Below are 144,179 nucleotides of genomic sequence, written 5' to 3'. Positions count from 1 at the left end.
GGACAGGAAAAAGAAAAACCCACACAAAATACAAATTTTAAGTCTACATTCCGAATACTGGAAGGAGCTGATGCTTGAAATTGGCACCGAAATTAAAATACAACTGCTCTCTATTTTTCTTTATTTCTACTGGGTAAGAGAGAGACATAAAACTAAGACTTCATATCAGTTCAATATATGATAAACAAAAAAGATATACATTTTGTATCATAGTACAGTTTGAAAATGGGATCGCCCTAAGGCTATTAAAGCTTGAAACCAAGCGGATTTTCTGGAACAAAAAATAAAAAAATAAAAAGAAAATGAATCTTATAAACTTGTAATATAGCAAATATACAGGTACTTTTCTGCAATTATGGTTACAGGTTAGTGATATTTAGTATTCTCAAAAATGTCAACTCTGTTATTATTACTTCTGCATGCCTTGAGACTTGTCTCAGAAAATGCCACCACCACTCTTCCTAAGTTCATGGCCTGCGTATAATATATTCCAGGTCACTCCCCGATCGTTTTAGGTGTTGATTAATGATTATTAAACTAAACTAAAAACAGTAAACAATATTAAAGTCTAATAATAGGTCCCTTTGGCACAAAAGTTTCCTTAATCTTACCTTTATTTTGCAATGATCATCAGAGTCTAAAATTAACTCAAATTGGGTATTGACAATATTTAAATCAATAAACAAAACTCAGTTGGGTTATCTATATCAATATTTTTCTAGATACTGGTGGGTGGATGTCTCTGAATATTTGTTTTTTTAATGGCTTAATTCATATTATTTACGATTTACATGCTTAATCCCTAAAAATAATCAAATTTAAGTCTCTTTAGTTTTATTTATAAATTAAAGAGTAGTATCATTTAAAGTTTAAACTGAATTTTTTATTAAGAGAAAAACTCAATTTAAAATAATCGATAAAAAAAAATTAAATAACCTCTAAACTGTTATATATTTTAGAATACTTATAAAAAAAATAAAATTAAGAAAAAATTTCACTATTTATTAATTTTTTTAAAATAATAATATATTTTTATTTTTTAAAATTACATTTTGTCGTTTTGAGAGTACCCATTCTATACCTTATCTTTTTCTCTTTTTTTTTTCAAATTAATTTTAGATATTTTATAAATATCTAAATATATACTATTTTAATAAACACATATCCTTTATTGTTCAACAATTGAATTGAATTTTGCCAAGGACCTGAAATGATCACTAATGAAAAGCTGTGGTATTTATTTTACTCAAAATTGGTTTCATTTTTAGAAAAATTCAGATACTTAAAATATATTATTATTTAATAAATATATACCTAACATATATTTAACATATATTTTTATTTTTCAATATATTATTAAATATATACTTTTTTTTATCTTGTAGCAATTTATTTTATTTTTTATTTATGACATTCTCAACACATTTCTAAATCTCTAAATATAAATTTATTTATTTATCATTCATCATTAATATCACAAAACTAAATAAAATAAAATAATATTTCATAATAATCTATTTTAAATTTATTATTTTTTAAAAATATACTGAACATATATATTTTTTCAAAATATATATAATATATATTTTTATCTAAAAAATCAAATCGGATATTTTTATAAATAAAATTATATTTTCCTAAATATTTTTGTTATTAGTAATTCTTACAGATAATTTTCATAATTATTTTATATTCTTACGAAGGAAACCCTAAAATAAAATCTGAATTGCACATACCCTAATATATTTGCCAAACTTGTTTATCTATGTAATGAGTCATGTCCTCATTGAAAAAGTGTAGGGTCTTGGAGCGGGCCGGACGACCCGAGCCTATGGACAAGTAGCACTAAATTCATGGGGGGTTTTATAGTAGTTAGAAAAGAGAGGTGAATTTAAGGTGATTTTTAATATATTTACGTGTTTAATAATTATAAAAACTTAGATAAATTAATAAACAATTTAATGGAAAAGTTAAAGTAAAACTTTTAATATAATATAAAGACATAAGGAAAGAAATTACATTATCATAAATTATGACTCAAAAAAACTCGAGATGAAAAATCAGTGGACTGAGGCCTCAGTTCAACGCTCATTAGGTGCGCGTGTATCAGCAAGCCCAATTAGAAGAGCTTAAAACAGGATGGAGCCCGTAAACCAGGGGGAGCGAGTATATACATGGTTCCAGGGGCGCTTTGACCTATACTTCAGATCATCGTTGTTGCCTTGTGTTTCTTTTTCTTTGATCTCTAAATGGCGGCGAGGTAAGAGCTTCTGTTTAACCCGATGATTGATTTACGGCCATCAATCACCTGTAACCTGTTATTTCTTATATTTTTTTTCTTTATGAGAAAAATAAAAAGAAAAAGAAGAAGCTTTTCTTCGACTCCAGTAAATGGCCAAGACAAGTACTTGAATTCTCAAAGCTTCAAGTTGATGTGATTTCTGCAAATTTCTTTTTTCTTAACGTGTCGTGTTCCTATTTGAACACTTGAATTGTGCCTTTGAACTCTTACGTAAGGAACAGAATGGAAAGTGAAATCGTTACTCTTTGTTTGGATTGAGAGGACAAATAATGAGAGAAAAATAATATTATTATCTGTCAAATAGAGAATTTAATTATTTTCATGTTCTTCATTTTTCTTTCTATTTATAAAATAATATTATATTTAATTCTAAGATAAATTAGTTCTCCTCATACTAAATAATATTTAAGAAAAAAGATTATTTTATTGGGTCTTATAATAAGAAACCATTTAACCTTTTTACTATAAATGATCATAACTTTTACAAAAGGTTGAGTCCTGCTTTTGGAAATGTAATTGTAGCGACAAACAAGAAGATTTATATTATTATATTTTTGTTAGATGTAATTGACATAAAGTAATTAAAGATTCACCAACTCCTTTCAATTCCATTAAAGTAAAATCCAATACAAATATTTTATGCTATTTCTTACAATCATGATATAAGCATAACTTTAGTACTTTATGTGTCAATTTCAACGTTTTTCACCGCAGTAACTACATACGATTTACTATTCAAATAAAATAAAAATATTTCTTAACTATTATGCGAACATATTGTAATTTATTTTTTATACATTTGAAAAGTCCATGCACAACGCATATACACACTGTTTTACCAATATTGCTTTTTTTCTTTTCTAAGGCTATTTTAGCAATATCATTCAGGGATAATCATATATTACTAAATTTTATATTTTAAATTTTATTTAATTATAAAATTTTAATCTATTTTATTTTAATTACTTTATAAATAAAATTTTAACAATCAATAAAAATATAATTAAAAAAATATGATTTATTAATTTTTTATTAATAAAGTGACTAAATTACAATCAAATTAAATTAAAAATAAATTAAAATTAAAATGATTGAAATAAAATAAAATATTAATTTATAAATTAAATTAAATATTTAATAACTATCGACGTTACTATATATATCATTTAAATTACGTTGTATTTAATTTATAATGAGATTTGGTAATAAGACCCATTCACTTTTATACTTTTATCTTAAAATTAAAAAAAGAAAAAAAGTTCTAAGATATTCAGTTGTCTTGTCTAATCAATAACTAATGTGATTTTATATATATATATATATATATATAAGATTTTATTCCTTATTTTCTCTTTTATAACTTGAAATTTTTCATAATTATTAAGACATTTCTTTGAATTGCAGTGAGTTTTTAGTTTTAATTTTTATCAAAAATAATTTTTATCTTTTTCTTTCATCTTTAAAATTTTATTAATTAATGATTAATATTAATATAACTATATTCATCTTTTTTATTAATTATATATATTATTAACAATATTTAATTTTTATGTTGTGCTAATTTTATTTTTAACTATTTTCTTTGGGCTAGTTTTGTGTCTCACGATCTCCCTTTTAATAATTGAAAAGTCATTATTTATCACCATAATTATTTTAATATAAATTACTATTTTGTCATTCATATATTCTATATATTTCATATCCTTTTTCATTTTTAATTTTATCTTTATCTCCATCTTCAAATAAAATTAAAGAGTAATTGATGAAGGAAAATGCAAAAAATATAGCTTTGAAATAACGTTACAATAATTTGTAATCTTATTTCAAAAATGCTCTCAAAAGATATGCATAACAAAATTATTTTAGTTCAATCTTTTTGTTATTCTTACTTCATTATATTAAAAATTTTATTTATAAATTTATTTCAATATGAATATCTTTATATTTTAGAAATTAATTAGATGTATCGTCTAATAATCTTATTATTAATTATTTAGTTTTTGCTACTATTTAAATTTTTTGAATTGTATTCTTTTAAGACTAATTTTTTAATTTTAAATTTAATTTTTTTTATATGTAATGTTTATAGTTAAAATTAATAATAATTCATATGCACTAAAGCAATATAAAAAATGATTGTTATTTTGTATATTTTGTAATTTTATTATTTTTTTAATTATCTATTATACTATTTCTATATTTTTTTAATTAACAATCATCTTTAATTAAAATAATAAATTAAATTAAGTATAAAATATAATAATCATATAAGTCGTTATATAACAATCCACAACATAGGCGGGCGTAAAAACTAGTTTAGAAGTAAAATAAAAAATAATAAATTTGGGCATGAGAATATCGACCTTGCAAATATTAAAAAATATCTTTCATAGTATTAAAAAAAAAGTCAATAAAATATTAATAAATTTGTATAAGATTGAATTTTTCCATCAACCTAATATAGAAAATATGTATTTTAAAACCCAATCCTAAATCCAATTGGAATGTGTATTTAATCAAAAAATTTATAGAGTTTTTTTTAAAATGAATTATCTTTAAAGAGTTATTCAATTTTTAATACTTTTATGAATGACTTTCATGGACTTTACTTAAAAATATTTTTATAGATATTGATAGATTTTATTGACTTTCACATACTATTATTTATCTATTACTTAATTATTTAAAAATAAATTTAATCATTTTACTTTTATTATTTTCTTCATTTGTTTTACATTTACTTTAAACATTATTCCACATAATGTTATATGCACCTCCATATACAAGTAACAGACTTCATTTTATTATTGTATTAAATTTATACAAATTTTTTTTTTTATCTCACAATATAAACACTATTTTTTTGTCAAGCGAATATTTTTTTTAAAAAATAAAATATTAAATTACAATTTGCCTCCAATTAAACCACCAAATTTATGTCATACTCGTTATATTTTGTTTATTACTTATTTGATAAATACATAAACCAATAATAATCATGCTTACTAATTATTTGATAAATACTTAAACTGACAGTTATGCTTACCAATAGAAAAAATTATCTAAATAATCTTTCTAATAAAACTTAGAAGTCTATATATGGTGGGTTGTTTACTCAAAACAATTCATTAAAAACTTTATATTTTAATGAAGGCTTTTTTAAAATCAAATTAAAAGTTTTTAATTAATTTTTTGTATGTGTGAGTACAAAAAAATATTATGATTAAATAATTTTTAGCTTTTAAAGTTTTATCGAATTTTTTTATCTTATAAGATGGAGAATATAATAAAAAAAATAAAGATGATAATACAGAAGAATTTAAAAAAAAAAAAGAGTTTTTTTAAAAAATATATTAAAATTTAAAAAATGAAAGAGAAATCTTAAGAATTTTTATTTATAACAATACATAAAAAGTCATTAAAAGTAAATAAAAATTTATGTTTATAAAAGTCAATCACTTTTTAAATACTAACTTACTTTTAAAGATTTTATAAAAGTTTAATTGAATACTTCCTAATTTTTATATACTTTTTTTAAAGTGCAATCAAAATCTCATGATTTATACAAAAAATTTCAAATTTATTATTGAATACACCATGAATTTTAAACTTTATTAAAATCATTAAAAAATTTAATTAAATAGATTATATATATATATATATATTCATTTATGGACATAATTAAATGAGCTTAGCTGTTGCTATCATTACCTTCTTTTTTCCGAAGAATGCCTCGAGGGCTATCATATGTTTAAGCGAATCAACAAAAGAACCAATTAGACCTTTGCTTGAAACGTTCACCTAACTTGTTCAAACGAGTCATTTTCATTCAATGGTTTTGCACATTGAAAGCGAAATCTTTTTTACATAAAATGTGCAAATTAAATTACATCAATTTTGATTAAGACTTTGATATTTTCTTTTCTTTATGTCATTATTAGATATTTCGATCATCATTAAGTAAAATTTTACTGTATCAAAATTGTTGAATCTCAATTTACTTACTCCATTCCTCAATTCCTTTTCTAAACAAAGCAAAACCTAAAAGTAGCTTTTAAATCTCTATGAAAATGCATCTATTTTCACATCAATATAGTTAAAATAACCATTTTTAATTTTTATTTCTCAAGAGAGTCACCACACATGAAAATTAGTTTTTAAATGAAATAATCTTTTAATAATTTGATTTATAATATTCTCCCTCAATTTAAAGAATTACCAAAATATATGTACTTGCATAAGTAATATATTTCATTAAGTATATTGCAATTGTATTAAATATGCAAAATCCATATATTACGCAGTGTCCTTTTTCTTTTATTATTGTCAATAGAACTGAACACGAATCGGTCTAATTCGGTTATTTATAAATCACTAGTATCATACTAAAATTTAGTTTTATTAAAATTTAAAATACTAGTACCGTACTAAACATAAATGACACCATTATCGAATCGAACCAATTTTTCAATTCAATAGAATTCGGTTCGGTGCTATTTTCGGTTCTAACATTTAGAGAAAACACAACTTTATATCTCACCTTTTTAATCAAACATATTATAAAAATACAATTCACATCCGAATGAAAATAGTATGAGAATTGGAATTAGATAAAATTGCAATCACATTCTTGAACAACTTGCTTTACAATTTAGACTCACTTACAAATATAATAATTTAATATTTAAATATAAACTATTAAAATATCTGTTATTACTAGCATAATAATATTTTGCAGATAGCTAAAATAAAAATAAAAATTATAAACTTTATATAACACTAAAATATAAGTTCAATTTTAAGTGTTAAAGATGCTGCTAACTCAAGATCTGTGACTCGAGAGCTTAAGTGTGAAAGAATAAGCCTATAAATTGAAATTTGAGACATGCAGTTGGCTTTGTAGTAGATAGTAGTGATAAAGAAATTAGAGCTTAAGTATATAGTAAATTAGTAATATAGTATACACTATCCAATAAATTATATATATATATATATTATTTTTATAGAAAACAAAGTATATTGAAATATAATTAATATTTTATAGGTATTATTTGTATAATATATATAATTATTAATAAATATATATAAAAAAATTTAGTTCTAAGGTTTGATCCAAATTAGTACAGAATGACTCGGTTCTGGTACGATTATTACTAAAGAACCAGTACTATATTATAATAATAAAATATTTTTAAATCAGTTTAGTTAATTTATAAAAATTTTCTATTATTACGATTATTCAGTTCAGACGTCAATAATTGACATTCACGGTGGATAATAATTGTCAAAGTAGAAGAAATAGCAATAATTAATAGGGAAAACACATTGTTTTTGTCCCTTTACTTTTATTACTTTTGACCATTACTCCTCGCACTTTTAACTGAACCCATTCAATTCACGTAATTTTACTTTTATTGACATTAGTTTTTTATATATGGTAAATTAGCGTTGTGTACACACTACGTCAAGAAAAATATGATGGTTTTTTCTGAGTTTTTTATATTAAATTTTTACATATTTTTTTAATAGATTAATAATAATAAAAATATATAATCATTAAAATTATAAAAAATAATATTTAAATGAACAAACAGCCTCCATAATATAAATATATATATATAATGTATATATTTTTTAATAAATATTATAATTGTCATTAATATTTTATACTTTAATAATAAATTTATGATTTGACAGATTATATAAAATATTCTAAATTAAGATAATAAATTAAATTATATATATGAACATGTTTTAGGAAAATCGTGATTTGGACATTTCAGGAAGAAAGCTTTTAAATTATCTCTGGCCCCATGTGATACCTACCAAAACCCATTCGGGCACTACATATATATTTTAAACAAATAATGTTTTTCTTGCTTTTTTTAGAAAAAGAAAAGAAATGAAAAAATTAGATACAAGACATGATCATCATTTTATGTAGGAAAAACATATATTTTTAACAATTACTTTCTGCATTTTTATTTGTATATATTTAGTCAATGATATGTTAAGGAGAATATAAATAATTTTTTAAAACTTTTCTCTAATAATTTTTTTTATATATTTACTCTTATATCCTTTTGATATTAAATTTTTATATTTCTCTTTTTAACAATATTTATTTTATTAATATTATACGTAATTATTTTTAATAAATAACTAAAAACTAAAATATATTATTATTAAAATTATATAAAATATATACTTAAGTTGATATATATTATATTGATAGATATATAGTTTGATTGATTTATAAATATTTTTAACTAAAATAAAAATTAAATTAGACTGTACACCATTTGTTATTAATTAGATTTTAAATAATATATTTTAAGAGATTATTACGCTAATAATGAAAGTATAAGGGTTTAACATTAAAAGATAAAGATATTATCCAATGGATATACAGTAATGAATTGGAGAATGATTTGTATATATAATTGTTTTATATGTTTAAGTTGAATGATTAATGCATATTTAATTATTTAAAAATAATAAATATATAATAGTAATCATGTATTAATTTAGTATATAGATGGAGACATATATCTATATAAATTTTTTAAAATATTAAATAAAAAATTTAAAAATCTATTAATACACTTATTAATCCACACGCTAATATTAATAACAAAAAAACATATAATTTCTTAATATAGACAAATAAAATTGCAAAAAAATTTGTCAAAAAACAATAAAAATGAGTGGATGCACAGAATCATTTTCATAGTTATTCAGGTGATGAAAACCAAACACTGCAAAATCAAGTCAAGTCCCATGAATCATGAATACAGGAAATATGAAACAAAAAGATTTTCTATAGTTCTCATTTGCCATTAAGACTTTTGTAGCTGTGTTCTAGAAAGAGAGAAAGATGAGAATAAAAAATGGGCGAATGCAGATACATGAGACTAAACTTGACCTGCCCATGACTTTGACTCAAATTATTAACATGCTGAGAAATTCCTGTCTATGTATGAATAGCAGGAAACTGAATAAGAACAAGCATGCATGCACCCAACTTCTAACTCCTCCTAGAATTTCCAAAATGCATGTTTAAGAATTATTTATTGTAAGGTGTCAATTGAAAAATAAAGGAAACTATTAGCAAAATTCATGATGTTAAAAGGGTGTCTAATCAGTGTCACACACACCACTCATTACTTATAGCTTATTTCTTTGAGTTGTATGCAGCTCTAAATAGTCTCTCCCTCAGCACCCTAACAGTTTTGACAGCATTTGAAATCTGTTATATTCAATTTTAATTTTGTTTTTCTAAAGCAGGCCTTAGAGTATAGAGTACAGAGTACAGAGTATACAGTTCATGCCCCTCTTAGTCACAATCTTACCCATCATATATAAGGTTATGTATCCGAGGAACACTACAAAATAAATGTTGGTCTTAGTAGAGCAACCAATCACCCATCAATTTTAAATTTGATAAGGTTAAAGAAGATAAGTTATGAGATTAAAGAAGAGAAGAAGATAAAAGAAGATTTCTGGGATTCTCCCTTCTCTATTGATCATAATTCTAACTATTTATAATAGTGTTACAACTGGAAAATAACCATAATGCTATAAGTTAGGAATTGCATATCTGCAAATACCAAAGGAAAATATCATGTTAAAATTTAGTATTCACTAACTTATTAGCTACCGACTAAGTCTTGGACGTGGAAAGCAGGGTTGGTCACATATTATTCCTCCCTCCTTAAAGATCCTTGCCCGCAAAGAGAAAATCTGGATAAGACTTTGTAAAACGCCATTCGTTCTCCCAAGCAGCATCTTCCTTTAGAGCTCCCTTCCATTGGACTAAAATTTCAGACTTTGGTCGGTATTTTCCCTTTTGAATGACTTGCCGATCAAGTATAACTTCAGGTTGTGGAAGAATGATAGAATCATCTGATACTGGTGGAAGTTGACTGGAAACTGCAATATGTAATGGTCCTAAATATTTGCGCAGCAAACTAACATGAAAAACATTATGAACTAGAGAACCTGGAGGAAGAGCTAACCTATATGCTACTGTACCCACTTTTTCAATAATCTGATAAGGACCAAAAAAACGCGGGGCAAGCTTCATTTAAGCACAAAAAGCTATTGAAGATTGTCGATAAGGTTGGAGCTTAAGATACATAAAATCACCAATTTCAAAGAAGATTTCACGTCATTTTTTATCTGCTTGACTTTTCATTCGCTGACTAGCCACAGAGAGATTATAACATAGCAGTTGCAAAATAATGCCATGATCACGTAGATACTCATCAACTGCTTGAATGCAGGAAGTGCCCGAAATATAAGCCAGTAAATTTGGTGGAGGAACACCATAAACAGCTTCAAAATGTGTTATTTTGGTGGAGGAATGAATTGAAGTATTATAACTGAACTCAGCCCAAGGTATCCATTCAAACCATTTCTTTGGTTGGTCACCTGCAAAACATCATAAGTATTGCTCCAGCGTGGTTCACAACCTCGGTTTGGCCACCAGTTTGCGGGTGGTAGCTTGAGCTCATGCAAAGCTTAGTGTCACAAAACTTCGACTTAGAGGTTAGTGAAGTCGCGTGACACTTAGTTAACTTGCTTGACAAAGTCGAACTAAGTAAGCTTAGATGAGAATTGAGAGAGATTGTAAGTGAGCAAAGTAGGCAGCAGGGTCTAGGACTTGGGTAGGGTAGAGAATTGAGAGCACTTGAGCTTTGAAAATATGGAGAGCTTTATTAAGTTTCCAACCTTCCTCTTGTATGTTACAAATGATGGATGGAAGGGGTATTTATAGGCTTCCCACCTCCTCAACTTGTGGCTAGAATTCATTCTTCTAGAATTCTCTACAAGTTACATATGTATAAGGCTTTCTTTGGAAGCTACTCTATGTACAAACAAGGGAAGCTTCTAGGCAGCTCCTTGGCTTGCACAAAGCCTTGCATCTTCCAGCAATCTCTAGATCCTTCCCTTGATTTTCTTAGGCAACCAACTTGGGCTAGGCTGCAGCTTTCGGGCTGGGCATGTGTTGGGCATATTTCTGCCCATGGACAGCCTTCCTTGCCCAAGATGAGGCGGGCTGTGACACCCTCCCCCACTCAATCTCGCGACGTCCTCATCGTGCCTTGAGCTTTGTAATTTTGGATATGCTCGGGGAATTGCCATAGCAAATTTTCACATTCCCACGTAACCTCGGTGTCAGGCAAATTTTTTCACTTCACCAAGTATTCGGTGTAGTTGGGAACTCCTCTTCTTCTTATCACTCTGTCCGCAAGGATGCATTCAATCTCCTTATCGAACTCGGTGACAACGGCTGTTGAAGCTCTTCTAGATTCGCCACGGCTGGGGTCTTCTTTATCTTCGTGGTATGGCTTGAGCATACTCACATGGAAAATATTATGAATTTTTAGTCTCGAGGGCAGTTGGAGCTGGTAGGCAGCAGCGCCAACGCATTTTACGATTGGGAACGGGCCTTCATATCGCCTTACCAAGCCTTTGTGCACTTTGCGGAGGGACTTGAACTAATTAGGCAGCAGCTTCACCATCACCAAGTCGCCAGCGCTGTATTCCTTAGGGCGTCTCTTCACGTCAGCCCACTTCTTCATGCGCTTCGCTGCTTTGTCGAGGCATGCCCTTGTTATGTCTGCCGCTTCGTGCCATTCCCTTACAAACTCATAAGCGGAAGGGTTGGCTCCTCCATAGCCAGCAGCAATGGCATTTGGCGTCAACGACTGCTGTCCCATAATGACTTCAAAGGGACTCTTACCCGTGGACTCGCTCCTTTGGAGGTTGTACGAGAATTGGGCTACGTTAAGCAGTTTTGCCCAATCTCACTGATGAGCACTAACATAGTGCCTTAGGTAGAGCTCTAGCAAAGCATTAATCCTTTCTGTTTGGCCGTCGCTTTGAGGATGAAAGCTTGTGGAGAAGTTAAGGTCTGTGCCCAATAACTTGAACAACTCTCGCCAGAACTTGCCAGTAAATCGAGGGTCTCTATCGCTGATTATATTCTTCGGTAAGCCCCACAGCTTCACAACATTCTTGAAGAAGAGGCGAGCTGCCTCATCTACCTTGCAGTCCGCCGGGGCAGGGATAAAAGTAGTATACTTGCTAAATCTATCCACGACAACCGTGATACTTCCGAACCCTTCAAATTTTGGTAGGGCCACAATGAAGTCCATTGAGACACTCTTCCACGGCCTTTCAACGACAGGAAGAGGTTCAAGTAGGCCAGCAGGCTGTTGTTGTTCCACCTTGTCTTGTTGGCATACAAGGCAGGTCCGAACATAGGCCTCCACATCGTTCTTAAGTTGCGACCAGTAGTAGTTTTGCTGGACTAACGCAAGTGTGCGAGTCATTCCGGGATGTCCACCCCACAAGGAGTCATGGCACTCATTCAAGATTTCTCTTTGCAGGTTTTCCTACTTCGGCACATAGACTCGATTGCCAACAGTGAGGAGAAGGCCATCTTCCTCCCAAAATCGCCGAGTTTTTCCCTCAATCGCCAGCTTGATGATGATCTTGGCCAAAGTGTCTTGCTGCATTCCTTCCTTGATGCGGCTAAGGAAATCACTCTGCGGCGTGCTAGCAGCAATGGAAGCCAACTCCGCCTTTCTACTCAACGCATCAGCAACAACGTTGGCTTTGCCCGGCTTATATTCAAGCTTGTAGTCGAATTCAGCCAAGAAATCTTGCCAGCGTGCTTGTTTAGGACTCAACTTCTTTTGAGTCTAGAAGTAGCTTGTTGCCACGTTATCCGTTAAGATAGTGAACTTGCTGCCAAGCAAGTTGTGTCTCCATGTGTGCAAGCAGTGGACGACGGCAGTCATCTCCTTCTCTTGGACAGTATACCGCCTTTCCGTTTCATTGAGCTTGCAGCTTTCATAGGCGATAGGGTGCCTATCTTGTATGAGGACGCCTCCAATGGCATAGTCCGAGGCATCCGTGTGCACCTCAAATGGTTTTTCGTAGTCAGGCAGCATCATGACTGGCTCCATTGACACAATATCTTTCAAGGCTTCGAATACAGCTTGGCATTCCTCACCCCAATTCCATGCCTTATTCTTCTTGAGTAGTTCCATCAATGGGGCAGCGATAGCCGAATAACCTTTGATGAACCGCCAATAATAGTTCACCAACTCAAGAAAAGATCGCAACTCGGGCACCTTGGAAGGAGGTTGCCATTCTTGGATGGCTTTAACTTTTGCTGGATCCATCATTAACCTGCCATCCTTGATTCGATGACCAAGGAACACCACTTATTCTCTCGCGAATGAGCATTTTTCGTGCTTCACGTACAACTCGTGTTCGCGGAGCACTTGGAAGAGTTGCTTGAGGTGTTGCACATGATCCTCAAGACTGTTGCTGTATACAACAATGTCATCCAAATAAACAACCACAAACTTATCAAGAAAGGGATGGAGTATCTTGTTCATGAGTGTGCAAAAAGTGGCAGGGGCATTAGTGAGGCCGAAAGGCATGACCAAGAACTCAAAAGCTCCATATCGTGTCACGCATGCTGTCTTCGGCACATCACCAGGTGCGATGCGGACTTGGTAGTAACCAGACCGCAAATCCAGCTTTGAGAAATATCGAGCCTTCCCCAATTAATCAAACAAGTCTGCAATCAAAGGGATAGGATACTTGTTCTTGATGGTAATCTTGTTTAAAGCCCGATAGTCAATGCACATCCGTAGCGAACCGTCCTTCTACTTTTAAAAGAGGACTGGCGCACCGTATGGGGCCTTTGATGGCTGGATATAGCCTGACTCAAGAAGGTCTTGGAGTTGCTTCCTCAACTCAGCCAGCTCTGGAGGTGCCATGCGGTAGGGTCCATGGCAGGAGATTTCGCACCAGGCTCAAGCTCGATTTGGTGATCCACATCTCGCTTTGATGGCAACTTTTGCGGTAGATTCGGTGGCATTACGTCCTTGTATTCATCAAGGACTGCTTCATTTGGATTGTGGCAAATGCGGGGCAGATTGCTCATCATCGTCCTCATCGTTGAGCTCCCTCATGGTTGCGACGTAACACTCGCCGTTCTTGAGACCCCGCTTGAATTGCAAGGGAGAAATCACAGCGGGTTTGGATCTCGCCATGCTCTTCAAAGGGATCACTTGAAGCTTGGAAGCGTCGAGGATCACTAGAGAGCTCATGGAAGGGACCAGAATTGCACAGGCTTTGTAGAAAAATGCTAGACCAAAGAAAATTTTAGAATCATCCATAGGCACAACAGTAAAGTCTAGCGTACCTTGCCAATCCCTAACTTGCACCTTCACATTTTTCGTAATGCCATACACAGGCTTTGCCTCTGAATTGACTTCCTTATGCACGTTCATAAAGTTGTGCGTAGCACCCGTATCAAGCATGGGGCAGGCAGCTTTGCTCTTAATGAAAGAGTCGACGTAAAGCATGCCTCTTTCCTTAGAAACGGAGCAAGATAGGAGCTTCGACAGTGCACCTAAGTGCTGTAGAGAACCCATGCCAGCTATCTTTGTTGAATTATGTCGATTTGGGCAGTCCCTCACCCAGTGTGGTCCGTCGTAAATGAAGCAAGGCTTGGGCGACTTAGAGGCAACAAGTTTTTCCTTGTGCATCGAGCCTTTGCCGTGCTTTGAGTTACCGCCAGAAGACTTCTGATAGCTACTCTCATTGCCTTTGTTGAAGTCCTTCTTTTGGCCTCCCCCACTCTTGGAAGAGCTAGGCTTTTCGCCCTTGTCTTGAGTAGAGTAGTCCTTGAGGTTCTCCACTGCGGTAATTGCTTCATCAAGGGTTTGCACTTCGCGTCGCTCGAGCTCCATTTTCACCCAATCTTTCAACCCGTCCTTGAAATAAAAAAGGAGCTGATCGTCGGTTAGGTCTAGAATCTCTAGCATGAGAGTCGTGAACTCCTTGACATACTCGGCAATGCTCCCGGTTTGTCTTAGCCTACGCAGCCTGCTTCGTACCTCATCGTTGGCATTGTGAGGCACAAATTGCTTGCGGGGTTCGGTCTTGAACTGTTCCTACGTGTTGATTATGCAAAGCCCCTTCTCCCTATCAGAATGTTTCCTTCTCCACCAGAGTTGGGAGGAATCCCTTAGGAAGATGGCAGCATTGCTAATCTTCGAGAAGTCATCCATGACGTTCATTGCCTCGTAGCATTGATCAAGCCCGAACAAGAAGTTTTCCACCATAGTGGCGTTGCGCGTGCCGTTGTACATGGCAGGCTTAGGGACTTTCAATCCATGCGGGGCAGTGGAACTAGTAGTGGCAGCTGTGCTTGTCGAGGGTGGACTACCTCGACGAAAAGCATCCATCTCCCTACGAAGCTCTTTCAGCTCATCTCGTAGGGTCTTCTGCTGGTCGGCGAACTCCTCCCTAAGGGAGCGTAGTTCTCCCTAAAAGGCTCTGCCAAGATCTTCGATCATGGCCTTGGAAGCCTTTGTGATCTCCATGTTTTCGTGGATGAGGTTGTCAACCTGATCACTAAGCTCACCAATAGTCGAAGTCACGCTAGCCAAATCTTTCTCAAGGCTAGCAACTCGGGACTCGACAGGCTCGCGTGCTGGAGCCTTGGATTTGCCCCGTCTAGGCTGTGATCATTGTTTCTCACGCCCACGGGTCTGCTTAGTGCGTTACTCTTCCATCACAGCAGCCATAATTCATTCCTCACTTGCCATCACTCGAATCACTTCCACCAGCGGTAACTAGGATTCAAACTGTTGCTCTGATACCACCTGTCATGAAACTTCGACTTAGTGGTTAGCGAAGTCGTACGGCACTTAGTTAACTTGCTTGACAAAGTCAAACTAAGTAAGCCTATATGAGAATTGGGAGAGATTGTAAGTGAGCAAAGTAGGCAGCAGGGTTTAAGACTTGGGTAGGGTAGAGAGTTGAGAGCACTTGAGCTTTGAAAATATGAAGAGCTTTATTAAGTTTCCAACCTTTCTCTTGTATGTTACAAATGATGAATGGAGGCGGTATTTATAGGCTTCCCACCTCCTCAACTTGTGGCTAGAATTCATTTTTCTAGAATTCTCTATAAGTTACATATGTATAAGGCTTCCTTTGGAAGCTACTCTATGTACAAACAAGGGAAGCTTCTAGGCAGCTCCTTGGCTTGCACAAAGCCTTGCATCTTCCAGCAATCTCTAGATTCCTCCCTTGATTTTCTTAGGCAACCAACTTGGGCTAGGCTGCAGCTTTCGGGCTGGGCATGTGTTGGACATATTTCTGCCCATGGACAGCCTTCCTTGCCCAAGATGAGGCGGGCTGTGGCATTAGTTCCTTGTAATTGAAACAATGCTTTCCAAAAGGAACTTATAAATACCTTATCTCTATCACTAACAATGAATGTCGGAACACCATGGAGGCGAACAACATTAGCTATAAATGTTTTTGCAACTGTAATAGCAGTGTACGGGTGCTTTAAGGCAACAAAATAAGCATACTTTGTTTAACGATCAACAATTACCATGATGACTGAATATCCATTTGACAGTGGATAACTTCTCTTCTTTTAACCTTATCATTGTACAATAAGATCCTTTTTATAAGGAACTAAATCAAGCATCATATCAACTAGCACAATGAGATGGAGTTTGGTTCAAGAATGGCAAGGTATACTTGAGTTTGACCAACAAATCATTGCCGGACATTTTAGATTCCACAAGACTTTTCGCATCGTTATGCATCGGTGCCAACGGTTCAAGAATGATTTCATGAAACCAGCTGGCTTATTGAACCCATTATCTTTTGACACCTCAGTCCATATCTGAGTTGGAATGGGTAATAGGTTCAATAAGCCAAATCATTCTTGAACCGCTGAAATTCCTTTACTACCGATGCATCGCTCGGAAACCAAAATATCCACCGGCATGGCAATCTGCAATGATTTGTTAAATTTGGACTCAAGTATACCTTGCCATCCTTGAACCAAACTCCATCTCGTTGTGCTAGTTGATATGATGCTTGATTTAGTTCCTTATAAAAAGGATCTTGTTGTACCTCATCCTGTAAATCTTGCCACCAATCTGCATGTGGCATATAAATAGCTAAGAACCAAAATTCAACCATACGAGAAAGAGAATCAGCTGCTTGATTTTCAGACCCACGCTTGTACTCAATTTCATAATTATACCCAAGGATCTTTGGGAGCCATCGAGTTTGGGCCGGAGTGGTAATTCGCTGCTCAAGCCAATATTTAAGGCTTTTTTGGTCAGTTCGGACTGTAAATGGTTTGCCAAAGAGGTACGGATGCCACTTTCAAATTGACTTGACAATGGCTAACATTTATTTTTCATAGGTAGACAACAACAAGGCTAATCCCTTCAAGGCTTTATTAAAATAAGTTGTCGAACGGTTATTTTATGAGAGAATTGCTCCGATCCCGATTCCACTTACATTGCATTCTATAATAAATTTTTGAGAAAAATCTAGAAGGCATAGGATCGGTGGTGTTGTTAGTGCCTCCTTTAACCTATTGAAGGCTTGGTCAACGACCTCATTCCATTTTAAGCCTTCTTTTGACAAGAGTTGATTCAAAGGGGCTGCTAGACATCCGAAATGATGGATAAATTTATGACAATATCCTGCTAGCCCGAGAAACCCACGTAATTCTTTTATAGTTGTCGGTGTTGGCCATTCCATAACAACTTTTATTTTTAATGGGTCTACAGCCACTCCATGTTCTGAAATGATGTGTCCTAGATAATCCACCTGAGAAACACCAAACCTGCACTTTGTCCCTTTAGCAAATAATTGGTTAGTCTTTAAAATGGTGAGGACTAACTTGAGATGGGAAAGATGTTCATTCCATGTCCATGAATATACTAGAATATCGCCAAAGAAAACTAAGATAAATTTTCTTAGATAAGGGCGGAAAAGATCATTCATGAGACTTTGAAAGGTGGCAGGTGTGTTACTCAGACCAAACAGCATTACAATAATCTCATAGTGGCTTCATGTGTTCGAAATGTTGTCTTTAAGATATCTTCCTCTTCTACCCGAATCAGATGAAAGCCATACCGTAAGTGTATTTTGGAAAAATATTTGGCACCATTGAGCTCATCAAGGAGTTCATCAATTACTGGAATTAGATAGTTATCCTTAACAGTAATATGATTCTAAGCTCGGTAATCAATACAAAATCGTCAATTGCCATCTGCCTTCTTGAACAAAAGAACAGGTGATGAAAATGGACTATTACTAGGCCTTATCAGTCCGGATTGTAGTAATTCTCTAACCATTTTCTCTATTTCAGTTTTCTGGTAATATGGGTATTGGTATGGTCTCACACTCACTGGTTCAGTGTTTGGCTGTAAGGGAATGCGATGATCATGGGTTCGTCTTAGGGGTAAGGTAGTGGTTGGTTCAAATACTTTAGAGAATTCGGTCAAAAGGTGTGCTATGTCAGATGAGCGTGTATTTGATTGAGATTTATTAGGAGAGAGAAATATTTGAAATAAGAATCAAGTACCTTGTAGACAATTGAATTCTTTATCAGATAAGGCTTCTAGACGAGCCTACTTTAGACCTTGAAATGTGTGAGACTCTCCTCCAATTTTGTAGGTCATAGTTTACTACTTATAGTCTATCTCAATTGGCCCAAGGGTCTCAAGCCATTCTACTCCTAAAACCAATTGGCAAGCTGCAACATGGAGCATATAATAGTTAACAGTGATGAATTTACCTTGGATGTAGATGGCGAGTGCCGAACACAGTCCCAAGCATTCGATCTGTTCTCGATTAGCTATCATGACCTAAAATCTTTTGTCTCGAATAACAGGCAGCCCATGTTTGCTGATTATTGCCTGATCAATAAAATCGTGGGTGCTGCCACCATCAATGAGTACAGTCACATTCTTATTTTTGAGGTTTTCAAATACTCGAATTGTTTGTGGGTGATTGGCTCCAAAAGTTGCATGAAAGGAAATCTTCGACATGATTTCTTGGTTATCAATTTCTATTTTATTTTGTTCATCTTTGTTAAAGCTTGACTGATCCACATCTTCTATCATGAACAATTACGGTCTTTTGCATCGATGATCGGGTGTGAACTTTTCATCACAATAATAACATAATCCTTTTTCTCGATGTTCTCTCACCTCCTGATTGGTGATTCATTAGAATGTAGTTGGATTAGCATTCGTACCTTGGTATCCACATTGGACAGTTGGAGGCCTCGACAATCCAGAACCAGAATGAGGACTTGCCTTTGGTGCTGCTAATGCGGGTTGGGAGCGACTTAAGAAATTGAGTTTCTTTTGCAGTTGATTGCGCTCTTCAATCAGTCGAGCAACTCCTATCGCATCCACCAATGTCTTGGGTTGTTTAATTTTTACGTCCAGGCGAACGTCGTCTCGAAGCCCTGCAATAAAACAACCAACAAGAAACGCCTCAGGTAGGCCATCAACTCGGTGAGAAAGTTTTCCAAAGGCTTCTTGGTAGGCTGCCACAGTGGAAGTCTATTGGAGACGAGTGAGAGCTTCAGAGGGATCCTCATAATTTGTCGGACCAAAGCGAAGAAGAACTGCTTTGGTGAATTCATCCCAATTTTGTGGTCCACGAAATTTCAGGGACCATCGATGCCATTGTAGTGCAATACCCTCTAAATGAAAAGAGGCTAGTTAAACACGTTGATCATTACTGATATTTTGAAACTCAAAATATTATTCTGCCTTATAAATCCAACCAGTTGGGTCCTCTCCATTAAATTTTAGAAAGTGAAGTTTAAGGCGGTAATGGGGGTCATTTGGTGTATGGGGTCATATAGTGTTTGGGGAATGAGATGTTTCTCCTGAGGAGAAAGGATCGATTTCGGGTTGGGTGGTATGGTAAGTGCGAGAGACTCGTAGTGCTTGTAATTCAGTTAACACTAATTCTAGAGCAGCGTTGATTTGATCGAAGTTAGACTCATGCCGAGCCAAAGCTTCATTAACATCATTGCGAAATTCAGCATTAGTTTTGCCATGAGTGTCCATTATCAGAATAACTAGGTTCTGATACCAAATGATAAGGTTAAAGGAGAGAAGTTATGAGATTAAAGAAGAGAAGAAGATAAAGAAGATTTCTAGGATTCTCCCCTCTTTATTAATCATAATTCTGACTATTTATAATAGTCTTACAACTGGAAAATAACCACATTGCTATAATCTAGGAATTGCATATATGCAAGTAACAATGAAAAATATCATGCTAAAATTTAGTACCCACTGACTTATTAAATGGAACATAAATAACAGACTATTGACTAAGTCTTGGACGTGAAAAGCAGGGTTGGTCACATATTAAAATTGTCCTATAATGAGTTCAAGAAATCTATGCTTTGCTGAGCTCTCGATCTTTAATTGGTATTATTTATTTCTTGACAAAAGACAATATGCATTTTACTATATGTGTTACATGCTATATATAATTCTTTCAAACTAATAATGAATTGAAGCTTTAATAATGAAGCTTGATGTTTATAGTGGTTATTAAATACATAAATAACACTAATTGTGAATGAATTTACAACATACTGTTATTAATTCACTATTGTAACTACCGACTATCAAGTATCAACAATAATCTAATTAAATATATTTTAATTGAAATTGATACATTATTTCATATGTAATTGATTTTATTTATAAATGATATAATAATTAAAGTTTGTCTAAAAATTATATTATTTTTCTATTTTATCTGCTTAGAAGGAGATAATCCATATTTTTTTAAAAAAATTTAATAATATTTTTAATTAAATTAAAAAAATCAAATTTAATCAATTGAATTAAATTTAAGTGGCTATGGAGAGTTTATCTTCAACTCTGCAAAAAAAAAAAAAATAATTATGTGTTGCAACTATTTATTTGTTTATGTATTTTTATCTAATTCCTTAATTATAATTTGTTAAAGAAAAATCATAACATCGATAAACTAATTCTTATGTTCATGTACCATAGTGCGTGTCATAATGATACCAGAATTTCATCATCACATCACATCATGGTCATAGACAAAACAAAGATGTTTTTCTAAAACTTAAATTGTGTTTATCCATGTGGATAAACTAACAAATGATAGGCTCCATTCTATATTCAAATAATTTTGTACTACTTTGAACATGGAACAAAAACTGTCACAATTGAGGTTGGTATCGTTCATGGCTAGATTCAAAGTCATCAAATCTGACCCTTTTATGAAATGTGAACAAGGAGAAAAATGAGGAAATCTTAACATACATGCAACCCATGCATGGAACTTGTCCTTCAGGTCAATGTATTCATCATCCAAAACCCTGTATAGTATAAAACATTCATTAATCCCAGGAAAAATAATAAAAATATTTGATAATCTTGTTATTTGTCTTTTCCATGTGCTCGTTGTACCCCATGAGCACATACCAGAGGACACAGATAAACACATTCAGCGAGCCATATTTTTCCTGAAGGAAGAAGCTTCAGATTGATCTAAAGAGCAAATGGAATTTCACATTTAAAGTAATAAATAATAATATTATATAAATATATTTCATAAATATATACAAATAATAAAAATAAACTCACATTAAAATTTAATGTTTCAATAGAATTGTTAATGACATGATTGGAGTTCAAGAATTTCACTATAAACCAAATCCAATTTCTAGGAATTGGCTTAGAATTGTAGTAGATGAGGCCCACATCGTACCATGATTGGAACAACATTGCACTTCACTGGGCTCCTTACTTCCATGCTTGACATGGATTTGGGCTTACCAAACCCAATATGTGCTGCGACCATAGGCAACAAAGAAAACTTAGTAAGCGTCGTTAACAATCTATAGAAAAATTATCATCTATGAACAATAACAATTTATATCATTGAATTCATATTTTATTGATATCCTGTAAAGGAATGGTTAGTTATCAACAATAATCTTCTTGTTGACTTGAGCTGTAACATTCATGTAAAGTGTTAGTAGAATATTACACCGTGTTTTTCTGCAACTCAATTCGATTGTTAAATTAGTAAAAAGATATAACCGGTGATTTTATAGCCATGTTTTGATATAATAGAAATATTCATGAATACCTCTACTACTGAACTCTCTCCAGAAGTAGTAGAGCCTGAGGATGGCACAAATAATGCACAGTCATATTTTGTTTCTACTAGAACCTTACACCTTCTGAACTTCTTACTTTTATTACGAGGGTATTTTTAGAAAGAACATTCAGATTCTACTGATTCTTCAGAAAAATCCTCCTCAGACCAGATGAGATCCAGCTAGAAGTCAATAATATGATCGCCGCAATAAAGAAGCCGGTTACCTCAATTATCTTTAAAGAAATCTGGCAGTTTACGCTCTCCTCCAAACAATGAGAGACTTTACCAATCTCAGGATAAGCAAATATCTTCTATATGGATTATAAAATAACAGGGAATAAGAGAATGTATGTTTGAGTCAATTCATAATATATTATATTATTAGGATATATACATGTATTGATAGAATACTCCTATTTGATTTTTCTACTAGGATCAGACATGTAATTGTAGTAAAATATGAATTTGGTTTACTCGGTCTATCCTACTCAATTAATTATGTCCGCTTATAATTATGATTAATAATAAAAATAAAGTTGGTAGCTAATATGAGAACCACAAGGTGTTTGAAGATTAATTTAAAGAAATCTTTATAAACTCAATGTATTATATAAAGTATTTACTTATTTATTTTTAACAACTGCATCTAAATTCTCAAAGCAATGAAATTATCAGAAAAATATTATAAATAAAATATCATTTATTCTTTTCAGTTTGTTGAATTCAAAAAATAAAAATTACACAAATTTCAAAAAGAAAAAAAGGCAAAACGACAAGGCTTGATGCAGCAATAACCAACTGAATTACGTGAGAAACCTTAGTCACCAAATTGGTTTAGCCTTCAGATTACGGATAAAATCGTTCACAACAGACTTCAGAACCTTTCGTAATAGGATCGGGGATATTCTATCCTAACGTACCAAAAACATCTCCATTAACCCAATCATATCAGCACCGGTAAAACCTAATTCTAGGTTGGCCCCACTCCAATCAATCAGAATCCCGATTAGATCAATAAAGTGATCTAATGGACCCTAATTTAGTTCTTGAAACCGAAGACAGAAAGGACGTATAAGCTACACACACTAAAGCCTCTCAATTAAATAGATTTATTATATTTATTTATCTTCAATTATTTGCATATTTAAAAAGTAGAGATTTATATAAATAGTTGACAAAGCTAAGCAGAGCAACCGAACCAAACCCACGAGCTCTCACAAGAGTTTTGATCAGAAAGTTATCTTCTTATTTTTCTTTTCTCTGTAAGTTTCGTTCTTGACCTTATCCAGTCTGTTTTATTTACTATTACTATGAATTCTATGTTTTTAGTTCTGATTTTCTTTGTTAACGCATGTATTTTCAATTCTAGTTTTAACCGATAATTGCAAGTCTTCTTTTTGATAATCACAAGGGCCTTTCAATTTATTTATTGTTTTTTAAATTTGTTTCTCGGTTTTCGATGATGATTATAGCTGATTACTGCTTTTTGGTTGAGAAGGAGATAAAAAGGGAATTTTTAACATTGTGTCTTGATGGTTTTTGCGTTCTTTAGAACTGTTAGGTTTGTGATAATCTAGATTATTGATTTTTGAAGTTTTTGCTTTTTGAGCATGTGGACTGTTATTGCTAAGAAAAGATTGATTTTGGAATATGGATTTGAGCTAATATTCTCATTGACTTTGTAACTTTTGAGTAATAAAAGAGGAAGCTTTATTATTATTGCTGTTTCTTTGGTTTATGTTTTGCAAGTTCAAGAGAAGGCTCAGAGTTTTTACTTATTTTGTTGTTGCGATTTTAGGACAAAATGGCAAAGAGTTACTTCAAACAAGAGCATGATCTTGGTATGTCCTTAAGACTTAGAATTGGTGAAGTATACATATTTAATTAGTATAATTTGTGAAAGGTTGATTTTTTATAACATGAGTCCATCTTTTATCTACAGAGAAGAGAAGGGCAGAGGCTGCAAGGATCAGGGAGAAATACCCAGATAGGATTCCAGTGAGAGTTTGATTTTTATCCCTTAAAGTTGTTTATTGATAATTCTGATTGATCCGAATTTTTTTGCCACTGCGATGTGAAGCTTCTGCTCTTTTTAGGATCTGGTGTTGGGATTCAATGTTACCCTTGTTTGTATATTGGTCTAAGGTTAAGTTTAGAAACACTGAATTTCTCAGCATCTGTAGGTTGTATGGATGATGGATCAGAAAGGTATCAAATGTTGAATTTTATTATACACCTTCTAAGACCGTTCCTCTTCGTCTGGTATTTCATAGGAACAAACAGTACCGAGATATGTACAGTAGAGAATGTATATTTTTTATACGTTCTTTTCTGTTATTAAAATGAGTAACAGACTACCTAGATATAGAATAGGCCCTCGAATATCTCTTACTAATGACTAGTGGCTCTTACCTGGTTTAGAACAGAGTAATAGCAACATATTCTATGTGACAAAAACATAAGTAAAATGTAAAGTAGTCTTGGTTAAAACTTTTAGTTCTTAATCCAGTTATTGCAAGACAAGAAGGATTAAACAATCATTTAAACAAAATAGAGGAACTATGAATATGCTGTTGGATAGATTTAAGGAATGTCAATCTTTGATAATTTTGTTATCATCTAATTATTTCAGATGGATCGCTTGAATGATGCAAAACATCACAATGTCAAGGCACTGTCAAAATGATGTTGCACCAAATTGATTCTGTTGTTATATATTAGGGTTAATTATGGAATCCCTTTTAAATTTCATATCAAAGACACTTGTCTTTCTTGTTTTAGGTGTATGCACTAAGAATTTGAGAAAGGGTTTTGTGTCATTGAAGTGAGAGGGATGGAATTGTGGTCAAAGTCTCAAAATTAGTGCCTGAAGCTTAGTCTAATTTTAGTGGTCAAGAGCTGTAAACAATAGATGTTTTCTGAGATTATACAGTGGGACGGAAGTGCTGCACCATTACTGAACTATAAGGATTAAAGTGTATATTTTGAAATTAGAGGGATTTGATTCAAGAGTTAATCACTTGAGATGGCCAGAGTTCTTGCACTTTTGACATTAGATTACTAGGTTATGCAATGTGTTAATTTAGCTTCATATCTCCACTTTTTATTGTTTTGGCATTGAAGGTTTTCATTAATAAAGATTTATCATGTTAAATACTATTTCTAAAACTCAGAAGGAAGGTCTGACAAATCTTGATCCCGCAGCATGATCTGGAAACAGAATGTGCAAATTGGTATCATTTCATAGTTCCTGCTGAAACTGTTTTCTTTCACAGCATACTGCTTAACAATGGGATATGTTCACTTTTCTGCATTGTTCTTCATCCTCCAATATCATACTTAGTAATCCTGATTTTGGTTCAACTTAGATGATTTTTAGCTAGATAAACAGAGGTTGATTCACATATGCTACTTGCTTCAGAAAGTATATTGACTTAATCTAAGATTACTGCATAGTACATTGATACTTCTGAGTTTGGAACTTGTTTCTAAATATGCTTGTGTTTACTTTAAGGTAATTGTGGAGAAGGCAGAAAGAAGTGATATACCAAACATAGATAAGAAAAAGTAAGTATGAGTTTGTATTTATGATGGGTTTTGTTTCTTATCACATCAGTTTTTCTTTTAATGGTATGTGTGAGACCATTCAGATGAATTTTGTTATTTTAATTCAAGCAAAGGAGGAATGATTGGAGGCCATGCCAGTCTTGTTAACACACAATCTAAAGTAATGCCCATGAAGAAATTATTCTAACATGGTCATTGATTAATAGGGGAAAAGAGAGATGCTATAATAGCACCAAAGGCTATTTTATTTATTACATTTCCAATCTTCAAATGTTGAAAGACCAAAGAAATAGGAGAGGAAATTGTCCATTATATTGAGAATTGGCAAAATTATGAAAAAGAAGAAATGAATTATGACATCAAACTGAAAAATTTTAAATTCATGGATTTCTTCTTTTCAAGTTTCTATGGTGAATCTATGTATGGTCATGATAGTATGAAATAACCTTGGTACACTCTTCTGATCTTACCTTGGTATGTTAAGATTTAGTTTAGCCTCTAATTGCTGCCTAAACCCTGCCCTTTGCTTTGGGACAGTTTGCTGCATTTTATTTGGCTCCTTTAACTGCTAGACTACTCCGAAATGGTTATCTTTGTTTTTATGATTATGGTTATTTGCTAAATGTTCAAGTGCTAAATCTTAATCTGAGCTGGCAATCGTATGGCTCTTCCAATAACCGGAATGTGAAAATTGCAGGTATCTTGTCCCAGCTGACCTGACTGTGGGGCAGTTTGTGTATGTTATTCGCAAGAGGATTAAACTAAGTGCAGAAAAAGCAATTTTTATATTTGTGGACAATGTCCTCCCACCTACAGGTAAATTCTTTATTCTGGGAAACCATGTTGAACTATTTGTTGCCTGCTTGCTTTCCTGGACTTTTTGATTGGACATATTGCTGTTATCTGCTCTGCTTAGGTGCAATTATGTCTGCTATTTATGAAGAGAAGAAGGATGAAGATGGATTTCTCTATGTTACCTACAGCGGAGAGAACACATTTGGATCTGAGATTCCACTCTAGCCCTTATTTGAGTCCTTGCTCCATTTGTTTCTTTCCTGGTTTCACAATAGTTGGTTCCACAAGGGTTGTTTTCAATTCCTGTCGCCCTTAGTTAATTTATTATGCCTAATTACAAAGATCCTGGCAGTGATATTATGTATATAGTTACATACGGTATATAAGTACGAAGATCACTTTTAATTATAAAGCTAAAGCTATCGATTCTAAGAATCCTTTTCTGAATATCTATGTTTCCATCTGTTACAGTTTCAGGATTAGTCATGAATCGGATAAGTTGATCTTTCAGTAGCAATTTTTATGTGTTGTAAGACAGCTTCTCAGATGCATGGACTTTCTATCCTGTTAGTAAGCCTGAGGTTGGAATTCATATTACCTGATGAAGTTGTTCAAGTAATTCAGCTGGGCTGAGTTCATTATCCTGTCCTAATCTCTAGCCAGTTTTGGATCAGCCTTTAATACATTTTTCCTAATTTTGATCACTCTATCTATTAGTTTCTTCAGCCTTCTGCCCCTAAAACGAGTTATTTTTAATTTTGATTTACGCGACAATGGATCATTGCTCGAAAGATGTAATTGTTATGTGATTAAGCTTTATAAATTCAAGTAAAATCTCTCAAGTAAAATTTCCTAAGCATCCAGGAAACTCCCTGAGATTTTTCATTACTGAGGAGAAACACAAAGCCTTTTAGGAGAAGCATTGCCTTCATCAGCAGCTCTCCCAAGTTCCAAAAGCTCCAAAAATGACCATAACTCTACCCTTCTTACTAGTGGGAAATCTTGGCCTAGACTGTAGTAAGAGATTGACTTGGTGTTTCTTTAATAAAACAATACCACACTTTGTTAATAACAACTGGGTCATGTCCACATCCTTGTGAGTTGGTTGTTAGGAACATGTCTGCGACTCGATGCCTGGAGCAAAATTGACCCCAACACCTAACAATAACGATGAAACAAAAGCAAATTCTAGACCAAGAGACCACATGCACACCTTGCTCATTTTTCCTAGCTAGGTAGCTTCAGGATGCAAGGACCTCCCCACACATTGCTGACGTGGCAATGTACTATACATCTAAGGTGAAAAAGCACATGGATTACATGCCACGTGGCATGCATTCTCATTGTAGACGGTGGTGGGGAGAACTTGGGCCCTTACGTGCCCCCAAGAAGAGGGTGCAAGCGATGGTTTAGCCATGCACCATTGTCGCCACTCCTCTGTCCCCACTTCCCACTCTTTTCTATGTCCCTTCTGTTTCAACTTCTCAATTTACCCATCAAAATTGTGCTAAAAGTCTCTTTCTTTTTTTTTTTCCTTTTTTTTTTTTTTCATTTTCGTTCATACTCATAAGTTTCTTTATCTTTCTATATAAAGACAAAAAATTTATAGTAATTTTTTTTCTTTATAAAATAAATAACTACTTGACGATGATGCGATGGTAGAAATACACTTGTAGATAAATATTAAAGATCTCTTATTGTATTTTAATAGAAAATAGCGTTTATTTTTTGAAAAATAGAGACTTTGAATTAAATTTTCGTTTTTACATAAATGAATTATCATTTTTACAGTGGATGTAAAAGAATTGCTAACGAATCATTACTTTTAAAAATTTTATTTGATACTAATTTTCAGAAACAAATCAGATTAAAACTATAACTGATTAGAGGTTTTTATCCTTGTTTTTATTGTTAAAGTATGCAAGAAAATATAAACGAAGGGAGCAAAACGGCATGAGTTTGGGTAACAAATGAAGCCAAGTACAAGAATGGTCTTTGGAACAGAAAAAGAAGGTACAAGAATGATAAGTGGTAACCAATGTATACATTGAACATGTGATGTGAATGTAATGGATATATACAATGACGATCCATTTGTCTCCTTCACCGCTCTCACCGTCCTTTGCCTTCCCTTCTTCTTTCTTTAATTCTATATGCTTCTTAATTTCACACATCCTATATATATATATATATATATATGTTATAGTCTTGTTTAAATTAAATATAAGTAATCGGTGAATGTTTTATTGAAATCCTATATACGTGCAGTTAATACTTATTATATATATAAAATTAAAATGAGATATTCTAATTTAACTAACATTAAGATTTTTTAGAGAGTGTTTTGTTATCCGTAAAGATTCTATCTAGTACATTCTAAATTAATTTTAAATATATATATATATAATAAACTAAAATCTAATATAATTAATTTAAAAGATTTACTAGTTTGATTGAGAGGTTCTAAGTTTGATTTTTCTTCCTCATTCTAGGTCTGCGGTTTGGTAAACTTATCATAAATAAAAATAAATAAATAAAATTATTCTCCCACTAGTTTAATCTGTAATATAAATAAATAAATAAATAAGAAAAGAGTTGTTGTGCTGGCATAAGGAAGATTTTTCTTCATGAAAATGCAAGAAGCGAAAAACATGCATATTTTACCAACTTGTGACCTTGCAAGGATACAGAAATATGACTAGTCGTCAATCTCCTTCGTAGGATAGATCTGCATAAGAATTATAAGGTCAAGAAAAGATCAACAGTTTGGTCATCACAAGACATGCATGCAGTAGCATAAATTCAAAGGACAAGGAATGGTGTTCCTCTGTAGAAACACATGGGTAGGGTAGTAGGACCTTCAATATTTCCTATGTCCCTATATTATTTTACTTCTCGATCAACTATCATGCATATATATATATTTATATATACAGTGCGAAATCTTTAATAGGGTTTTACTCTGTGCTTATGGTACATAAGAAAATTGGCAAGTGGCTTGTTTCGACAAGCTTCGTGCACACCCTTACTAATTCACCTCCTTGTTCGACGAGTTTAAAGGCGCAGCTCTCATGCCCAGTTTGTGCATTAATCGAGAATTACATCTTCTGTACTGGTCATGCCAACTTTTCTTTACATGTGTATTGCCTATAACTAATAATATAAAAGAAAAAAGTTGCAGTGCTTTAATGAGCTTAGCTTTATACCTTAATTACATCTTCTAAGAAATATTTTCATGTATTAGTACATTTAGGAACTATTTATTAAATATTGATCTTAAGCTATGATACACAAACCTAATTGTAGGTTGACTTTATTTTTAACAAGTTTAAATAAATTATACTTTGCCATCAGCTACTCTTTAATGATAGAAATTCGTCTCATCTTATCTTATGACAGAAAAAAATAAAGTGATGAATTGTACTTTAATCTAGAAAGAAAGGTTCGATATATTTTGCACCTTATAATACATCAATCACTATGCACATACTATGTGGCTTTATAAAGTGGTTATATAATTTAAAATATGTATCTATTTATAAAATATTTAAATACATTTTAATATTTGAATGTAATATTTTTTTTTTCTTTAACAAAAATTAATAAAAAGAAGAGACAAAAGAGGCCCCTCGGATATCTTCAAGTTCATTTTCAAGGTTCATTACCCAAACACAAGCATGTTCTCTAAAGGACGTCTTTCAGTTTCATACAAAACCTGCATTAAATGCACTTGTTCCTTGAAGCATTACAAATACTTACAACCCTAGCTAACTCAACTCACCAAACAAAAGTAATTCTCATATTCTCTCTCTCTCTCAGAAATTTTGCATCCAATTTTCAAGATCAATCTCTAACTATGTCTCCTCTTCTTGTTTTTCTTCTGATATGCTTTTGTACACATGCATGCAATGCTCGCCTTATAAGTGACAGGGAAAATAGAAAACCAGACTTCTTCAAGGTAAACTAATCAATCACACAGCAAGTTTTCCTAATGTATATAGTAAAATTTCTTTAATACATTTTCAGTGTTTCATAGACTTAAATTGCATGGTTTGATGCAGGGAGTAGATAAAGTAATCAATCTCCATGAGACTTCAACTCCATCCGAAATAACCTCTCCAATTTCAGAGGGCTTTGCAGCACAAGAGAGAGAAGAAGTTGGCAAGGTAGACAGGAGACTTGGTGCAAGCACTATGGAGCAAAAGAATGTGCATGGTCATTTGAAGGAACAAGGAAGCAGAAAAGTAACGGCTTCAGGTTATTTTCTAACCTAGACAAGACAAAATCACATTTTCCTAGCTCTTTTAATCTGCTACACTTTATAGTATGCAATTAGTAATCACTAAAACACTCGTTGTGGATTGAACACATTAAAATTTTTTGCAAATATATTCCGAGATACGTTAGATTGTCTGCTATATCATGCATACCCTTTAGAAAAAAACTTGCACCAAAGATATATATTGAATTGAAATGAAGTGCTGCCAGCCATGTGCCTTGGTGTAAATGGGTGCATACTATTTCATTATAACTAGTTAAATTTGTATTATAATTTTTTTCATAGCTAACTGCTAGGAAAATAAGATTATCCCAAGACATTTCATTTATCTGATAAATAAAAGTGATGCAGTATCTGATTATACAAAATATGTAATAATTATATGAAGATTTTTTTGGGGACAAAATTATATGGAGATTTTAAAAATAATATCTAATGATATAATTTTTATTCTTATTCTTTATTTTCAAAACAACAAAACTATCCATTGACTTCCTTTATCGTTGCTGTTGCTAACGATTTATAGTATACTTGTACCTGCAGGGACTGGGTTTATCATATCTACTCAGAAGGATTTGCAGCAGACAGATACAGCACAGGTATATATAAAATAATACATTTATATATATATATATATATATATATATATGTATATATATATATATGTTAGAATGGTGGTTATATATGGTTGTTAGGCAGTTATGTTTCTGGTGACGACTCATGGCCCATCTTCTTTTGCCATGTCCTTATTGAGGATGGCATGAGCAGATGTCTGTGCATGCACGATTTATATATAAGGCCATGAGGGCTTGCCTGGAAGTTGAAGAGCAGGAGTTAGAAAAATGCAGCACATTGGGTATTAGTTTGGTCCGTGACTTGCTCAACTTGTCATGTACCATGAAAACATTAGTCGGTACGACCTCTAATAAAACAACAGTATTATGATAGATTAGGTCATGGGTTCAAGACTCAGATTCTTCTTCTGAAAGTTAAAAGGTTAAAGAAAATGATAAGAAACTAGCTAACGTACGTAGCTATTGTGGAGTGCAAATTTTATGGTGCAAGAGGTCGGAGATATGGAAACCTAGTGCTTATTTTATGGTTCTTGTGTAGGGATTCAAGAGACAAGAAAGATTCATGATAGAATCAGCACCAAGTGATACTGAAGAAGCTGTAAAATCAAATGAAAATGACATTGCAGAAGATGCAGTAGTCATGGATTATGCACAGCCACATCGGAAACCACCTATCCATAATGAAAAAGCCTAGATCATATTTTCCCATGCACATGTACTCATTACTTAGTTTTCTACCTTATAAAGATGATGTTTTCTTATGAATGGCATACGATAATGTAAAAGAACATTTGTTTTCAAGAGTGCTCGTCTTATTATTATTGTCTAAAAATAAAAATAAAGATGGGATGGTGGCTTTCTTGGCTCTTATGCTTTATAAAAGCAGACTAGGAAGTTGCTGCAAATCAGTGTGAAGCTCTCTTGAATTACTATATATGATTGTTGAGTTACTACATAAAAGATTTGGTCGTAGGAAGATGATGATGGTGAATAGATGGACGATAGCCCTTATTCGTTGTATTTAGGCTTCCATATTAATGAAAGTAAATAAGAAGGGGACACACTAGACATGGATGTGTCGCCATGGTTGAAAATGTGTTTGATGTTGTTGCTGAAATGAACCAATAAATTATTTAGATTTTTTCTGGTCGATTCTTCAATTATGTAAATAGTACATTTGAATAGTATAGAGCCAATTATGATTAGCGGGATGAGACATTATATATAAAATGGTGTTATAATGAGTAATTAAATATTTAAAAAATAGAAACAGAAATGACGAAACTAATAATTTTACTCATAGAAAATTATAGAAAAAATATTATTAAAATGGACACCCGATCTACTATTTGATCAGTTTAACATCTTAATTTCGATATAATTTGATAAACACCTCAATTTGTATTATTTGTAATATCTAAACATATTTTGACATATGACTTTATTTAATATTTTCAAGTATAATTATATATGGATGTTTTAATATTTATTATAAATAAAATTTAGGTATATGTTACATTAAATTGAAAACTAGAAGTGTTTAAAAAATTATAAAAATAAAATTTAGATTTTTATTAGATTAAATTGAAAATTAAACTGATAAAGTGATTAACTGATAAAAATTTAATGTTTAAGTATGCATTATACCAAAAATGATTATCTAATTAATCATTGCATAACTACTCGGGTAATAAATCATAATATTTATCATTATCCTGGTCTTGAAAGTTAAGAACTAAATCTAATGTTACACTCACCATATAAAACTTTCACCACCGAGTGCCAAACAGGAATAGAGGGTAGCAAAGAAAAATACCGTTGTCATTTCAAACATAGGCAGTTAGGCGATGTAAGGTAATGGCTGTAAGCTTAACCAAGAAAACTCAAGTGTTCTCAGCACAGATGCTTAGAGCCATTTGTTCCAAGTTCCCACCCCGAAATAATATTTTTTGGGTGAAGTGAAAGATGGTGTTTACTAACAAGCAGGAAAAGGAAAGAAAGACGTTCCTTTGTCATCTTTTCCAACAGTAAATTTCCTCCGAAATGGTGTGCCCTCCCTATGGAGCCGATGACATTCTGAATACCACTCTGATACATTTGTATAGATGCATGTAAAGCAAAGTTATGAATTCCATTTCGTCGGTCATTCTAAATCTATTATTGGAATGAAATATTTCAATATAAAAGTATTTTGACATCACGTTTTGAATTGTTACGGATTATATATATAATTTAATTTTAAATCATTAAAATGCAACGCTGCAAAATTATTAATCATAATCTAATTAAATAATATATTGAAAAGCAATAAATACATATATACCCAACTTTTCACTGTAATAGAATTATAATAATGAAATCTCTTTTTATAACATAACTGAATAAATTATAATATATTATCTTGTGAAATAAAGCTATGGAAATTAAATTATATAAGTTTTAAATTATTATTATTAAATAATATAGGTTAGATCATATAAAAAAATTATAAATTAATAAAAAGAAAATATAGTTAAACTGTAGAGAGCAAGAGGAAAGAATAGATAAAGATAAAAAGATGATTATTTGAAGTTTTAGATTTCAATTCGTCTTTATTGATAGAAAGAAAAATGATTTAACTGTGTTAGGGTTAAGTATTATCAAACTATTTAAATCAATTTAATGATATATTTTTTTCTATAAAATTGCTTTATTTTGATCTATCTCGTTAATTTCAACCGGAATGACAATTTCGGTCCAATATCAGTCATTTCGGTCCAAAATGGTAAAAATTTTGACTGATATAGAGCAAAAAAATATTTTATTTTATTTTTCTTAATAAAATAAGACATCTCAGGGCAGAACGGAACGGAATCAATTGAAGAAAAGAGTGCTGGCTTACCGACTTAAAGAAACATGAATGTTCCAAAGGGCATTAAATTCCATCCCAGACAATATGATAGATCCTTGTTACACATCAAAGAGTTCACCGATAAAATAACTTAAAATGTGTAGCTATTTATTCAATACGTTGCAGTTACCTTTTCCTGCTAAATTATCAGCTACAAGAAGTATATAAACATCCAAATGCAATACAGATCTTCCAATTTAATGCCACAGCAAATACCAACTTGACCGCCTGAATTCTCCATAGCATAACTTGATAAAAATGCAAAATCACCATATCCTCTGGGTCCCGCAGCCCTTATCTCTGGTTTGTCGAAAATGGTCTTCATTTGGGTTAATCATGTGTTACTACAGCTGAAAATGAAAGGTCTAACAAAATTAATAAATTCTGAGGTTCTTATACCAAGCTTCAGATCAACCTCCCCTCCACCCAACCAGAAGAAATCAGGACTAAGCCTTGCAATTGCTTCATCCAAAATAACCTGCGTTCAAAAGATCCATAATCCAATTAGCAACAATGCAGTGATTTTATGTAACACTCTCTATTGCCTTCTTTTTTTCTTTGTATCATCTATGTGTGCAAACATGTGGATTCATATGCATGCGTGAATATATACATCGATATGTGTGCGCGTATGTCACACTTAGAAAGCAAAGTAATCCAAAAGTTCATAGGCAGTTCCTTGCATTTTCAAACTCTTCTGTCAAAAGCTCAGAGTACTAACATCTCTATTTCATTTGCCTTTTCTAATAACAATCCTTTCAGCCAATTACAATCATTTTTATAACATTAAAATCTTTACAATAAACATTTTGTCATGTCCCTAGACAACTGCATGGACAAAATCACAAACAGACACAAATACACATCAAACAAACCTTTTTTGTTGAAACACATGCCAAGCTCAATTCTAAGTAAACAGCCAATCTTTTTTTCAAGTGGCAGACTGGCAGAAAGCTACTAATCTTGACCACCACTGCAGTGGACCACCATAATAAAATTCCAAATTGACAGGTATAATAGTTGAAGCAATGGACCACCAGATAGCTGGCATTGTAAGTTGAAGATTTTGATTAACAGAAAAAAGTTTCAACTCATAACTTCCGATGCACATATAGATTAAGAAGTTTTCCCCCTTCTCAACAAAATGTACCAGAAACTCATTCATCAGAATCTTTTGTGTATATAAATTAGCCACATTAGCCATAAACAAGAAAAGGACAGGTATCCGCCTAGCAATAAACGCTCATGGGCCAACTTGTTCATGCTGCTTCATGCAAGACAGGACACTGTAGATGCATTGTCTGGAAAACAAGTCAAGCGCACGTGTACAGAAAAGGTACCGCTAAAAAGAAAACGAAGGTTTTAGAAGAGAAGCATCTTAAGAATTTCCATATGTTTACTGGAGCATATAAATTAATATTTCTTGATGAAAGCTCCATCCAAAATTTTCTCTTCTGCAAATTATGATAGGCTTTACAACTTAATAAAAAAAACTGTTCTCTTTCGAAAATCACCAACACATTTTATAGGAGATAATGGATCTCTGAGAATACATTGAACAATAAAAAAGGTCCAATAACAGGGGAATATTAGCAAATAAATATTTGCACTATAATGTAATGGAAAAAGCATAAATGCATTAAGAGCTATGACAGCTAAGAAAAAATAATGAAATTTTGAGTTGAGTTGACTTCTGGAATATGTAGATAGTTCCTGAATAATTGCAGTGAGAGTATTTACCGGAATGTCAGTTTTCATTCCAATACATGTCACCGCATTGTGCTCATATCCAGTCAGCTGTACAGATGTCTCCTCAGGAGCAAGCCTCACTGCATTGTTCAAAATGTCATTTGCTTCCTCAAGTAGAAAGAGAATTATGTTTGAAAGATATTTCAATCTTTGAAAAGACAAAAAAAGAAGAAATTTGCAGCTAAAATTATACTACACTATTGGGTGCAGATATATAATATGCTGGCATAACAACATAAACTTTTAAGATTGCAGGTGATTGACAGCATTCAGATGAGCTTCCACTGAATCATTTCTAACAACATTTCATTTTCTTTCTCATATCCATCATAAAGCTCCTCATTCACTATTGCACCAATGATAATTCTTGTTGCTCATCATCTTACCATCTTCTGAATATACTACTCAAGCAGTCACATCAGATCTGACTTCCGTATGTGAAGATGTGGATGTCAAAGCATCAACTAGTCATGATCATACCTAAACCTGACCTTCTCTTGCTTGCACAGTCATGTGCATATGCTCTCATTGTAACTGACAATAGGTACTCAGTGGTTAGCTATGCACATCAACAAGGGAACAATATTCTTGTGAATCAAACAAATTTATGCATGATTCTTGTCTGCATTCTGCAGGCATTTCTATAGGAGAGAGAGAGACAAGGGAATTAATATATACATCTTCCACATTTAAGATCTACTCTGCGGAAGTAATTGGAAGATGCCAGATTTTGAGAAGAAAGATTAAATGTTGGCAATTGATATTTATGATTTTTATAATAGATTTTGAGTAATAGGCCAGTAAAGTTACACCGAATGCCTTTAGAGAACCAAAAGCAAGTATAAAGAAGGATGTTTTCGTAATAAGACTGCAATCATTTAAGTATTGAGGAATCTTCCAACAAAATTTTCATACTGAAGTGCATGACAACTTACTGTTGAATTTCTTTTTAGCTATCTTGCCATCATTGAGTGCATAAAGATAGTTTTTAACAGTTTCGGCATTGAACCGAGCATTATACTGCAATAAAGCAGATGTCCAAATATAAGTAGCTGAGCACCATATTGAGTGGCGAACTGTTAGCATAAATTAGGGAAAAAGCAAAGCACCTGAACAACAACAACGTAATACTTTGAATTATTGCGATTGCTGCAATCAATTACATTGGATGGGGCCTGTGTATTTACCTGACGAAAACAAAAAACTTTAGCACAACATTCAGAAAATTTAAAGAGTAACAGTTAAAGAACTTATGGTATGAGACAAAGGAGGAGATTCGACATTGATATACTTCTAACATTTGTTTCAATGGCTGTTAACTCATATTGAAGTTGGCAATGATGATTTCATCCCAAACAACATTATTCATTCCTGCACAAATATGATATACTTTGAAAGACTAACACTATACCATGTGGATGCATGAATGACCGCAGTTTATTACAATATTAAATCCAATTAAAAATTCTTGTTACAGAATCCTACAAGTATCAATGAATTAAAAGTATAAAGAACTTACAAGTGCTAAGATCCTACCAATCAAATGGCTAGTTCTAGTCTTTTTTTTGGTAAGACCCAAGCCCAATTGTATTAATGGCGCTCTACACTCTACCCACTCTACCCATTTATCATTACCTCCCACCTTCACCAATTTATAATATAGTATTAAAGCAGATCTGACCTGTTTCTATTTCCTAGTAAATCCAGTCTTTCATTTCCCAAAGGAACACTGTTTCAAGAAGAGTTCATTTTAAGTGACAACTAGGTATTCAAGTCCCAGTTGCACTTGAAGGAAAGTGTTAGAGAATTCCACATTGCTAAAGAATCAAACGTATAAAGAACTTAGTTCAACCAACTAAGTTGCTAATTCTAGTAATTTTAGTAATGGCTAGATCCAAGCCCAATTTTATTAATATGCTTTACACTCTACCCATTTATCATCACCTCCCACCTTCAACAATTTCTAAAATCCCCAAACCCAACCCTGATGACATATTTAAAGTCTTCAGTTAACAGCGCTAAAAAAGACAGATAATGGTGGCAAAATCCCAGACAGTACTCTCTAGACAACATTAGCATGCATGTACCAAACAAAAATTACAGATGAACTTCCAAAGAATGCTCACTAGACAACATTATTCTGCATGGACCAAACAAGAATTACAGCAATGGATCTCATTATGGGAGGCCATTACATGTTATTACATTGGTATTAGACTCTTGCACTTTGCAAAATAAACTTCTACATTTAATTTCACATCCAAAAAGGAAAGCTTAAATCATTATTCACTAGAAAATGCATGTCTGGACTCTAATACTATAATTTCAACCTAAGCATTGAGGTTGACTCTTTTCTTCCTCAAATTGTATGTCTTATTTGTCCAATCCATTGCCATTTGGGATGAGATCAATTCAGAAATGGTATCACCAGTGCAAAACCAACATCACACTACACTCACAACATTATTTTCCCACCTTCCTTTCTAGTTCTCTCTATTTCTGCTCTTCTTTCCTTTGTTACCTTAGGACTCTTCTTCCCCTTACCTTTGGTCCTTGGGCTTTCTCCCCTTGTCAGTGTCCCATGGATGCTCCTTTTTATTCAGATTAAGCATGTTTATTCTGAGGTTGGGTTTTGACTTGGTCCTAAAGGACTTGTATTTTGATAATGTGATGGACTTTTCTTTTTCAATTATCTATTTTGTTTTGGGCTTCTAATCTTATGATAATCGGAATTTCTTGTTTCTTTTATGACGCACCAGTCCTAGAAATTATGGGTAATTGCTTACCACATCCTAATCTCCTAGTTTACTTATATCATATCCAGGTAGCCATAATCCAATTTTTGCACATTTCTGAGCCTAGTGCCGATATCCTAATATTACTGAAATTCAGAAAATGAAATATGTATCCCTTCTCGAGTTCATACCTTAATCCAACAGCCCAAATATTTTTCTATGCAGCTTTCTGAATCAAATTTTTTAACATCCATAACCCTTCCTTCCCTCTGCTGGTTACTATTCCTATCAGTAGATATCAAACAAAGTGCTCCCATTTTTTCTTTTTCTCTATTGAAAATTCTACATAAGAGAATAATGAAAATTCTGTATCATATCATAGAATGCATCAGTGCTGATGGGGAACCAACTCTTTCAGAAGAACTACAGAGCTGAAGTGCTATAAGTAATTCAGAAGAAATAACACATCCTAGAGTAACTGAAAAAATTGAAAAATTTGTTCTAAAAGACATTACATTTCTCCCAAATCAAACACAATAAATCAGCACAAAGTTATCATATCACAAACACAAAAAAAATTTCCTTCTTTTTCTCCTCCAAATGGATCACAAAGAGGTCCTTCAAAAGAGTGCAGATGAACCAACTGCTAGCTAAATATATCCAAACCATCTATTTCAAATATGACAAGACATGATAATATAAGAAAACAAAATGACGGCGTTGTCACAAGTCACAAGTATGATAGCGCACAATGCATAGATTGCTTATATGGCCTCCAAACTTGCAACAGATTACAAGTATTAATCCCATAAAGGACCACAGATGACAGAAAATGCATACTTTAGAAAAACTTCTTTAATCTTCCAATTGGGAGTGGCTCGAGAAAAGTGGTTCAACTATGGTTCATACAGAAGATAAGCTTAAAAATTCCTACAAGAAGAAAAAAAGGGTCATTCAAATTCTCCAATCAGATCACAAACAAAAATGTGAAAATATAAGATAAGTTATGGAAAGCGAGTGTCATTAGGAGTTCTTAAGGAATGACAGTCCTAGAAGTGCCATAACAGCAATTTTTCTTTTATTGTCTATACTTAAAAACTTAAATTTGGACTCCATATTGTAGCCAACTAGAAAATGTAATTCACCATATTAGCACGTACATTATATCAGATCATAAAAAATATCCCCATTTTTGCAACAATCTTTGGCACATTATCATAATGATTTCCGTCCTTTCTGTATCTAAAACTGGACCATACAACAGTTATCAGATTGTATCAGTTCCTTCAATCTTTGCCGACAAGGTCAGAAGAAAATATCAAATTTCACACATGTTGTCTTTTTCTAACTTCAAAGTTCATTGCAATCTCTAAATGAGGCAACTCAGCATCCACATATAGCACCATTGTTTAGGTCTTGTTAGGAACAAATCATTTGGAAAATTTTGATGGAATTGAATTCTTGCAAAATCATGCTCATTTCTTTAAAATGCCTTGTTTTAAATTATAAGAACCATGAGGTTTACGAACAGGAGAACTGTCTGAATGTAAATTCTTGGGTATGGAATCACACTTGGATTTGTCGATTGCTACCTTACTAATTTTATCCACTTAAGCAAACAACACTTAAGCAGCCATTTCTCCAGTTAGCACGTGGAAATTCAAGATTTTAATCAAACATTATGTTTAACCTTACTCTTGAGCTTAAAACATTTAATAGAATGAAATAGCCTATCAAAATTTTAATGAACAATGACTTACCAAAACGATGCTTTTACACAGGTGATCAACAGAGGCAGCACATAAAACGTCTCGCCGTGCGTCCAGAGACCAGTCGTAATAATTTGAGGGAACTCTTTTGAATACGAAGTCATTTACGCCGTTGGATTTAAGAATCGCGGAGAGGCGAGCTTCAGTATCGTTTCCGCCACAGTTTACGTTGCGAGATGAGGGAGTAAGAGAAGTAAAAACGCTGTCGTTTTTATGGAGGAGCGAGCGCTCTAGCATTGATATTCGATGGAGGATTGAGGTTTGGACTCGCTCCAGCTCAGCTACTTCTGCTTCCATTTTTGCCTCTCGCCAATGAGAGATCACAAGTTTGTTGGTGTTTTATGAAAATCAAAATTCATACTCGAGCACCTCAAATTCTCGTGTATTCAGAATTAAGTTTCTCAACTTTATTTTTATATAATTGAGTTCTTTGACTTCCAATTTTGTTAGAACGTTAATGGACTTCTACACCATTAAAAAATCAGATTCTTTACATAAATACTTTTTTATAAAAATAATTACATTTTTACTTCAAGAAAAAACTTACAAAAACATTCAATATATTTATAAAAATACACTTAAGTCAAATATCTTAAATTAAAAAATCTTTAAAAAAATCACACATCAACTAAAGTTAATAAAGAATCAATAAAATTATCTAGTAATAAAAAAATATTAACCAAATTTAAAATCAATAAATAAAATTTAAATTTAAATAAATATAAATTAGAGAATAAATAAAAATCAACAAAATATAACAAAACATAAACCATGGCCCTCAAATGTCAACAAAAAAACCATTTAACTAATAAAATATCTTAAAGTTTAAATTTTTTTAATGATAAGTTCAAGAGTATTTTAGTAATTTTATATCTATTTCTTAAGAATTTATTCGGATATTGATAAATATTTTAATCCTTAAATATCTTTGATGGGTTAATTATTTTAATATATACGGGAGTGTTATTTCAATTTTATGAATTTAATACATTATAATTACTTCGTAATGTCGTAACCTTTTACTATTATTTTAATTAATATTATTAATTTTTTTTAGATTATTTAAGTTAATGTTTTTATTTTCTTTTAGTTTCATAATTAGTCTTATTGATGCATGTATGCATGATTTTATTTTTCTTACTATTTTAAATTTTGTCTTGATTTAATTCAATTTAATAGATAAATATATATTATTTATTATTTTAGGATGATTTTAAATTTATAAGACATCCTAAATTTTTTTATTCTATTAAGAATGAATTTAGAAATTTATATCAGTCGCATATTCTATATATAGATATATAATTATTCTTTATACGAGATATAAATTATTATTATAAAAATTATTTAGCAAATTAGTATATAATATATTTTATTAAATATATTTAGTTATTTTATATGTATTTTTTATATAATAAAAATGGTCTAATCACAAATTAAATTCTGAATTTTAAAATTTTTAATAATTTTAATTGTTTCAAAATTTTAAAACAAGTATCCATTCTTTAGTTTGTTTCCAAAAGTACTTTTTAATGATAATTTTTAAAAATTTCATGGTAAAAAAAATAACGTGAGAAGTCGATTGTGTTTACTAAAAGAATAATAATTATGAATTAACAAAGATGATTTATCCTAAACTTAATAGTGTGACCATTAAAAATTTCATCTATGTGCATCTTTTCATATATTTTACATCTAAATACAACAAACTTTTTATTTAGTCATTAATTTTTATGTTAGTAAGCATTAGTATGCTTAATTGATTTGCCATATCTTTTTCTTCATTATAAAATTTTAGAAAATTATTACCAAAAGACATTTTTAAAAATAAATTGAAAGTATAGATATTTAATTTAAAATTTTAAAATAAATAGTTAAAATTATTAAAAAATATAAGTTCAAAATCTAATTTGTAACTAGACCAATAAAAATCTATAAGTTATTATGTACTTTATAAACCTAATAGATAAGTTAATTTTAAATAAAGTTACTATTTTTTCAGTTTTATTTTAATGAATCATTGCTAGCCGTAAGTTTTATATGTTTATTTTATCTACTTGTAATTTTTAAGATTTTTTATTATCTATAAGTATATGTTTTTAATTGAATAATTATAGTTTATTTATTTATTTACTTTAAATTATCTAATTTCACTACTAAAACTTAGTAATTATTTAATAAAACATATTAAAATAAAATCTGCAAGCTAATAAATAAAAATATGAAAAAAATTTCAACATCAAAGTTTCAATAAGTTTTCTTGAGTTTTAATCTTATAATTTAATTTTAAGTAACCAGTAATTAAAAATTAATTCTTGTTATTCTTTGAAGGAAAAATATGATAAAGAAAAAAGGGAAATACAAAAGAAAAGCTGCACTTTAAACTTTTACGATAAAAGAAATAAAACATTAACATAAAATAATAAATAATAAATAAATATAAAAAATTAAATCATGTTTCTTTCATGTTGGTTACTAATTGACTTTATTCACTAACAATAGAGTAACATATAAATTCAATTTACAATAAAATATAATTACACACTCAAATTTATATATGTATATTTTAATGTAATAATTATAGTATAAAAAGAATTGACAACTTAATTGAAATATAATTTACTAGAATCCCTTTAATAAAGTATTAATATATATATATATATGTACCAATAGAATAAAACCAAAAGTATTTTACTTTTAGCTTAATTATCAATTAATTTTCAAACTTTTGTGCTTTTAACAATATTATCTAATTTTTTCATTATTTGCAAAATCATACTACTTTTAATTTCTTACAAAAATACTTTTCGATGACATTTTTTGAATTTTGACATTGAAAACGATTACATGACAAACTTACTGTGTTTCTTTTATTAAAGAAAAAGTAAGTCAACAAAAAAACTTGTTGACTCACCCAAACATTGTGTTTTATTTATAAAAATAAGGCAAAATCAATTTCAAATATGGAATCCATCTTCTATTCTTCCAAAAATTCCTCATCTTCTTAATTTGAGTTTTAGGGTTTTGAGAAAAAGAAAGAGAGATCAAGAGATTTAATAATTGAAACTTGAGGATTATCAAATGTCGATAGGAAGCATCCTTCCTTCTTTTCCACAATCATATTAGACCATTTTCTTCCTTTTCTGCCACCATCCTCACCTTCACTGCCATAAAATCTTCTGCCATTCAATGTTTACAAGTTACAATCCCATCTAACTTCATCCCAAAATCTTTCGATAAAGTTCATTTTACTTGGAATTTGATCTATTTTATAGTGTAAGGCATGAGATTATATATATTTGCATTCTTTGGATGTGTATAGGTCTTTGAACGAGAAATTTAGGCAAGTACGACATTGTCGTTTTGAATAGAATATAATTTTAGTTGTTTATATTTAGAATAGAGGCTCTAGCCTCGAGAACATGCCGATCCACTTCAGTATGTTAGGGAAGAAGAGTTTCATACCGCCAAAGGTGTTAAAGTGTGTGACCAAAAAAAGATTTGGGACAAGCTTCATATGTAGAAGTATCTATTTTCTCAGCTTTGTTGAGTAAAGATTAGAGAAAAGAATTGAAGTAACCATAGAGATGATTGTAGTCTTTTTTTTTTTTTTTTTTATTACAAAAGGAGAAAAATTAAAGTGTGGATAATTGGTTTTTCTGGAATTGCTGGTAAGCCAAGTATGAGAACAGAGCAAGTTGAAATAATACCTATTTTGCAATCCACTGGATTAGTACCACATAACACTTAGTACCTGAGTTGAATGGATGGAGATAAGAAAGAACTTGTCGTTTGTGAGGTCTAAAGAGGGCATACAAGTACCAATAATATTTTTTCAGTTATCCACAATTAAGAAAATAAGAACTTTAAAAAAGAGGTAGATAGATTCATGTCAAAATACTTCCATCTCTTTTTTTTTTTAATAAAATAAAATAATATTTATATATTTATATATAAATATATTGAATTTATTAATATTTATATAATTAAAATAAAATAATTATTATATTTAAACTTAAAAACTCTATTAATATTTAAAAGAAAACATAATATATAAACTTTTGAAAGAAAATATACATATTAAATAACTTATCCAATGCAAAAATATACTTAAAATTCTCATGTATAATCATGGTATTTTAATATTTCTTGCCAATATTAATACCTTTAGAATTACAATAATTTGAATTCTATATTTTATTAGTACTATTTATTTGCATTTAGTTTTTTCTTATTGTTTTGTTGTTCAAATTATTATAATCAAACTGTATGTTAAATAATCATATATTAAATAATTAACAAACATATAACACAATTTCTTGACATCGTCATATTTTGCTAATTGTGTATTTCTTCTCATAAGTTTTAATTTAATTCCTTTTAGAGCATCACATAACTATTGATTTTAATGTTAAATAATTAAAAAAACATAACACAATAGTTGACATCATTATATTTTACTAATCGTGTATTTCTTCTCATAAGATTTAATTTAATTCTTTTTAGTGCATCACATAACTATTTACATTTTATTTAAATAATAAAAATAAATAGTTCTAAATAATTAAACTCATTATTGTTCATCTAAAAATAAATTATTTACTTGATATAAAATAATACACGTTTGAGTATTACTCCTCATATTCATGAATTTGTGAACCATATTATTAAGTGTTAAATATATAAATTGATATAAATTTACATTTTAATGAAATCTATTATTTTTTAGATAAAATATGCGTGCCATATAATATTAACTCAATTAAGGTTAAATAAAAATTCAAAGGAATATAGAGTCAATACTTAGTTTTTATATATAGCGAGTTTTCAAAATAACTCGTTATAATAACTTATTATTGGTGTCTCAAGATAACAAATATTTCCATAACAAAACTTAACTCTTTATATATAAATTATTCTAAACATTATTAATAGTTAAGTAGTTCTAGATTGCGATTGTATTTTTTCAATGTTGGATCTTCATTTTTATAGAATATTTTAATATTTATAGTTTAATTATATTTGCACATGACTTATAAAATTATTAAAAATAGAATCATTTATAAAATTGCTAATTTATTATAAATTATTAATGAGTAATATATGATAAATTTTTAATTAAATAATAATTTTTATTCTGATAATAAGAATTTTTTTATTTTATATCTTCATATTAATTTAAATAATATATTAACTATAACAACTTCTTATTCCAAATTAAACATATGCATAACATAGGTATTATAGAAATTTAATGAGTGGGAGAAGGTGCAATTTTGCCCTTAATGATTTGGTCAAAGAGTAGATTAGTCCTTTGTGGGCAGTGATTTTAAACGCATATCCAAGTATTTATAGCGACTATAGTATTATAAGGCTTTTTAACTTAATAGAAAATACGCTAACTAGTTACAAAGACTAGCACAAAGTTCTCACACACATGCTGTATGTATCTGATCGACCACATTACAATATATTCCAATGTGCAGAATATAAGTCCTCTTTAATATGGAGGCAAATCTAAATAATTAATTAATATTATTTTATTAATTACAAAAATAAAGGGATCTCTAAGAGAAATTTAATAAGTAGCTTTATCGCTTCATGCTAGATCATACTCTTTATTCTATCTATTTATAATCTATAATATATATAAAGCACGAAGAGAAGATGAAAATTTTTAAACTGACTGAAATACTCTTGTTAATTTTATCGTGATTCTATATATAATTAATTTAAAATTTTCTAATCCTAATAAAATTAATTAATGATTAAACTAATCTACTTCAATCATAATTCCATAATAGTTTTATATACATAATTCTATAAGAATTGATGATTACTATATATTACACTTAATATATATTTATGATAGAGTTCAAGATTTTCAAATTTTTTTATTAATTTAAAATTAATTATTTTTTTATATTCTTTAATAAAAAGTCAATTATTTTTAAATAATTAAAATTTTAATTTTATTTTATTAATATATTAATTCGTGTATTCTTTATTATTATAATACTTCATCAATATATTTATTTACTATTTAATATTATATTACAAATTACTCTATTAAATAAAATCTAATATTATAATTTTTATAATAATAACAACTTCCACATATAACCGCAGGTCACGTGATATTAATAATAGAAGAAGATTAAAGTGTACCCTACCCTGCGACAAAAAGGGCTTTAGCACGTGGTTCTATTAGAGTAGTAAAGGAATATTGTGGGTATCAACAATGCGCGTTATTGACCTTTTCCAGATATGTTTTTTATTTTATTTCCCTTGTGGACATGTAATTACCTTTTGTACCCTGTCGCTGTATTTGCAGAAATGAAGAAACCTTGTGAGATAGAATGTTCAAAACAGAGTAATTTTCCACAATAATGTTGATGGATTCTTGTGGTTCTTTCTAAAGTCATAACACTGTGTTAAGGAAGACGCAAACCTGCTCCCTTATTACAATTATTGCTATTAAGGCTACATTATTTTTTATTTTATTTGTAGACACTATAAACCTTTGTATTTTTATCTTTATTAATATTAATTTTTCTTTGACAGTTTTTAAACATATGCATACAAGTATGAATAACTATTATAATTAATTTAGTCGCATTGCACTGTTGTTCTTTTATTTTGATGATATTAAGCTCTTGATTTGGATTTTAAATTCTTCTCAATTATGTATATAATTCATTTTTATAAAATAAGTGTATGTAATTATAATTAAAAACCAAAAGGGTTACCTGTAAATAATAACAAAAAAGTATAACTTATAACTCTTATTAGTTATATAAGATTATTATTTTAATAAAGAACATGAATAAGATACAAACTATTTCTTTTAAGAGAAAACTTTCATTAATTGGAAAACACTCTAATAGCTTTCTCAACTAACTATATCCTAAACCAATAAATTAAAGGGATAAGATGTTATTATTTAATAATTTTTAGTATATATTTCTTTTCAAATAAAGAGATATATAGTTATAAATAATGATAACAAATATATTTTTTTATTAAAAAAATTTCATTTTTTAAGAATTTAGCCATTTTTACACCGACCAATCATTATTATTATGTTTTTTTATATCTAATAACATAAATTTAGAGCTTGACAATTTATGATTTTGATGCTTGACCGTCAAGTTGCAGTTTAAGAAGTCACTGACTAATTGAGATTAATTTCATAGTCAAAATTTGAGTTGGTAAGTCGTAATCTCGTATTATCAAACACGAACAATATAATAATGATGGTTAATTGAAATGAAAATGTCTAAACTCTTATGAATTCGACACTTTTTAATAACGAAGTATCTCTTTTGTTATGATTTTTAACCATATATCTTTTTATTTGGAAAAAAAAGAAATCATATATTAAGAATTGTCAAATCGCAAAATTATACAGTATTTTTTGTATTTATTCCTAAATTACCAATTAAAATATATGCTGAATCAAAAGAGATAGAAATATTTATAACATATAGAATCTGAAGTTTCATCGTAGATTGTTTTTGTTACATATTTTCATAGATTAATACATATTACTAATGTTAGAAATCTATCAAGAAAAAGATGATCCGCATCTTAGTTAGGCAAGGAGATGATGAGAGAAATGTTTAATTTCTTAAACTCTAAGTTTATTTTAGTATAAATTTTCAAATTCAGTTGGTTAAAAATAAAAAATATAAGAATCCAATAAGCAAAGTTTTGTTTTTTTCTTTTAAGAAAAAAAAAAAGGAAACCAGAAACTAAATTATGCATTTTGCTTTGTTACACAGATGCTTTGTGAAAAGAGAAAGGTTAATGTGAAAAAGACAAGTAAACATAAAAGAAATAAATGTGGATAAAATAAGAATTTGGGGATCAATGTCAAAACACATAATAAAGGGTTAAATATGCGTTTTTTTGTTTTGTTTTCCTTGGGTTAATTGTCATCAGTGATGCTAATTAACGGAAGACCGCGGCGCTGCTGCCCATAGATTTTGGCTTTGCTTTTGCGTTAACACCAAGTAGTAGAAAAAGCAAAATACACTTTTTGTACCATTTCCAATAAAAGTGAAAGCCACCGACACGTTCCGTGGAGGGGGAAATTCAACCCTGCGGATCAAACGAACATCCCAGCCCTCGCTTGCATTGCGGACCTGATCCAATGGTGAGCAAACCCTGTACATGTGAAACGTTATAATTTCTGTTGACAGGTATTAGCAGACTAGATTAGTGGTCTTGACCTGGAAATTACAAGAAAAGCTGGAAGGATTCCAACTCCAGGCGCATCTGAAGTGCGTGAAATTCTGCCATTCCAGCTAATATGGTGTTCCAATTTTCCTGCATGTCAACATAGTTAAGTTATCAAATGGATTGAGTGGCAGTTTTTTACTCCCTGAACTTGTTGATGAAGTCCAAGTTACCCCAAAATCAAATGTCTATCCAAATTACTCGGAAATTTGCAAAATTAGGCAACTAAACCCCAAATTTAAGAGAGTGCATTATACACATGTTTCAGCAAGTGAGATACATTTAAGATATTAAGATATATATAGTAAAATATTATTTGAGATTTATTTTTTTCCTAAATCTTGTTCTTGTTTTTCTTCTTCTCCTTTACTTTCTTATATTACACGTACAATATGTAAATTTATATTGAATAAATTAACATAAAATGGCCCCTCAAGTTTGGCCTATGTATCACTATTATTCATAAATTTTAAATTATATAATTAAACTCCTAAATTTTAATTGGGATATCATTAAACTCATTTCCGTCAAACTCCTAAATGTATAGATTTGTTTGCCACATCAACATATTCTTCCTTATGCAATTTGAGACCCTTGCCTAAGGAAGATTTGGAAGATTTACATTTCCACCATCATCTATCGCAGCAACTAACAGGCACGTCCTACACTTGTCGGTTTAATGTTTATATCACGGCCCCCCGTTGCCTAAGCATGATATGTCATTTAAAATAAAAAAAATTAATTATATGGCAATGCCACATTATCTTTCCGTTTGTGTATTAAACGGATATCAACAAAGAATTTAGTTATACCTCAATTAAAATTTAAGAAATTTAGTGTTACAAATTAAGATATGAAATAATAGCAATACATATAGCAAAGTTGAGGGACTGTCCATATAATTTACCCATTTATCAAAGAAAATTGTGAAGTACAAGTCCTTTTAATTTGCAAGCTTCTCAATCCATTTTTCTAATATAGAATCATAGAGAATTTTCCATCATTTTGAAGAAGTTCTTTTTTTTTTTTAATCATTGGTACAGTTGATCTTAACGGTGTTGAGTTCGATAAAATCACTTCATTTTAACAAGAACTCTGCGGAAATATTATCGATTGACTATTAGAATCACAACTGCTGATCACATGCATTTGGATTGTGGTCTTCGATATTTGATTTTAATTTGTATTTTGCATGGTTGATGTTAATCTGATTTATGGGTTGTTTCTTTATTTCAAAGTATTTTTCTTTATCGTGTTTTGGCTTTACTTTGTCTAATTTTTATTTTATGAAATTTTGATTGTTGGTGATTTCAGAAGAGCACAAGGCAACGGTCACGACAAAGGCAGTGGCTGTTAGTGGAGGGAGAAGGAGGAAAGAAAGAGGGCAATGATGATGGTGATAATATTGTATAGATGGTGGAGATTCGGACAGTAGTAGAGGAAATGAGTGAGATGGAACATAGAAATAAATTTTTGACAAAAGGTTTCATTTCATGGCTTGAAGATAAATATGAGAAAAGTACTGCAGTCAAACAAAAAGTATATATTTATTTAATTTACTTGTAATTTGTTAATCAACCAGAAATGTAAGCTACGATGCAAGATCCTCTTTGTGAGCTTTGCATTTAATGTTTCCTTGTGATGCTTTAATACGAAGAATTGTATTAATGGTGGTGAATTAAGCTAATTTCACTCTTAGTACTGTACGAATTGCATCCATGAGTTTCTAGGTTGAGAATGACAACTCCAATTTATTAGATAAAAAAAATAAAATAGTAAGATCACTTCATCTTTCTGTCCAAATCTTTATCTTAGCAAAGGCATTTTTTTTGCAAATTTTTATCGATGAGACCGTAATTCATTTTTGCATTATTTGTTATGGAATGGGTTCAGATTTTATAAGTAAGTATTAATAGAGAGAAATAAAGAAGACAAAAAAAGGATAAATTGAATGTTAGCAAGAGAAAATAAGAAAAAGGAAGAGTATACTTTACATTTATTTTTATATTTTTAACCCTATAATTTTAACGGTGTTAAAATTATTGTTACATGATCCTGATTTGATAATATAAGACCATATTTGATCAATAAAAAAAATAAAATTCTAATGTAATAAAATGGTAAACATTAGAGTCATATTTGAGCTTTGAGCTTTTTTCTTTCTTTCATTATTTCTAGTTGATTTTTTAAGAATGAGCACAACTTTTAGTGACGAAAGAAAAAGAAGAAAAGGCGACATTGGAAGAAATCTGTTTATTATTTTAATCCTAAATTTTTTAAATTTTAATATTTTATTATGTAAATTAACTCGATTTTCTCGCACCTTATTTTAAGGTTTCATAAAGAGGTTAATTTTCTATCTTTTGTAAAGATCCTGGATAATTTGGCTAAAAATTTGATTTTCGGATAAATTAGACTTCTCCAACAAGTTTAGGGCGCAAATTGCTATTTGAGCCGTTTCCAAACTTAAACTTTTTCCGTATGTATTGTCACAGTCTGCAAGTTTCCCCTTCTCGCACGAAAGTTCAAAGGCCCGATAAGCCTTTAGAGTTCGCTAGAAAGTAAGGGAGGATTCTAGAACATTCTAGAATCATCTGGAAGAATCTGGAAGCATCTGGAACATTCTAGAATAATCTAGAAGCATGTAGAATATGTAGATAAGTATGGAATTGTGTAAAACATTTTAGATACTTAATTTTAGCCATTAGATCAAATGTATTCTCACCGTCCTTTGAGGAGGTGGAGGCCCATATACAGCTTAGAGATTTCATTTGTAATCATCAAGCAAATCAAGTAAAAGAGTAAGAAAGCTCTCTTTACAAAAGCTCTCCAAGTTGTCTTTAGCTCTCTTTTGTTCTTCTTGCCATCTTAGTTAGCATTTTACCTAGCATTCGAAGAGTAAGGCTGATTAGCTTACTTTTCTGCGAGAAGAAAGTAGCTAGTGCCACATGGTTCGTTGGTAGAAAGGCCAAGCCCGTGACAGTTGGTATTAGAGCAAGGTCAGCACGATCCTTGAAATGGCAAAGATATCAGGAGCAAGTGAGGCTACCAGAGTTACCGAGGAGGTAAGGCCAACTCATAGTGAGTCTGTGAAGGACCAACCAGAAGCGTCCAAGCTACCCAGGAAGGAGAGAGGAAGGTCAAGGGACGTTATGTCTGACATGGATGCTAGGCTAGCCAAGATAGAGCTAGCTGTGGTTGAGGGACAAGATACATTCGGGGACTTAGAGCAATGAATCGAGGAGCTCGAGAATGGGAGAGAAGAGCTTCAAGAAGGGATGCAAGCTGCCTTGAATGAGAGGATGTCCAAGTGTCAAGAATAAGCCAAGACCATGGAGAAAACTCTCCTTGCCGAGGTTGCGACGTTAAGGGAGACGCTCGATGGTATGGTTGCTAGGTTATTAGCAACCGAGGAAGAGCTTATCCTCTGTAAGAAGGCAACTATCTAGGGAGGCGGAAGCGTGCCTATAATAGTCTCTACTCCATTGAAGATAAATGTTCTGAAGCCTAAAGCTTATAAAGGCTCAAGGAACACAAAGGAAATTAACAACTTCCTATGGAGCTTGGAGCAATACTTCAAGGCACTTGGCTTAGTAGAAGAAGCCAAGAAGGTTGACGCTGCCGCACTCTTCCTTGAAGATACCGCAATGTTGTGGTGGAGAAGGAGGAGTAGCGACATAGAAAAAGAGACATGCACTATCAGCTCGTGGGAAGAATTCAAGGAAGATCTGAAGAAGCAATTCTACCCTGGCAATGCTATTAGAGATGCAAGGGCCAAGTTGCAGCGACTCTCACATAAGGGAAGCATCAAGGAGTATGTTAAAGAATTCACAGACACACTCCTTGAGATTCTTAACTATACCGATGAAGAAGCCTTGTCTGCGTTCACAGATGGGTTGCAAATTTGGGCAAGGTTAGAGTTGGAGCGTCGTGGTGTCTAAGATATCAACACTGCTATTGCCGTGGCCGAATCTCTAATAGAGATCAGAAGGCAAGACAAGCACAAGCTCGACCAAGATAAAAATGGCAATGAAAAGAGTGGGGCAGACTGCCACCATAAAAAGGAAGGCTCCTACAGGTTTGACAAGCCTAGAGAGGAAGGCAACCATGGCAGCAAGGATGACAAAGTTGGATACAGGCCACGTCTCAAGTGTTTCTTCTGTGATAGACTGCATAAAGCAAGAGAGTGCCCTACAAAGAGCAAGCTCTTTGCATCGGTCGAAGAAAAGGAACAACACCAACGAGAGCAAGAGGCGTCCAAGATGAGATCACTACAACTCCTCAGTGCCATCAAAATAAAATTCGGAATGCCTAAGTCTGAAAAGAAGGGTCGATTGTTCGTCAAGATAAAGGTTGGAGGCCACTCGGTAGAAACATTATTGGATACTAGGGCTAACAATAACTTTCTCAAGGCAAAGAAAACATAAAGACTTGGCATCAAGTATACGAAAGAGCAAGGATGGCTTAAGGTTGTCAATTCGGCACCGAGTGCGACATGTGAATTTGCGCGAGACGTCAAAGTAAGCCTCGGTGAGTGGTCTGGCCTCTTGAATTTTTCTATTATTATGATGGATGATTATGAAATGGTATTTGGCATAGAGTTTCTGGACAAAGTAAATGTATTCACACTTCCATTTGCCAACACCATGTGTATATTGGAGCAAGGAGATACTTGCATGGTATTGTTGAAACGAGAAGCCAAGCCAAAAGTCAAGAAAATCTCGACCATGCAACTATTCAAGGGATTAGAAAAGGCTCAGCCCATATTCTTTGCAGCATTAAAGGAAGAAGTGGAAATCGTACCACAAGATGAAGTGCCTAAGGAGACTACAGGGATCCTAGAAGAGTTCAGGGATGTAATACCTGCGGAGTTACCGAAGAAGCTCCCACTGAAGAGAGAGGTGGACCATAAGATTGAGCTGGAGGAAGGTACAAGCCCACCTATGGTAGTCCCTTATCACATGGCGCCCTCTGAGTTAGAGGAGTTACGGAAGCAACCAAAAGAGTTATTGGATGCTGGCCACACTAGGCCATCCAAGGCTCCAGGTGAAGCACCGGTACTCAAGTAAAAGAAACTAACTCTGAAGCAAGTAAGATGGCAAGCATTTCTTACGGAGGCCGACTTTGTGATGGAGTACAATCCGGGAAAGACAAACTTAGTGGCCGATGTGCTAAGTAGAAAGACAGAGTTAGCTTCCATCACTAGCGCTATCTCTCCTTTGTTGGATCAAGACAATATGGAACAAAACAGGTCCACCGGTTTGTTAAAGCCATTACCGAAGTCCAAAGGATGGCATGAGAATGCCGACATGTGCTCATCTAACCAAGACCTCCAAGAGAATGAAGAAGTGGGCGGATATAAAGAAGAGGCACTCAGAGTTTGAGGAGGGAGGCTTAATGATGGTAAAGCTCTTTCCCCATCAAAGCCGAAGATTCACTAAGGAACTTCAAGGACTTAGTCAAGGCATACAAGGAGGACGCGACGAGGGCGTCTCCAGAATGAGTGGGGAAGAATGTCACAGCCTGCAAGTTTCCCCTTCTCGCACGAAAGTTCAAAGGCCCAAGAAGCCTCCAGAGTTCGTTAGAAAGCAAGAAAGGATTGTAAAACATTCTAGAATCATCTAGAAGAATCTGGAAGCATCTGGAACATTCTAGAATAATCTAAAAGCATGTAGAATATATAAATAAATAAGTATGAAATTGTGTTGAATATTCTAGATACTTAATTTTAGCCATTAGATCAAATGTATCCTCACAGTCTATTGAGGAGGTGGATGTCTATATATAGCTTAGAGATTTCATTTGTAATCATCAAGCAAATCAAGCATAATCAAGTAAAAGAGTAAGAAAGCTCTCTTTACAAAAAAGCTCTCCAAGTTGTCTTTAGCTCTCTTTTGTTCTTCTTGCCATCCTAGCTAGCATTTTGCCTAACATTCGAAGAGTAAGGCTGACTAGCTTACTTGTCTGCGAGAAGAAAGTAGCAGTAGTTTGTGCTGCACGATTCGTTGGTAGAAAGACCAAATCGTGACAATATGCATGCAAAATCTCAAACGAAAAATAAATACTTATATACATACGTATAGTTCTCAATTTAGAAAATATACGTAATTAGTATAACCTAATACCACATTATTTAAGTGACCAAATTACAAAAAAATATCACATAATATTATTATGATTTTATTTTAGGTGTGTCCTGTTTCGCATCACAAAATTATTATTCTAAACTGATTAATTTTCTTACTTTATAAATTTAATTTATTCAATAAAATCTCACTTCCTTCTGGTTAATAACAATAATAATAATAATAAAACTTGTTACTATCAAAATGAAGTCAAATGCTAAAAAGGAAAAAAAGAAAATCAGAACAGTTGTCACATTTATTTTCCTTTGGCATTAACAAATCCCAGTCTAACATTTCTAGAACGTTTTAGACCATTGAAACCCACAAATATTCCTGATCTTTCCCCCTCAATTCACTTACTCCTGACCTTTCCATCTTTACCTTCCTCTATAAATATCACAATCTTCTTTACCTCTTCTGCAAACAAATCAAACACTACAACGATTGCATTTCTTTATACTTCTCACAAATTACAATGCAGAAGAGTCCTTCAGCTTCTTCCCTTGGTCCTGGTGGCCTTGACATATCTCAGGTATTCTTCAAGACCATCCACAACACCGCTCCTCCTTCCCCAACAAAACGCCACACCAAGATCTCAGTCATTGGCGCTGGCAATGTTGGAATGGCTATAGCCCAAACCATCCTCACCCAAGACTTGGCAGACGAGCTTGCTCTCGTTGATGCCAACCCCGAAAAGCTCCGTGGTGAGATGCTTGATCTCCAACATGCTGCTGCTTTCCTCCCTCGAACCAAAATCTTGGCTTCTACTGATTACTCCGTCACTGTTGGATCCGACCTTTGTATTGTCTCTGCTGGAGCCCGCCAGATTGCGGGTGAGTCTAGGCTGAACTTGTTGCAGAGGAATGTAGCTCTGTTTAAGATGATCATACCTCCGCTTGCTAAGTTCTCGCCTGATTCTATTTTGATGATTGTTTCTAACCCTGTTGATGTTTTAACGTACATCGCATGGAAGCTCTCTGGATTCCCTTCAAACCGAGTCATTGGCTCAGGCACCAACTTGGACAGTTCAAGGTTTCGGTTCTTGATCGCTGATCATCTCGATGTCAACGCTCAGGATGTGCAGGTGAGCTTACATTAAATCTGTGGACACTAATCAAATACTATCATATATTTATTAATAATTAATTGGCTTCCACTGGGTTTGAGCAACATAATCCTCTCTGAAGTATACTGAAGAAATTTTAACCAGAATTTGTTGTTAACGTTTTTGAAGGCCTACATTGTTGGAGAGCACGGTGATAGCTCAGTGGCATTATGGTCAAGCATAAGTGTCGGAGGGGTACCAATATTAAGCTTCTTAGAGAAACAACAAATTGCGTATGAGCAAGAGACGCTAGAGAACATTCACAAAGCAGTTGTACACAGTGCATATGAAGTGATAAGTCTGAAGGGCTACACATCTTGGGCAATTGGGTACTCTGCTGCTAACTTGGCTCGCTCTATACTTAGAGACCAGAGGAAGATCCACCCTGTTTCAGTCCTTGCTAAGGGATTTTATGGTATTGACGGTGGGGATGTGTTCTTGAGCTTGCCGGCGCAGCTGGCAAGAGGCGGAGTCTTGGGCGTCACTAACGTGCATTTGACGGAAGAAGAGGCAAAGCGACTTAGGGAATCGGCTAAGACTCTCCTAGAAGTGCAAAGTCAGTTGGTAATATGATCGAGGGATCTATCAATTTCACATTAAAATGTTAATCTGTTGCGTTTTCTATATACACAAAGTTCTCCTTGAACTTCTCATCACTATATACTTATAAAAGGCCTACTTCTTGTTCCATTGCCAGCCTATATATATATATATATATATATTATATATACTATCATTTCTGTTTTAACTCCGTAACTTTGGTTTTGAAATTAACAATTTTCTTTTGCCATCCTCAATTTATTACTTCATTTCACATTTTCAGTTGTTTTGCATTGTATTGGAGAAAATAAATAAAGAGTTTAAGTTCCACAACTTTCATGCATTTTCATATTTATATCTCAAGATCAATGTAACAATTTCTTTTTCTTTTTTCTGAAACCATGTAACAATATCTTTTTAGTGAATTATATCATAGTAAAAATGAATTAATTAGATATGAAGAAATAAAGAAATTGAATAATCATGCCTGGGCTAGAAAATCATTGAATTTGTCCAATATGAGAAAAAGAGTTTTCTGTTTGGTCACATTGTTAATACTTGGCTCAACGGAAGTTAGTATCTAAAAGGAGAATTAATTTGGTAAGAATATGTGCATGATATTTTATAATACTATGTGTGCGTCAGTTTTTCTTTTTTTCTGTCATAAAAGATTATAATTAATTTAAATTATATCACTATGGTAAAGTATATAGTGCACCAAAAATAACAGAAAAATTTCTAGTTATTTAAGAACTTCATTATCAATAATAATTCTTAGGATCTAGCTAATGGCGTAGTTGTTTTGATGACTTACCTTACCTTTTAATACAAAAGATGAAAAATCAGAAGACTAAGCCGCAATTAAACGCAGATAAAACACACCACATAAATTATGATTGAGCCACATGATAACCTAATTTGTTAGAATCAATAGGTTTTCAAATCGTTCATTTGAATCTTTCCATTTTCCAATTCGATCCGATCCATTCGTTGTTACCGGAGGCAACAAGATCGAGTTGGTAAGGATTAAAAATTTCCCTTCATTTTTCTAGTTATTTTTATGATCATCGATCGTAGAGGGGTCCCTTCAAAGAACAAAGAAAAGAAGCTAACCATTTTAATGATTTATCGCTTTCAATGTTAATTTTTTTTTATATCTTTTTTTTCTATTTTATTAAAAAATTTACATAATTTAATTAATTTTTTTCTATAATTAAATACTGAATGAACTACTAAAAAAATAACAGTCATGGAATGGAGGGAGTAGCTAATATCATACTTTTTCTTATTATCTAATTTTTTTAGAAATTAACTTATAACTTTTTATTTCATATAAATAGTATTTTCCTCAATTTTTCTCATAATAGTACTTCAGTAACTATTATTATTTACATACTAATCAAATATTCAAGAGTATAAATATGTAAAAACACTCTTTTAATATAATCTCGGACCGGAGGGTACATAATATTATTCCTAAGGGAATACAGTCTCTCGAACGTTAGACCTTTCAAAACCCAAAAACATCCCTTACCAGTCCACTTTCTCCTCCTCCCTTTCCCACTATAAAAAAGGAAAAAAGAAAAGACCACTATCATTACCTTCACCAATTCATCCCACACATCAAACTCAAAGACTTCTGATCATCGCATCGTTAACGATGCAGCAAAGTTCTTCAGCAGCCTCACTTGGACCAGGCGGTCTAGACCTGTCACAAGTCTTTTTCAAACCCATTCACAACACATCTCCGCCTTCTCCAACAAAGCGCCACACTAAAATCTCAGTCATCGGCACCGGAAATGTCGGCATGGCAATAGCCCAAACCATCCTCACCCAAGACTTAGCGGATGAGCTCGCCCTCGTCGACGTCAATCCCAACAAACTCCGTGGCGAGATGCTCGACTTACAACATGCCGCTGCTTTCCTTCCCCGCACTAAAATCCTCGCTTCCCCTGATTACTCTGTCACCATTGGATCTGATCTTTGTATTGTCACTGCTGGCGCCCGCCAGATCCCCGGAGAATCTAGATTAAATTTGTTGCAGAGGAATGTCACTCTGTTCAAGAATATTATTCCTCCGCTTGCTAAGTACTCGCCTGATTCTATTTTGATGATTGTTTCTAATCCTGTAGATATTTTGACTTTTATTGCTTGGAAGCTTTCTGGGTTTCCTTCAAATCGGGTTGTTGGATCGGGTACGAATTTGGATAGTTCAAGGTTTCGGTTCTTGATTGCTGATCATCTTGATGTCAATGCTCAGGATGTGCAGGTGAGTATGGATTTTCTTTTTCTATTATTATGAAATTTGTCGATAATCATGAATCTGATTATTAGATTTAGTCAAGTAGGATTTGGATAGGTTTTGCGAAAAAAAAACAAATAAACTAAAGAACTCTAATAATGGTAATTGCCTACGATACGTTGTCACCTAAACATCAAATCTGTAAATATTAACAATTATTGATTAGTGTTAATAATAGAACATGGGTCAATTATTTAATACTGTATAAGGAAGAATTTTCGCCAAGTATTTGTATATTTGTTTATAAGTTAACAATGCCTGGAAGAATGATTTATTCTTTTTATTTCTTTACAGGCCTATATTGTTGGAGAGCATGGTGACAGCTCAGTGGCATTGTGGTCAAGCATAAGTGTTGGTGGGGTGCCAATATTGAGCTTTTTAGAAAAGCAGGATATTGCCTATGAGAAGGAGACACTTGAGAACATTCACAAAGCAGTTGTGGACAGCGCCTATGAAGTGATTAGTCTAAAGGGCTACACGTCTTGGGCTATTGGGTACTCTGCTGCTAACTTGGCTCGATCCCTACTTAGAGACCAGAGGAAAATCCACCCCGTTTCAGTCCTTGCTAAGGGCTTTTATGGCATTGATGGTGGGGATGTTTTCTTGAGCTTGCCTGCACAACTGGGTAGAGGTGGAGTTTTGGGGGTCACCAATGTGCATTTGACGGAGGAAGAGGCACAACGACTCAGGGACTCGGCTAAGACCCTGCTAGAGGTGCAAAGTCAGTTGGGAATATGAGTTAGCTATATCAATGGACTTCCAAGTTCCATTCTTGCATTTTGTAGAGAAAGTCTACTCTATTCAATTGTCCTTTTTCTCAAGTTAGCGTTTTTATATAGACAACGCTGCCTGCTTCTTTTTCCACTGGCCTATTGTGGATTTGTTTGAACCTTGTAGTTATGGATTTGAAAATGCAAGTCGTTTGTTCTTGGCGGTTCTGATAAAATAAGAACTAGTATAAATTTATTTTTTAAGCAATAAAGAGCCTGCTTGAATAACCAACCCTGAAACGCAGGACGTTGCAAGATTTGAGTATAATAAATCTGACCAAATCACACATGAGGATTAGATAGAAAACTGAAATATTGTATTAATGTAATCTAATGGTTGCTAAATACTTATATATATAAATTAATTTGTATCTTTGCAATCTATTTATCAGTATGACTAATTAAATAGACAACAGCTTGACTTTCATGAATTTGAAGAAAAAAACAAATAATATAGACTCTACTTGAACTAGATGATAAAAGGTCATCTTCCTAGCCCATTCGACTTGGAATTAGGCTAGGGCCATCTCTTGAACCCACTCTCACTTCTCTATGACCCACACTAGCCCACAACTGGCTCTCATGGTGGCGTCCAGAAAATCAAAGGAGTGATTGGTTACAGAGAAAAGGGTGGGCAATTAAGCAAAATTCCTTGAGAAAGTGAAAGAAAAAGAAACTTTCTTAGGTAGAGCAGAATCCAAGTACAATTCCTTTAATACTTGAAGTTGATAGTATGTCTCTGCTAGAGCTGAATAACTGATGAAACTTTCTGGACTTGTTGACCAGGCGCAAAAAGGTATGCATATGATAATCGGCCATGGGAGAACCATAAATGACACTTTTTCTTTGAATTATTGCACGTTCCTCTGCTAAACAAGACCAACTGGGGTAACATAACATTATGATTGATATAATTCCAGGGATTAGAATGGAAGATGAGTTTCTTATTTTACTGCTTTATTGCTTTTCCAATGATTTCAGTGCATTTACGTCTATTAAACTAGGTAATAAAAAGTGGTGTAATCAGCTGAGCAGAGTCGAAAAATATGCCAGGTTCAAGCTTGACACGGCTTCCTATAATTACATCTTATAACTTGTATCTGCGATCAAGAATTATGATGCCGATTTTCTTTTATAGGTTGCTAAGGTTCAGATAAAAGGTATCTGTCACTCGTTATCTAAACTGTGCCCCCGCTTTGCGTGTTTATACTTATTTAAACAAGTTATTACAAAAAAAACCGCGTCGCCGTTGCTAAGTTAAGAATATGCGCCCGTAAAAACATGTACTGACAGACTACCAATGGAAACTGCCCTGCTTAAATTACTTTTCTATAATATTTCTAATGATGTATAAGTTGTCAAGTTGCTAAATTTCGCGACCACATGCCTGTCATTAGAGCCAATTAATACCGTCGCTAAAAGCATATTCTCATTATAGATTAGTGACGAGCAATGCCTTGTTAAAAGCCTTCGCTAAATTTTGAAATATTAGAATGATGGACATCGTGGATAAAGTCCATTGCTAAATATTTTTTGAAAATTAAAAAAAAATAAATAATAAGCAGTCAAAAAATGCGTCACTTGATATTCATATAACGGATGTAGTTAGTATATACTGTCGGTAAATGTTTTTTAAAAGAATTATAAAATTGTTGGTATGTTATAGAATTTTATTATTATTTTTTAACTGAATATTTAATAATTAGTTTTTATTGATTTATTGATAATATTAAATTTTAAAATGTATGCAAAAGTGTAATAAAAAATTTGTACTATGAAAAAGATAAATTAAAAAAAACAAAGTCTAATCGGAGGCAAAGGAGAGGGAGGAGGAGGAGTCCTGATTAACAATTGCAGCATCAAGCATACCGGTACTAGAAGCATTGGTTGATTGAGGAGCAGCCGGATGAGGTGGAACCATGCCTGCACCCCACATTCATACCATGTGCTGCATCGTTCTCCCAAGTTCAGCTACGCAAACGTCGTACTCCTACTCGAGTTTTGCTCAAAGCTCGCACCTCAATGCCTCCTGCAAAAGAACTAGAATTGCCCTAAGCTGTAATAAACTAAATAATATTAAAATTTTAAATATTTAGACATTAAAACTAAAAAGTAATAAAACTTAAAATAAAATCAAAATAAATAACAGAAATTTTAAAAAATATTAAAAACTGAATATTTAAAATTAATAAAACTTAAAATATAAAAATATTAAAACAAAAAACAAAGAATCAAATATATAAATACCTAGACGATGACTGGAGGCAAAACAGAAAGGTGACAATAAGGGCATGGCATCAGTGGGAATGAGGTCTTTAATGTCAGGTCTCTATTAAGAAATATGAGAAAAAAAAAAAAAAACAATTAAATACAAAACTTATTAGTCTATGGGTGGCAGCGAGGCGACGTCAACAGAAGGAGATGATGGTGTCAATATGTTTATAAAATTTAGCAACAAACATGTTATCATTATTAAACTTTAGGGTTTGCCTTTTTGTTAAAGAAATGCCAACGTTTCATTAAACAATTTCATTGATTGACATAAAGCCGTCGCTAAATACAATTCACTGGCACAAACAACAATGCCGTTTCATTCCTAATATATAACAATGGCCAGGTGTCCGTTGCTTCATTACACCATTAGCGACGAATGTTGCTGTCGCTAAGCGTAAAACTATGGTGCTAAACGTTGGCGTCTAGTTGCCACCACGTATTTATGATCATTTTAGTCATTGCTAAGCACATCTGTTGCTACATTGTCACAGAAACAAGCATCGACTATTCGCACCACATATAGCGATGATCTTCCCTTCCGTCGCTAAACTACTGTGGCCATTCCAGAGATATACAACTCCTCGCCAATTTATCGTAACATCGTCATTATACCATTGTTGTTTTGCCTTGGGAATGTCAGATTTTCTTGCAGCGAGTGCTTCGTGTCTCTCCGATCTATTGCAAAAATTTATGAATTTCAGTGGAACCATCAGGAAATAAATTAAAGTCATCATAAAAATTACACTTATTAAAGATACATAAATATTCAGTTAAAGTTATCCATATATAGCAAGTTAGTAGTTGAATTTAGTTTAAACTTAATTTTTCTTAGTATGTAGTCATTGTTCGTTGCAGTTATCGATTTAAACTATAACTTTTTTTTCGTTAATTATTGTATAAGATCTTTTTATTTTTATTTTTTAATGAATTATATAAAATTTAAAATTATTAATTTCTCTAAAATTTTAGAAGTGTTTTCTTAAATAGCAAGCCATATATGAATATGAGATGGACTCTTAAGTAATTTACTGACTCATTAGTGAATATCATAACTTTAATATATTAACGATGCTAATTTATATTTTTTTTGTACATATATTTAGAATTGATTCAGAGTGTGTTGGGTAGAACTTTATAATATTTCAAGAGTTTTAACAAACATACATAAGATTCAAACTCGAAATTTTAATTAATCTAGAAGAGACTCTTACTATTTCAGTACACTATTGGATGTTAATTTATACACTTAAGTAGGTGAATGCACAACTATACATTAATCTCGAGGTTAATGGCCTAGCGTCTAAAATAACACAAGTAAATTAAACCCTGCCTTTGACGAGCCATGCATGCAATGAAAGGAAAGAAGAAATATATGGAGAAAAAAACAAGACAGATTAGCCGATTGTATTAACTAAGATTTTATTTCACCTGCTTAATACAGTAGCATATAGAGACATGGAAGAAGGCAAGAAACTAACTATCCTTTGATCCATGAAACAAAATACAGCCAAGGGGAGATTATTGATCTAAAATATATATGTTCACGGCCTAAATGCATAAGTCGATAAGACATATAAAAATATAACCCATAACAGAAGCAGGAGAAGTAGAAGGATGATTTAGTGGCAAATGAATCCAGATGGAAGCGTCTTGCCGCAGGTGGTGAGGAACACGCCCAAGGCAACGTTAAGGTCGAGAACGATGCCCAGCAGATTAGCTTTGAGTGCAGCACAAAGGCAAATAGCAGCATCAAGGTCAAGAAGAGATGCAAGTGGGGAGCAGTAATTAGTACCGAGTTTCAGCTTGGTGTAATCAATTGAGCAAGTGCCACTTGCACTCACCATGCTGAAGAAAATCAGGTTCAGGCAAAGGACAAAGGCAGTGATTGCTTGAGCTCTGGATGCCATTCCTCTACTCGGATGATATATGTTTGCTTAAAAGCTTTGGTATGTTCCTTGAGCTAGCTGCTTGTGCAATTGGTGAAGAAGGCTTATGGGAATTTATAGAGGGAGAAAGCCCCGCTCATTGACTTAGTCTGAGCTTTTAAAATCATCAACTTGACCCATCTGCTAGTATGCACGTTGCATCTCCGCCATAGCCTGCCATTGCGCGCCGAGGATGGCGCCCTCCTCTTAAATTACTTAACCCCAAGTGGAAATAATCGATGATACTATAAACGTACGGGTACTATGGGAAAACACAAAGTTTTAAAGGATCTTGTTCATATAGTAGCATGTAATAAGTTAATTAGTTTGTCCAAGTAGGAGTATTCATTAACAAAACCTAAGTTGCAAGTCTGTTGGCATGCTTTCTGCTTTGTTTTTGTGAACTTCATTTTTCCAAAATCAATAAATTAAGACTTATGTGAATTTGAGGATTAATTCACTCAGAAAAGGGTATTTTTCTCTACTCCTTAATTATGGATTGGACTTCAAATTCTTGCTAGGATCATCTACATTTTCCTTCATATTATGGATGGTTGATTTGTCTTTACGTAGAAGTGAACTTAATATGATGCGTAAATATTGATTGGGTACCAAGTTGACTAAATATTAAATGCAAAAAGAAAAAACAAAAACTCATAACAAAATTGATACTTGTATATTTTGTGGTTTGAATCTAATAATTGAATTTAAATAAAGTTGAAAGACGTAAGTTTGTCTTGCATCACAAATGGCCAAATTCACTACTTGAATTAATGTAATTTGTGACTAACTTTTGCACTCATTTTCTCTAAAATAAATTGATTAGGACACAGCTGACCATTGATCTTGATACAATTGATCAGGCCTTCAGTTAGATGACTGGAGGCACTGAGAAATTTAGCGCAGGGTCTGTTACAAATCTAGAGGAGCAATCTCGGAGATTTTAATTTCGATTTTATTTTTATTTTAAATAATTAAAGTGCGTATGTATCAGCTATATGCATATCTTAACTTACGCATATGGCTGTTTTTCAATGAAATTAAACCATGTGCCAGACAAAGAGCAACCCAACTACAAGGAGAGATCAATTAATTCCTAGGCTTTCTGTTATTATGCTTGATTATGGGTGTTTGGGAAAGCTTATTAATTCAAGAAGCAGGATATGTTTAGGAACAGTCAAATAGCAGCAACAAGATCAAGAAGAGAAGCATGTGGAGAGCAGAGCAGCCACTAATACTTTCCTTCATATTGATAAAAATATGTAAATAAATACTATATGATGAATTGAAAAAAGCAATATATTGCTCAGAGTTTGATAAAAATTCTTTAAAAAACCGATAAAAATATAATAAAATCAGTATAAAAACGATGACAATAAAAATAATGTATTACTCTACTAAAAATAAATACTTTTAAAATTATAAATCCATAAATATTATTGATATATTATATATATACTTAATTATAAATATTTATTAAATTTATACAACAAAGACTGTTAAAAAATTTAAAAATTTAATCATCAAATTTTAATAAATTTACATACAATTTTTATAATTATTCGGCTTTAATATAAATGACCGATTCCATGTCCTTCAATGTTATTTCATATTATTGTAACTTTTAAAAATTAATTTACATACTATTTTATAATTATTCCTAGTCAATAATATGGACACTAAAAGCATGCTTCTGTTCCCAATACACGAGAATATCAATTAGCTGTGTTGGTTCAGGTTTCTCTCAGAAAATTCCAACAATTCTTAATGACCGGAAGGTTTTCATGCAGGATTGCTCATTCTCATTCTCACACGCCCACTGAAGGAATACTTGACTATGCATCTAGAAAACAATTAATTGTTTTTGAGATTCATTTTTCTAGGATTTTAGCTTTACAAGTTTGAGGCATGATTTTCAATGAAAGAATTCATAAACTTCAGCTTCTGCTTCAAAATCAAAAACTCAAGTTTCTGCTTGCAATCAATGTACAGATCATAAAGCAGCAAAACCAAAATTCCCAAAAACCAGGTAGCTGCCTAAGGGGCTGCGTCGTCGACAGTGTAATGAATCTGTTTCTCAATCATCACCACCCCTTAATTCAATCTTTTCCCAAATAAAACACTGCAAAAGAAGAGAGCAAACACATTGAGGCTCAATCATTAATTTAGAATTTATTTTGCATTAAACACCGACTGAGAGAGCATTTTAGAGAGCTTACTTGTCAAAATCAGTGAACAATCATCCCATGGTTCCAACACAACAAGTTTGTCTAAAAATGTAGTATAAGAGCAGAGATGACAGCTTCCTGGCTCCACCACCCATCCATTTTGATCCTAGGCACAAGATTATAGATGCAACATAAGAAAAGCGAGTGCAACTAGTAAAAGTAAATCATACAACAATAGTAATATTGAGAAAAGATAAATTTTGTTATCGAAGTAAAACTCCTAAAACAATTTTAATAACAAATTGAATTACAGCATAATGCCTGCCGCAATTGCACCGTTGGCCGCAATACTTTAAAAGAATTGATTGCAATTTGCCTGTAGGAACAGAACAAGCAAGGCTAACAGAATTCCCATGGTAAGGGTATAATTGTAGAACATATTTTCATATACTTTCTCCCTATAACTTGAAAAGATCTTTGATACTTATCTCCCAAAAGCTGGAAAAAAAACGAGATTCACATAAGAGCACCAGCACTTGGATCATATTATCAAATTGCAGCAGTACTTGATCACATTATCAAATTGTTAAAACATAATTTTGCCACTCAACTTTAAACAGAATAGGATTCCACATAAGATACTTTATAGAAAACAGAAAAACATTAAGCTGATAAATAGAGTTAGAAGTGGCTACACCATAATAAATCGACCAGTATCACTTGGTGATAAAAGAAAAAGTCAAATACAACAAAAGAAAAAAGATCATCAACATTCACATAGAGCATCAGCACTTTATCACATTATCAAATTGCTAAACAAAATTTTGCAACTCAGTTTCAAACAGATTAGGCTTCCACATAGGTACTTTATGTATAATAGGAAAATATTGAGTTGACAAAGTTAGTTTTGTCAATGGTTGAATTAGAATCAATTCTGTATCCACCCAATGAAGTTCACAAACCGGGCATATAAAGGCCCCAAAAAGATCTACTGGTCAATCCCACAAGTGTAACATTAAGATTCCTTCAGTTAGGTTGAGTTCACAAGTTTGGCAAGTCTTGCATAAATACTTGTGAGCAAATTCAAATGTGGGCTTGTCAACTAAAATGTATGAGTCTCCAATCAGAGGAAAAAGGAGAGATGTAGTAACCTTTGAAGCTGACTGCCAGTGTTTTTAATAGCAGGTCAAGGCTAGAAAAAGGAGAAAGTTAGGGTTCATAAGGGAAAACAAGGGTCCTAGAATTTACAAGTTCAATAGGGACTAAATTGAGTGGAAGCTTTCTGGAATTGGTATTAAATTCAGGATTGCGTTTAGTAGTATTTTAGGTAACTGTGTCTTGATCTGCAATTGCTTATTGCTGAACCGGACAGTGCATCTTTCCAGGCCACAACTTTAGACTGAAGATCTTGAGTTTGTCTGAGTGGTTTCATTATGAAAGAAAATCAACAATATTATACTGTTTATAAAAGTCAAGGGGCTGATAAAGAGAGGAAAAGAAGAAGTTTGTGGCTATCCATAATGCTATAGATGTCTCAAGTACTGTAACTGCAGAATTTACAGGAAGAGCAAAAACAGAAGAAAATTACTAAGGCATGCATACTTCCAAAACCAACTTGTTTAGACTGTTCACAGGGAATTTTGGTAGTTCAAAACATGTTATTTGGCTTTGAAGCTCTGATAGTTGTCCCAGTAAAAGAAAAAGAATGCTTTGGCAGGTAAAAAATACACATTTTTTGTGTAGACGAAAGTGTCCAATTCTTGGAAAAAACAAAGGTGAATTTTGTGACTTTGCCAGATTCCTACAAGGAAAGCACCAGTACAAGATTCAAGCTAACTCAAATCACTCTGATCATGGATATAGAAAAAGTAACACAGGCTTGAACATTCTCAATTCACCTAGATCGAGTCATTTCCAGCACCATGTGCCACACTCTGAGGCAGCTCTTACTGCATCAAGCAATTTAGAGATCATTTAGGTCAATGACTAGTTGACAGAACCACATCTTGACAATTGCTATTCCTGCATTTTCTCTATTCCTCTAAACTTAAAGGCCAAACGTGCCTTGCAGTGTGGTAAACTTCCAGAAAGATTAAATCCCTAACATTAAATTTAAACCAACAACCACAGAGGACCCAGCACAGGTTAGTTTCCAAACTTCATCAATTCTCATTTCAGTAACTACACTCATAAATGCAAAGTGATGGACATGCCGATGAACAAGCCAAATAACTTCACAACAAAAGGCCATTTAGCAAATGAACTAACCTTCCAATCAAGAACTTATTTTTGCAAGGAAGACGAACGGTGTTCCACAAACTTCCAAGAAGGCTGCACGGAATCGGGCAAAGGCATTCCAAACTTCAAAATATCCTTCATCCATTTAACCCGGTTTACCAGTTCCTCCAAGTGCACAATTGCAGCTTCTATTGTATCACAGGACATGGAATTCAACATAATACTTCTATCAGTTCTCATCTTCTTTGATGGACCACGGTTATGGTGACTGTCTTTTTCAGCTGTATCCCCTGCAACTTCAGCTGATGCAACTCCAAAGCGTAAACTTGAAATGCTGTCCGAACAACTAGTTTTGGCAATGCCATCATCTGTGACATGCAAGCTCTTATTTTTTTCGACTGCTTGTATATCCACACATGCAGCAGTACTCTTCACTGGTTGTGTCTTCATGCATGCAGTACTGCTCTCCATTGGTTGTGTCTCAGCACATGCAGTAGTGCTCTCCACTGGTTGCGTCTCCATGCATGAAGTAGTGCTCTTCATTGGTTGCGTCTCCATACATGCAGTTTTGCTCAAAAGACTTTTTCCCAGTAGCTTTGCTCTGTCTGGAGGTGGTAAGCGACTAGTTGAAATACCAGAAGAAACTGACGCATCACACTCCTTTCTTTCTTCATGAATCGTCACCTTAGCAGAGCTCCCTAAACCAGAATCATTCCATGTCAAAGCATGTTCATTCTAATCAAGTCACTAAAGGAACGAGGGGAACAAAGAGAAAGTAAAGCACCGAGGGACAAAGCTAAACATCCTCTGGTGATGACCAAAGCTCAAAATTCAATCAATCAAAATCATCATTGATTAAAAATCCAACATCTAGCACTAATAAAAAAATAAGACCTCAATTTATGACAGACTAAAAGGTAAAATGAACAGAACTTCCATTATGCTCCATCTTTTCATGGTTTTCACAAGATTTGTAACAGAAAGAGATCAGACCGACATTCTTATCACAGGGATATATTGCTTTTTATCTAAAAAGTACCCAGGCGTTTTACGACATCATTATACATTTTACAATATACTTGGAGGATACCATATTTTACCTATCATAAATAGGAAAATAGATGTCAAACATTTCCAACATGTTGTATTAACTCTTAATTTTGATCTCATATACAAACATTTTAAGAGGCATATGTTTGCACCTTCGGAAAGCATTGTCAAGACTCTTCACACCTTTGACAAAGGATGATGACCTCCATTGCAAAGCCACTCAAATCAATGTTCCAAACAAGGCCACACAAATAAAGAATAAAGGGAAATTTAAAATAATATTCAATGTTTGAAAAGCCACAATTCTGTCTGATTACTAAAGAGGCCAGTTCAGGGAGGTATCTTATGCTACAAGCTTCCATTTGTTTAAACATGTTTTGATGCTTAGTAAATGTATAAAGATTTTGGTAGTCTTCCGCATTTCAAACAGGTATGCAAATGCCCATATCATGTAACAATGAGACAACATAGTGTCATCTAGCAACTCATAATCAAACTCGTTAAAATGGCCACCAAAAGAAAAGACAATATAATGGTTCTCCTCTCCCCGCTTGTGACAGGCCTATGAAGCACAGAAACTCTGCATTTAAGAACATATGAAACGATCTTGTTACAATTATCATAAGCACAGAACAACAAACGCCAAAAAAAATCTTCTGCACTGAGAATTTGTGCTTCACTTGGACTTAAATGGAGTTAAATTAATTAAATAAATATATAGAGAAAATCATGCATATAAATAGAGTAAAATGCCAACTACTACTAGCATCAATTTATCTGTTTGTCACAAATCTTATTTACTAATTACACAGCCTGAAACCAATGAAGATAAAAGAAAAACCAAAAGAAACTGGACTCAAATGTTTATATTTTCCTAAAAAGATGAGCTGATAAAAGTATGTCTCCAGCCTTTTTACCTTGATTCACAGGTTTAACAATCCGACCACAAGAGCGACAGTCTTCACTCCCCTGCTACCAGGATTGCATCAAAAGCAAATCAGTTGGCATGGAAAATGAGGCATTGACAAACAAATACAAAACTGCCTAAATGGCACAGGACATGAGGATTCCATATATAACATAATACCAGAAACTTCATTAAGACAATGCACAATAATTGAAGATGAAGCATCATGTCAATAATACTGCAAAATTTTTAACCAAGGGTTATGATTCTGAATTAGTACAACTTGCAGAAGTACCATAAAGTATGTTTAAGTTAGAAGAATTTAATAATTGGACAAAGAAAGGGAGTTTGCTTAGAATCCATTCCAGAACATATAGTCAGAGCAACCCCTGCTGATAATGGAGCTCATTGTCCCCTTATAACAGAGGAGAAATCTCTAAGCTGAGTAAGGACAAAAAATTTTCACATAATCAATAATTGAGGAATGGAAAGGCTGACAAAACACACTAGCAATTAATAAGAACTAAAATCTGCAGCAGTACCAGTCATATTGTTCATTAGTTTTTAAACAGTTCACACAACATGATTTGTTTCAGAAAATAAAGATACAAATTGGACATGTAATATAAGGGAATCACCGTAATCACAGGCACAGTCCAACCATGCTGAGAAGACCAATCCAAGGAAGGACGCAAGTCTTTGCATGAAGCTTCATAAGATAACCCTTCACCAAAAGGAGGTGGAAACAACTCGATCTATAAAGGCAAACATTTATGACAGAGGCAAGAAAATAAGAAAAATACACTATCCATAGTTAACAACAGCATAGAAAAGATGTTAGAAGTTATATCATGAGGAAGTAAAGGCATCACCTGTTTGAAATAATATTGTTACAAGTGGTTCCCACATTGAAAATTTCCAAAGGTTATAATTGTAGAACCTTTATCCTTGAAGCACCATCTAGGTTTTGACTTTATGGTGAAAATTGATGAACTGGATTGCAAATACTGTTTACTCATCACAAGACAGTAATGCCCCAGTCGCAAATAACTTGCAGTTTTAAGAATATCATAGCAAGGTTGCCATTAAGAATAATTACAAAAATAGTGCGTAAACTTGTTAAGACTTGACAATCAATGTTTAAACTTTTAAAAGTTACAGTTTAGTGTGTGAAACCAGTTATCTATATAATTACAAAAATGGTATGTGAACTTATTAAAATTTCACCATAAGTGTTTAAACTTTTAAAAGTTATAATTTGGTATGTGAAACTAGTCAATATCTACAACTGAGTGTATATAGCATATGAATAGCAATTACGGACATGTAACCTTAAAACATACTATTAACTTAGTAGATTAAAAAGAATAAAATGATGAGAAAATCTTTAAAAATCTACTTTTAATATAGTAATACACTGCCCTCACTACCACTATTATTACATTGTTCTCACTATATTTCATCAATTTTTCCAAAAAAATCTCTATCCAACTTTGAGCAATACCTTGTCTTTTTCAACCCATCATTACAAACATCTAAAACAAAATTAATTATTATTAAAGTTAATACTCTCAACTATGATGTTAATTACTAATATTTCTACTTATAAAATGTATAATATTTATTTATATATTTTTGTCTATCTTTGTCATTATCAGTGTTTAAATGAAGATTAAAACTTCTTCATGTAAATATTATTTTCCAGTATTAAAATATAATAGGGTTTGATTTGCCTATATCATTTTTTTTATATAAATGTTTGGTTACACATACTCAAATATTAATAATTTTTAATTATACATACTAAATTGTAACTTGTAAAAGTTTAAACACTTTATTATTAAATTTTAATAAATTCACCTACCATTTTGTAATTATTATTGAAAAGGGGTTATGTGGATAACCTGTAACCTGCTATATACACTCAATCATAAATATTTATTAGGTTCATACACCAAATTGTGACTTTCAAAAAATTTAAACACTTAATTATCAAATCTTAACAAGTTCAAATACTATTTTTATAATTATCCCTTGCATTTATTGAATATCTTGTTTTTCCAAGATCCCATATAGAACTAAGAACAAGAAAATATTACCTAGGGAGGTTTCAAATAGTTCTTTGCTATACAGAATTCTCAACTCAACTAAGCCTTAGGACTATCCTAGTTAGGATCTGACTATGGATTATCATTATTATTATTATCCCTTCTACACCTTTATAGACTACATCTTGGGAAATATGCAAGTCATATGAACCTCTTATACCATCTTTACTCCGTCAACCATAACATGACCATCCTAAATGAAACATCAATCATATACAAATTATGTAATCAAATTACCTCTATCTCCATTCTTTCAATTTGCCTTCTGTAGGTACCGATCCCACATTTTGATAAATTTACAATGAACTCCATCAATGGCAGCTATTTAATTAGATCTATCCTAGCTCTGGTCTTCTGCTGTGATTGTATCGCTTGCTTGGCTCTTTCCTTCTAATAATTTACAGCAAAACGTCTGTTTATTATGTTGACATAGACAAGCAGGACCCCCACTTTTGCTTACATTAATAGCTGAGCTAACAATGAGTCCCACTAATTAGAAACCAAAAAAAATGGAGGCTAAAGTTGTTCACAAGCTATAGTTTAGGGGCCCATCTAGATCCATCTTTTCATAATTATCTCTTTCCTAAATTACTCTCTTTCTCTCGAGCATTCTTCAATAGCCCTTCTTAAATTAATAAAATCGTCAAACTTTTATCCTTAAAATTTGCAACAAATGCCATGCATCTTCCTCTTCTCACCAAAATCAAATAGTTGATGATTCTTTATCTCTAGCTTGATTCCAATTTCCATGACCTTAGCCATCCACTTGTTCCACTCCAATCAATTATATAACCATCATCAAAGTGAGAAAGAGGTAAAAAATTATCACCATCCATATCATAAATTCATAAAAAAGAAAAGGATAATGGAGAAAGAGTAGCATTAAATTAAGAGATTTTTGAGTAATTGCGAGGTTTTAAGATATTTAGTTTCTATTGATCTCTGGATTTGACATTTTGAGAAAAAACATAAATTGTCAAATTCAGTAACCAATTAGTATGTTATGACTTCAAGATTTTTAAATAATGGAGAAAGAATTTTTTAATGCTAACAAGTTCTCTTTGATGCTAATGTTGCTTGATTTGTCGTAGCTTGATTTTGTTGAAGATGATGTTTTTAATTTAGGTTTGATTTAAAAGCAATGATTTGATTTATCAAGTTATATGATTATATAGGTAAGAAAAAAAATGAAAGTTAAACTAAAGAAAATTCATCATTTATTAGATTCAAAACTTCAATCTTATTACAAGATGAATATTAACATGTCCATTGATTAGGAAGATTTAATATAGCTGACTTATAGGAATTAGATTAGTTAATCTACCTAAAGGAGGACTGGTTTTGTGTGTGTATGTGTGTATTTGTAAGATTATGAAATCAATACACAAAAAAGTTTTCTCCTAGTTTTGGTTATGATTACAATTCTGAGGGAAAAAAAAAACACAAATTAAGTAAAATGGGAAAATGGTATAAAAGTATTGGCAGGCCCCCTAACTATCACCAATAAACCACTTGAATCCTTCATTTTTCTTTTAATTGCCAATTAGTAGTACCCATTGCCAACTCAGCTATCAATATCGACAAGTTGGTCCGCCTAGTCCATGTCATAATAACAAATAAGCATTTTGTTGTGGTTTAATGAAATAACAATTCAAATGGGCTACTTATGAAAGAAAAAGTTGTTAACAATTTAACAATAAGGGCCCAAGTGGCTCACCGGCTATAGTGAAAGTGCATGTCGAAAACATGCTATAGTTTTCCAAGTATGAGGAGCATCCAATATGCTATTTATTTTATCACAAGAGCATAGTTACAAAACTAGCTAACTTACAAGTTGCATCTCATGCAACTAGCTACCATGCAAAAGTCAAGAATGTAGCAAGTAGTATTGTTTGGTTTGGCTCCTAAATACGATAGTTGTGTAGGATGTGCATAGATAACCATTATATTATCAACACAACTACCATCATACTACCTCCCTATTCCTTGTTGTAAGAAATGCTTTTTTGAATTCAAGGGTCATTTCAAAAATTGATTCAAAGAATGGTTATTGTAAGAAAATAAAGTTTGCAAATTTATTATATAAATAAAAGAATTTAAGAACAAAAACAGGTGGGACAAGCATATTACCTGAAACTTCTCGGGCCCTAATACATTAGTCAACCTTCCAGACCAATAACAACCGTCGGACCACCAGTCCACTAAATCACCCACCTTCCAAACATCATTTAAAATGACGCTCACTTCTGAGATGCTATTAATATCAAACGATTCGCCTTCATGATAAACAGGAGGAAAGTGTGGGCGAATCATCAAGGTCAAATCCTTAGATTTACTAGATCTTTTCTGATAAAGTTTTGTCCATCGCACCTCTATAAACAATAACAAGATAACTATCCTGTTTGGTACAGAAACTTTGCACTATGTTTCAATTTAGTCCTAATTCTTCAATTTTTTTTCTTTTTGGCACAAAACCTTGTATTTTAACTAAAGGAATTAGGGTCAATTTGAATGATGTGTCAGCTAGAAAGAGAATATGCTTTTAGAATTCGTTACATTGGACAATGAATCATTATACAATTTAATTAAAAGAAAAGTACAAAAAAATAGAAATAATTTTATCATTTGATAACTTTTCGTATATAGTTTTCTTTTAAGACGAAAATAAATATGGTTAATAATCATAACAAAAAGAAGTATCTAATTGTTAAAAAAGTGCAGCTCGGCAAGGATTCAGCTATCTTTACTCCGATCAACCATCATTATCATATTGTTTGTGTTTGATAATATGAGTTTACAGTTTAATAACTCAAAATGTCATTGTTTAACTATTAAATTGATCTCATCGGATCAGTGACTTCTTAAACCACAATTTGACGGTCAAACAATGAGAATTAGAAGTTGTTAAGCTTTAAACTCATTATCAAACATGGGCAACATGATGATGATGACCAATTAGAGTGAAGGTGACTGAAACCTTTTCTTATCACGACTTATAACTATATACCTTTGTCTTATGAAAAACCACATACTAAAAATCGTAAAACAATTAAACCACAAGGTACTTTTTTGTACTTATCCATTTAATTAATTATGACTTGAGTCACCGTCTCAAAAAGAATGATTTAAGTCAACATATGAGATACATGCATTCTGCCTAGCATATTGATTCAATCCAATGTGGCGAATTATAAAAGCACAGACCTGTCTAAGCTAGCATCATCATCAAAATTTGGTCAGAGTCTTAAGGTAACTAAATTTGAAACTAAAGCAAAATATTTGGTACCAAAAAGAAAAAAAGTTAAATAATTAGTATAAAATGAAAGCACAGTGCAAAATTTTGAAACCAAATGAGATAGTTACGCACAATAACATATTAATTAAAAATGAATATGCAAGTGGATGGAAAAGATCATAAAATGTAAGCAATCTATAACATTTTATCCTCGAAACATTCCTTAAGCATTAGAATCCTAGGTGTTCAATTGTTTTCTTTTTCCAATATTAAGAAGGGAAAAGTAAGGAATTTCTTAATAGTTCGTCCACTAGATAATTACAACCTACTTTAGACTGGCATGATAAAGTACATTCATAAATTGTTAGCGTTACTAACTTCTAAGCATGACGCTGAGATGCATAATATTAAAGGTTTGCATATGCTTAATGCATACAAATATTTTTACTGAACAATGTGAAGGGGTAACTTACTCTCATCTGGAAAGTCATAGTACTCCACAGCGTGCCCTGCCACACCTTTTTTTCGTCCAATTTCCTTTATCTAATGGGAACTGTACATTAGTTGGAAGTCCCAAACAAGAAAGAAATAACCTTGCAATTAAAAGAAAACCAATACATGTTTATAGCTACCCATACACACTCTATAAGCAACTCACACTTTCTAAGCTAACTAAAACATACAATAACCAATCTAACCAACCCTCACACATGAGACTCTAGCATAGACATATAATAGATTTTTTTGCCACTTCATCCACATATGTGGGGTACCCCGTCCATACACTTGGTCCACTAGCTCAAACTTGAGATGTACCATATACATTTGAATAATTTATGAACCTTAATGCAATGCTGTAAGATTTAAACCTTACATCCTAAAAGCACATTTACCTTACATTTATTTACCCCATTAGCTAATATTAAAATGGCAGAAAGCAAAATTTGGATCCAAAACTATAATGCTTTTTTATAATTAAGTCCCTCATATTTGAAATGGTATAATTGGATCCTCTTATTTTAAAATTTGGTGTCAGTAAGCCATTAAGTTAACAGACGTTTGCACGTGTTTTATAAGCTCTGAGAAAATCAAGTGCAAAAACTTATTTAATAATAAAATAATAATAATATGACAGCAAAAAGCATAATTGAACCTCTGCACTTCAATTTTTTTTTTTTTTTTTTTTTTTTGTAATTAAGCCCCTCATGTTTGATCAGACCCTTTTATTCAATCTCCATACTTAATAAAAATTCTTTGATTTTGCCTTTATCTTCTCCATTTGCCATTTCTATCTTTCTTCTTCTTCTCAGACAATCAATTAAACAAACAACCAATAACAATAATACAAGCCAACTAACAAAATACCTTCAATTCTAATACCCACAAACCAAAACATTTAAGATAAAAGAAATAAAAGAAAATATTTCTTGTTGACAAATTAAACTAACCCACAACCTCTGAACACAGACCCACTTATATTTATAGGTTTATGTATCAAATGTTTGTATGAAAAATTAGAATAGTTGAAGAAAAGACTACATCTTTTTTCATAAGAAGAAAAGAAGGAGAATTGAGAAGGTTGAAAAGCCATTGAGAGAATGTGTGAGAATTAGAGAGAAATTTCCACTTTCAATTTCTTCCCCAAATTCAGATATAACCCTAACTCTAGATCCCAAATCTTATTTAATACCCATTTCTATTCTTTTTTTGTTATTATTATCAAAATAATGAAAAACCATTTTTAGAATTATATACTTAAAAGTTGTCGAGTCAAGATAGGCCTAATAGTCTAAAAAAATAAAAACATTTGCAGTAGTTTACTATTTTAGTCAATTCTTCAAAAGATTGTTAATTTATCCATGATTCTGGCTAAATTGAGTTGTTGGTCAAAACTAAACAACATAGATGGTAACATGAATGTAATTAAGGAAATAAGAATTCAAAATTAAGAAACATGTATAAATAATGTAACATTCAAATCCATCAATTTAGATTTTTCATTTCCTAACCGGTGTCCATATCACTGTCCGCGTTGCTTAATTTTGAAAAACAACTAAATTATGCCAAAATTGCACTCAATTTGCTAAACATGGCTAAATTGACAATTTGTAAACAATTAACCAAAATAGCAAAATTTCGTAAAGGTTTGGATTGTTTAGGCTATTAGGCCTCAAGATAATATGTTTTGATTAGGCCATTTAGATAGGAAGCTCGTGACACCAAATTGTAAAGTAGGAGGATCCAATTCCATTTTCAAACATGAGGAACTTAATTACAAAACACATTACAATTCAGGGGCCCAATTGTGCTTTTTACCTATTAAAATTGTATTATTACACCTTAGTGTTTGAAGCTGTTAATATTTGCTATTTTGCTCTATTTCACTTTAATCGAATGCATTTGGCCAAATTTATCCACTATAATACTAAAACAAAGTATTGTACTTCCTCATAAACAATGCAAATGTATAATCTCAATCTTTTCTTTTATCTCCCTCGCTTTCTCATTGTCTTTCTATTACCTTTTGCAAAACCTTGATTTCTCCTCTTTCTATCTCCACAAATAAATTCCTAAATAGTAACTAAAATTTGGGGCATGTTTCAAATTAAGTGTTATATTTCAATCTTTTTAATTTTTTTTGGTCTCCAAATTATATTTTCGTATCATAGAGAAATCACCATCCTAAATTCTATTGAAATGGCAATTAGAGGATGAATATTTTGAAGGATATCTCCACATTAAATGTCACCTCAGCAAACACATCATTTTGCAAACGAAGTTTAGGTGGTACACCAAGTTTTGGGATTTGTTTTAGAAAGGGTACTGAATTTCAATGTTTTTCTTTTTATTAAAATAAAGTATGTGTGAAGACTAATTCACAAAGTGCAATAGTTTGAAAAAATATATATATATATATTCAATTCAAATTGGGGTAAATAAGAATCATATTCTGCCTAAAGTTAGTATTGTGTTTCACTCTCAGCAACAATTAAGTATAGCCTAATAAACAAGTAAAAAATGACAAATATAAAAATGGAAATGTTAAATTTAAAATTGGGCCCCTCATGTTCGAAACGGATAGCTACGCCCTCCAATTATTCTCATTGGTATCACAAGGCCCCCAAGTAAACAGTCTTGATACAAATCTATTTTGTAGTTAATGTCATTAAGTAAAAAAAACAAAAAACAGAACATTATTCACTTATGATTAACTAAAAAAAAAAAAGAATTTATATAATAAAAAGAAAAGTAAGACTAGCCTATAGAAGAGACATTTAGGTGTCATGATTAGAGTTATTTCTCTAAATCAAATGGGGAAGAAAGGTTTTCAAGTGGAATTCTCCTCGAAAATTTAGCACAATGTCATCTCAACCAAAAAGCAAATGATACGACACATGCTAACATCTATTTACTTAGGAGCCTCGTGAATCTAATAGAAATATTTGGAGGACCTAATTACATTGTTTCGTACACAAGGGGCCGAGACCCAGTAGAAGTACACGTGTCAGGCCCAATAACGGTTCTTACCAAAAATGATCAAAGGATCATATAAATACTAACTTTAACCACCATATGTCTCCATTTTGTGCCAATTCTATAAAATCTTTTCTTTTTTGTTATAAGCCTTCTATTTTAGTTTCAAACTGAGTTACCTAAACGGGTGACGTGTCAACTGTAATAGAAATACACTTCAGGAATTTAGTATATTGGACCCATATTACTAGACAATTTAATCATTTATGGCTTGAATCAATATCCAGGACATTTGCATTCTGCCTAGCATGTTGATTCAAATGATGATTAATTAAATTGTCAAGTAATTTAGCGAATTTTAAAAACATATTCCTATTTCAGCTAACATATCATCCAAAATTAGTAAGAATCTCTATGAGAAACACAATATATACCAAAAGGTAAAGATTTAAGAATTAGTACCAAATGAAAATACAGTAAAGTCTCTCTATAGTGATACTCTATATAGAAATAGCTTCTACATAGTGACAAAAGATTTCGATTCCAATGTGGACTAGTTATAAATAGAAATAAACTTTCTATTATAATAAGTTATACATTTTATAAGTCCCGTTTAAAAAAAATATTCCTCTATATAGTAATATTTGTATACATAATATTAAAAAATATATAATATGCTATGTTTCATTTTACTGTAGTATTATTGTCTCATTAATTTTATTTGTATAATATGACAAGGTATCAACGTATTTTATTTCTGATTTCTATCATCTCACTAGCAAGATTAAGTATTGAGTAAAAAAAGACTTAATACTCAAACTTCTATTAAGTTATACCCTTTTCATAGTCATAAATTTTATTGGGTCACAAGTGTATAACTATAAAAAGGTTTTACTATATAGTATAAAATTTTAGTACTAAATGAGATAGTTACCCCATCAAGGTCCTACCCCTAGCTACATGAATTCAAACTAGAAACATGGTAAGAACCATTTAGATTTGAATTTAGATAGGCGACACAAATAATATTGGAACTCTTTTAACTTTCATGAATACCTTGCAGCGGAACCATGCACCACGATAACCAGAAACAAAAGATCTTGCCTCCGCAAGTTGGCCAACTTTAAATGGAAGATTATACTTATCCATCTCAAAGGAAAATATACCTACAAAAGTAGGATATTTATTGTCAAAAGAAATGCAAAAGGGAAAAACAAAAGAAAATGTATAAGAGAAGGATAAATTCCAGATTACTGAACTTCGGCATAAGTTTCAAAATGGTATATATATTAACCTTTTTTTCTTTTTAATACCCAAACCCAAGACAACATGGCAACTGGATATCATGTTAGCAGTCACGTTAGAGAAAAAGTAAATTACCTCATGGTCATCGAAAATAATATCATTATTTCATTTTTTTTATTTCAGAACTGTGATTTCTATTTTGGTTTTAGATGATACATAATGAAGACAGTTCAGGTAAATTTTTCTTCTCTACCAAACTGTTGGACTTAATATTAGTTGGTACTAATCTTTCAATTTTTTTCCTTAATACTAGTAATTCTATTTATGTATCAGTTTTGGATACCTATAACTTTTTCAGTCTATTTTTGTTGATGTAGAGCTTGAAAATAAAATTCTTAGTTAATTTGCTACATTAACAATGCCCATTCACTAACAAATTATCTTGCTGAGTGTGTGGGACCCATCTTAAACACATTTTAGAGATGAATCCCACATAGTAGGATAAGTTACTGATATAACAGTAAGAATAATGCATTTACAATTACCGCATCAGCAAAAATAGATTAAGAAAAAAATTGAAGATACTCTTTCTCCCCCTTTCTCTCTTCCCACCTATTCCCCTCTCCTACTATTCTTTACATCTTATAAAAATTAAATTACTCAATAATTTATTCTATAGGAAAATGCAAAAAATTGACCATATGGTTTAATCTTTTGACACAAGAGGTCATATTTTTTTCTTTATAACACTTTAGTATCTGAAAATTATATATTGTTCTTGTCAAATAGATAGCAAAATATAATTCCCTAGTCTTGTCAGATCATTCAAATCTCGTCAAAATCGACTAAGATTAAAGAAAAAACTGAATTGTGAAATTAATTTCTTTCTTTGATTTTTTTTCTACAAACTCTATAAAGTCTAACATGACTAGTCTTAGATGAAAGCTAAATTTATAAGAATTGGAATGGTAATAAAATGGGGAACTGCACTTATTTTTTAATAATATGCACTTTCATCACTCGTGTAAACAGTGTCTATTTAGGTGTTAGTATGGTGTCTATTCAAATATTGTGTGAAATTAGTGAATAGGACAATAAAGTTGCTCAATTCTGCATTTTTATTATTTTCTTTAAATATGAAATTTTATTTTATTAGATGGAAGAAAATAAAGTACTGCATTTTTTTCCTAATTTAAATAAAAAATATCTTTACTTATCCTAAAATAAATTTCATTTTAATATAGACTCCCGTAAGGATAAGAATATTCTAACTAATGAAAGGATTATTACGATGAACGGTATATAAAAAGGAAGAATGAAATTGCATATTTTAAAAAACGTAAGTGCAGATTATGTCATCGACCAATTAACACTACAACTATTTAATTAATAGCATCTTAATTCTCAAGATGGGTCAAATTTTGAGTTTCCCTTTTATTTTAAAACTAAAATTTGTATTCTTAATACAAAATCTATTTCATTTGAAATAAAATCTACATTTTTTATATAACATACCAAATATGGATCTCTTAGAGATAGATTGCGTGCACAAGATCTAGGGAAGGTCAATCAAGCCGATATCAGAAGTGGCCACCGCTTGCGGTGGTCAGCCTTGAAACAATCCGGATTTCAGAATCAGATCTATTTTCTCTCTCCTTCGAAGCTGACAACAGCTCGTATGCTTAGCTGGCGACTTGAGACAGGCTGTAGGCGGTGGCCTGAGGTCGACAACGTCGGAACTAACAAAAACGGGGTTGGTGGATGACGATGGTAGTTCGAAAGATCTCGAGCCCTAGGCGTTTTTAGATGAAAGAAGGGCGGTGGCGGTGGAAGCGGTGGCTGGCCGGCCGGTTTTGGCCGGAAAAAAAAAAGGAAAGGAAAAGATTTTGAGAAGTTTTGAAATATGAAAATAACTATTCAGTTGGATTTTGTGTTTGGTTTCTTGAAAATTTTGGAAAATCGGCTAGGTTTCTATGAAGGGAAATTTGAACGGATGGATTTTTCTTTTGCGCAGGGAACCGATTGATTGGCATATATATAGATTCTGGCAACACGCAAGTGACCTAGTGGAAAATACCTTCACCCTTCTCTTTGGATATGTGAAGGCTGTACTTTTGAAACATATTTACTCTTTTCCTTTTTTTTTTTTTTTTTTTTTGATGTTTTTTTATGCATTTTTTAAAATATTTTTCTTTTCTAGATATAAAAGATAAATAAAAAGTTAGTAAATAAATTATTTTTAAAGAGTTATTAAATTTTTAATAATTTTTATAAAATTTATGATTTAATAAATAATTTTTACAGATTTTACTTAAAAGTATTTTTATTAATTTTTATAGACTATTATTTAATTATTTAAAAATAAATTTAATCATTTTACTTTTATTATTTTTTTCATTCTTTTCCGTTTACTTTAAATACTATTCCCCCATAATGTTATACATAAAATAATATATTTTATTTTATTATTATATTAAATTCATACCAGTTTTAAATTTTTTTATTTCATAATATAAATATTATTTTTTTATTAAGAGAATAATTCTTTAAAATCAAATTATCATATTACAATTTATCTCCAATTAAACTACCAAATTTATGTCATACTTGTTATATTTTGTTCATTACTTATTTGATAAATACTTAAATCAATAATAATCACGCTTATTAAATTATTTGATAAATACTTAAACCGATAATTATGCTTACCAACATAAAAAATTTATCTAAATAATCTTTCTAATAAAATCTAGAAGTCTATATATGGTAGGGTTATTTGCTCAAAAGAATTCATTAAATATTTTATTTTAAATTTATATATTTTATGAGATTCTTTTAAAATTAATTTAAAAATTTTTGATTAATATTTTTGTATGTGTGAGTATACAAAAATATTATTAGTAAATAATTTTTAATTTTTAAAGTTTCATCATTTTTTATATATTTTATAAGATGGATAACATAATAAAGAGAAATAAAGACGATAATACAGGAAAATTTGAAAAGAAAAAAGATGAGTTTAAAAAAAAAAGTCTATTGAAATCTTGATGAAAGTGAAAGAGAAATTTTACGAATTTTTATCCATAAAAATGCATAAAAAGTCATTAAAAATATATGAAAATTCATGTCTATAAAAGCTAATAATTTTTTAAATATTAATTTATTTTTAAAGACTTTATAAAAATTATAATTGAATACCTCATAACTTTTACAGACTTTTTAAAAATACCCTGTGACTTATTTAAAATTTTTCAAAGTCATTATTGAATACACTTTAACTTTTAAACTCTATTAAAATCATGAGAAATATGCATTGAGTTTTCGAGTTGGTGTACTTCTCTATTTCTTTGTGTTTTCTGACTTGGTATCAAAGCCAATCCATGGCCAACGCCAATACTTAATCAAATTCATCTCTTTTCTCTTTTTAAGGAATGCTTTCATAACCCTCATTAGTTAAATTAGATGATGATAATTTTCTGCTTTGGAAAAACATGATATTGCTAGTTTTGAGAGATCACAAACTTGAAGGTCTCTTAAATGGTGAAACACCTTGTTCAACCCAATTTGTCGTTTCTACAATCACCACTTCTGCATCTGTTGTTTTAGGAACACCAACAACCAAGAAAGAGTCCAATCATGAATATGATGCTTGGATTTCAAAAGACTAACTTTATTAGGTTCGCTATACAATTCAATTCAACCACGAGTTGTAGCTCGATTGATGGGTTACACAACCTGAAGGGACCTATGTGGAGGCATAAAACAGTATTTTGGAATGCAGAATAAGTCTCGTGTTTATTTTCCTAACTAGAGAATTGTAAAAGGTTAGGAAGGGCTCAATAAAGATCGAAGAATATCTCAATGCAATCAAATCAATTGCAAAAAACTTGGCTTTGACTGGAAAGCCAATTGAAAGTACTAATCTTATCACTCAAATTCTTGCCGGATTGGATGAAGAATATACTCTAATTATTGTTCACATTACAGACAGAGAATCAATCATTTGGGGGAACTACAATAAATATTAAATGACTTATGAAAGTCAGTTAGAGCAGTTAAATATTACACGTTTAAGCATGACAGGAATGCAAATAGCCCAACCAACAACAACATCTATCAATAAGATCAATTCTAGTGGTAGAAATAATAATATAACTGGATGCAAAACAAGAATAAAAGAAGTATGGGAGGACAAGGAAGAGGAAATCTCAAAAGTGGAAATAATATAGGCAAAAATTGTGGAGGTAGAAGTGGCAACTCCAAATTTTTAAATTTGCAAAAAAATAGAGCACACAAGTCCCCATTATGGAGTAAATATGATGAGGATTACATGGAAGTCTCTCCAAAATAAGAAAAAGGAAAGCAAGAAGGCTCATATTCAATAACTGTATTCATAAAAATTGTAGGTTCAGAAGCTGATCCTGGTTGGTTTATGGACAGTGGGGCAAGCAACCATGTCATGGATGATTTAAACCAACTCAATAATCCAAGAGAAAAATCGGGTAAGGAAAAATTAATGGTTGGAAATGGCTCAAAACTTCTCATTACTCATACCAAAACTATAAATTTGCCATCTTTAAACAAAAAGGTGTTGAAACTGAAAAACGTATTGCATGTGCCTTCTATTAAGAAGAATTTGCTTAGTGTCTCTTAGATTCTTCTACAAGAGATGCTTAAAAAGGGCTTGTATCAATTGAAGCTTACAAATAAAATCAACAAACATAAGTTATCTTTAAATTCTTCTAGTTCTTTTGATGTTAAAAGAAATAATTCTCCTGTTTTGTTTGAGTATAATATTGCTGATTCTAAAAAAAAGTGTGGCATGGAAGGTTTGGTCACCCCTCTAATAGAGTGTTGTCAAAAACTCTAAAATCCTGTAATCAGCCCATGTCCTTTAATGGAAAAAAATTTCTTTTCTGATGCATGTCAATATGGCAAGTCTCATTCTTTACCTTTTTCACTTCTGAATATTATGCAAAATTATCACTTGAGTTAATTCAATCTGATCTGTGGGGGCTTGCACTTGTACTATCTTATGAATGTTTTAAGTATTACATACATTTCTTGGATGATATAGCAAGTACACTTGGATTTATGCTTTAAAAACCAAAGATGAGGCAATAGAAATGTTTGTTAAATTCAAAACGTTAGTTGAAAACAGGTTTGAAAAGAAGATAAAGATTGTTCAATCAGATTGAGGAGGACAGTATAGAAGTTATACAAAAATTTTAGAAAATTGTGGAATTGAGTTCTGACATCCACGTCCTTATTGATCTTCTTAAAATTGTCGAGCGGAGCGAGAACACCATCATATATTAGAAATCAATCTTACTCTTTTAGCCCAAGCCAAGAATGCCTCTAAAATATTGGTGGTATGCTTTTCAAACCTTAGTGTATCTAATTAATAGGATGCATACACCCGTTCTTAATCTCAAGTCACCTATTCAAGTTCTTTTTAATCAAAAACCTAATTACAATTTTCTCAAAGTATTTGGTTGTGCATGTTTTCCTTGTCTTAGGCGGTAGCAAAAAAATAAATTTCAATTTCATTCCATTAAGAGTGTGTTTTCGAGTTTTAGTCATAATCATAAAGGATAAATTTGTCTAAGTCCTAGTGGTAGAATTTAAGTGTTAAGGATTTTTTTAAATGAAAACTTAAAATTCCTCACCCATAATTCACGACAACCTAAAAATTGCACCATCATTACATGTTTACCTCAATCTATATGGTCATGTCCTTTCTTAGAGTCATCTAATGCAACAATTGATATAAATTCTCAACATGTATCTCTTGACGAAGGACTTGTACCAACCGAGTCTACAGACTTGCAATAAACAAGTGAAAACTCTTCAAATTAACAAAGCTCCAATATTGAATTGATGGAACACTCAACTGAACAAGCTTATTCTCCAGCCACTGTAGTTGACAATCTTGATAATGAAATTTGTTAAATTTGAAGGGAATGATTTCAATAATGAATGTTTGTTATTGTCAAGAATTCTAAGAATATAAGTTGCAACAGTGTTGCTTATATATTTACATCGTGCAACAGATGCCTAATGTTCTTTATTAACGGTTGCCTATGTCTTATGTTAACTTCCATTTCTATAAAAGGAAAGGTGGAAGTGACCTTTTCCTTAGGGAAGAAAGGTTGCTCCTTTTCTCTCATGGCTTATGAAGAAAAAAGACTATACAGGGAAAAGCCTGTACAGGTCTGAGGCTATTCACTTTATTTCCTAATATGTCTTTTACCTTTCAACACTCCCCCTCAAGTTGGGTTTGAATAGATTGATAAAACCCAGCTTGCTGAGAATGCTTTAACGGCTAGCTTTGTTGAGTGCCTTCATGAATATATTTGCTAATGTTCATGACTCCTGACAAATGGTGTTTTTATTTCTCCTAATTGCACCCTTCTCTAATGAAATGACAATCAACTTCAATGTGCTTGGTTCGTTTATGGAATACTGGATTTGATGCAATATGTCGGGTAGCTTAGTTGTCGCAGTACATTTGCATACTTCCTTTACATTCTATTTTCATGTCATGAAGCACTTGATTGATTCAAGTGAGTTCGCTAGTCGTAGATGCCATGGCTTGATAGTCAGCTTCTCCACTCGACCTTGCAACCACATTTTGTTTCTTGCTTTTCCATGTCACTAAGTTTCCTCCTACGAGGGTGCAAAAACATGTAGTTGATTTCCTGTCATAGTTTTCTGCCTAGTCTACATCAGAAAAACCAACTATAGTATTAGTGTTATTTTTCTTCATCCAGATTCCTTGACCTGGAGTGCCCTTAAGATACCTAAGTATCTTATCAATGGCATCCAAATGACTGATACAGAGAGCATGCATGAATTGGCTTACCACACTTATGCAATATCAGGTCTGGTAACAGTTAGGTAGATTAACTTACCTACCAAGCGTTGATATTGCCCTATGTCAATTAATGGTTCATCATCTTCCAAACTAAGTTTAATATTGATTTCCATTAGTGTATTGGCTGGTTTAGCTCCCATTTTTCCAGTCTCCTTTAGTAGGTCAAGGATATACTTTCTTTGAGATAAAAATAATTCTTTGTTTGACTTGGCTATTTCTATTCCAAGGAAGTACGATAATTGGCCTAGGTCTTTGATGTCAAATTCCCTTTTTAAGGCTTTGTTTAACTTTTTTAATTTCTTCATTGTTATTACCAATTATAATGATGCCATCAACATACACAAGAACAATAATAGTATATGTGTGAGTATGCTTTACAAACATAGAGGAATCTGAAGTGCATTTATTCAAATTAATATTTAAAAGAAAAAGGCTTAGCTTGGCATACCATGCTCTTGGAGATTGCGTTAATCCATAAATGGCTTTTTTTAGTTTGCATACCAATGAAGAATCTGATGTGGATTCGTGGCTCGAGGGAAGAGTTATGTAAACCTCATCTTCCAGGGTTCCTTGAAGAAATGCATTTTTGACGTCCATTTCAAATAGGTTCCATCCTAAATTGGTAGCTACTGATAGCAGAATTCGGACTGTGTTCATCTTTGCTACAGGTGCAAAAGTTTATTGGTAGTCAGCACCGTAGGTTTTGGTGAACCCTTTGGCTACTAGCCTAGCCTTGTATCTTTCAACCATTTTATCATAATTATATTTTATTTTATATACCCATTTGCATCCTACGGGTTTTTATTTAGTGCTAAAGGGACAATGTCCCATGTGTCATTTTTTTCTAAGGCTTGAAGTTCTTCCTTCATAGCCTTACACCACTTTGGGTCGGTGTTTGATAATGGTAAATCCTAAAGCAAGACTACGACCTAAGGTAGTGTACCTATTGGTGGAGTATATAGCTAATGGCGAGTACCAAGTATCGTATTCCCCAAAGAACGTGTGAACCTAAACCTACTCAATCTTCTCTGTTATCTAATCTTAAAAATGGCGTTGAATGCTAAATACGAAATGAACTAAAGCTACTCTAATTGTTATCTAACCTACGGCTACTAGAGAAGGATTAATTCAAGTTAAGGAATAACCCCTTGGGAATTCTTGTCTCTAGGGAATGGAAATTAAAGATGGAATTGATTGCTTGAATTCAATTTCCATGGAAAAATCTCTACGCAATTAACGCCTTTCTCAAGGACACTAACATCTTAACTTAGATTAATTAGGTTGAAATCTCTTTCTAATTTTAATTATCCAAATTAGCATTATGTACAATTTAACACTATTGAGAGTTGTTAATTCTCAATCCGATAGAACGAACACCCTAACTCTAGGCGAATTCAATTCTAGGTTGCAAAAAACAATCCAAACTTAAACGTCTTTCTCAAGAACATTCAAATTCCAATAATCATTCAACAAGATATGAAGAATAAATTGATAAGCACTCCCATTGCAAACAAATATTGAAAATCAATACATTCAATTCAAAAGTTAAGTACAAAAAGCCCTAGTTAAAGAATCCCAATGGGTTGACAAGTTTAGCTAATCATGTTCAAAACCCACAAGAATTCAATTAAAACAACGAGTAAAGGTAGAGAAACCTGAATACACCCTTGGATGAGAGTAAACAACTCTAATTCCTCTTGCCCAATCTTGAATTGATTCTTGTTCCTCTTGCTCGAATTGAAACCAATCAACGAACCTCGCCAATCTTCAATCTTCGAAGAGATTCCAATTGAAACCTTGGTCCAAGTCCCCTCTTTCCTTAGTTCCAGCTCAGAAAACCCTTAGAGAGAGAAAGAATAGAGTTTGGGACATCCTCAACTTCCTTTTTTTCGCGTTTTTCCCTTTTCTTTCTTTTAGTTAATTCGTCCAGCTGGCGCGAACATAGCCGTGTTGGGAACATGGCCTGGTATTGGTGGGCGTGTTGGGAACACGGCCCCGTGCTGATGGCTGTGTTACTCTATGTGGTCGTGCTCCTTAACGCTTCTTTTTCCTGTTGTCGAATGCACCCAACATGGCCCGTTTTGGTGCTCGTGTTAGGAACACGGCTTGCTCTTCATAACGTGTTGGGAACACGGCCAGTGTTAAAACCAACACGGCCGTGTTCAGCTTCCTCATACACGAACTTGACTTCTTTCAGCAACTTTAACATCCAATTCTGTTCCAATTCCTCTGTTTATCACTCTTTAACTTCTTTTGGCCCTAATGCACACAAACAGATGCATAGGGTGAGTGTTGGGACCAATTCACATCCAAATGTACATAAAATCAGCCTTAAAAACCCCATTTAGATATGTGTATTTTACGCACATCAAATCACCCCACACTTAGCTTATTGCTTGTCCTCAAGCAATCAAAAGTAAAATAAGGAAAATAAACCACTAAGGAACAAAACTTAAACTGATAAACAAACTAAAGAGCCCCTGCACATATCCTTAACAAGCATAAGTCAAGCAAAAAGAAATGAAGCAATCAATTCAAGTATCATAACCAAGATGCTAATGATTCACAAAATACTATCTCAACAAAATTATTCAGAACCAACTCCTCACAAGATTCACTCTAAATCACTCAAAGTGTTTAAAGGGTAGTGTTTAATCGCTCAATGCATCAAATACTGTCTTACTTACTATATGCTTGCTCTTAAATCCTACTCCTACCACTTATGGAGAGTCAACAACCATGTCAAGAGGTCTTTTTAAGGGTTGTAATGGGGATTAGGTACGGGTACGTAAATTTAGTAAGAGTTGAACCTATGATGTTCTGCAATGAGATAAATAACCTGCACACAAGCCACAATAATCACAAGGGATAAACAATGAATAGTAATTCAAGGTGGGAAATAGGAATCAAGTTAAAATACAAACTCCCAAAAGCAATTAAACAATTAGCTCACTTACTTTCTTTCTTTTCATCACACTTCCTTCTTATTCTTCTTCTTATTTTTTTTTTTCTGAAAATATATAAGGGAAGAAACATTCATATAATAGAGTGAATTTCTTTTGGATTGATGGAAGCTACTACAAGTTTCCAACGCTATTCCCAAAAAAAAATTTCCAATAAAAACAACTCATATGCAAAATCATAACCCAAAGCAAAATAAAAATAAGTGGTAATGAAATATGATAGAAATGATAAAAGAATGGATTATCTACCGAATCAATAAACGAATGAAGGCTATTTGGCTAGAATGAAAAATCTAAGTGCCTCTATCATACCAAAGTGTTAAACTCTCCTTGTGGCCCTCATAAGCATTACCGAGCAAGTTCTAAAAGTAAAGACAGTAATTATCACTCTCAACAAGAAATAAATAAAAGCATATAAAGTGTATGCTTACAATTGAGGCTCAATTTCTCACAAGTGTGCTTTTTGAGTAGGTTCCAAACAAAAATCATCAAAACAGAATTAAATAAACCAAAGCAACTTAGTGCAAAACTCAAACTAATTAACTTACATTCTTTCGCAAGACTCAACACTATCGGTTTTACCCGATCACATGGACATAAACAGGATTTCAAAAGCAAGTCAATAGTAAGAGCATCGAAACAAAGTGAAAAATTTTCAAAATTTTATAAAAAATTGCACAAAGAATAAACAAATAACTAAGATGGGATAAATGAAATGCGATATATACACTAGAAAAGGATCCAAATTTTATATACAAGAACAATAAAAACAAAATAAAAAAACACACAAGATAAATAAAGCTAAAAGATAAACAAAATACAAGAAACACAAGTGTATATAACTATCACCCCCCACACTTGAAGGACACACTGTCCCCAGTGTATAAAAAAAAACAATATAAGAAATGAAAAAGGAAAAAAAAACTAATACTGCCCTGACTATGGCTCCGGAGAGAAAAGAGTTGCATTATCGTAGGAAGTAGTGTCACTTGAGCTGGTGGGTCAGAGCTCGTCAGTCGCTCGTGAAGGATGCTCAGTCGGAAAAGAAGGGTCAGCTGGATCATCCGCTAGAGGGATGTCAAAATGGCTCTGTACTGGAACCCGGCTCCGTGGACTGGCAGGGGCATAATCTATAGCAAAAATATCATCAACAATATCAGTGGCCATAGAGGCCTCTAACCTACCTCCCTGCTCAATCAGGGCCTGAAGCATAGCCCTCTGCCTCTCAAACTGAGCCATCATCTGGCTCTGAAACTCAGCCTGACACTGTAAAAGGTCCTGTTGAAAAGCCTCTACTCGAATGAAGTGCTGCTGCTGCTCCTCTGCTAACCTTTGCACTATAAGTTGCAGCTCTCTAAACTCAATAGGGGAGACCCCTAAAACAGCCGAAGAAGTAGACAGTCTGGAGGAAGACTCTAGAATATAAGAAGAAGAAGGTGGAATATCCTGTGTACTAGGGGCTCATGGGGCAGGTCGCTCCTCTCTGCGTGCTGCCAGGAGAGCACTCCTCAGTCTATATTCTGGTCCTAGCGGACCCTGCCTACGAGTCACCATCCCTATACTAACCAACTGAGGAAGTCCCAAAGTCTCCATCACCCCCAGCTTTGTCAAATGTGGTATTGCCTCCTCCAAAACCCCTAAGCTCCTAGCCAGCCGAGTAATGTAAGTCCCTAAACAGAAAAATACATTCTTTAAGTTGTTGCAAAAGGCACTGATCTGTCTGGCCAACAAGTATCCCATGTCGACTGACTGGGCTGGTGCATGTTGTAAAGTATAAATAGGTCCGACTGGGTCACTACACCACAGCTGTCTCCCCTGCTAGTGATGGTCCTAGTCAACAATGCATGCAAGTAGCGCAGCCCCTCAGGCAAGTTAGACGCCTTGGACTGGCTGGCACTATACCCCTCAGCATCATCATAAATCTCAGCCCATACCTGCTGATATGACACACTAAGCGTGTGTATACAGTGACTATATACCTCCCTAGCTACATCCTTCTCACTCCACAAACCCAAGTGTACCCCAAACTGCTGTACACTCATCGTGAAAGTTTGCTATAGTAGTCTAAAACTAATAGCATCCGGCTGCTGAAAGTCCCGCAACTGGCTCTGCAGAAAGAAAGTGCTAGCAAACTCCACAGTCGGCTCAACTATCTCAAAGAAACAGGGGCGTCAAGGTATCAGTACCGCAAGTCCGATCTGGTCTCGATGCTACGCCCCTTTCCCAAATCTTTGTGCCTCATCGATTAGTATCTCTGCTTGAAGGTGGGCTGCCCATGGAAAAGTAGGAATCTATGGCGTTGCGGTGGTTTAACTAGAACTGAACTAGTCGGTGCAGCACCTAAGGATCGAGAGGAAGAGGAACCAACGGTCCGCCTCCTCTTCTAAACTCCTGATCCTCGTCTAGTGGACATGGGACCTGAAAAAGAAATTTTTAGTGCTAAGGATCAACGAAATTCTGGCAGCATAACGATATAAAATGGACAAACCGAAGGATTTAACTCGATAAAGTTAAACCGTTTAATGCCCTGTAAAGAAAATTCAATCCACAATACTGCCAACCATGTTGCTAACCAACTAAATTCTCAATTCATCCATATCAAGTCTGAATTCGTCATAATACATCACAAGGCAAACCAACAAACATGAATGTAAACGAATGCAGCAAATCAAAAACAAAATTCAAAACCAAAATCGCACAAACACAAAAACATTCAAACACACAAATTCGAACTAAGACCAAAATAAAAAATAAAGAATGGAAGATGAAGATGGTGGGTACTTACTTGAAATACGCACTATCCAAAACGTTCAAAATGAGTATAAAAGAGAAGAGAGAAAATTTAGAGAATTGGCCAAAATTTGGCTCTTGAGAAATTAATTCGTTTATATAGACAATGACCGCGAACATGGCCGTATTGATCAACATGGGGCTGTGTTCTTGAACTCGGTCTGGATATCGGGCCGTGTTGAATAAACTTAAACGTGCTAACGTACCAGTTTGATGAAAACGCTCGTGTTGAGGCAACACGGGGCCGTGTTGCCAACACGGTCTGGCATAAATGCCCGTGTTACCTTCTGTGCACGTGTCCCCTTTAATTTAATTTTCCGCAAATTGAACACGGTCCGTGTTGAAACAACACGGGGGCATGTTGCCAACACGGTCCGGCATAACTGGCTGTGTTACCTTCTATGAACGTGTCCCTTTAAAATTTATTTTTCTGCAAATAGAACACGGTACGTGTTGATTAACATGGTCAACATAACTGGCCGTGCTTGGACACGCCCGTCTTGAGCTCCAGAAACTGCAAAACTTGAGATTTTCGGCACTTTCTCAATCTTTCTCACCTGCACAACCAATAAGTCCTCAACTCATACACTCAACATACATAAAACTTAACAAAAACAAATTGTAAATCCTAATCAAACTAACTTCACACATAATTCAAACCAAAATCAATACCAAAAAATGGGAAAACTAAAGAATTAAAACAAAATTAAAATAACAAGCTTCTTTAAAGTCATAAGCTGGACTTCAATCCTTTTCGAATCAGAAATGGAGTGCCAAATTCACATGCTCCTCCACATCCAGTGACCCTCTAAGATAATGCTTCAACCTCTGCCCATTAACCTTGAAATTTCCTTTTTCCAGATGATGCAATTCAACCGCACCATAAGGGAAGACTTGCTTCACTGTAAATGGCCCTGACCAGCTACTCTTCAGCTTTCCTGAAAATAAACGGAGACGAGAGTTAAATATTAACACACTATCTCCTATGTTAAACTCCTTCAAACCTTTAAATCGCTTGTCATGCCACTGTTTGGTCTTCACCTTATAGATTGTCGAATTTTTATAAGCTTATTGACGCCACTCCTCTAGTTCATTTAGTTACCAAAGTCTCTGTCTACCTGCGCTATTTAAATCAAAGTTACAAGATTTAAGTGCCCATAGCGCTTTATGTTCTAGCTCAACAGGTAAATGGCAACCTTTCCCATACACAAGCCTAAAGGGAATGAACCTTGTAGAAGTCCTATAGCCAGTTATAAATGCCCATAAAGCATCATCTAGCTTTGTAGCCCAATCTTTCCTATTGGCTCCTACAGTCTTCTCTAAAATGCCTTTAAGCCCCCTATTAGTAACCTCTACTTGCCCACTCGTTTGTGGGTGATAAGCCGTGGAGAATCGTTGAGATACTCCATATCTTTTAAGCACTTTCTCAAGTTGAGAATTACAGAAATGGGTTCCTCTATCACTAATTAACGCTCGAGGTGTTCCAAACCTAGAGAATAGTTTCTTAAGAAACCTCACAACTACCCTAGCATCATTAGTAGGCAAGGCTTGTGCCTCAGGCCATTTAGAAAAATATTCAACAGCAACCAATATATACTTGCATCCATACGAAGAAGGAAAAGGAGCCATAAAGTCAATGCCCCAAACATCAAAAATTTCCAACACTTGTATACTATGTTGGGGCATTTCATCATGGGCAGAAATGTTACCTGACCGTTGGCATGCATCACAAACCTGGACATATGCTCGTGGATCCTGAAAGATAGTCGGCCAATAAAAATCAGCATCCAAAACCTTCCTGGCCGTATGGTTTACGGCTTGGTGTCCACCAACCAGTCCCTCATGACAATTCTTGAGAATTTGAATGACCTCCTTCCCATATACACACCTCCTGATAATTTGATCTGCACAAATCCTAAACAAGAAGTGGTCGTCCCAAATGTAGTACTTCAAGTCAACAAAGAATTTCTTCTTTTGCTGGCTCATCATACCCTTTGGGAGTACCCTTGCAGTCAAATAATTAGCATAATCAGAAAACCAAGGAATAGCATTAGTTACCTACATTGAGCATAAGTGCTCATCTGGAAAGAAGTCATCGATCTCTTGCTCATTAAGCTCCTCAAGTGCGGGTTCTCCAATCGAGAAAGATGGTCTGCTGCAAGATTTTCAGCTCCTCGTTTATCCTCAATTTCCAAGTCAAATTCCTACAATAAAAGAACCCAACAAATCAATCTAGGCTTAGAATCATGCTTTGAAAATAAATACCTTAAAGCAGAATGATCCGTGTAAATGATTGTCTTTGATAGCACAAGGTAAGAACAAAATTTATCAAAGGAGAACATGACAACCATGAGCTCATTCTCTGTGGTGGTATAGTGTTCTTGGGCATCCGTAAGTGTCTTGCTAGCATAGTAAATAGGTTGGAACTTCTTCTCCCTGCGCTAGCCTAAAACAGCTCCAACTGTAAAATCACTAGCATCGCACATAAGCTCAAAGGGCAGCTCCCAATAAGGAGAAACCATGATGGGAGCCGTGGTTAGTTTTTCCTTTAATAACTCAAAAGCTGCTAAACAATCATCATCAAATACAAAAGGCACATCTTTTACTAGCAATTGAGTTAAAGGCCTAGCAATCTTAGAAAAGTCCTTAATAAACCTTCTATAAAACCCTGCATGCCCTAAGAAACTTCTAACAACCCTAACCGAAGTAGGGGGAGGTAGCTTACTTATAACTTCCACTTTAGCTCTATCTACTTCCATCCCTGCATGTGACACTTTATGTCCGAACACTATACCCTCTTGGACCATAAAATGACATTTTTCCCAATTCAACACAAGGTTAGCTTCAACACACCTAGTTAACATCCTTTCCAAATTATGCAGACAATGGGAAAAAGAGTTACCGAATACAGAGAAGTCATCCATGAAGACCTCCATCGACTCCTCTATCATGTCATGGAAAATGGCCATCATACACCGCTAAAAGGTTGCAGGTGCATTACATATGCTAAACGGCATCCTCCTATAGGCAAAAGTGTCATAAGGACAAGTGAATGTCGTCTTCTCTTGATCTTCTGGTGCTATGGGAATCTGAAAGTAACCAGAAAAACCGTCAAGGAAACAATAATACATATGGCCTGAAAGCCTCTCAAGCATTTGATCAATAAAAAGAAGGGGAAAGTGGTCCTTTTGGGTTGCGTCATTCAAGCATTGGTAGTCTATGCAAACCCGAAAGCCTGTTACTGTTCGTGTAGGAATCAGCTCCTCCTTTTCATTTTTCACCACAGTCATGCCCCTTTTCTTGGGAACCACCTGCACAGGACTCACCCACGAACTATCAGAAATAGGATAAATTAAACCTGCATCAAGAAGTTTAATTACCTCCTTTTTAACCACCTCCTTTATATGTAGGTTCAACCGCCTTTGTGGCTGCACCACCGATTTGAACTCATCCTCCATCAAAATCTTATGAAGGCAGTAAGTCGGGTTTATCCCTAGTATGTCAACTGTCTTATACGCAAATACCTTTGCATACCTTCTCAAAATACACAACACCATCTCCCTCTCCTCAGGTGTGAGATGAGCGGAAATAATGACCAGTAAGCGCTTTACTTCATCTAAGTAGGCATATATTAAGTGCACTGGCAACTTTTTCAACTCAAGAACGGACGGCTCCTCTAAAGAAGGCTTCAGCTTCTTTACTCCTAACCTGTCAAGATCAACAAAACCATCAGTCTTTTCATCATTAAAATCAGCAGCTAATAAGTGCTCTAGCTGCTCCAACACTTGTTCATTGGATAAATTATCCTCATTTTCTTGCATTGCCACTTGGAAAGGATCATCAATCAACATTTCCTATAATTGAGACTTCACAATATCACCAATAACATCAATCGAACACACAGTGCCATCGTGCTCATATGGGTGTCTCAAGGATTTAGTCAAATCAAACGTAATGCTCTCATCATCTACCTTAAGTTCCAGCTTTCCGTTACTAACATCTATCAAAGCTCTAGATGTAGCTAAAAATGGTCTACTTAGGATCAATGGAACATCACTCTTACCGTCCATGTCCGTGATAACAAAATCTATAGAAAATATAAATTTGTCAGCTTTAACTAGCACATCCTCTATAATCCCTTTCGGGTACTTAACAGTTTTGTCTGCTAGTTGTATACTCATCCTAGTAGGAGTTAGCTTAGAAGTGCTTAGTCCTAACTCCTCAAACAATGAGCTAAGCATCAAATTGATGCTAGCTCCCAAATCAGCTAATGCCAACAATTTCAATTTATCCCCAATCAAACAAGGTATAGTAAAACTCCCTGGGTCACGTCGTTTGACTAGAATCTTACTCTGAAACACTGCTGAGCATTCTGCATTCAAGGTCACCAATCCTAAATCCTCTAACTTCCTCTTGTTGCTTAGAATCTCCTTTAAAAACTTTGCATACTTTGGTATCTGCGAAATAGCTTCAACAAAAGGCAAGTTAATCCACAATTATTTAAAAAGATCTAAAAACTTACTGAATTGCTAATCAACTTTATCCTGTTTGAGTTTTGCAGGATATGGAATGGGAGGTTGGTATGGCCTTAAGGGGATCTTCTTTGAATCCTCCTTCTCTTCAACTGCTTCCTTTCCTTTCTCCTCAGGCTTGTCTTCCTTTTTCGACTCATCCACCTACACATCAGAATCATCATTAGTAAAAGGCATAGATGGACTAAGAAGTTCCCTACCTGATCTCAAAGTAATTGCTTTGACATGCTCCCTTGGATTAGACTCTGTGTTACTTGGAAGCGTGCCCGACTGCCTCTCAGCCATCATCCTAGACAACTGCCCAATTTAATTTTTCAAGTTCTAAATTGAAGCTTGTTGATTCTAAATGACAGTGTCCATTTGTTGAAATATGTTCTCTAAAGTTGCAATGAATTTCGTCATCAACTCTTCCAAGCTAGGCTTTTTCTCTTGACTACCTCCTGGTTGATAGGGAACATAATGCATAGGTTGATACTGATGCAACCTCTGATATCCTGGTGGACCTTGGTTATTGAAATTTCTCCATCCAAAATTAGGATGATTCCTCCACCCTGGGTTGTATGTATTGCTGTAGGGATCATTCTGCTGCCTACCTACATAATCAACATGCTCAATGTTAGAAATATTAGTAGGCATAGAAGATGCAAACATACCTCCCGTATCACAATTGGCGATGTATTGTGGTCCACCACAGAATTCAAATCCGAGCTGAGCTGCTTGGACCGGCATCTGTAGTTGTTCTATCTTTTTAGAAAGTAGCTCTACTTGTGCCGCCAAGGCTGCTGTAGGATTTGCCTCGGCCCGATATACAACAGGCTTTGGACCTCTAGCCCGTGGAGTTTGCCACTGATAAGTGTTGGTGGCTACTCGTGTTAGCTATAATCTAAGGCAGTGTACCTATCGATGCAGTCTAGCACTAATGGCGAGTATCAAGGTCGTATTCCTCGGGAAAGCGAAAGCCAAGAGTTACTCCTTTGTTCTTTGTAACCTAAAATGGATGATGAATAAATTTTAAACTAACTATTAACTACAAGCTAAGTCCTAAGGGAGATGCAAGAGTGATTGATAAACGAAATAATCAAGACAAGAAGAAAAACCCAAAGGGAATCTAAACTAGTTGGCAACCGAACAAAAGATAAAGGATCGGTGAGTCTAATTATGCTGCCCGTGGACGAATTCTTAACCGAATTCGGTTTCTCTCTCGAGATAACCGAATTCCTAAACCTAATAACCTAAAGTTGGAATCTCTTCCTAACGATTGATTCTTAAATTAGCATTAAGCTTTAATCCGCCTCTATTAAGCTTTGTTAATTCTTAATCCGGCTAGTTAATTATCCTTATCTCTAAGCGATTATTAACCAGTTCTTGCTATTCAAAATTCCAATTGCCAAACGGATTTCTCAATCTCATAAAGCAATCTAAACATCACAATTCACAACGTCTCATGAATAATGCATTATTTTATTAATACTGAAAACAAGAAGAATACAAAACCAACTCGAACAATCCAACAATAAAAAAATCAAGCCAACATAGTAAAAAAATTCCAATGGATTAAATCAATCTAGCTAATCATGTTCATTCTCAAAATATACAAGAATTCAATTACAACAATAAGCAAAGGTAGAGAAAACCCGATTACACCCTTGGATGAGAGTAAACAGCCCCAAATCCTTTTGCTCCAATTGAATCGATTCTTGTTCCTCTTGCTCGATTTGAAAATCAATCAACCAACCTAGCCCAATCTTCGATCCTTCAAGGAAATCTGATTGAAACCTTGATCCAAGTCTCATTTTCCCTTGGTTTCAGCTCAGAAAACCCTTAGGGAGAGAAAAATTAGGGTTTTGGGACGTTCTAACCCTAGCCTCCTCTTTTTCTCTTCTTTTCGTTCTTTTAATTAATACCCCATGTCGCCTCCAACACGGCCGTGTCCCTGGACGTGTTCTCAACACGGGATGGTGTTCCTGGCCGTGTTACTCTCTGTGGCCGTGCTGCCTAAAATCTACTTCTTCTTTGATGTCCAACACGGATGTGTTTGTCCCCGTGTTGGTAACACGGCCCATGTTTGTGACCGTGTTGAGAACACGGCCAGTGTTGAAATCAACACGGCCATGTTCAGCTTCCTCATACTCATACTTAGCTCGTTTCGGCAGCTTTGACGTCCAATTATGCTCCAATTCTTTCCTTTTTCATCCTTTGACCTCTTTTGGACCTAATGCACACAAACATATGTATAAGGTGAGTGTTGAGACCAATTCACATCCAAATGTCCATAAAATCAATCTTAAAAACCCCATTTAGATGTGTGTATTTTACGCACATCAGCGATGTATTGTGGTCCACCACAGAATTCAAATCCGAGCTGAGCTGCTTGGACCGGCATCTGTAGTTATTCTATCTTTTTAGAAAGTAGCTCTACTTGTGCCGCCAAGGCTGCTGTAGGATTTGCCTCGGCCCGATATACAACAGGCTTTGGACCTCTAGCCCGTGGAGTTTGCCACTGATAAGTGTTGGTGGCCATCTCTTCTATCAAATCCTGGCTTGCTCAGGTGTTTTTCTATTGATGGCTCCCCCTGCAGCTGCATCTACCATTTGTCTAGTGGCCGTATTCATGCCACTATAGAATGTCTGCACTTGCATCCAGAGAGGAAGACCATGGTGTGGGCAACACCTTAACAAGTCATTGAAGCGATCCCAAGCTTCGTACATCAATTCTCCTTCACCATGCACAAAAGAAGATATGTTATTTCGCATTCAAGCAGCCTTAGCAGAAGGAAAATACTTATTTAAAAATTTTTCAGCCAAAGAAGTCTAGGTAGTGATCGTTTTCAGTGGCAAGGACTAAAACCATCTTTTCACTCTATCCCTCAAAGAAAAAGGAAACAACCTCAATCGTATGGAATCATCAGTTATTCCATTAATCTTAAAGGTATCACGTATCTCCAAGAAATTGGCGATATGCTCGTTCGGATCTTCACTCGCCAATCCTCCAAATTGCACTGTATACTAGATCATTTGGATCACATTCGGCTTTATTTCAAAATTATTGGCCGCCACGAGAGACCTCACTATCCCAGTTTGCGTCCCTGCTAGAGAGGGCCTAGCAAACTCGTACGTGGTCCTATCACTATCACCTCCATTTGCATTGTGGTTCTCCATCTCACTAGTTCTAAGAATAGGAATCTTTGCTCCAATCTCCTCCTCTACTGTCTGCAAACTCCTCCTTAGCAATCTAAGAGAGCGCTCGAATTTAGGTAAAGGCTCTGTAAGATCATGATTAGAGCTCCTAGTCATAAACTACCTGAGCATAACAAAGAACAACAACACCAGCAAACAAAATAAGAACAAAAACTATACATAGAAAACAAAATATAAATAAAAAGAGAAATGACTAGACTAACAAATATCAAAATTTCAATTTAGTTCACAGCAAACCATTCCCCGGCAACGGTGCCAAAAACTTGATAGTAGTAAATCCTAAAGCAAGACTACGACCTAAGGCAGTGTACCTATCAGTGGAGTATAGCTAATGGCGAGTACCGAGTGTCATATTCCCTAAAGGACGTGTGAACCTAAACCTACTCAATTTTCTCTGTAATCTAATCTTAAAAATGGCGTTGAATGTTAAATACGAAATGAACTAAAGCTACTCTAATTGTTATCTAACTACGGCTACTAGGGAAGGATTAATTCAAGTTAAGGAATAACCCCTTGAGAATTATTGTCTCTAGGGAATGGAAACTAAAGATGGAATTGATTGCTTGAATTCAATTTCCGTGGAAAAATCTCTACACAATTAACGCCTTTCTCAAGGACACTGACATCTTAACTTAGATTAATTAGGTTGAAATCTCTTCCTAACTCTAATTATCCAAATTAGCATTATGTACTATTTAACACTATTAAGAGTTGTTAATTCTCAATCCGGTAGAACGAACACCCTATCTCTATGCGAATTCAATTCTAGGTTGCAAAGGATAATCCAAACCTAAACGTCTTTCCCAAGAACATTCAAATTCCAATAATCATTCAACTATATATGAAGAACAAATCAATAAGCACTTCCATTGCAAACCAATATTGAAAATCAATACATTCAATTCAAAAGTTAAGTACAAAAAGCCCTATATAAAGAATCCCAATGGGTTAACAAGTTTAGCTAATCACGTTAATTTTCTGTGGTCGTGCTCCTTAACGCTTCTTTTTCCTATTATCGAATGCACCCAGCACGACCCGTTTTGGTGCCCGTGTTGGGAACACGGCTTGCTCTTCAGAATGTGTTGGGAACACGACCAGTATTAAAACCAACACGGCCGTGTTCAGCTTCCTCATGCGCGAACTTGACTTGTTTCGACAACTTTGACGTCCAATTCTTCTCCAATTCTTCCCTTTATCACTCTTTGACTTCTTTTAGACCTAATGCACATAAATATATGCATAGGTGAGTGTTGGGACCAATTCACATCCAAATGTACATAAAATCAGCCTTAAAAACCACATTTAGATGTGCGTATTTTACGCACATTAGTGTTAGCCTCACAGAAGGATGTAGGTTCAGTGTGTGTTGTGATATTGCCTAGGTAGGCCCTATTTTGACTTGATATCATACCATAAGTAACGAAATGTTGAATTGGATATGATATCTTATGAGACACATAGTCCCTTAACCTGACGGGAGGCCGAGTCTGTCGAGTAGATCTTTTCAAGGCAATTTTTTCTTAAGTTGGTTCTTCTCTTGACTCGCTCAAGGAAATTTCTTCTTCATTGCTTGCTTCATCTTTTCCCCTTGAAGAAATTGGCCTTGAGTCTGTATTTTGCTCCCCCTCGGAACGTGCAACCTATTCTTGACTGCTTCCTTCAGAAAAAGCAAAGTTATGCGGAAATAACAAAGCTGGTGGCCCATGTGTATTTATCTGAGAGGGGTGTTCACGTATCTTATAGTAGGGTTCATGCTCTACAAATGATACATCCCTAGAGATATAGGTTTTGTGAGTTGTGGGGTCGTAACATTTATACCCTTTTTTCTCCGAAGAATACCCTAAAAATATGATTTTAACTGAACTTTTATCAAATTTGTTATTTCTTTTAATGTGAACAAAGCAAGTGCAACCAAATACTCGAATGTTTCCTAATTCTATTTTTCTTCTTTGAGAAGCTCTAATGGGCTCATATTCTTTAGTTTGACACTTGATAACCTATTAATGAGATAAGTGGTTGTTAAGACGACATCCGACTAATAGGTATTTGGGACATTATTTTGAAAATGGAGAGTTCTGGTGACTTCAAGAAGGTGTCTGTTTTTCCTTTCTGAGACTCCATTTTGTTTCAGGTATATTAATGCATGTAGTTTGGTGCAAAATTCTTTTTTTGTTAAAAAATTTTGTTTATTTATTCAATGCCATTGTCAGATCGAAAGATTTTAATTTTCGCATCATACTAATTTTTTACAAAATTAAAGAATTCTTAAAAGCAGGTAAATACCTCGTTTTTTCTTTTTAACAAATATACCCAGGTAGTGCGGGAGTAATCATCAATGAATGTAATAAAATATCTAAAATGATTATAAGACTCAACGGGAGCAGGTCCCCAAACATCAGAGTGTATTAATTCAAGGATTTTTTCAGAAACACTGGAAGATAGAGAAAATGGCAATCTAGTTTGTTTAGATAATTTTCAAACATCGCAATGACTAAAATTTAAGTTGTAATAAAATAGTTTATTTAAAACTTGATCGGATGGATGACTAAACCGCCAATGCATCAACATGTCTTGATCGACCAGGCTCGTCAACACAAAACATTGACTAGTAGTATCCTTTAGGTAATACAACCCATTTTCTAATTTTCCCTCACCAATTGTCTTCCCTATAATTCGGTCCTGAAGTAGCACTTTAGTTGGTGAGAATATGACATTGCAGTTTAAATCACGAGTTATTTTACTAGCAGAGAATAAATTTAACTTAAAGTCAAGTAAGAATAAAATATTTTTTATATTTCTGTTAAAAAATTGAGTAATGCCAAAACCATAGATTTTGACTTTATTTCCATTGGCAACCATCATATGTTGGGAGTCCTTAATTGAAATAAAATTTTGCAACTTTGTTGGATCCCATGTCATATGATCGGTCGCTCCTGAATCAATAATCCAATTACTTGTATTTTACATGTATTTGCAAATTTTATTTGTTTAGGGTTTGATACTAAACCTGACTCTCTAGAATTTCCTAATGTCTTTTATCTTTCAACAAAATTCAAAGTGAACAACCTCTGCTACTGCCTCTATTATAGCATGCTACAAATCTCAATCAAGTTAAAAAGCGAATGAGTTCTCAAATGTCAGCCCCTGCACTTAGAAGAAAAGAAAAACAATATGCTGAAACTCATAGCATGATCACTCGAGGTAAAGCTGGAATTTTTAGTCCTAAGACTTGTATTGCAAATTCTTTTTATTGTGAGCCTGCCATAGTTAAACAAGCTCTTAAAGACGAGAATTGGAGAAAGACCATGAATGAAGAAATGACAGCACTTGCCAAGAATCATATATGGAAACTAGTTCCTTTTTCTCCAAACATGAATATAGTAAACAATAAATGGGTTTTCCGTCTCAAACACAACGCTAATGGCTCCATACATAGGTATAAAGCTCTTCTTGTGGCAAGGGGGTATCTTCAAACTCCTAGAATAGATTATTCTAAAAATTTTAGTATGGTAACTAATGCATCTACAATTTGGATTATTCTTACCATTATCGTTTCAAAGAATTTGAGCATAAAGCAACTTAACATCAACGCCTTTTTAAATGGAGAGCTTCACGAAACTGTATATATGACTTAGCCAAAAGGTTTTGTTGATCTTGCTAAACCTGACCCTATGTGTAAACTTGAAAAGGCATTTTATGGATTAAAACAAGCGCCTCGCACTTGGTATGATCAGCTGAGAAAGACACTACAAGGCTGGAATTTTATTTAGTCTTAATGTGATTCATCTCTCTTTTTCTACCAAACTAAAACTCAAGTGATTTTTTTCCTCGTCTATGTTAATGATATTATCATCACAGGAAGTGATATAAATATGCTACAAAATCTCACTCGACAACTAAACTATACTTTTACTCTTAAAGATCTTGGAGATCTTCATCACTTTCTTGGTATTCAGGTACATCGAGATTGCTCTAGTTTATTTCTTACTCAAACTTAATATATACTTGACATTCTATTTAAGTTTGAGAAGTTGAAGTGCAAATCATGTCCAGCTCCTATAAGTACAGGCAAGAGTATTAATGTTAATGATGGTAATCTTATGTCCAATCCTACCATATATCGAAGTATTGTTAGGGCTCTCCAATATGTAATCATACAAGGCCTGATATTGCCTTTATAGTTAACAAATTGAGTCAATTCTTATTAGCCCCTACTGATGTGCATTGGTGAACTTTGAAGCGTGCGTTCAGGTAAGTGTGTTCCACTATTTATAGGATACACTTTTTCTTGGATTGCATATTCAGTGTAATGAAAGGATTAATGTGACTATTTTTTGGATGCCGATTGGGCCTCCTATTTTGATTATTGTCGCTTTGTTGGTGGTTATTTTGTGTATTTGGGAGATACATTAGTTTCATGGTCTTCCAAAAAGCAAAGTATAGTTGCCCGTTCAAGTACCAAGGCAGAATATCGGGTTCTTACGCATGTACCTGCTGAGATTACTTGGATTTAGTCACTGTTCAAAGAAATTGGAGTTCCTTGTTCCAATATTCCAGTTGCTTGATGTGATAATATGAGTGCCAATGCACTTGGTTCCAATTTGGTGTTTCATGCAAGGACGAAACACATAAAAGTTGATGTCCTTTTCATACGAAACAAGGTGCTCAATCGAGAACTTGAAGTTCGATTCATCCCTTCATATGATTAGGTAGCTGATTTGCTTACTAAACCTTTAACACACTCTCGCTTCCTTTTTCTTCGAGACAAACTCGGTGTTACAATGGTACCCTCGAGTTTCAAGGGGGACGTTGAGAAACTTGAATAAATAATCATATTCCAGCTCATTTATCCATATCTTTGATATCAACAATATCAGTATCGTAACAACTCCTTCTTCTTATAGAACTACTTTCTCAAGTTCTGTATAAGTTTGTTATTATTTCTCACTAGTTTCCTATTTTTAGTTAGTGGTTGCCTATTTTTTAGTTGGCATGTTGCCTTCTAAAACTTGTATATATATCTACATAATTAATGAGAAATGTGCATTGAGTTTTCCAGTTTGTCTACTTCTCTATTTCTTTTTGTTTTCTGACTAAGATGAAAGCATGAAGAATATTAATGGAGATCTTTGGTGATGTCATTCCAAGAACTACTACAAATTTTCATGATTTTGCATGGGAGAAAGGGATTGGAGAATTGAGAAAGCCAATATACTACATGGGCTCAACTTGCTATCAAATCATTGCAAACTTCATGTGCCAAGAGAAAATGGGATTGGAGGATTGAGAAAGCCACTATGCTGCAAGGGCTCAACGCTATCGAATTATTGCAAACTTCATCTGCCAAGGGAAAATGGGATTGGAGGAGAATCAATTTCTAGATTGAAGTTCTCCATATCAATCACCATGAGTCCTAAAAAACTGATGTCTTGGAGTCTTGGCAATTTTGAAATTCAAAATTTATCTTTATTTAGCTCAAAGTTGTCAAAGTCACCATTATTTCATCAAAAAATAAAGGGCTTTGTTTTTTTCTTCAATTGAAAATGTAATCAATAGAATAGAAATTCTATTGACAGTTACAAAAGAAAAAAAAAGAGAAGTAGGTCAACAAAGGGATCTTTTTAAGTTTAGAAAGGTACTTTTGTCTTTTTATTTTAAAATTTACAGTTAATTAAATGAAAATATAACAAAAGAATATTTAGTTTAGGGATTTTAGTATATTTTTTAAACATAGAGAACCTAATAATATAATAGGTCAAAATACAAGAGGTAAATAGTGTAATTATCCCAAGAAAATAAGAACCTTAATTTCTCTCGTCTCTCGCCTCTCAACCCTCCTCGCTTTTCACATTTTTGTCTTTCTTTTCTTCTTCAAGTTTCAAGTCGTCTTCCTAATTTTCCTAATTTCCCTCATCAGTTGCCTTCCTCCTACTTATCTTTGACATCTCTAGCATCTTTTTGTATGGAGGAGGCAACAATGATTGTGTAGAAACTTCAAACCATATTTTGCTTTAGGCAATGTAATGGCGCTATTGTAGTCATATAAAACTAATGTAATAGTGCTACAAAAGTAACATAACATATTTAGAATATTCTAGTAATAGTATTATCATATTAAGCCATTATGCCACTTGCATTTGACTGCCAAATAAACAAACTCCTAATTTAGAATCCTAAAATAAATAAAATTACCTCATTTTGATGCAATTCCAAGTAAATGACAACAAATTTTAAATTTAAAAACTCAATTGAAAATATCTAACCCTAAATAAAGTAACAACAATACATTGCCACTTTAAATAAAGAAAATAAAAACAATAATTAGAATACTCACCCATACGTAGCCATCCACGGCAACTTAAAGCTTCGTTAGAGACAACTACTATAATGAAGATGTTTTGTCCTTCATTGGGACCATTGCTATAATTGCTTTAAAAGACATAAAGAGGGATAAATAGCCTAATTGGCACAAAAAATTTTACACTTTGTATCTAATTGGTACTAAAACCTTAATTTTTTTTTTCTTTTTGGCCCATGATCTTCAATTTTGAAGCAAATACGGTACCTCATGGGATTCTGACTAGAATTTGAACACGTGGCAACCAGAATGAGTGTAGTTGCCACATAGATGCTACATAATATTTAAAAAATCCCTAACTTCTTTCTTAGTCACTAGTGGACCCAATTTTAAAATCCCTAGATTACTCTTATTACTTCAAATCAAATAAACCCTAATTTTATCCTAAGTTATATTTTACTCTCTCTTTACTGCTCTATCTTTACAATTCTCTCTAGTTTTGTATCTCCGTATAGCATAGAGGAATCTAACTTCAAATCCTTTCCTTCTCAACAATCGTGAAGATACAGAAGAGAAGACTTTAACAATCTCATTGGTATGCTCTTGATTGTGTAAAGCTCATTTAGGGTTGGAAATTAGGCAATGACGCTTGATTGGAGACAAAGGACTTAAAGTGAGGAAGCACTTGAGTAATGTAAGTTTGAACCTTGAAATTTGTGATTCTTCTATTATTCTCATTATTAAAATGAACTTATTGGTTTTCATTCGATTTATAAGCAAATGTAGGTACAAAATTATATGGGCTTTAGGCCCATTAAAAAATATGCATGTTAAGTAGCAATGCATGAATACATAAATTAGTTTGATGTTTGTGTTTCGTTTGACTATAGAAATATGGTTTGCTAGTATAAATTTTATTCATTTGTTTCATATTTGTCTTTTTTTTTAGTGGTTAATTCTGTATATTTTACTATACAATGGTATGAGTTTGGATTAGACACTAGGGGGAAAGTGATAATATCTAATATAGGATGGCTAGACTTTTGCATATCATATAAGATTAGCAATTTGGAGTTACACAACATGGCTAGGGAATTGGGCTTGTACCTTGAGATGCTAAAATTTTTCTAAAAGCATCCAAAGAAGGATCATTTTGATAGGTTTAGGAATTTGAATAATGATAATGATGTAGTGGAAATGAATTTGTTTGTTGATGAGTCAATGGTGATGCATATTTATGCTAAGGATAAAGCTAAAATGCAGGAAGTGGACATAGTGCAGAATGTAGAATAGAGAGATGGGAGTGATGGTCTGAATATTAAAAGTAATATGATTAGGGGTGATTGGTAGAATAATGAAAGTGATGTGGATGGGGGTGATGTGTCAGATTAGTGAAGAAGTAGAAGAAAGTGAGGAATAGTGTGATGGAGAGCAAAGAGATAATGACTTTATAGATTCAGATTATGACTTGAGAGATGACGGGGATGAAGAAGATAAGATATTTGAGCAACATATTGACAAGGAGTTAGAGAGAAATAGGGGTGGCAGCAACAATGTGGACATAAATGTAGAGGCAACTAACTATGATTCTAATGAAACTATGTATACAAGTTGTGAAAGAAGATTTGCAAGTGGATGTTTCAAGGTTGAAAGCATAGGGAGCAAGAAATATTGCATTGAAGTTTATTAATGGTGATGAGAAAGAGCAGTTATCTAGGTTTTATGATTTTAAATTGGAGTTATTAAGGAGCAATCCAGGATCTACTATTGTGTTTGACTTAAATGATTATGTGTTTAAAGGAATGTATGTATGCTTTGCTTTCTTGACAACTGCTTTTAAAAGAACATGTAGGCCATTAGTCTCTGTTGATGGTACTTGGTTGAAATGGATATTTAGGGGACAGCTACTGATAACAATTGACATTGATACTAATGACTACATATACCCAATTGCTCGGGCTATTGTAGAGAAGTAGAACAAAGTTTGCTACAAATAGCTCTTGTCTCTCTTAACAAAAGACCCGAAGATAAACAACAACTATTAATGGGCTTTCATGAGTCATGGGCACAAGGTAATCTCTATATCACTTTGTTTGATTTCTATTCTATAAATGTAATCAAAACAAATACTAATACTTTTTTATTAATGAATAGGGGTTGATTCATGTAATTGAGGAGTTGTTTCCTAATTCTAAGCACATATTCTGTATTAGACACATTCACACAAACTTTAGGAAGAGGTGGAATAGTTTAAGATTGAAATATCTTATTTTTGGGGCTGTCAGGGCTAGTTATGTGCAGATTTGCACAAAAATAATGGACAAATTACCATTTGAAAATAGGTATGCACATGAATACATAAATATCATTCCCTCACATTATTGGTCTAGATCTTATTTTAGGACTCATCCTAAGTATGGTATGTTATTGAACAGTTTGTATGAGTGCTTTAACAACTTTATTGTAAAAGCTAGGACTAAGGGAACAATCACCGTGAATGAAATTATTAGGACAAAGCTTCTGAAAAGAATTCACAGGAAAAGGGATGAAATGAGGAGAGTAGCAACTTTTTATCGTCTAAAAATACTTCCTAAATTAGAGAAGTCTAAGAAATTCAACTGGATGTATAGGACATAACTAGTGGTGATAGATTTCAAGTTGTACGTCATGGGGATCAATATGTAGTAGACAAGAAAGAAAGAACTTGTACATGTAGGAGGTGAGATTTAACTGAAATTCTATGTTGTTATGCAGTTAATATGTTGTGGTATAATAATAATATCCCTGAAAATTACTTAGATGATTATTATGGTTAGTACTCACCTTGACTATTATAGCCTTTTCCTTAATCCAACTACAACTATTAAGCTACTGCCCCCCAGTCCTACCCCCAATACATGTGCAACACCCTAAGAAAGGCCCTAAACCTATAAAAAGGAGAAAAGAGGATGAGGAGATTGAATCACTAATCGAAGATAGGAAAGGGAGCAAGAAGGGATCTATAATGATTTGCACCATCTGTGGGATAAAGGGCCACATTAAAAAATACCATGGAGTTTCAAACATGCTAGTTGTGTATAATAGAAGAAAAAATTGCCAGTAAGTAATATGACTATAATGAGTTTCTAATAGTTTAGAAAAATGTATTGTTGATATGGCTATGATGAGTTATAAATGCAAAGGAAGAAATCAAAGGGACAAACTAGTGCAAATCCAATTGATCACAACAATATTGTTGAGGAAATACTCCTGAGGGTAATGCTTTTGAGGGCATTCATCAAGATGAGGATATTGGGCAATAATATTAAGCAACATGATGACATTAGGCAGAATATGGAAGATGATGGCAATATAGATCCAATAGGTACTTTTGAAGGTCTATCCCCTATAATGCCAAGTTCACAGGTAAAGAATAACATTTTGAAATGGTGCTTAGATTTTTTTAAATACATGCACATTTACTAAGAGTTCAGTAATTATGTATAACATAGTCTACCAATCTTACTCAACCAAAGCAAGCTCCAAAAATCCAAAGCATATGTTCAATCTTTCAGATTTGGAGGTAGAAATGGCTCTTGAATTTGCATTCCAGAATTCATCAAATGCCACTGCACCACACATGAAGAGCATATATGATTTGCTCGGAGAAGTACCAGGACTAGGGCTTTTGAACTAGAGTGTCTAAGAACAGATATAGTCAAAGCAAGGGTAAAAGTATTGTGAAGACTGTGTAGAAGCCTTTCAAGCCCCCTGGATCCGTGAGCACTAAGATAAAAGCTCCTTCAAAGCCACCACATGACAAACCTACGGGAAAGAAGACTATAAAGACGAGCGTATATGTTGAGAAAGGCAAGCAAAAGGTTGAGGAATCTACAACAAAGAAGAAGGCTTGGTTGCCTCTTGGTAATGGAGAAAGAGCACTAGAATTGGGAAAAAAGTAGGGTCAACATTAGGACAGCCAAGTGGGGACCAAATTTTGTTTTACATACTCATTACTCAAGTTTGCTATTGAATCCTGTGAGATTTACTGTTTTGTGGTGCTGGTTTTGAGGACCAAGATGACAAGTGACCCTTTATAGATTTTTGTTTAGATAGATATGATTTCTTTGTGTTGTTTGGAATATATTCCCTAAACAAGTGGTCCTACACTTCATTATTTATATGTGATAACTTTTTCATTTGCTTCCTAATCATGCGTCCATTATTTATGTTTTCATTTGTTTCATGCTTGTAGTTTATCTTTAAGAGAATACAAGTAAAGTATTTAAAGCATAAACATAAATTACTCATTCATTATTTAAAATAATTACATAAGTTGATCTCAAGCACTGTAAAAAATATTGATCAAGTCATTACATAGCATTTAATATAGTTTTGGTACCATAAGGATACAAAACAATAAGTTTTAGTACTAACTATGTAAAACTTACTACTACTACAACTGACATCGATAAAATATCTTGCAGATCAACAACCCCACCACAACATAAAAGCCAATCTTGTAAAAATTCTCGGTCCCCTTCGTTACATCAATTTCTTCATTTAATTTTTTCATCTCTACTTTCATGGTTTCCATTTTCTTTCTCAACTCTCTCAGTTCCCTTGCATGGTCTCTTGTAGAACCACCTGTTTCAGCCTCAATCCTTTCTAGACTAGCAATCAGTTACTTCAACTCTGTCAATACCAACAAAGTCCTTTCATTCACCCATTCATCGTGCCATAAGAAAAGATTGCAGCTAGAACCCTTTAACACCAAATAAACTTTTATTTAGTAAAAGTTTTATAATGAAAAATTAAAACATGCAACTTACATCTGTGTAAGGGCATCCAAAGATTTACACTTAGGATTCTAGGGGGTTATTGAGATTCTTTGTCGAGGTCGACTTCCACATCCCTATTCTCTAATATGCATGCCTAGAAACACATCACCACTATCAAGAAACTCTCCTAGTTCAGAGTCTTCCGTTGCTTGCTGTGCTCGACGGTGATGCTTGTTGTAAGCTGCAAGTTGAGATGGTTACAACAAGAGGGAGAGGGATAATCATGATATATGATAGGGGAGGGGAGAGTAATAAGGTTGAGATAGTGAAATTAGGGTTACTTCCTATTTTACTTCACCATATATAGGGCCACTGATAACTAGAAAAGAAGTTAGGAATTTTTTTATATTATGTGGCATCTATGTGACAGCTACACTCATTCCGGCTACCACGTGTTCAAATTCTAGTTGGAATCTCATGAGGTAACGTATATTTGCTTTAAAATTAAAGATAGAGTACCAAAAATAAAAAAAAAAATTAAGGTTTTGGATACCAACCGGATACAAAGTGCAAAACTTTTGTACCAGCTAGGCTATTTACCCATGTAAAGGGCTTAGGATTTTTGGGCAACAAAAGGTAAATGAGTTAAGTTAATAAGGTAAAGCGGATTAAAATGAAAGATTTTTAGTTAGCTTGATTAGGATAAGTTAGATGGTCAATGAAATGGGATCAAACTGAATATGTTTAAAATTATATATGTGGATAACAAGTCATTATCCACCTCTTTCAATTTTAACCAACATTGGAAATTGCCAAAATAACTGAATTGAAAATTTTATGTCTAAATTAATGATACTAAAAGCTTTAGCCAAAATAGCAAAGATGTCGTGGAAGTTTGTATTTTTATGACCATTAAGCCTAAATTTGATTAGTTCGAAAAGGAAGAAACGTAACAAATGCTAAGTTTGTAATTTACTGAACATATATTACTATCATAGTACACAAGGACCTTTTAACCATGATAACTGTCTAGCGAAGTTTGCCCTGCTCAGATCAGAATATATAAAACAAGCCTACCATTTGAATCAATTCCAATCACTTGTTACATCTCATAACAAAGAGTTCTCTTAGCTACCAAATGCACTATCCAAATAAGCGTAACGCAAATCTCTAGAATCATTTTTTGGCAGAAGATATTATCTTGGGGAAACCATGATCGCAAGGTTCCCTGCCTCCCTTTGTGGCTGACAATGGTCAAGATCTACTCCCTAATGTAAGTGATCAGATCCTCAAATCAAACTAGAAAGACATTTTAAAACAAATATTGGAGCTGCTAAACACAAGAGCATCAGAATCAAACAGCTTAGCCATTCGAATGACTGTGAAAAAGACCATAGAGTGAAGAAAATATATTACAAATTAAGAAAGTTTTCCATCAAAATGGAAGGTTACAAGGTGGGTGTAAAAGCACATTGAAATTAAGAGATACAAATCTGAAGAGGATACAAGCTTACAACGCTGAGGTACAGCCTTCATATGTTCGATCAGTTTATTCAAACTCCAATTGCAGCTGGATACCAATCTGAAGCAAATAAATACTGTATTGCTCAGACCATAAACAGTTAAAACCTCGCACCATATGCTCCTACAATCTCCTTCCGAAGGGCTTTGTATGTGCAGAAGATGATGCAGAATGAATATTTGAAAAACCACCTGAGGATGATGCAGAATTATTTCCAGACAAACCACCTGGCTTCATCAGCGAAGTGGCACTGTAGGGCAAGAAGCAGATGTTGGGATTGGGTACTTATGAGTGCACTTTATAGACACATTTATGACAGGAGCATATTTACAGCATTACCTATTATTTCTTTGGAAAGATATTTTCTTCATGGCTGCAATATTCTTCACTTCTCGACTGCTCAAAAACAGAAAAGAAAAAGGTGAATGTCAAAGAGTAAACGAACTATTTCTGGACTAAGACACCTTACTTGAAAAACGTGAAATGTGGTGCAAATAGCCAAGACCCAGATACGAACAAAAACGTGCATAAGATACTTCAAAGTTTCTCTCTTTTGATTATGGTACTGAGTTTCGGATCGAGTTCTGGGTCAATTTATTTAGAATTTGTGATCTATCAGTTGGAAAGTTTGTAGTTATTGTTTTTTCTGCCTTTTTCACCTACTGTTAATCAGCAATAAGAACTCTAGTCTAGGAAATCCATTGGTTTAGAAGACTAGAATGTATGAAACTTTTGGATACTTAGAATAAAACTGAAAATGCATCTAACTCGCATCTTTTTCCTTTTAAATGCAGTCAGAATAACTTTCTAGAAACAAAGAAGCTGCCTCACACAATAATATCATAAGCAATAGGGCTCACAGACAAACATAAATAAATAAATTACTAAAAGATAAACCAAGTCTGACAACTTTCCAACTTCCTCATCACTTGTACCTTTCTTGTTGCCACGAGTATGGCTAGACTGGGGATTTAACTGAATTTTCAAAACTGATGAACCCACAGCGTTCTCAGCCTCTAACTGCTATTGCTGACGATAGGAGCTCAAGTTGAAAGCGTAAAAAGGATGGCACAGTTGCATATGTTGGACATCCAAGATGCGGCAGCTAGAGATAGAGCTTCACAGTGCGCCAGAACCTAATCTACTACGTGATTTCTCCAATCTTAGACCATGAGATGCATCAGCTGGTATTATAACAAATTTCTGCCCAAGACAATCACTGAAGCCACTTTTTCTGATCTGTAACTTGTGAAATGTCTCAAGTTCCTAGTCAACGTGTGATTCACAACTTCAGTTTTCCCATCCGCCTCAGGACGGTAGGAACAACTAAAACACAATTGAGTTCTATTTCAATCCACAATGAACTGCTGAAAATGACCACAGTCACTAACCATTATCGTGGCAACCCTTTGATGAAAGCCATCGAATCTCTAACCAAACTAATGTAGTTACAGGAAAAGCTTGCAAAACACATGCATGATTGAGGTGTTTAGTTTTTTCGTGTTGACAAACGGACAAGAAGGAACAGAGTCATGGGCAACCTACTTCACACCTTTCCAACAAAATCAACTGCCACTTGTGTTAAAGTTCAATATCCAGCATGTCCCTGATTGTAGAGAGCACACACGAAATGAAGAACAAGAGGCAAAGCACGAAACGATTCTTAAAGTAAACTAAGACTCTGAAATCCAAAGAGAAGTAATTTTTTGAGTGTATTATTCATCAATGGTTTACATCTACATATACAAGCTACATTCTCTAATTTAGGAATGAAAATCAACTAATAATGCCTAATAAAATCCCTATGATAATTCTCCTTTTTAGTATATTCCTATTTAGTATACAAGAGCCTAATTAGCATACAATAGTTGTAACACTCCCCCTCAAACTAGAGCATAGATGTTAATCATTCTCTAATAGTTGTAACACTCCCCCTCAACTCTAACTCCATGCAGAGCTTTTGTGAAAATATCTCCCAATTGTTCTCATATTTTCACATATCCTGTAGAAATTAGACCTTGCTAAAGCTTTTCACGAGTGAAATGACAATCAATCTCAATAATGCTTAGTTTGTTCACGAAAGGCTAGATTAGAAGCGATATGAAGGACAACTTGGTTGTCACACCATGGCTTATCCGATATTGAAATCTTAAGACCACTTCAATAAGAAGCTAATATATCCACATTATTTCACACAGACTTGACCATAGCCCTATATTCTGATTCTGCACTCGAATGTCAAACCATATTCTGCTTCTTGTTTTTCCATGAAACCAATTTTTTTCCAACAAAAACACAATAGCTTAAAGTCGATCTTTGATCTTCTTTGGATCCTGCTCAGTCAGCATCTAAAAAATATTCAAGCCTAGTATGACCATGGTTGCCATACAGGATTCCTCGCCCGAGTGCTCCTTTTATATAGGACAAAATTTGTTCTACAGCTTTCCAATGATCAACAGCTAGGGAAGACATATACTAGCTTATCACACTGATAGGCAATATCAAAATGAATCACAGTAAAATAATTCAATTTTCCAACTAATCTTTTGTATGTCTCAGGATCTACAAATAATTCACCATCTTTTGTCAACTGCAAATTAGAAACCACTGGAGTACTACATGGTTTAGCCTCTAATTTCCATGTCTCCATCATTAAGTCAAGCACATACTTCCTGTAAGATAAGAAGATCTCTTTCTTACTCGTCATTACCTCAACACCCAAGAAGTACTTTAGCGCCTATAAATCCTTTGTATGGAATTGACCATGGAGAAAAGATTTGAGAGATGAAATACCACTCGTATCATTCCCAGTAATGACAAATGCCATCAACATACACAACCAATAGGATGGTACCAACTACAAAATGCTTGTAGAATATAGAACGATCTTACTTACTTTTCTTCATGTCAAACTTCTCAACAGCTTAACTAAACTTTTCAAACCATGCCCAAGGACTTTGTTTCAGACTATACAAGGATTTTCGAAGATGAAAAACTTTCCCATTCTCCCCATGAGCAACAAAACCAGGTAGTTGCTCCATATGTTTTCCTCCTGAAGAAATGCATTCTTAACGTCCAACTGATATAGAGGCCAGTCATAAATGGCTGCCATAGAAATGAATAAGGGGTAATTACAAATGCCCCCTGAGGTTCGACATAATTTGCACTTACATCCTCTAGTTTTTTTAAAAATAAGCACTTTTATCCCTCCTTTTTGTATGTCGTTCATCCTAATAGTCCTTTCGTTAGTAGTATGTTAGTTTAATAAATTTTAAGTTGGTCAAAGTACTTAGATGTCACATTTTATTAACTTAGAAGGAGATTTTTACCCTAATATGAGTATATTAAACTGGAATTTATTTTAAAATGAAATAAAAATATTTTCATTTAAGTTAGAGAAGAAATGCAGCATTGTATTTTCTTCCATCTAAAAAAAAAAAATTTCATATTTAAAAAAAGTAATAAGAATAAGGAATTAAGCAAACTTTATAGCCCTTTTCAGTAATTTCACATAATACTAACACCTAAATAGATGGCAGTTAACATGAGGGATGAAAGTGCATATTATTAAAAAATAAGGGATGTAAGTGCAGGTTATGCCAAACCTCAAGAGGTGTTTATAAATTCCCCAATAAATAACCTGATAGAAGTAAGTTTAGCAACAGAAGAAAACGTGTTAAAATAATCAACTCCATACGTCTGAGCACATCCCTTAGCAACAAGACAAGCTTTCAGTATAGCAACAATCCCATTAGGATTAACTTTAACTGCAAATACTCATTTACAGCTAATAGCCTTTTTACCTGCAGGTAAGTTTACTAGGATCCCAGTACCGTTATCATCTAAAACATTCATCTCCTCAATCATAGCATTACACCATTCAAGATGAGATTGAGCTTCATGAATAATTTTAGGAATACAAATTGAATCAAATGATGTAACAAAAGAACAAGATGATGGTGACAAATGGTTATATGACATAAAAGAAGAGATTGAACAAGTGCATTGATGTTTATGTTTACGAAGGGCAATAGGATGTTCATCACTAGAACTAGGAAGTGGATTTAATGACAAAGGAATTGACGCAGGCCATGGAGCAAGAGGACTAAGAACAAGAGCAGGAACACTATCACGAGGTTGTTAGCTACGAGAAATAACATGTGTTACAGGAGACTTAATGGGAGCAAAGGAAGGAAGATCAGAACTAGCGGTTGTAATCATATAGATTAGTAAATCAACATCCTTCCCTTAACAGAAAGAACTTGAAGGATGAAGCAAATGGTATCTACTCTAGAAAGGTAACATTAGCTGACACAAGATACTTGTTAAGACTAGGATAGTAACATCTATAACCTTTTAGCACAAAAGAATACCCAATAAAGGTACATTTTAGAGATTTAGGATCAAGTTTAGTAACTTAAGATCGAAAATCCCAAACAAAACAAGTACAACCAAATATCCTAGGTTAAAATAAAGACAGACTAGAAAACTGAGGACAAAGTGTCTTTAAGATATGTAATAAAGGATTACCCAACAGTCAATGTGCTTTAAATAGGGACACAACTCCCGAACAAGCAATAGACTTTAGTACTCGTGTATTAAGAATGTAGAGGCCTCGAAACTCATGTGCTTTACCAATAATATTTTTTTGTCGTAAGATCCTGAACAAAAATCAGGGGAAAATGAGATACTACAATCAAAAGAACAAGTAAATTTACTGATAGAAACTAAATTAAAAGAAAAATCAGGTAAACTTAGAACGGATTGCAAAGGAATTGAGGGTATTGGAATAATTGTGCCAGAACCAAGAACACGAGATGCAAACCCATCTGCTAAAGTAATTGTGGAAGCTAAAGGCATGTGATTTAAAGGAAGAGAATAGACTAAAATTACTTGACATGTAGCACCAGAATCAATCCATTTGGAAGATAGGGAAACAAGACGTGTTCATTTTACCTAAATCAACGATTGCAGTGGTAGGAGTAGATGAAGACTTTAGAGATTCTTGATACTGTGAGAACTTGGCATACTCATGGGCTGACTGACTGTAACTTTTTACAATCTTTCTTTATATGTCCTGGCTTATGACAGTAACAACAGACAAAACCTCCCAAATCTTGTCCTCGAGTACTAGGATTTCAATCATGGCAACTAGAGTCTCCCCCTTTATTGCCATTTTGATAGGACTATCTCTCAGATTTAGAGGTGCGATCAACAAAACCACTACTAGATTGAGCAGGTGCTAAATTTTCTATGTAGAGTCTACTAAAAGCTTCTTCCAAAGAGGATATCTCAGGACTTGAAATAATTTGAGATTTAGCAGTATCAAACTCAGAAGATAGACCAATCAAGAAACTCATAATCGCTATTTTTTTTCTGTGCTTACTAAACCTTCACATCAGTACTAAATGGAAGTAACATATTAAGTTCCTCATGAGTCTTCTTAAAGTCCATAAAGTAGTCAGTAAGAGATTTGTCACTTTTTTATGCAAAATAAAAAACTTGGCATACCTCATAAGTGCATTTGATATTTCCCTTGTGAAAGTACATAAACTCCAAATATTTCATCAATTCTTTTACAAGTTCACAATGATTTATCAAACAAACCACCTCACTATCAATAGAGTTACGTATTTGTAAAAACAAACAGGCATCGTGCCTTAGCCATGAGCCTTTTGAGTCATCACTAGGTGGGTCATACTTAAATGATTTTCCATAGCAATACTCTGCAAATAAAGTCAAACAATCTTACTCCAATCTAAATAATTAGATCTATTAAGTCTATGTTCCATGATTTTTGACATTACAGGAATCACATCATACACACCGGACTTCTTTTCCTCCATTTCTCAAGAAATCAGCCAATTAAAATCTAAACTTACTAAAAATAACCTCAACACAGTGAAAGTACTATGAGAATCCAACCTATCCCAAAATAGATCCCACGCTGAATAGATGCTGACCTAAACAGGTAGAGAAAGACGCGCCCTCACGCGTTGGCGCGTGGCATTGTAGCAGCTTCCTTCTGATCTTGCGTGTGGGTCACACGCAGGGCCTCCCCAGGTCTGGGGGTGCGAGAAACAAATGTCCAAAAGAGGGACCTCTAAAAACCCTAACACCCTATTGTTTGTAATTTGCATAAAATTCTAGAGGTACAAGCCTTAAGGCTCTGATACCATGTCAATTAAGACTCTAAAAGTCAAAGTGAGAAGTAATTTTCTGTGTATAATTCATTGGTGGTTTACATCGATATATACAAGCTACATTCTCTAATTTAGGAATAAAAATCCACTAATAATGCCTAATCAAATCCCTATGATTATTCTCCTATTTCGTATACAATAGCTGTAACACTTAAGAAGTAACTATCCATCCAAAAATCACCAAGACTAGACTGCCTCACCACACTGAACCCATTACACCAGTGAACCATATGAACTAATGTCATACTGCTTTAGCTACACCAGTTAATTGCTTTCTCGTAAGCAGGCATCTGTTGATACTAAAGAGCCAATGTAACTAAATAAAGCAATTGGGACGTATTTTCTGGTTGAAGAATGACGCCTAGACTCGAATCAGAAGAGCATCAAACTGACTACAGAAGTGTCAATAAAATCAGGTAGAGCCAAAATTGGTGTTGTACTGGCAGCAAGTTTCAAATTTTCAAATGCCAAAACTCCTTCAGCTCAATGAAAAGAAATTAATGAATGATTGAGGCTAACGACACTGCAATTTTCCATAAACTTTGATGAACTTTAGGTACTAGGCAATAATCCCAAAAATCCATTTAACCCCTTAACTAAAGAAGGCTTCGAAGCGTTCTATCATTGCCTCTATAATTTGCTACTTTTTGCAGGATTTATCTCGTTGATAACTTATTAGTAGTAAAGTTAGAATAAGGCGTGTTCACAGTATTTTAATTAAATATTTAATTGCATGTGTTTAGAAGGAAATTTGCCACTTTTGATGAATTTCGAATTTCTAGTTACTTTTCTAGTCTCTTCTAGTTTGGACTGGATTAGAGTTTCTTTTTGTTCTTCTATTTATATTGTATGAGTACCCTAAGGGCCTAAGAACTCAATCGTTTTTTTTTTCTTCCAAACTTTCGGTATTCTAACCTAGAGAATCAACATAATTTTAATGGTTACTTATCTAGTATTTATGCGGAAATCAATAGACTTGTATAAGGTAGATTTCGATTTTTCACTTATCTTTCTTGTAGAGGCTTATGTCAGTTGGTATCAAAGCTAAGTTCATACCCTAACAACCATGGCTCAAAGAAGGCAAGAACATCGCAATGAGTTACTTATAGAGGAAATCTATGAATGTGATAATGCGATGCAATTTGAACAATAGGTTGGAGAGTTTATGGACCAACAAATGGAATAGATTATGAAACAATTAATGTAGAGAAGGACTGCACTCTTGAAATCTGGAACAGGCTTGATTGAAGGAGGGATTATAACTAGGAGGAATCAAATGGAGATTTGAGCAAGGTGATGATGAGTATTATGAAGAGATACTACAGGTCCCACGTAGGCGACAAAGAGCTCTAGTTGAAGAAGACAAGAGGTGTTGGAAAATAGGGAGGCAGACATAATTACCAGAATTCCATGGCACCCTTCAATCAAAGGAATTTCTTGATTACCTTTGCACTATGCATGGCAATATGATATGCAGGGAAAGGGAAATTATTTAAAGGGAGGGGAAGGTGAGAGTTGTTTGGTAAATAAAAATTAGTTATAAGGGAAGGGAGGGGAGAAAGTTTTGATTTTGTTTGGATACAAGGGAAGGAACGGGAATTATATTAGTAAGAAGACAAAATAGTATAAAGTAAGCAATAAAAAGAATAAGAAGAATGCCCATGTAAGTTCTACAGTGAGAATAAAACCTACAATTTACGTTAAGTTTTTAAAATATTTTTCAAAATAGCTTGAGATTTAATAATTTTGGACTATAGTTGGATGCATTAAAATGAGTTTATTATCAAAAAAGAGAAAGATAAATCATATATAATTTATTAAAATTATTAAAACATAACAAGTAAATTAGAGAGTTGAAAAATATTAGTACCAAAATACAATAATAAGCATAGTTAATATTCTATCATTTTTTTGGAAATAAAGAGTAGAAACATGCTAAAGATTTGCATAAACGTCCATCTGGCATTGTAGGTTGGAAGTGAATAAGTCAAGTTTATTATGATGTGTGTTTTCAAGTATATGAGAACCAACCACCTTCTGTAGTATGAGTTGAGTCCATTTTCTTTTCCATGCCATTAACACCAAGACTTTTTCTTTTCTTAACGAACATATAGTTAAATACACAAGTATTAGACTAAATGGAAAAGAATATACATACTAGAGTAATATTAACGTAAAAGATATAAAGGGCTTATTTAAAACACCATTAAACTGATAACAGGATAAAGAACTATATATACAAATTGTAATTCCTTATTAGGAGTTGAAATTTTTTTACAAGGGTGTAACTAATTTCAACTCATATAATCTCTTTAGTTAATTTTATTAACTAAAGAGATTTTAGCACAAATTGCTTGTACATGCTTTAAGCCCAATGAAAATTCACGTGCATTGTGCAAGGATGTGTTAAAAATATAAAACTATTCTTTGGAGCCTCACCTAAAATCTTAACCTAATCGGTTAAATAGTTCTTTGACAATAACCTACTACAATATATATATATATATATATATATATATATATAATGGTTATTGATTGCAGCAATACATATTTACTTGATAAAAACTTAAGTTCACTACTTGATGAAGTCAAGGAAGACTATATTCAGGGATTATTTTAATTTAGTATTTCATTATGGAAGTCACATTTTTCTTGTAAACTTTCCATTTAGGCTGTTTAGGTTTTAGTACCATCCACAATATTTATAGAATATTGAGAATGTTCTCTGCTTCCTATTTGTTTAGCATTAATTTCAAATATTTCCTAGTTTCAGTTTCCTACTTTTATTACGAGCAGGATTAGTTTTTAATTTACAAATACCATGTAGACTAATACTCTTGAAGATTTTATAATGGACGTTTAAAAATTAAAAGTTGGGTTAAAATTTAGATCTTCATGCTTTTTCTTTGTCTTACGTTTGTTTCATGCTTGTTATTTTGCATCACTAGGATGAAGCTCAATTTTGATATTACAGCTAGCAAATTATATATTTTTTTTTTTTACAGCTAGCAAATTTTCTTAGTCACTCATGAAAGTAGAGTAACCTAATAATTTTGAATTGTAACCTGCTAATCTACTGCTAAGGACGCAGAATTAATGACATCTTATACATCGTCATAAAAAATTGAAGCAAAAGAATTTCACAGGCATCATAATGGAAATTTAATTAAGATGACATGCCTCTTAAGAAAATCTATTTTTGATTTCTTCATTATGTTGCTTTTCACGTTAGACAGATTGTATCCAGGGCCACTACCTACAAAGAAAATAATCAAAGAAATACAACAAGAACATACAAGTTGTCAATACATACACTACAGTTTCACAGCTTCTGGAAAATGCAGCAAGTTCCCTGGTCTTAATACAAATAAATGTCTCAGTAAAAAACAAATGGAGGACAGTACAAGACAAGAAAACCAGTCATGAGATAAATAGGAAATCTTACTTCCAAAAGAGCTCCTTTTACTTGAAGGTGGAACCTTCGTACAAAGACGAATTTGCCTGCTTTGTTTTTCTGCAGAAATTTCCCTTGGTTAAAATTTTAAGAATACATAAAGAGTTAATACTACAAAAAACCATTATAAAATAAAATTCAGAGAATAGAACTTGCCTGACCTTGTACCATGTTAATCAAATATGGAATCTAAACATGCATTACATTTACAAAAAACCATGTTCCTTTCCCGCACTAGTATTAGAAGATTAAAATACTAAGCACTACAGACAGTGAAATTCCCTAATTTCAAGGCATAAAATCACTATATAAAAATGTACCAAATAAAAATCTTCATTAGATGATGATAATCATCTGATCCGAGCTTCTCACTCAAATTTGACAATATAAGAAACTCCATATTACTTTTCAATAGCCACCAATACATGAATAAAACTCCCATGTCACAGATCTAGCAATCTCTACTCACTCATGGAATGTAAAATTAGGAATAGAATAGACAGGAAGTCTTTCAACAAAGTTGTTTGGTTTACAATCAAAGCAACTGGTAGGGGCAATTCCCTGCTTTCACCACATCTTCACTAAAGCACAAATGGAATTCGCAAAATTTCCTTACGACATTCCCAAGAATAAGGATGAAACAGGTTCTTTAGCTAAGAGAAAACATAACTAAATCAACTGGGAATCACTAAACTAGCTCAATAGTACAAAGTTCACAAGCATTTGAACCAACAGCAATGCGAAAGAGCTAAAGCACATCGACTGCATGCTAGCCTTCAGTTAAAGAATTTGATAGAAATCTAAATTACACTAGGACTGCAAAGCATCTTCAGTTACAGTCAGATTTCAGATTTCCAAAAACCAAAATTGAAAGGACAAACAGAAGTTGAGATTAACATGGATCTAACACCGCTCTGTCCTGCGGCCCAGTTTTTGATTGTTACTCCAAAAAAAGAACTGCTTCAGAGAACTAAGAGCCTCAAATCACACATCATACAGTATCAGGAAAGAAGATGAAGTAAATTTCAGAAGTACACATTATACACATAAATACGTGCAAAGAAACATAATATGAAAGTAAAAGAAGAATCCACAGTTATACTACATATGAATCAGATGACAAAGAGCATACTATCATCCTCTTTCTTGTATGATTGTCGAAGTCGAGCAACTGCTTCATCCTCTTTCTTAGCAATTTCATTCAATTTTGCCTATAAGAATTTAACCCCAGTTAGAACAATTGTTTGCCAAGGACGCTGATTCTTACACAAGTTGGAAGAAAAAAAGAAAGGAAATTTTTTTTTGTCGAGAACACGAAATAATCTGCATAATAGGAAATGTAAAACTAACACACTTGTACGCATCTATGCATGTACAGATTAATATTGAGGAATTTTAAAAAAAAAATTGTAACTCAAGTATAAAAGAGTATACCTGATATAGTTTTTTCCATCTGAAGGAAACTTTATACCGTCTCATCCTCTCAATTGCAACATTAGCTTCTCTTTCACCAAACTGCTTCTCATAGAATGTCTTCCATAATTTATCAGTTATAGGACTAAGATCTCGCCCCTATATCAAATAACCAAAACTAAGAAAAGCTCAATAAATTCTACGAACCAAATGTGAAAGCCTTGTACAAAAATGATGTAATAGGCCCATCTTACTTGTGTACTCTTCTCTACGTGCATCAACTGATCCATTGTACAATGCGGTAAAATTTGATCAAGAAGATGTAAATCGGTTTCTCCAACATCTCCTAAATATCTTACATGACTTATTGCTACACTAACACAAAGATCAACCAAAGAAGGTGCTTTCCTCTCTATCAAAGAAGTACCATTCCTCTTTCTCTTAAGCATATTACTTCACCTCACTTCCAAATATGCCCTTTGGTAAAGCTATCAAAAACAATTTACAGTTCAGTCAGTAACATACATAACAAAATAAACAAAATCAACTATATCTAATCCAATTAAACCAATGACACATAAATTCTAGGTCATTTATACACATATATGTGATACAAATTAAATCTATACACACACATATACAAAAAGAAAAAAGAAAAAGAAAAGAAGATAGGATCTTCAATTATGTCGAGTCATAAATTTGTTTAATTACTATTAACATTACTGAAATTCCCAAATTGTTCCCAAGTCCCAATCAAACTCACATCGCAGTAGTCATTTATATGCATAAAAACTAAAATCAAAATCAGATAATTATATTTTCAATTGCATGTATCAGCAAAGCTAAATAAATAAATATAAAATAAAATAACGGATCAGAGATTACGGAATGATCGGAAATGGAGAAGAGGACGGCGTTGACTAGATTCCCACGATGACTAATCGGAAACTCTCTTTGCTTTTGGTTTCTCTTTTTTGGCTAACCTACGCTCAATTTGCTAATATGCGCCGTTTCTTTGCAGGTGAAGGATCAAAAGCTAGGAGATGACGAGGATATATATACATGTAAGATGTTTGGTGGTAGCCTTTGCTAAAGTGAGCAGTTGGGGGCTTAAGAGTAAAAACGCGAGCTTTAATTGGCGGGTGAATCTGTATTTTCGTTATTATTGTTAATTTAACTTGCATGTATAGACTGCAGAATTTATTTTTACCATGCGAAGTACAAGAGAAAAAATTATTTGCTCGATTTAATACTCTTTTTCTTTAGATACTTTGTTCCAAAATTAACAAATTTAATATCCACTTTACACTTTGAATCCTTAATTTGCAAATATGATAAGGCGATTTAAAAATAAAATCTTTTGATAATAATATTACTTTTATATAAAATTAAACCTTTTATTATATCACGTCAAATATTTATCTGATATAGTATATTAAAATTATTTAAGTGAATATTTTTATTTTTTAATTCAGTTAATTGATCTTATTTGAAAATTTTAATAAATTTTAATTTAAAAAAATTTCATATTTATGTATCAATATATATTTTTATATCAGGATATTCTATATAATTATTTAATAAGTATATGTAATTTTTTTTAACAAGAGATATAATTAAAATATGTTAGGATCCTATAACTTTTTTTAATTTTTCACTCTATTGAGATTCCATTGAGAAATTTTGAATTCAATATCTCTACCTCTAAAGACAAGAGCTCTTACTAACTCAGCTAAGTCTGGATTAAGTATGTGTAAGTTAATTTTATAATTAAACATTATATTTGATTATTGCAAAAAAACTTTAAATTTATGAAATATTAAATAAATTTTTTATATAAATTAAGTATAAAATATCTTTTATTAACTATTGTAAAATAGATTACCAGATAATATTAAAATTAGTTCGTCACATTTACTAAAGGTGATATTTTTTTACTTTTTTAGTAAACTAATCCGAATATATACTTAATAATTTTTCAAATTTTTTTTCATAAAGTGAAAAGGTATTTATATATATCAATGTTGAATAATTTTAATATATTAAAGTAAAATAATTTTTAATTCTTTCATAATTATAATTAAGTTAAAAAAATAAATATCCATCTAGCTATAATTTTGCCTAAAATTTTATGTTGGGTGAGTTTCATATTGTATTAAAAGTTCAAGCAACAACTAAAATTTTTATTTAGTAATTCCATTTGATTAAAATTCAGACGACCAATTTAATTTTACCTTATTTGAGGACTTTTTAATGAATTGATTAAATAATTAATTAATTATAACGCATAAATGAAAAGGCCACATGTGACAGAAAGAAATTTTTCCTATAAGATGTATAAACCTTTAAATATTTGTATGCTTTTAGAATAATATTTTTTTTTTTATTATTTTTAAAGAGTAGTTCTCCTTTAATTTATACGCTATACGCTGCACGACCGTTATTATTATTTCGATTATAAAATCAAGCTTATAGATACAATTTAATTAATTATTTAATAATTTAATATTAATTTATAATAATTTTAAAAATAATAGTAACCTAATTATTTTTAAATATTTTTAATTTTTTAAAATTTTCTTATATTTTTACGTTAACAAAATATTTATTTATTAATAGTATCTTTAAATATTAATACTATTAATAAATTATTTTTAAAATATTTTTTAACTCTATTATTATATAAATTGATATTATTAATATAATTGATATTACTATTTTTCTAAAAATTAAATATTATTGTATAATTAAAAATCAATTTATTAATGAATTATATTAACAATATTATTTTTTATAATCAGAATTATTATCCAATTTAAAAACTTTTAATATAATATTAAAATATAATTAATATACTATCTTTTAAAATAATCATTATCTAATTAAAAAACTAATTTATTAGTAATATGTTATTTCTTAGAATTAGAATAAGTGTTTAATAAACTTATTAATAAATAAATTAATAGAAAAACTATAAAATTACACATAAGCTTGAATCTTGTATGTCAAAAATAGTACACATGTCAAAATATTAATTTTATGTGTTAAAAATTAAGCACGCGTGTCAAAAGATTTTAAGTATTAGAAATTTATATATATGAGGATTAGAATATGTAGGTTTCTTATAGTTAATGTCCTTTATTTTTATCATTATCATAATTATTATAATACATATAGAAGTATGAATGAAATGATGAGAAAGTATTATGATTGTTATTGTAAATGGTCAATTTATTTTATTAATTTAATAAAATTTAATAATTAATAATAATATAGAGATAAAATATATTTTAATACATAAAAGTATTGAATTAGCATATTATAAGACTTAATAAAATTTAAAGTCAATGTAAATTTAATTTATAAATAAAATTTAATAAATTTCTTAATAATTTTATACATATGCTTAAAAGTAAAAATAAATCTCAAACTTTTCATGTTTTAAAACTTTATTAGCATAATAATATAAAAATATTTTAAAAGTATTTATTGATTGGATTTTTGTATTTCATAATAATATTATTATATTTTAGGATTAAAAATTATTATATAATTACAAAGATAATTTATTAGTTAATTTAATATTAAAAATATAATTTAAGATGTTATTTTTTAGAATTAGAATTATTTGCTAATTAAGATACTAAGTTATTAGTTAATATAATATTAAAAATTTAATTAAAATATTATTTTCTAGAGTTAGAATTATTTAATTAGGAACCTAACTCACTAATCAATAAATTAATAAAATTATATATAAATTTAAATTTTTTATATCAAAAATAAATATACGTGCCAAAATAAAAATTCTATGTGTCAAAATATAGTAATATATGATAATACATGATAAAAGAAATTGTATGCCTTATAATTTATTATTTATATATATATATATATAAAGAATGCCACGTTTTAGAAGAAGACTCCATGTGGTAAAATTCTATGAAGGCGTATCATATTATTTTCTAATGAGAAAATGATACATAGCATATTAATGAAAATATTAACTATCAATTTTTATAAAAAAATTAAATGTTATTTCAATTGCTAATAATGAATATAGTATTTATGATTTATTTAAATATAAAATTATATATAGCATAATAATATTATAGCTACTACAAATTAATAATTAATTTTATTATTTTTCTATAAAATATATTTATATTTATATAATATAAATTAAGAATTAATAAAATAGTAAAAGAGTAGGAATCTTAAATTTGGATAGTTAAAAGAAATTTGTGACGCGTTGAAGAATTTATTAGTCTAATATAATAAATAGAAAAGTTTCAATCTATATATATATAGTATCAAATAATAATAATAATAAATAAATAGCAAAAATTCTAACAATCTTATTTATTAAAAATAATAATTATTTAGATGTATGAAAATTTATTAGTGCAAAAAAATAGATAAAAAATAAAATAAAATAATAAATATATATACTTCTCATGTTTATTTACCTTAGCATATTGTTGGGCAAATCTCGTAAGTGCACGGATCGCAACAAGTAGTAAAGAGTGAAAATGAGTATCGTTCTCACGAGGAGATTAATACCAAGTACTAACCCTAATTGTATTTCCATAATCTAATAAAATTAAATAATTATAATTGAATAAAAAAATTAATAGGAAAACAAAATTAAAGCTAATAATAATTTTTTTAAATCTAATAATTAAAATTAAAACCTGAATTTATTTCACTAACTATTACTCAGATTACATGATCTGTTTGCAGTTCAAATCATTAACTTTAGTCAAGGCTAAATCACTCAAATTACTTAGAGTCTCTTTCGAGCTCTAAGAATACTAAAGTCAACTACAACTTATTTTCGTGATCACATCAATTAACTAGGGTTCATTAAGTTTCTTAATAATTTATTACTCTCCAAATGATTCGTCTACTTTCATGATTGAGGTTCCTAAGTTTTACAAGTATATGAGCTGAAAAATTATGCAACTTTCATCGTCTCTAATTTACACAATTATATGTATTTAATCAGGTCTAAAATTAAAAACGCCACTAACTAGTAACTGAGCCTAGCATAGAGATGGGAGTTGCCACCGGAGTAATCACCGAGACAGTTTTAGTAATGAGTGGCGTTTCTCAGATTCTAAAAGGAAGCTTACGCCATAAAGTCCAAAGATGGATTCAGAAGCCAACTTCCTTATTTATGTAATATTAGTCTTTAATTTTATTGTTTAACAAATTATTCTCTATTAATGCAAATAATTCATACACATGCATACCAAAATAATACATATAATACACCTAAGTCTAGCCCATTTTAATTAAACCCAGCCCATATTAGAATAGTTAGCTTAATTTCCTAATCAATTATGTACAAGGCCCACCTAGTCTAGCCTAATTACCAATTATGTTCTTAAATTCCAGCTTTTAAACATAATGGACTACTTGTTATGAGAAGGGTTATTCATTGCGATTTTAACTAAGTTCAAGCCTTAACTAAACATGTCAAAGCCTGCTAAGTCTATTTAGATTTTAGAGTCTTAGAGTCAGTTAAAGTTGATTAGCCTATTGGACTACCAAATTCATGTTGGATTAATTTTAACCTTAAATCTATATGGCCCATTTTAATTAACCAATCACACAATTATATATTTAATTAGCATACAATAAATAAAATAAAGTAAAAAGTAAAACTTATTTATTACAACTCACCTACAACTACAGCTGAGAAAAGAAAAGAAAACCTAAAACTAAACAAAAACTAAAAGTACATCAAAAATAGCTAAAAGAATATAAAAATTGGAGTCTTGTTTAAACAGCCGATCGGCCCTAGGGCTCCCAAACTGATTTTCATCATTTGTCAGTACAATTTCGCATCCCTAGAGCCGAAATTGTCAGTACAATTTCGGAACACGAATGATAGTGGTGCGCCCAACTTATTGAAGGTTCTTTGTGGGCTATTCAGTTTGGCTTCTAGCTAGGTTTGGGTATGTCTTTGAAAGAGTTCATGATCTCCTCTTCACTGAAATTAGGATTGATCATGGACACTTGGTTTGGGGTGATATATTATTATGTTTGGTAAGGGGTTTCTTCTGGTGTTAGGTTGGTCAAGGTTAGTGAGATTTTCAGCATCGATAAGGTCCTAGATTTCATGCTTTAATCAGATGCAATTGTCGGTGTGGTGGCTAGGTGCTTGGTGAAATTTGCAATCGGTATTGGGTTTATATTTGGGTGCATTAAAGTTGGTGGGTTCTTGAGGGTAGTAGGTTGGAGTATGTCATTGTGTACCAATCTCTCAAAGATCTTTGAGAGAGATTGTTTGAAGTTGGAGGACTTCCTTGGTTGTTGCACAATATTCGCATTGAGGTTCTTACTCCCTCCAGCCTGGTAGTTCGCTCTTCTACTGATTCTCATAGTCTTTCTTTTGTCGTTCTCGATTTTCTCGACCTGTAGCCTATCATCATACAAGTCCATGAAGGTTTTCAGGTTCATCATCTACAATCTTTCATCCTATCCTAGAAGAATGTTTCAGACCATCATATAAACTTGGTCATTTTCAGAGGGCTTGTTCTTCTTTAGTCCGCCTTATTCCTCCATCTAGTCAAGACTATCAGAGAAGGACTCCATTGGCTTTTGCTTGGTGAATTTGAGATCCTTGATTGACGCTTCTAAATGAGTGTTGCAGTCATATTGCTTGAAAAAAGAATTGCATAAATCATGTCATTCAGCTTTAGTGGATTTTTCCAGACTGTGGTATCTGTTGACAGCGGGTCCTTCAAGTAACAACATAAACAACTTGACAATTTAGGTCCTGCTCAGCTGAGTAGTTCCTATGATAGTTACATACCGCTTCAGATGAACCTTCAGGTCACCAGTCCTGTTGAACTTGTTCATTTCAAGCATTCTGAACTTTGCAGGTAGCTTGTCTTCTTTCATTGAAACCAGCTCTTCAAAATCATAGGTAGAGTCCAAACCTTTGATTTCTAGCATACCCTGCATTTTGTCAAGCCTAACGCTCAGGCCACTCACAACTTTATTAGTAGCAAGGGCAGTCTCCCTTTTAGCCTGTTCTAGCACGTATCCATTGAAGTCCCAAAAATTTCAGGGCACTCCTCTACTAGCTGGGTCTTCAGTATTATCATTGGTCGTGGTAGCAATAGTCTCAATGGAAACCATAGCCAGGTCAATAGCAACAGGAGGATTAATCGGCACAATGGCAACAACAGGTGGGGCTTGGTTTGCAGCCATCCTAGCCAAGAGTTGCTGGAGCTCTTACCGAATCACACCCTCCAAATCGTCGATGACAACATTCTTGAGGATCTCAACGTCTTATTTGTTAGCTCTCTCGTTGACCATCTTTTTAGTAGTTGGGCGTCTTAGTCTTTCAAGGTGCTTTAATATGGCTTGGATTCTCGGAGAAATAGGTACTCTTTCCAATCTCACACTTTCTTGCCTCTTTCAATCCACATGAGAATCTACATGGCTAGAAAACAAAGGTTAGTATGATGCATGCAATGCTCGAGATGTATGATGCACGTGCAATGCACAAAGACAGGGAAAAAGATGAGGTTAGCACACATAATAGTACATATTTCATCCTTCCAACCTTATTACTCCCGCACACAGTTCTTGGTAAGTCTTTCTTTTATAGGATTTCTAGATCTAGGCTTTCTATCAACAGGGAATCGTAGGCACGACACGTATGCCATAAGCTCTTAAGCAGATTTAAAATAAACAAGGCAGTGTTTCTTAATATAAGCATAAAAGCCTGTATATTTTAGGCCTAAAGCCTGGTTCCACATATTTTGGGCCAAGGCCTTTAATACTTGGGCTTTAGATATTTATAAGGAGGAACATCTCAAACAGCAAGCAACCGGGTTTCTAAGGGAGTTACTGCAATCATTATCATGAGCTGATTCTTAGGTAAGGATAAAGGCTCCTACAAATAAAAAGTGGTCTTCCTTGGCTCGTCTTCCCATTGAAGGGTCCATGCAATGAAGGAAGTTCACTCATTACTTATCAGTGATGGTTAGCTAGTGTCGCAATTCTAGGATTTGAGTGGAACCAAAGAACCACTAACCGACACCATCAGGGCTATAGGAACTAACGTGCACAATGTGTGATAGATATTGTAGTGATGCAAGAATAATCTATTAAATGATAAAATTAAAAACAAACATACAGTGAAATCAGATTCTTTTTAGCGACTACGACATTTTAAGGCTTTTTCACCTAATCAAGAACATGCTAACTAGTCACTGAGACTAGCGCGAATATGGTAGTCGCCACCTGGATAATCAATGGAAATTTTTTACTAATAAGTGGTGTTTCTCATATTCATAAGAAAGCTTACAACACAGAATCTAGAGATGGATCAGAAAGCCAACTTCCTTATTTGTGTATATTAACCTTTTATTTTATTGTTTATCAAATTATTCCTTACAAACATAAATAGTTCATACACAGACATACCAAATAACAACCATAATTTATCTAGGTTTATCCATTTTATTCAAGCCCAGCCCCATATTAAAGTTGTTAGTCTAATTTTCTAAAATATATATGTATATAGCCCCCTTAGTCTAGCCCAATTACATATTGTGCTTTTGATTTCCTACCTTTAGACGTAATGGACTACTTATTATGACTGGGCCTGTTCTATGTGACCCTAATTCTAATAAAGCCCAATCCTATTTAAGACATGTCAAGGCCTACTAAGTCTACTTCAATTTTAGAATTTAAGCTTAGTTATCAAAGTTCATGTTGGATCCAATTTTAGTCTTAGTTTTATGTGGCCTATCTTAGTTAATCAATCACATAACACATATTTAATTATATAATAAGCAAAAAAATAAACAAAATAAGATACAGAAAATAAACTTAACTATTACAATCAGCCAACAACTAAAACTGCAGAGAAAAAGTCCTAAGAATCTAATACATTATACAAAATACATCAAAACTCGATAAAAAACCAATTTTTGGGACAAAATGTTGTAGAGCCGATTGGCTCTAGGGTTTTTAAGTGACTTTTTTTGACTTGTGAATGCATTCTTCCCGTCCCCAAAGCTGACTTTCACATGCATAGAAAGTAAAAATTGATTAGATATAAAAGAAATAGAATAAAAATAAATAAAATAGCAAATAACAGTTGATAAATACGGTAGTTTAATCATAAAATTATAATAAACATATTTAATTACTTAATCATAATAAAAATTTAAATCTAATCATTAATCCTATGCATGTGTCTAATTAATATTAGCAAAATTATCAGATTCAAAATCCTAGTGTTCTTATTATCATATTTCAAAATCCAATAAACTGATAATATGCAGGTCCACAAGAAATCCTAATCTAATCATATAAAATCAACCCTAATCATATTTCTAAAGAAAAAAAAACATATAAAAAATAAAGAAACTAGTTTAGGATGATGATGGATGCATATTTGGAGGAACCCTCAAGTTGTTATCGTAGTGAATGGTTCTGCGAGTCTCAACTGATGAAGATGCAATTGAATTGAAAACTGGTTGGGAGTCTAGTGTTAGACTGATGTTAGAAAAACTTTTATCAACTAAAATGAGGTTTCCAAAAAAAGGAATTCTTTCTTAGTAACCTAGATCTTTTGACTAAAGATGAATGATAAACTTTTTTTCTCTCAAATTAGCTTATGTTTTTTTTCTCCCTTTTTCTCTCTTGATTCTTGTTATCTCTGAGTGTTTCCTCCTCCCCAAAGCCTAGATGCATTTTTATATTTATAGAGATAAGGTTTCAAAGGAAACGATAATCTCTATTATTTTAAAAAAAATAAGTTGATAAATTTTCAAATTTAATTCTCTAAATTTAAATAATTATTCTTAAAATCCATGATTATTGTCAAAAGCCTTCTAGAACTATATTTGGACGTAAAATCGTAAAAAAAAAAAACGATTTGGAGTGAAAAAGCCCAATGGGCACAGAGCCGATCGGCTCTACACAATGGAAGTTTAGAAATTTGCAATTAGGTCACTGAATTTATGAAACTCATTTTGACCTTCAAACTTTATTTTTCTTGACAATTAGGTCCAAATTGATTTAAAAAATATAATTTCAGCTGGATTAACCTCAACCCTAGTCTCGGACTCGCCCGTCCTTCGTCTCTCGAACCTGAAAAGGCTGTAACTTTCATCACAGGATTTTCCGTAATTCTCTTGATATCTAAATCCGGAAAAGGGATGCTGAGACACCCCTAGACTGACAGTTAGTTAGAGAGAATAATTCAGACCTTAGAAAATATTCTCATGATGTGCATTATAAATTTTAAAGGCTTGTGAGATTAGTACCTACCATTGATGAAGTTTGCTTATAACAACAATTGCCATGTGAGCATTAAGATGGCTTCTTATGGGGCACTATATACCGATATGTTGGAAAATGTTTGTCAGAGAAAGTTAGCTGGTCTAAAGTTAGTTTAGATTACTTTTGAAAAAAATTTTGTCATTCAAGATAGACTGAAAACTACTTTACGTACATAGAAGAAGGTATGCAAATCCGAGAAGGAAATATATAGAGTTTAGCATTAAAGAGTATGTATTCTTGAACGTATCGCCTATAAAGTGTGATGAGATTTAGTAAAAAATACAAGCTAGTCCCACAATATATTAGACCATTTGAGATCATTGATGGGATTGCCGATGTAATACATTTGAACTTACCACTGAAGTTTTTACATATTTAGATTGTGTTTTACATCCCCATGTTAAGGAAAAATGATTCTTTTTTCATATGTAGACTGAAGAATTCTTTTTTCTACTCAATTTTAAAAATGATTCTTTTTGCAAAAAAAAAAAAAAAAAAAAGAGATTTCCTTTTATTGGTAGAATATTTTATCATTTTCGGAATGCAAGCCTTATCAGGCCTTACCTCCTCAAGCAAGCCTTAGTATATATATATATATATATATATATATATATTAATTAGATTAGAAGCAAAATACCCATATATTGAGTGCTTAGACAAGAATATCAACCAAGGTTCTAATGAGAAACACAGCTAGTTTTTATTTGAATGGTGCAGTTCATCTTGGGCAAAGCATAAACCTAGAATTACAACTCAGCAAAGTAATCACATTGCGAAAACCTAGATGCAGCTAAATCAACAGGTCTGCCCATTTGCTCATGAGGTTCACTGAAATTGCTTCAGCACACGGCTTAAGCATTCGCGGAAGGAGATGAGGTAGCTGGTACTAGCATACATCATTAGCTACCAGTGGAGGAACAAATCTGCAGCCTTGAAGAGTCTGCTCAAATATATGACCCACTTTGAGTAATTTTTCCTGAAACAAAAGTATAAGAAACCAAAACCAAGCATTACAAATCCACGACTATTCCAGTTAATGAAAATGCAGATGCATTTACTAAAACCAGACATCTGCAAATTGTCTATAGCAGTGAAAACACCTGTTGTAAATTTGTCTGTAAATCTATAAAATCAGATCATGATGGCGTGTTTATTTTTTGACAGCAAATTTATGGGAAAACCAAGCTAGATTAAAGCATCACCTTGTTTTGATTTTGAATTTTCTTTAAGGCAGTGCTTGGTTGAAATCCATAAAAATTTATAGAATTCATTTATAAATCTAAAATTTATATGCTTTAAATATAGTGAAAATTAATTTAGTATTCTATATAATCAAATTTGTGTGGAATTGATTATAGCTAAACAAAATTCTAACAAAATAGGTAGAATTTCCAAATGAATTCCACATAATTAAATTAATATATTTCATAACACCAAAATATCTCTTTCACCTTTATCATATCTTATATTTTATATATTTTTCTCAAATGAAATGAATCCTTTTATGGATTTCAACCAAACATAGCATAAAGCATCAAGACTCGCAACCCCTTTAGCTTATAAGCAAAATAATCTAATGGTTAACTGAAACTTGAGAAAGCCATTAAAGACAACAACAACAACAACAACAGCCAGATTAAAGCATCCTCTTGTTTTGAATATTCTTTAAAGCATCAAGACTCACAACCCCTTGTGCTTGTAAGCATAATCTAATGGTTAACTGAAACTTGAGAAAGCCATTAACAACAACAACAACAATAATAATAATAATAATAATAATAATAATAATAACTGGACTAAAATAATTAACCAATGGCTGAACAATCAAAAAGAAATTATAAAGATCGAAGCTGCAACTTAAGAACCAACTCACAGTTTACCAAAGCTAAAAGATGTTGCAAAAGCATACAATTTATGAATGCGACCACTTATTTCTGGATGCAGCTAGCCCCAAGGTTTAGACCTTGCACACCCAATCCTCCCTTTTCAAAATCATACCATTCCGACCCTTAATTTTCTAAAATAAATGCTTTTGGCTCTTTAAAGGCTGAAGATATGTCCAAAGAAAAGGTAGTTTGTTTAGATACAAAATACAGGGTTTTTGGTCTGCAAAAGAACTACTGTTGTAAAGAGAACCAAAGTGCAGAACATGTAAAACCTCGGGAAGCTTTTTGTAATTTTTCCTTTTCCAATTAATGCTTCTACTTCAAAGTTATTTACTGTTCCCAAACAACAGCTAATGACCATGCTAAGTTGTTGCTGATTTATTTCAATAAAGTTCTTCTAACTGGAATTAAAGGTGAAGCACAAGAGCATCTCCAACACCAAAAACTACTAGAAAAGTATACAACGTCCATACCTCATCAAATGCTGCACCAATCATTTGAAGACCAACAGGAAGTCTTGCAGGCCCCCCTTCAACAAATCCACATGGCAAAACCAATGCAGGTAACCCTGCCAAGTTAACATTCACCTGTACCGAAGTCAAAATTGCAAAATAAGAAAGTATACCAGACCAGATAGCTTTGTCATATGAGATTAAGCAATTAAATGGCAGAAAGTAAAGAAAAGGAGATGGTGGAAACCCAAAATAACAAAAAGATGAACCCATAATGAACTATAAATTGCAATAACTCTTGGGATATTTCCGAATTTTTTAAAGAATAGATTCTTGCTTTCATGACATAACAGCTAATATATATTTACTAGTACAAAAAATTTCAACTGCTAAAGATCTGCTTTCAGGATATTAATCCGGATAAAGCCAGGAAGATCTTTGATCATATCCATCACAGGTCGGTGTATTTATAAAGATAATGGGCTATCCAGTTTCTAGAGTATGTTTACTTCATTATTCCATGCTGATCTAAATATAACGACTCACTCTGATATATATCTTCAGCATTCCAATCCACCTACAGTCAAGCACTGAACAAATTCTATTTCATCTTTACTATTCTCAAGAGCAGTGTCAATTAACCAATATCCAAATAATTGAAATCACTAATAGCAACACAAACTTATAGTACTTCAGCCTGTGAAATAATGGCCTTTTAATCTTAAAGCAAGATTTCTCACATCTCTTCCTCTCTCCCACCTGAAGTAATCTTCTCTATTTTTACTTTTCTTATCCTCTTCTACTTGTAAGGTAAAATGGGAGAAGAGAAAGGGGATGCAAATGGACACACAGAACATACAATAAACAAATACTTACTGTCATAATATCGCCTGCATACATTGCCAGCGGATCATTTCTCTTTTCACCTGTAAGGTTTAAGAAAAATTGGATATCCATTGTTAAAACAATGGGATATGCAATGCAAAATCACCAATACCAAAAAAAGGCAGCTCAAAAAAGTGACATGCAGACAAGCATACCAATCTTATAAGCAGCAGATGGAGCAGCTGGAGAAATTAGGATGTCATTTGCATCTAATGCTGCCTTAAAGCTTTTTTGAATTAACGTCCTCACCTATAACACTATTACGATCATAAATTTCTCCTTGAGACCTTAAAAGCTCTGAATGATAATAATTTCTAGGAAGATGAAAAAGAATCCTATAATAAATTATTAAAAGTGATACTCAACTCAGATCTTGAAATCATTAATAACTAGATCTATTCTAGATACTGGTTTAGATTTGTCAATATGAATGTAAAATTAAGAAATTCAAGCTCTACAGAAGAATGATGTTGAACTTATTCAAGACATCAAGATTCCCAGTAACCACATTCATCCTCCTTATTTATACATAAAGCAAATGATGATGAATCCACATTTGATCCAGATCATGTTTTATTTGCATAACCACTTAGGATACCTGCTGGGCACGCTTATAGTATGCATCATAATAACCAGCTGAGAGTGCATATGTTCCCATCAAAATTCGCATTTTGACCTGCAAAATACAAACATAAGTTACTTAGGAGTCCCTGACTACTACAACTCATGTTTGATTTTTCTCTTGATGTAAAGTGATAGCTAGCCTCATGTTCAACCATGGTAATACGAGCTGGTGATAAGACCCTTTTCCTTGTAGTCAAATCTAGAAAAGCAAGAACTACAGAAAATCAATTTTCTAATTGCCACTTGAGAAGATAAATACCTCAGGACCAAATCCTTTTGCTCGAGAGTCCCCATAAAGCCCATTTAACTCATCAGCACCAACTTGATTTCCATACCTGGATGTCAAGCAGATGATACAGCTTTTTAGCGAGTGAGGGTATGAGTACGTATAAAACAACCATCATAAAGTCTAAAAGTACGAGGGTGGTAGCAAGCGAGTTTCTTTTTTCCTGTGCATTTCTTAGGGTGGTTACTTAGTAATACAGGCACAGCATTAAAGAAGAAACATAACGTAGAGCTTTAAAAGACAAAAGATTAGCTTGTCTTTTATCCCAATATGTATTGCTTATTTTAACAAAATTAACATTCCTAAGTGACCAAAGCTCAAGGAAGCAATAATTAAACCTGTTATCAGTCACCAAAGGCATCAAGAAAATATCATCTGTATGTCTCTATTAGACAATCACCTGACACCATCATAACGTGATAAGTTGGAAGAGGATTCTGATGAAGCAAGAATATAATATGCTGGTAAACCAAGGGAGAAAGATGGCAATGACACCTGAAAATTGATAAATAACTTAAATATATGCAAATTTGTACGTTAAACAAGAGAAATCTCAATCAAGGGAAGGTTAAGAGTTAAACCTCTGTCACAGAGCATCCTAATTCTTCTAGATGGGAGGCAGCATCGCTGATTGCAGATTTCACTCCATTATCTACAGCATCATCAAGAGTTTCGCATATTAGACCAACCCTCAATCCCTTCAATGGCTTAGATTCCACAAGATTTATGGAAGTGAATTGAGACGTGAAATCAGGAACCTCCTGAATAGAGATTTTAAAACAAAGTAATACAAAATAAGAAACCGGGTGGCTCTAGCTCCAGAAAAACAATACAGCACACTTAACAAGAATGAAACCATGCAGATTGCATTCAAGTGCTAGTTCACGGCTGTCCTTGAAATAATTTAAGTTAAACAGTGTAGTTATGCATAACTTTGTTTGCACCAGAGGTGTCCACATTACCACTGATAGTAGCTACATTAACTTTAAAAATTCCATAAAGTGGCCAAATAGTCAACCAATAAGAATGTCAATTTTTCCCGTCATTTACATAAAATTCAGGAGTTCTGTCAACCAGATGTTTATGACATAAAATCTTTATTGATCAAGGTAGGAGAAAAAGAAACTGCTGTTATTTAATATTAAATCCAGATATCTATGAGGGCAGAATGATTCCTACTCTCCTACTGCTGGTGGCATCATATCTATCATGACCAGAAATTGCATGTAGAAGAATTCCAGCATCAGCAACTGATGTGCCAAAGCAACCAATAACATCAAGTGATGAAGCATAAGACATGAGACCAAATCTTGAGACACGCCCGTAGGTTGGCTTCAATCCAACAACACCACAAAATGATGCTGGCTGTCTTACACTTCCACCAGTATCACTACCAAGAGATACTACACATTGCCTAGCAGAAACAGCTGCAGCTGATCCTCCTGATGATCCTCCAGGCACCCGAGAAACATCCCAAGGGTTTGAAGTCACCTATCAAATGAACATACTCATCACCTGGGTAAACCAACTCCAGTTACCAGCATGATTAAACAGCACAGATTAAATATAAATTAACTCCAAATGCATTGGGAATTGGCCCAGCCAAGGAAAGTCAACATCTTCATAGAAGCTCAAAACATTCAATTCTACAGAGACTAAGGGCATGTTTGGTTAATTCTAGAACTGACAAAGGAATGCAGTCCCATTTTTTTCATGAAACAATCAAAATATTTTGATGTTCTTATATTTTGAATGACTTAAAATAATGTTGAAATGACATATTTTCTTTGTCTAATTCTAAGGAGTGTCAATAAATTTTATTCAGTGATTTCAAAACCAAACCTGGAATAAGATTCTTGTGATATAGGCATCCATTTCTATTCCATACCAAACATACGCCCCCCACCCCTCCTAAAAAATATTCCAATTACACACTTGAAGATATAGCTAAAGCTAAGGTATTTTTTAACACATAAATACCATTAAAATCATGAATATATTGGACGAAAAGGAAAACACTTTTACCATGTTTCTCATAAAACTGTACTATTAAAGTGATTTTCCTAACATAAAAAATCAATTGTAAAAGAATAGTCATTTTCAGGCGTTATATACAAATGCATGAAAATATTTCCTTCAAAACCAAGACTTTAAGACTTTGTTTGGAATAAATCATATGCGAGGATTGAATTCTTGCCAAGTCATGCCGCTTTAACATGATTTTATTTCTTTAAAAGCTTTCCAAGCATGAGAATTGACTATACACCATTCAATTTATTGAAAGAATCTTGCAATTCTCAGACTTTCTAAACAAGGGGAAAAAGATAGAACCAAATAGAACTTTACTCAAACCTGAAAAACGTTAACTTGTAGAACAGCAACAGTTGGTTGAATTATCCATGCATTGAATGCAAATGTTAATATTTTAATCATGTCTCCCAACACAAAACATACAAAGACCCCGAACATACCTGAAAAGCAGAACCTTCAGTTGTACTTCCCATACCAAACTCATCCAAATTAGTCTTACCCACAACAATAGCACCCATTTCCTTCAATCTCTTCACAGATGTTGCATCATACGGTGCACGATAGTTCTCCAGGATACGGGACCCACCAGTAGATGGCATATCAACGGTGCAAATATTATCTTTAACACCAACAAGCACACCAGCAAGTGGACCCACATCTTTCTCACCTCTAGCAATCTTGTCATCAATTTCTTTTGCTTGTTGTAACACATTGTCTGATACATGTAGAAATGAGTTGAGTTGCGGTTCGGTTAGTTTAATTCGGGTTAGGAATGACTCGGCGACTTGGGTGGCCGTGAGGTTGCGAGAGAGAAGGGAGTGACGGATGTTGAGGATTTGGGATGGTGATTGGTCTGTGAGGGAAGAAGAAGCGGTGACTGGAAGTGAGTTTAAGGATGTTGATGATGCAGAGAAGGTGAGAGAGCGGAAAGAGAAGAGAGAAAGAGAAAGAGAGCGAGGGGGTTGGAGTGTGGACAGCATTTCTTCTGTTGCTCTGGGATTGGAAGAAAAGGGATGAGAGTAAGAAAGAGCGGTTTAAGGAGTAAAGAGGGTTTACTTTGAGATGGTAGAGTTTTATGCAAACTGGCAAAACCAATCCTGTTCGAATATGGATTTCAATATAAATTTAAAGTGGGGACTCAAAATGATGCTAAATTAATTTCGTAGTAATAGAAACAAAAAATACATGTATCTATCCTCTTTTTTTCAGGTAAAGATCTATTTCCGTGGAAGTGATGATTCATTCGAATCGATGTGAGAGTCCAACTACATTACATCTACCATTATATCCACAATGATTGACCATACTATTGCTATCCATAATGGCCAAGTTCATTGAAGAAGCACGAGAGCAAAATAATTTATATCCGACTCAATTTAACACTGAAGTGATTTAAAATTCGAATAACTCAAAACTAAAATAATATGAGTTTGAAATAGTCAAAATAATTCGAATATGAAATGACCTGAACCCGAAACCAACATAATTTAATATTCGATAATATCTAAATTTATAACTGACACAATCTGATTTAAAATTCAAAATAACTCTAAATATAACTTCTTACTAAAATTAAATAATAATTTTATGATATTTAATTATCACATATAACTAATTTTGATACTAACTCTTTTAATATATTTTATTTTTAATTAAAATTTTAAAAAAATATGTTTTGCAATATAATTTCTAAACTTTTAAGAATTATTAATTTTTAAATTATTAATCATTAAATAAAATAGCTAGTTAGAATATATATATATATATATATATATATATATATATATATATCAACAAGTAAAAACATTAAAAAGTAATCAAATCAAATAATTGAAATTAAGAATTTTGTAATTTAAAAAAGAATGAAATTATTTGATGTTATATTTTTGTGAAAAATTTGAAACTGGAATAAAATTAAGCATTGAATGAAAAATTAAATTAATAATCATAAATGGCTCCTTTTATAAAATCTAAAAAACTTAATTGATAATGAAAAAATTAACTAAATAAAATCTTAATGTTAACACCATTTTGAATTTAACTTTTTTTTTATTTACAACACTTTCATAAGTAAACTAAATAATTAAGTTAATTATTCTAAATTAATAAAACTTGTATTTTTTTATTTTTTTTCTTACATTTTTTAAGAAAAATTCAAGGTAAACAAAAACAATAATTCAACAAAGAGATGGCCATGCAGATATAAGATAGAAGATGGTCCACTATAATACTGAGATTTGAAATTCAGATCTTCAATTAGAAAATTTTAAAGAAATTAAATATATACAATTTTGCTGAATAAAATTTATGAGATCAAAAAGATAAAATTAAATAAATTAATTATAAAACTTAACCTGAACCCTGTAAGTGAATTCAAAACCTGAGTCAAAATTTGAGGCAATCCGAACTAGATTTTATCTGAACCTAACTCAAACCGAAGTCATAATGATTCGAATCCAAAAAAGAAGCAGGGCTAAAGAGACCTAAATCTGGACCAACCAAAACCCGATCCAACTCGAGCCTGAAACTAATAGAATCCGACATCATTCGAATTCGAAATTACATGAACTCGAGAAGACCCAAACTCGAAATGGCCAAATCCGAAATAATCTAAAACCCGAAATGATATTATTTAAACCTGACTCGACCCGCCTGTTTGTCATCTCTAGGTTTACTCATTTTTACCATATATTTAAAATACGTAGTTTTTTCTCCTTTTTATGGTAAAGTGTTGTTGTTACGAATCGAGACAAATCTCGAGCAATATTAAATAAAAATATGGGTCCTGAAAAATTAAAAAGAAATAGATATGTCAAACTGTAGAAAGTATAAGTATTTGGTATAATATTTGTCTATTGTACCCATATAAAAATGTAAAAGAATAGTTTAGTAAATTTGACAAAGTTTCTTATTCTTTATCATCTTTTATTGATTCATCTTCTTTTATTACTTTTCTTTCTTAACATGTAATATGATATTTTCATTATTTATCTCATAACAAGTAAAAAGTAATCTAATAATTTATCATTCACACTAACTATCTTATTTTTTTCTCTTTTATTTCCATCAAATTTTTATCTTCTTTAATTCTTATTTATTCACTCTTTAATCTTAATTCCATATCTTAACCTAAAAGCTGTTAATCTTATATTCTAGCTCCACCATTTTCTAGATTGTCTCAACGAGTTATGGTTTATGAAGGCATTGGCCGAGTTGAGCAAAAATGGGTGATTCATTGACTCATTAACTCAATTTGAATCAATTGGTCTTATATGAGTTTATCTTG

General features: G+C 32.9%; 9 protein-coding genes and 2 long non-coding RNA genes across 16 annotated transcripts; 5 read left to right on the top strand and 6 right to left on the bottom strand.

Annotated features, from left to right (window-relative positions):
- Nucleotides 1-9,791: 9,791 nt before the first annotated feature.
- LOC125370188 lies at nucleotides 9,792-11,043 on the bottom strand. Its single transcript, XR_007216106.1, has 2 exons — nucleotides 10,321-11,043; nucleotides 9,792-10,234 (listed from the first exon to the last, which is right to left on the bottom strand). It is a non-coding gene; the product is annotated as an uncharacterized LOC125370188 (long non-coding RNA).
- Nucleotides 11,044-23,447: 12,404 nt separating this feature from the next.
- Nucleotides 23,448-27,145, top strand: LOC8276940 (autophagy-related protein 8f). 2 transcript variants are annotated; one of them, XM_002525861.4, is made up of 6 exons: nucleotides 23,448-23,598; nucleotides 24,135-24,177; nucleotides 24,279-24,334; nucleotides 25,851-25,903; nucleotides 26,601-26,719; nucleotides 26,820-27,145. In XM_002525861.4, exons 2-6 carry the CDS (start codon nucleotides 24,141-24,143, stop codon nucleotides 26,921-26,923), a joined length of 369 nt encoding a protein of 122 aa, XP_002525907.1. In that variant the 5' UTR covers nucleotides 23,448-23,598; nucleotides 24,135-24,140; the 3' UTR covers nucleotides 26,924-27,145. The 2 variants fall into 2 exon arrangements, with proteins under 2 accessions (XP_002525907.1, XP_015578903.1); XM_015723417.3 differs by having other exon boundaries at nucleotides 23,510-23,598; nucleotides 24,086-24,177.
- Nucleotides 27,146-30,468: 3,323 nt separating this feature from the next.
- On the top strand, nucleotides 30,469-32,698 carry LOC8276939. The gene is made up of 4 exons (XM_015723406.3): nucleotides 30,469-30,656; nucleotides 30,760-30,955; nucleotides 31,521-31,576; nucleotides 32,091-32,698. The coding sequence occupies exons 1-4, from the start codon at nucleotides 30,555-30,557 to the stop codon at nucleotides 32,244-32,246; spliced, it is 510 nt and encodes a 169-aa protein (XP_015578892.1). The 5' UTR covers nucleotides 30,469-30,554; the 3' UTR covers nucleotides 32,247-32,698.
- Nucleotides 32,699-34,409: 1,711 nt separating this feature from the next.
- LOC8276938 lies at nucleotides 34,410-41,146 on the bottom strand. 3 transcript variants are annotated; one of them, XM_048374835.1, is made up of 6 exons: nucleotides 40,687-41,146; nucleotides 37,301-37,378; nucleotides 37,127-37,211; nucleotides 36,183-36,271; nucleotides 34,842-34,920; nucleotides 34,410-34,761 (listed from the first exon to the last, which is right to left on the bottom strand). In XM_048374835.1, exons 1-6 carry the CDS (start codon nucleotides 40,990-40,992, stop codon nucleotides 34,709-34,711), a joined length of 690 nt encoding a protein of 229 aa, XP_048230792.1. In that variant the 5' UTR covers nucleotides 40,993-41,146; the 3' UTR covers nucleotides 34,410-34,708. The 3 variants fall into 3 exon arrangements, with proteins under 3 accessions (XP_048230792.1, XP_015578887.1, XP_002525905.1); XM_015723401.3 differs by having other exon boundaries at nucleotides 34,410-34,742; XM_002525859.3 differs by having other exon boundaries at nucleotides 34,410-34,920; nucleotides 40,687-41,141.
- A 14,327-nt stretch (nucleotides 41,147-55,473) lies between these two features.
- LOC8276936 (L-lactate dehydrogenase B) lies at nucleotides 55,474-56,856 on the top strand. Its single transcript, XM_002525857.3, has 2 exons — nucleotides 55,474-56,145; nucleotides 56,296-56,856. The coding sequence occupies exons 1-2, from the start codon at nucleotides 55,537-55,539 to the stop codon at nucleotides 56,737-56,739; spliced, it is 1,053 nt and encodes a 350-aa protein (XP_002525903.1). The 5' UTR covers nucleotides 55,474-55,536; the 3' UTR covers nucleotides 56,740-56,856.
- A 1,307-nt stretch (nucleotides 56,857-58,163) lies between these two features.
- On the top strand, nucleotides 58,164-59,986 carry LOC8276935 (L-lactate dehydrogenase B). The gene is made up of 2 exons (XM_002525856.4): nucleotides 58,164-58,975; nucleotides 59,303-59,986. The coding sequence occupies exons 1-2, from the start codon at nucleotides 58,367-58,369 to the stop codon at nucleotides 59,744-59,746; spliced, it is 1,053 nt and encodes a 350-aa protein (XP_002525902.1). The 5' UTR covers nucleotides 58,164-58,366; the 3' UTR covers nucleotides 59,747-59,986.
- Nucleotides 59,987-63,671: 3,685 nt separating this feature from the next.
- On the bottom strand, nucleotides 63,672-63,959 carry LOC125369993 (14 kDa proline-rich protein DC2.15-like). The gene has a single exon (XM_048373539.1). It carries the CDS (start codon nucleotides 63,957-63,959, stop codon nucleotides 63,672-63,674), a length of 288 nt encoding a protein of 95 aa, XP_048229496.1.
- A 1,838-nt stretch (nucleotides 63,960-65,797) lies between these two features.
- On the bottom strand, nucleotides 65,798-82,561 carry LOC8276931. Of its 3 annotated transcripts, none has more exons than XM_015723413.3 (9): nucleotides 81,918-82,561; nucleotides 80,214-80,323; nucleotides 76,157-76,226; nucleotides 74,579-74,820; nucleotides 70,979-71,095; nucleotides 70,351-70,405; nucleotides 68,414-69,081; nucleotides 66,197-66,311; nucleotides 65,798-66,099 (listed from the first exon to the last, which is right to left on the bottom strand). In XM_015723413.3, exons 2-7 carry the CDS (start codon nucleotides 80,304-80,306, stop codon nucleotides 68,429-68,431), a joined length of 1,230 nt encoding a protein of 409 aa, XP_015578899.2. In that variant the 5' UTR covers nucleotides 80,307-80,323; nucleotides 81,918-82,561; the 3' UTR covers nucleotides 65,798-66,099; nucleotides 66,197-66,311; nucleotides 68,414-68,428. The 3 variants fall into 3 exon arrangements, with proteins under 3 accessions (XP_015578899.2, XP_015578900.2, XP_015578901.2); XM_015723414.3 differs by having other exon boundaries at nucleotides 70,351-70,402; XM_015723415.3 differs by having other exon boundaries at nucleotides 74,579-74,724; nucleotides 81,918-82,558.
- A 24,894-nt stretch (nucleotides 82,562-107,455) lies between these two features.
- LOC125370223 lies at nucleotides 107,456-111,250 on the top strand. Its single transcript, XR_007216189.1, has 2 exons — nucleotides 107,456-107,754; nucleotides 110,615-111,250. It is a non-coding gene; the product is annotated as an uncharacterized LOC125370223 (long non-coding RNA).
- Nucleotides 111,251-113,214: 1,964 nt separating this feature from the next.
- LOC8276927 (transcription elongation factor B polypeptide 3) lies at nucleotides 113,215-125,493 on the bottom strand. Its single transcript, XM_002525848.4, has 8 exons — nucleotides 125,298-125,493; nucleotides 124,667-124,900; nucleotides 124,434-124,571; nucleotides 124,132-124,210; nucleotides 122,991-123,059; nucleotides 122,726-122,801; nucleotides 113,682-113,738; nucleotides 113,215-113,592 (listed from the first exon to the last, which is right to left on the bottom strand). Exons 2-8 carry the CDS (start codon nucleotides 124,859-124,861, stop codon nucleotides 113,466-113,468), a joined length of 741 nt encoding a protein of 246 aa, XP_002525894.2. The 5' UTR covers nucleotides 124,862-124,900; nucleotides 125,298-125,493; the 3' UTR covers nucleotides 113,215-113,465.
- A 9,858-nt stretch (nucleotides 125,494-135,351) lies between these two features.
- On the bottom strand, nucleotides 135,352-141,999 carry LOC8276926 (glutamyl-tRNA(Gln) amidotransferase subunit A, chloroplastic/mitochondrial). The gene is made up of 10 exons (XM_015723416.3): nucleotides 141,334-141,999; nucleotides 140,042-140,353; nucleotides 139,444-139,623; nucleotides 139,263-139,357; nucleotides 138,836-138,911; nucleotides 138,551-138,628; nucleotides 138,108-138,201; nucleotides 137,944-137,993; nucleotides 137,089-137,202; nucleotides 135,352-135,705 (listed from the first exon to the last, which is right to left on the bottom strand). The coding sequence occupies exons 1-10, from the start codon at nucleotides 141,871-141,873 to the stop codon at nucleotides 135,616-135,618; spliced, it is 1,629 nt and encodes a 542-aa protein (XP_015578902.1). The 5' UTR covers nucleotides 141,874-141,999; the 3' UTR covers nucleotides 135,352-135,615.
- Nucleotides 142,000-144,179: the final 2,180 nt, after the last annotated feature.

This window comes from Ricinus communis, chromosome 5 (assembly GCF_019578655.1).
Source record: "Ricinus communis isolate WT05 ecotype wild-type chromosome 5, ASM1957865v1, whole genome shotgun sequence".
NCBI lineage: Eukaryota > Viridiplantae > Streptophyta > Magnoliopsida > Malpighiales > Euphorbiaceae > Ricinus > Ricinus communis.
The sequence above is the reverse complement of the archived record's forward strand: the minus strand, read 5'-3'. Positions and strand labels throughout refer to the sequence as shown.

Coding starts and splice junctions, on each gene's coding strand:
- LOC8276939 (XM_015723406.3), top strand. CDS start 30,555: ATGTCTCCTCTTCTTGTTTTTCTTCTGATATGCTTTTGTACACATGCA. Junction 30,657..30,759: donor GAAAACCAGACTTCTTCAAG/GTAAACTAATCA, acceptor GGTTTGATGCAG/GGAGTAGATAAAGTAATCAA. Junction 31,577..32,090: donor AGCAGACAGATACAGCACAG/GTATATATAAAA, acceptor GTTCTTGTGTAG/GGATTCAAGAGACAAGAAAG.
- LOC8276927 (XM_002525848.4), bottom strand. CDS start 124,861: ATGCTTAAGAGAAAGAGGAATGGTACTTCTTTGATAGAGAGGAAAGCA. Junction 122,802..122,990: donor TAAAAGGAGCTCTTTTGGAA/GTAAGATTTCCT, acceptor TTTTCTTTGTAG/GTAGTGGCCCTGGATACAAT. Junction 113,739..122,725: donor AAAATAGATTTTCTTAAGAG/GCATGTCATCTT, acceptor GTTTTTGAGCAG/TCGAGAAGTGAAGAATATTG.
- LOC8276926 (XM_015723416.3), bottom strand. CDS start 141,873: ATGCTGTCCACACTCCAACCCCCTCGCTCTCTTTCTCTTTCTCTCTTC. Junction 139,358..139,443: donor TAGGATGCTCTGTGACAGAG/GTTTAACTCTTA, acceptor ATCAATTTTCAG/GTGTCATTGCCATCTTTCTC. Junction 138,202..138,550: donor ACTATAAGCGTGCCCAGCAG/GTATCCTAAGTG, acceptor ATAGTGTTATAG/GTGAGGACGTTAATTCAAAA.
- LOC8276940 (XM_002525861.4), top strand. CDS start 24,141: ATGGCAAAGAGTTACTTCAAACAAGAGCATGATCTTG. Junction 25,904..26,600: donor CCAAACATAGATAAGAAAAA/GTAAGTATGAGT, acceptor TGAAAATTGCAG/GTATCTTGTCCCAGCTGACC. Junction 26,720..26,819: donor CAATGTCCTCCCACCTACAG/GTAAATTCTTTA, acceptor TGCTCTGCTTAG/GTGCAATTATGTCTGCTATT.
- LOC8276935 (XM_002525856.4), top strand. CDS start 58,367: ATGCAGCAAAGTTCTTCAGCAGCCTCACTTGGACCAGGCGGTCTAGAC. Junction 58,976..59,302: donor TCAATGCTCAGGATGTGCAG/GTGAGTATGGAT, acceptor ATTTCTTTACAG/GCCTATATTGTTGGAGAGCA.
- LOC125369993 (XM_048373539.1), bottom strand. CDS start 63,959: ATGGCATCCAGAGCTCAAGCAATCACTGCCTTTGTCCTTTGCCTGAAC.
- LOC8276931 (XM_015723413.3), bottom strand. CDS start 80,306: ATGGATAAGTATAATCTTCCATTTAAAGTTGGCCAACTTGCGGAGGCA. Junction 70,406..70,978: donor GGACTGTGCCTGTGATTACG/GTGATTCCCTTA, acceptor CAATCCTGGTAG/CAGGGGAGTGAAGACTGTCG. Junction 69,082..70,350: donor TGTTAAACCTGTGAATCAAG/GTAAAAAGGCTG, acceptor ATTCTGGTTTAG/GGAGCTCTGCTAAGGTGACG.
- LOC8276936 (XM_002525857.3), top strand. CDS start 55,537: ATGCAGAAGAGTCCTTCAGCTTCTTCCCTTGGTCCTGGTGGCCTTGAC. Junction 56,146..56,295: donor TCAACGCTCAGGATGTGCAG/GTGAGCTTACAT, acceptor ACGTTTTTGAAG/GCCTACATTGTTGGAGAGCA.
- LOC8276938 (XM_015723401.3), bottom strand. CDS start 40,992: ATGGAAGCAGAAGTAGCTGAGCTGGAGCGAGTCCAAACCTCAATCCTC. Junction 37,212..37,300: donor ATTACGTTGTTGTTGTTCAG/GTGCTTTGCTTT, acceptor GCTTTATTGCAG/TATAATGCTCGGTTCAATGC. Junction 34,921..36,182: donor GAATGAAAACTGACATTCCG/GTAAATACTCTC, acceptor TTTTGAACGCAG/GTTATTTTGGATGAAGCAAT.